The sequence below is a fragment of the Eptesicus fuscus genome, chromosome 21 (genome assembly GCF_027574615.1).
Source record: "Eptesicus fuscus isolate TK198812 chromosome 21, DD_ASM_mEF_20220401, whole genome shotgun sequence".
NCBI classification, from domain to species: Eukaryota; Metazoa; Chordata; class Mammalia; order Chiroptera; family Vespertilionidae; genus Eptesicus; species Eptesicus fuscus.
In genome coordinates this window covers 40524024-40664433 of record NC_072493.1, presented here as the reverse complement: position 1 = coordinate 40664433, position 140410 = coordinate 40524024, and the positions used below count along the sequence as shown (strand labels likewise).

Genomic DNA, 140410 nt, shown 5'->3' with positions numbered 1-140410 from the left:
AAACGGGGAAATTGCCCATCCTGGGCTAGTGGGGACGTTCCAGGCACACCTGTTGACACAGCATAAGGAATAGCTCCTTCCTCTTTTCCTCTCAAGTGACACTGTTTGGACAACAAAGTATACCATGACCCCACGTATAGACCTCACTGTACAGCAGAGACAGAAGTGAATCAAAAGATTGCACAGGTAAGTTAATAACCACAGTTATGATAGATATGAAGGAGCAGAAACCATGCAGGGAAAGCCAATAAGGGGATTGGTCACCTCCTCAGAGGTAACCGGGAAGGAATCGTCAGTGACAGTCAGGATGGGGAAAGGAAAGTGAGCAGGGAGAGCATTCCAGGCTTGGGAATGTCAAGGGGAAAAAATAAAAACTCTGCGTTGTGTTTTGCACTTGCCCTTGTTATAACCACCATTTAACCTTATTCCTACCACTAGAGGCCCGGTGCACGAAATTCGTGCACGGGGGTGCGTGGGGGGGGGGTGTCCCTCAGCCCTGTCTTGGCCTGCAAAGACGCCAGCATCCCTCACCCCGGCCTCTAGCCAGAGGTTCCTCCCCTCCTTCTGCACAGCCTCTGGGAAGATGCTTGTCCTGGGGCCTCCTCAGGGCCCTGGCCCACAACGCCCTGCAGTTCGGGTACTCGGGGGCTTGGGCTTTCAGGTGTGGCTTCCTCACCTGGCATGGTGAGCATCAGCTGCCATGGGAGCCTTGCCTTAGGAGTCACCCCCTTGGACCATACTACTTGCGAGTGTGTGTGTGGGGGGTGGCCTCGGTGGCAGTGATTTGATGTCTGTAGCATGCCCGCTGACACCCACCACCGCGGCGCCACACTGGTCCCATCTGGACTGCTGGTAGGGGGCTTCCAGTCTGTGACTGGGGCTGCTGGGCTGCGACTGGGGGCTGCAGGTGGAGGACCCCGGCACCCATAGGGCTGTCAGCATCAGGAACTGGAAAGATCCATTTTTCTGGTTCCTCCCCTGCCGCGCGGATGCTGAGCTCCGGGCCCTACAGGCCCGTTCACTCCCGCCGCAGGGCCGGCCGGGGCGGGGACGTGGGCTCGCTGCCCCAGAGGCCCCTTCTGTGCCGCAGCACAGCCATGGCGCGAGCTCAGCGTCCCGCCGGCCCCATTCAGTCCCCGCTCAGCAGCACAGTGGCCGATGGCGCCTCCCGCCGGCCCAATCGGCCACCCCGGCCACCCTGAGTCCCGCCCCCCCCCGTGCCTTCCACCCAATCGTGGGCATAGCGAAGGTATGGTCAATTTCCATATTATCCTTTTATTACGTAGGATTGTCGACACAACAAGGAACACACGTGTTGTTTACTAACTGCAAGAGAGCCTGGTCAGGCTTTATACTGGCTGAATTAACTGTAACACGACCCAATAAAGGCAGTAGGTAAGTTAAGTATTTAAAATGTTAACTTCCTAAAGCATTCTGAGGAGTAAATCTAATTTAATTCCCTATTAGAAAACCCCAAGATGAAAGGCAATAGAACAACTGCCCAATGACTAACGTTTCAGTAAATGCTCACAAGTGCACGTCACCGTTTCAGGCTGGCAAGATGCAGACTAGATAAAATTCCAACAAGGGAAGACCTCACCGCCACCCCACCCGGCTAATAATTATCGTCTTATTATCATGAAGGAACCTGGCGTGCAAATATTTACAAAAGGCTAGCTGCGTGTTTTGTAACCTGAAGGCTAAGGTACAAAGTTCCTGGGTTTCACAAGCTTCCTCTGTTCAAAGCTGTGCAGTGTGTGTACAAAAGTCCGCTCAGGGGCAGGGCAGTCACAGCATCTTCAAGGGCAGCCAGAAGGGCGGGTGGCTGGGGGACGCAGGGAGAGGGAGTGAGCGAGGTGAGGCGGGTGAAGGCAGCCATGGTGAGGAGCTCGGGACCCTTCCTGAGAGTCATGAGAAGCCACAGAAAAAGGTGACTCCTTTTTTTTAATGTTTTTTTTCTTTATTGATTAAGGTATCACATATTTGTCCTCATCCCCCCATTCCCATCCCAAACCCCTCCCCACGTATGCCCCCACCCCCCTGTGGTCCGTGACCACTGGTTAGGCCTATACGCATGCACACAAGTCCTTTGGTTGATCTCTCCCCTTTTCCCCCACCCTCCCCTACCTTCCCTCTGAGGTTTGACAGTCTGATCGATGCTCCCCTGTCTCCGGGTCTGTTTTTGTTCATCAGTTTATGTTGTTCATTATTTCCCCTAGACACGTGAGATCATGTGATACTAGAAATACACTTATAAGAACCGAAAATGAGACAAGCCACAATGGTTATGCTCGTTTTTGAAGGTGACCTTCAGGAAAGACCTGATCAGATCTGAGCTGTGGCCTCACAGGGGCCAGGGTGCATGCTGGGAGGTCACTGAGCGGGGCTGGGAGGCGGGGGGAGCAAACTCCAGGGGCTAGGAGATGGTGACAAGACCAGGGTGAAGACAGTGGAAACAGACGAAGGAGGGCTAATTCCTAAAAGATTTAAGAGGCAATAGCAACATGACTTAGGGGTGAACTCAATATCCATTTAATCATTTGGTATTTATTGAGCACCTGTTACGTACTGGCCATTGTTTTGGGTGCAAGTAATAAGAGGGAAGAGAATAGAGGTTGGTCAAGGATGGTACTCAGATGTGGCTATATATATATATATATATTGATTTCAGAGAGGAAGGGAGAGGGAGAGGGAGAGAGAGAAACATCAATGATGAGAGAGAATCATTGGTTGGCTGCCTCCTGCACGCCCCACACTGGGGATCAAGCCTGCAACCCAGGCATGTGCCCTTGCCTGGAATCAAACCCGGGCCCCTTCAGTCCGCAGGCTGATGCTCTATCCACTGAGCCAAACCCACTGGGCCAGATGTGGCTTTTGTAACTGGAAGGTGATCTTATAATTCCCTTGGACAGGGACTCCTGGAAGAGGATTCATTTCGGAAGAATAACTCGTGAGCCATTGGGGGGATCTTGCATGTGAAGTCCCTCTGGGACGTCCCAGGGGAGATGTCAAGTACACGGGTGAACGCACGGATCCAGAATTCAGTTGCGAGTTCTAGAGGTTATCTGCACTTCAGTGGGGGCTGAAGCCATTACCTGGATAAGGTCACCTGGCAGGAGAAGTATAACAAACAGGGAAGAATGAGTGAAAGGGAGAACAAAGGAGCAGCCAGAGAAGCAGAAGGAAAATCAAGGCAGTCTTATGACACAGAAGCTAAGGGAAGAGAGTATTGCGAGAAGGAAGTGGCCAGTTATGTCAAATGTTGCCCAATTGCCTGCGATCCTCCAGCTAATAAGTGGTAGAGCTAAAATTTAAAACCAGGTCTGCCCTAGCCGGTTTGGCTCCGTGGATAGAGCATCGACCTGCAGACTGAAGGGCCCCAGGTTCGATTCTGGTCAAGGGCACATACCTCGGTTGCAGGCTCCTCCCAGGCCTGGGCCTGGGCCCTGGTCAGGGCGTGTGCAGAAGGCAACTAATCGATGTGTTTCTCTCACATCAATATTTCTCTCTGTCTTTCCCTCTTTCTTCGACTCTCTCTTAAAAAAAAAAAAATCAGTGGAGAAATATACTCAGGTGAGAATTTAAAAATAATAATAATAAAATAAGTAAAATAAAATTTAAAACCAAGTCTAACTATTTAATAAGTGGTGCTGGGACAAATGACCAGCCATTTGGAAACAAAGTTAGATCCTACCTCACACCATATACAATTATAAATGCTAGCCAAGGTAAAGGTGTAAAAGTAACACAAAAAATAACAATATTTTTTAAAATAGACGAAGATGTATCAATGTGGAGAGATTTCTTAAGGCATTACAGGAAACACAGAAAGTGTAAAATAAAAAGCCCAACAGGAAAATGATCTGAAAAGATGCACAGCCCTAGCTGGTTTGGCTCAGTGAATAGAGCCACAGCCTGCGGACTGAACCATCCTGGTTCAATTCCGGTCAAGGGCACATGCCCGGGTTGTGGGCTCGATCCGCAGTGGGGGACTTGCAGCAGGCAGCCAACCCATGATCTTCTCTCATCATAGATGTTTCTATCTCTCTCTCTCCCTCTTCCTTCCTCTCTGAAACCAATAAAAATAAAAAATAAAAAGAATAAACTAGCTCTTTCTGCAGTCATCTTGGTTCCGTGTCCCTCCCACAAAATGCCTGGTGAAGCCACAGAAACCATCCCTGCTACAGAGCAGGAGCTGCCACAGCCGCAGGCTGGGACAGGGTCTGGAACAGACTCTGACAGTGATGGATCAGCACCAGAGCTCGAGGAACAAGATTCCACACAGGCGCCACACAACCAGCCCGGCTGGCGGGGCAGCTGAAATCCATGAAGAACCAGTCAGTAAAGCAAAACAGAACTGGAGTGAAAAGCAGGCACGGGAGGCTGTGTCCAAACTGGGTCTTCCACAGCTTACAGGGGTTACCAGGGTCCCCATACGGAAATCTAAGAAGATCCTCTTGGTCATCACAAAACCGATGCCTACGTAGTTTTGGGGGGAAGCCAAGATGGAGGATTTATCTCAGCTAGCACAGCTAGCCGCTGCTGAGAAATCCCAAGTTCAAGGTGACGCATTCTCAAACACTCAAGGAAACACACAGGCTCCAGCTGGACAAGAGGAGAGGGAAGAGGGCGAGGCTGATGAAACAGGTGTGGACGTGAAGGACAGAGAACTGGCCGTGTCGCAAGCAAATGTGTGGAGAGCAAAGGCAGTCGGAGCCCTGAAGAGCAGTGATGATATCAGGCGTCCTCACACTACGGCCCGCGGGCCACATGCTGGTGTTTTTGCCATTTTGTTTTTTTACTTCAAAGTAAGATGTGTGCAGTGTGCATAGGAATTTGTTCATAGTTGTTGTTTTTTTAACTATAGTCCGGCCCTCCAACGGTCTGAGGGACAGTGAACTGGCCCCTGTTTAAAAAGTTTGAGGACCCCTGCGTAAATGCTATCAGGGAATTACCAATGGAACCATCGAAAAAGGAGGACGCTTCTCTGTGTGATTCAAAAGAGTTACTGCAGCTTGGTGTGAATGTGCACTGTTTCCATCATGAAGAAAGTTATGGCTTCTTGTGGGATGAACTCAGCGGGCGCTTGATCTCTCCCCCCACCCCCAGAAAGCATGAAGACTTTAGAAATGAAAGCACATTTATTTCTCTTAAGACCTCAGCTCCAGCTGAAAAGATGTAATGCCACCGATCACCCCTTAGGATCTTTTCCCTTCTTGTAAGAAGGAAAGTACTGTCTGTCCCCGGCTATCTGTTAAGAACTTGTTTTTTAATCTTTATTGTTGAAAATATTACCTATGTTCTCTTTTATCTCCCATTGACCCCTTAGAGCTAAAGTAGCAGGAAAGGAGTCTGAGCAAACCAGGCAATCTGCTGAGCTCACCAGGTCTCTATCCGGGAGTGGGAAGGGGGTCCTGGCAGAGCAGAAGCCCCAGGAAAGCCTTCCGCCCCAACAGGTGGCCCCAAGCCATTGACTGGCGCTGGGCAAACGACTGCTCCTCTCCGGACCCCAGATCCCCTCCGGTGCAGCATGGAGCCGGTAGGGGCACCCACGTAAAGCATGCTGCTTGCTACCAGGACAGACATGAATTCAAGTCCCAGTGGAGCTTACGTGACACTACGAGTCAGGCATCCTCTGGAGGCTCAACACTGTCAACCCATGTAATCCCACACGGACCCTATTTTTAAATACCACCCCCATTTTGCAGGTGGGGGAAACTGAGGCACAGAAAGGCTGGGTCACTTGCCTGAGCCCACACACTGGGATGTGGCCAGAATTCAGCTGCAGGCAGCCTGGCTCTGAGTCCAGGCTCTATTACGTACCCTGTCTCTGCAGCATGACTTCCCTTCTCCCAGCCTCAGTGCGTTCAACTGTGAAATGGGCTTCTCCACACTCACCTCTTGGGTGTGCTGAGAGGGTTAAATGACCTCGGGCTTGGGGTTGGGAATGGGAGAACTAAAACACAGGCAGCCTGTTGCCATCTCTGCAGGAAGAAGGAAGGGGCCTGGGGCTCTCTCTGGAGAGGTGTGCAACGCCCCACTGGGAGGAGACAAAGCGGGCAAGGATCCAGGCCCCGAGAGTCTTCCAGAAACCACAGAGCTAAGTGCCCAGGGGCCGGTGCGCCTCTCCCCGCCCCCACTCTCAGCGGGGTGAGGGGCCCCTTGACTTTCTCCTGGGTTCCCCTTCCCCGCTTCCCTCAGGCCCAACCACTCGCATCCTGTTGCAGCCGGGCCAGAGAAGGAAGCGGGGTCTGGGGTCCCACGTAACCTGCCAGGATGTGAAGCAAGGCTTTCCCCGCCCTTAGGCCCCAGCATATACAGGTGCATCCAGAGCTGCGCTCCTAGCCAAGCCTGCGCGCCCTGCTCGCCATGGCCCGGCTCTGCGCGCTGCTCGCCTGCGCCCTGCTCGCCCTCCCAGGACTCGGGGAGAAGGCGATAGAAGACGAGGCCTGCTGCGGCCCCATTGTGCCCCGGAAAGAGTGGAGGGCCCTGCCGTCCGAGTGCGCCCGGGAACTGGCACTGCCCGTGCGCTACGTGGTGGTGTCGCACACGGCGGGCAGCCCCTGCGACACCCCGGCCTCGTGCCTGCAGCAAGCGCAGAACGTGCAGCACTACCACGCGCGGACACAGGGCTATTGCGACGTGGCCTACAAGTAAGTGCGGGGAGCGGGAGGTGGGGGGGCCTGGGGGACCGCGGGACCCGCCGGTCTTGGAGCCGCCCCGCTGCCCGCTGGCACCTGCGCAGCTTCCTCGGCCGCTTCTCCCGTCACCACAGCGGGCTGGGGCGCGCAGGCAGCTCGGGATGCCCGGCGGCGGCGCGGAGGGGCTGAAGCCCAAGTGCTGATCGCCGCCTGGTGCCTTTGTTAGGAGGCTGGTCCCGGGCCCCAGCTCTGCGAGGGCTGCCTGGGGCCCGGCAGGCTGACGCCTTCGCTCGGCCTCCTCCTCTGCCGTCAGTGGGACTGGTCCACCTGATCATTAAAGGCACACACCCCCGAGCATGTAGCGGGAGCCCCAAATCCGTGGGCTATGCCGTTAGGCACCTGCTGTAGGTGCGGAATGCTGGGATGGGAATCTAGCCCGACTGGACTTCAAGGCCGGCAGGGAGACAAAGGCAGCCAGCGAACTGGGGGGGGGGGGGGGGGAGAGGAGAAGAATGAAAGAGGTGATAACAAGAGTGATTGAGGGGGGCCTCAGAAGCTGAAGCCAGACCCACCTGGGCTCCTTCTGAAGGGCAGGCTCCCGGTTATGGTGGCTCTGAGGCAGCCTGGGGTGCGGGGGCTGAGGAAGTAAGCTAGGGGGACCGCAGAGGGGAAGGCTGGGGGGTGGAGGGAGCCCCTCCTGCCTGAAGGCCAGAGCTCAGGGCGTGGAGGTAGCAGGGAGGAGTGAGCAGCAGGTTCTGCTTCTCCAAAGACGCTGACCTTCTGGTTAATTCCAACATGCCGGGTCAGGCTCTCTCAATCAGGATGTGTTGAATGAGAGTCTAAGACCTACCAGGACTGGGAACCCGTGGCAGGTGCTAGGGCCCCGGGGTCCGTGTCTGGTGGTGGCCCAGCCCTTCGGTCCCTGGTCCTGACCCCCAGCAGGCAGCCGGAAGCAGGAGGCAGGCTGGGGTGAGGGCACTGGAGCTTCTCAGTGGAGATTTCTGAGGCAGGAGCTCTGGGGCATGACCTTGGGAGTCACCTCTCTCTAAGTCTGCTTCCTCAGCTGCAAGGGGGGTGGCAGCAGTGCCCGCCTCAGAGGACATCACGCGAGGCCTCGGCAGATCAAGAGCTCAATATATCCTCCAGGAGGCAGGAGAGAGCAAGGCATCAGATCCTGGGGGTGGGAGCCATGAGGACCCGGGTGAAAATCCTGCCTCTGCCCCTGACTGGCTGTGTGACTGTGGGCAGGTGTCTCTACCTCTCTGATCATCTACAGAATGGGGCAATAGTGACTCATGGGTTGCTGTGAGGATGAAAAAAGGTGCATCCAGAGCTGTGCTTGGCATTTTAGGGGCCACTATCACTGGAGAGAAGAGGGGTGTAGGGGAAATTGTGAGTGGCAGGAGCAGGGGCAGGGCAAGCGGAGGAGGGAGTCCGCTCTCATTCATCAGTCTCCCTCACCCCCCACAGCTTCCTGATTGGAGAAGACGGGCTCGTGTATGAGGGCCGGGGCTGGAAGATCAAGGGTGACCACTCCGGTCCCACCTGGAACCCCAGAGCCATCGGCATCACCTTCATGGGCAACTACATGGGTGAGTGACTGTTCCACCGGTCAGGACAGGCCGCCATGGCCGGGTGGGGCCGGGGGGGGGGGGGGGGGGGGCAGGAAAGGAGGGAACAACATGGTGTGTAGTTGTGGAGAGGCTCTGCCACCCACAAGCTCTGTGACTTTGGACAAATGACTGCTTTTCTGAGTCTCATTTCCTCCTTTTTGTTTCTTTTTGTTTGTTTGTTTGTTCGTTTGTTTTTAATATATTTTATTGATTTTTTACAGAGAGGAAGGGAGAGGGAGAGAGAATTAGAAACATCAATGAGAGAGAAACATCGATCAGCTGCCTCCTGCACACCCCCCACTGGGGATGTGCCCGAAACCAAGGCACATGCCCTTGACTGGACTCGAACCTGGGACCCTTGAGTCCGCAGGCCGATGCTCTATCCACTGAGCCAAACCGGTCAGGGCTCATTTCTTCCTTTTTGGATAATGAGAACTTTCAACCACATGGTTCGGATGAGGATGAGTTAATCTGTGGAAAAGTCCTAAGAAGGGCTTGACAGTATCACTGTTGTGGGCAGGCCCGAAGGCCTAGGGACAGAGGGGGAGAATGACAATGACCCTGACAGCCAGCACCTGCTGGGCCAGGCACCATTCCGAGGGCTTGACATACACTAACTCGTCTTACGGTCCCATAGCTCTGTGGCAGGTGCCACTACTCTCTCCTTTCACAGATGAGGAAACTGAGGCACAGAGAGGCTAAGTCACTGATGGGGAGTGGCAGGCTGGGTTCTGGGTTCTAGTGGGCAAAGCTGGGAGGGCACAAGTGGAACCACTACCCACACCACCTCTGCCCTTTGAGGAGACCCCAGCTTAAATCCTGCCTCTGCCCCCGCAGAGCGGTCACCCCCGCCCCGGGCCATCCGGGCGGCCAAGAGTCTGCTGGCTTGCGGAGTGGCTCAGGGAGCTCTGATTCCCAACTACGAGGTCAAAGGGCACCGGGAAGTGCAGCAGACGCTCTCTCCAGGCGACCAGCTGTACGAAATCATCCAGCAGTGGCCACACTACAAGGAGTGAGGCCCTGACGTCTCCACCCCCCAGTGAGAAACCCCTCCAATAAAAGTGCACCTCAAACTGCGCTCCCGAGCCCGCCACACGCCTCCTTCCCCACCTCCTCCCACAAAGACCTCAGTCACTCTCACCCACCTCCTAGCACTCTGTCCTCGCTGGTACTCGGAACCCAGAGGCCCCAACCCTGAACCAACCCCCGAGAGATGCCAACCCAGAGCAGCGTCACCGCTCAGAACCCGGAGTTCCCAGGTCAGCGCGCAGGGATCAGCACAAGCCGCCCAGATGTCACCGGCAGCAGCTCGGGGGCCTCCCAGGCAGTGAACCAGCCTGCAAGGCTCCCCTCCCCCCCACACAGCCAAAGTCATCCTGAGCAGGACCGCTGCTGGGACCCATGGGGATGGGCTGCTCACCACCACCCCGCAGGTCCCCCAACTTTCACTGCTTTAGAGTGCAAGATTTTTCCTGAGCCTGAACCCCAATCTGCCTCTCAGTCACAGACATGCCCAGAAATGCACACAGGTCCCCCCAATCCTGATATCTCCCCGCTTCACCCTTACCCTTCAGTCATAAGCTTAGGGATCCCAAGGGTAAATATGTTTATTTACAAAATACACAGACCCTCCCTCCCAGCATGCAATGCCTGGGAGAGTGAGAGGAGTAGGGGGCCTCACACACCTGAGACCCCAAGAGCACCAGGAGAGGAGGGGCGGGGCCTGGGCGGGGCTGGAAGGGCACAGCAGCCCCGCCCCCATCCAATCCATTGGTGGGCAAGGGATGGAGGGGCAGTGCTCCTTCTCAAGGTCATGACCTTGTGTCCAGTCTGTTCATGTATTCCTGCAAGGCCTTCAAACGGGCGTCTATTTCTGCTATGTCGGTTGCCTGGTAGTCAGAGCTGTACTCTGTGAGAACAGACGTGGGTTTGGGGGACTGTGAGGGGCCTGAAGCCACAGGGAGCTCTGGGGCCCAATAAATGCCCTCAGTACCACCCCAGCAGGCTCTGGGGCAGGTGAGGGGGAGATGTGGAGTCCCAGGCTCACCTTTGATGGGGACCCAGCCCCCAGAATTGGCCAGATGCTTCGGACGGCGGCCGCGTTCCATGGGAGTGAACTTCTGCAACTGGGGAGACAGGAAAGGAGTCAGGTATTCTCCCTCTACTCCTGCCCTCCAAGTCCCACCAGAAATTCTGCACCTAAGGACCTCAGGAAAAATAAGAGCTGACACGTATTAGGCACCTATAACTTTCTATCTTCACCAAAATCCTCTAAAGTGAATACTATTACCATCCCCGTTTAACTGATAAAGAAACTGAGGCCCGGCTGGTGTGGCTGGGTGGTTGAGTTTGGACCTATGAACCAGGAGGTCACCACTGGATTCTGGTCAGGGCACATACCCAGGTTTCAGTCGGGATCCCCAGTAGGGAGCGTGCAGGAGGCAGCTGATCACTGATTAGCTCTCATCATTGATGTTTTCTCTCTCTCTCTCTCCCTCTCCCTTCCTCTCTGAAATCAATAAAATATATATATTTTTAATATATATTTTATTGATTTTTTTTACAGAGAGGAAGGGAGAGGGATAGAGAGTTAGAAACATCGATGAGAGAGAAACATCGATCAGCTGCCTCCTGCACACCCCCCACTGGGGATGTGCCCACAACCAAGGTACATGCCCTTGACCGGAATTGAACCCGGGACCCTTCAGTCCGGCCGACGCTCTATCCACTGAGCCAAACCAGCTAGGGCCAATAAAAATATATTTTTAAAAAAGAAACAGGAACAGAGACTGAGAATCTATCTTGGAGTCACACAGGTCTTAGGAGGCCATTTGTGGCCAGAGCTGGTGCTCTTGACCAGTGTCCTCTGCCCCTACGCCGCCCCCTCCTCCCTCCAATGCAGTGGTCGCAAAACACGGTGTCCAGAAGCCCTTCCCAGGCGCCTCTGCAACCCGATCCCCATACTGGACGCGGGGAGAAGGGAGCACGGGCTTCTGGTGGTTTCATGCTGCCCTCCCTGCTCCGAGGCCTGAGGAGAGACACTCACCGTATTGGACCCACTCAAGGTTGTGGAGCTGGGCCGCTTCCCACGCTGGCTGCGAATACTAGAGGGAGGAATGGGGACCAATGGGAGGGATCTTTGGCATCTCCCACCTTAACCTCCCCTCGGTTTAAAGGCTCCATCGCTCATTTTCCCAGCAAGGCTGTTCCCAGTCTCCCCAGCCACCTGTACGAAGGCGGTCCTTCCCTCCCCCCGCCCCCACCCCCCCTTCCACCCCTCCCGCTCAAGTGTTACCCTCTAGAGAGGGATCCCGAGAAATCCTCGAACTCGCTGCAGGAGCTGGCGGACGAGCAGCGGCTGCGGAAGCTGTCCACTAGAGGGAGACGGAGACGGTGAGCCTCCAGCACTCCCCAGTCCGCCCGCCCAGCCCGCCTGCCGGCCTGGCGGCCTCCACCTGGTTACCCGAGGAGCTGCGGTTTCGGGAGCGGTTAGCCGCGTCCCCTCGGCCCGTCACGGCAGCAGGGGGACGAGTCTGGCGAGCCCAAGAGATGGACGGCCCGTCCCCGCTTCCTCCGCTGCCCAGTCGGTGCCGCTGCCGCTGCTGCTGCTGCTGCCTGGGGAATGGCAAGCAGAAGCCCGCCTGTGCGCCCAACCAATGCGGGGGAGGGCGTCGCTGCGCCCCTGCGGGTCACAGCCAGAGCAGGGGACGCCTGAGGTCACTTGAGGCAAAGGGAGAGATGGAGCAGGTGACAGGTGACGGAGGCAGATGGGAGATGGGGACAGACCAGAGGAGCAGGTGAAGGGGCAGAGATAGGGGCGGGTGAGGAGGAAATGGATGCTAACTTCATCTTGATCTCTCGCAGCTTCTTCTCCTTGGCTTTCACAAAGGCTGTGGGGTCAAAACGGGGCAAGCGACCGCCTAGGATGGGGTGGGGAGGTGTGGAGAGAAGAGGCTGGGGTCACGGGATCATGCCTCCACCCCTCCAGTCCATTCCACCTCCTCCCACGGGCAGGGCAGGGCTGGCACAGACCTGAGGGCGAGGGCGAGGTACGGGCAGGGCGGCCTCGACCCCGGCCCCCGCGGCCACTCTCCCGGGAGGAAGAGCGGGCGGCGCCGCGGCCACGCGAAGTGGACCGCTCCCTGGACGACGAAGCCCGGTCCTCCCGGGCTGGGTGCGGCACCACTGGCGAAGCCCGTCTCCTGGGAGCACAGGACCCCGTTGTCAGCTTCCCACCGGCCACGACCGCTCCTATCCCAGGCCTCTTTCCGACTTCCCCACCTGCGAACCTTCAGGTCCACCCATTTCTAGACATTCGTGCCCTCGCCTATGTATACGACCTCCCCAAACCTTCTCCCGGGCTCTGCCCCGCTCGGAGCCCCACTACCCCTTCCAAAACACACCATGTGTCACTTCCCACAGCCTGGCGGCCCCCTTCACCTGCCCCTTCTTCCTGAGGTCTCCCACAGCTCCCTGGTGTCCCTCACTAATTACCTACCACCCACCCCCAATAGAAACCTGCAGAAGTCACCCAGATTCCCACCTGCAGGGCCACGTCCCACCCTCAGGCCGCGCCCCTTTCCCTGGTCCCTTCGAGCAGCCCAACCTCCAGAATGCCGCCTCAAGCCCTGCCCATCTCTCCAGACCCCACTCACCTTGGCCAACTATTGGAGTCCCGTGTGCCACGTGCAATCCAGTCGGCCCCTCCCAACCCTCCATCCAACCCCGACCCCGCAGGCCCCGCCCAGAGGCCCCCCCGGCTCCGCCCAAGGCCCCGCCCCCGGGCCCCGCCCCGCCCTCACCCCCTCCGGTACGCGGCCAGCTCGCTGTTCAGCGTCTTCAGCCGGACGCGCAGGCTCCGCTCAGACGCCTTCACCTCCTCGAGCTGCCAGGAGTGGACAGGAGCGCAGAGGTCCGGTCCGAGGCCCAGGTCTGCGCCCCCGGCCGCCCCGCCAGCCGCAGCGCTCCCTCACCTCCTTGGCCAGGCGGCGGCAGTCCTGGCTGCGGCGGCCGGACCCGCGGTGCCCGAGCCCGCGCTCTTGCCGCAGCTCCAGCTCCAGGCTGCGCACCAGCCCGCGCAGCGACTCGGCCTCCTGGCGCGCCGCCCGCCCGGCCAGCGCCTCCTCGCGCGATCGGCCCAGCTGGGCCTCCAGCTCTCGCTTCTCAGAAGCTAGGCGCGACACCCTGGGTGGAGGGGATAGAGGGAGAAGAGCTGGGGTGGGGGGGAGCCGAGAGACACGCTCCCTTCATCCCCATTCCTCCACGGACACGCACCACCATTTCACCTGCCCCACAAATGGAAACCCACCCCTCCCAGCTGTCCCCATGGTGCCATCACCTCTCCGCCTCCAGTTACCCCACGTGACAAGGACTTGGCCACACTACCCCATCCCTCCCACCGGAGGACACAGCTGTGTTGAGTTCTTATTCCAAAATATAGCAGTGATCTTTCTCCATACCCTCCAAGCCTAACCCTGAGGTCCCAGCCTGTCTCTGGCCCCTTAGCTGGGTCTCACTGCTTCCTCACCAGAGGAGTCTTTCTAAAATACAATCAGGCACTACAGCGCTCAAAATCCTCTGAGAAAAAGATGTACACACAGCCTACTACTTGCAGCACTTTTTGTAATATCAAAAGAGTGGAAATAACCAAAATGTACATCAACAGGAACTAGATGAATTTCTATGGTACATCCACTAAAATGTGTACCACACACCCCTAAGAAGGAACAGGAAGATCTCTAGATCCTTTCAGGATATAATTTTAGAAACAGTACAGGAAAAAAAAATGTTTCGTATGTCTCTCTGTGTAAATGAAAAAGGGATATTATAAAGTATAATGTTCATATTTTCAAAAATATATACGGATAAATCACAAACTTTAAAAAGGGAGGAACAGAGGTGGCAACAGGGATGAAAGCTGGACCCTCTGAATGTCCCCTCCTTGTTAGTTTTGAATTTGGAACTATGAAAATATTTTATGGAAATAAATTTTAATAAAAGCAATCACTAAAATTTTTAAAAGAAACTGGCTCAAACAGACCTAACTGTATATCAAAGTTAGTGGCATATTGGAGAATTATGTCAAGTGACAAAGCACACACACATGCTTTATTTTAGCAAGTAGGAAGTAGCCTAAGGACACAAAGAACTGCAAAGAAACCTTAAACTTCATTCAGTGCTCCTCTTCTTAGTAGTTATATTGGTGTCATTAGGATAAAGAAAATAAATAATTATGTTACTGTAACTAGAAACTAAGACTTTCAGTATGAGAAAAGACATACAAATCAAAGAGGTTAATGCGAACCCATTTTTCTCTTTCTAAAAATGTAAAAGGCCTAAAAGTAATGTCAACCCAATGGCAATTAGCACCCCTAATAACCAGACTGTGATCTCTAAAAACAGTTTCCCACTAAAAGAAACCACAGCTCCTTGGGAAAATTACTTACACCAGTTCTGAGGCTGGAAAAGCACAAGAAAGTCCAGGACATCTTGACATGCCAGAAAACAGCCTCCCAAAATATACTCATGCCCAGACCCCCAGGACCTATGAATGTCACCTTATGATGTGTCCTAGGCAACCAATCGGTCTCTCTCCAATGAAATCAAAGACCTTGCCCGGCCAGAGTGCCTCAGCTGGTTGCAGCATCGTCCTGTGCACCGAAAGGTTGCCAGTTCCATTCCAGTCAGGGCACGTGCCTGGGTTTTGTGTTCAAGCCCCAGTCGGGAAGCACACGGAAGGCAACCAATTGATGTTTCTCTCTCTCTCTCTCTCTCTCTCTCTCTCTCTCTCTCTCTTCTCTCTAAGCATGTCCTTGTGTGAGGATTAAAAAAAAAAAATCAAGGACCTTAACATGAGATTATAAAGTGGGCCTAAATATAACCAACAAGTATCCTTAGAGAAGCAGAGGGAGACTAGACACAGAAGAGGAGAAGGCAATGCCACTACACAGGCAGAGATTGATTGGCATCAAGTGGTTACAAGCTCAAGGATGATGGCAGCCGCCAGCTGGAAGAGGCTAGAACTGGGTTCTCCTGCAGAGCACTGCCCATCAACACCTTCATCTCATCCCAATGAAAGTGACTTCAGACCTCTGGTCTCCAAACTGTAGCGGAATAGATTCCTGTTGTCTCAAACCACAAAGTTTATGGTCACTTGTCAGAAAGCCATAAGAAACCAACATGGCATCAATTCGGTTTAAAGTCAAGCGTTCATAAGAATAGAAAAAACTCATTGGTCTCCATGGCGGATGTAAGGGAACCAACTAATTCTAGTGACAAAAGTTAAATAAAGTAAAAAAAAATAAAAATCAAGCATTAATCATGCCTTTCCCATAGGAGATGTATATCAGGGGAACGAAGTAGTTGATGAGAGAATGCTTTTCTTTATTGATGAATCCCAGCGAACAAAAGTATTAGAGAATCAGATCACTGCCCTGTAAAACCCCTAATGAAAAGTCCATCTAGCCACTGATTGTCAATAGCTGCTAAAACTATATATTAACTCAATGGTTACCACCTGGCCTGAAGATCAAAACCAATTAAAGATCTGAAATATATAGAGAGGTGCCTATATTTGGGGCAAAATACTGAATTTCCCCTTTGCAATCAAGACCAAGACAAGGATGCCACCTGCTAGTATCTCTACTTCTCGGCGTACTGCAGGTCCTTGCCAGTGCCAAGAGGCAAGAAATAGAAACAAAAGATAAGGATTGAGAGGGAATTAGCAAAGCTCATTTGTAAACATTGAAAACCAAAAAGAATCTAGATAAATAAGACATTTGACTGAAGTTACTAATATATAAATATCAATTATACAAAAAGCAATATGACTTACATTTAAAGTAAAGAAACCATTAACAAGGGCATCTAAAGTGTGATGGAACAACATTATTGAGACATTAAATGAGACAAACAGAGAGATAAACTGTTTATAGATTGGAATACACACTACAGTATTTATAAAGATCTCAGCTCTCTCCCTAAACAGTTCTACTGATTCAGTGCAATACCAATCAGATTTCCAACAAGTTTTTTGTGCTTGTACTGAAAAACCTATTGATTCGGAAATTTATATGGAAATGCAAATTGCCAAAAATATATGGAGCCCTGGACAGTGTGTTCAGTGGTTAGGGCATTGGCCTGTGAAACAAAGGGTCTCAGGTTCGATTCCAGTTAAGGGCATGTACCTGGGTTGCAGGTTTGATCCCTGGCCCCAGTCAGGGCAAGTGTGGGAGGCAACCAATCGGTGTGTCTCTCTCACATGGATATTTCTCCCCCCTTCCCACCGCCCTTCCTTCCACTCTCTCTAAAAATCAATGGGGGCGCCCCTGGGTCCGGGTGAAGCTGGATCCCGGGTCCGGGTGAGGCCATGTGCCCCTGGATCCGGGTGAGGCTGGGTCCCGGGTCCGGGTGAGGCCGCGCGCACCTGGGTCCAGGTGAGGCCACGTGCCCCCTGGGTCTGGGTGAGGCCACATGCCCCTGAGTCCGGGTGAAGCCGTGCCCCTAGGTCCGGCCGAGACCAAACCAGAGGGAGTCGGACATGCATTACCACCATTTGTCCACCATCCAGAGCTGAGGGGTCAGTGCTGACATGTACACATAAGGAACTGGTGGACATTGAAATTGGGTCTCAAAAGAACTGTTGGTCCAGAAAGAAACTCACTACAGACTGATTCATTTGCCTGTCAGCATAACTATTATTGCTCGTCTCACATTCAGTTCCTATAAGTATATCTCTAGTGACACATGATCTCGCTCATCTAGGGGAAATGATGAACAACATAGACTGATGAACAAGAACAGGACCAGAAACAAGGAGGCATCGATCAGACTATCGGGCCTCAGAGGGAGGGTAGGGGAGGGTGGGGGTGGGGGAAGAGATCAACCAAAGGACTTGTGTGCATGCATATGAGCCTAACCAATGGCTAAGTTCAACAGGGGGTTGGGGCATCCGTGGGGAGGGGTGTGGGATGGGAATGGGGGGATGAGGACAAATATGTGACACCTTAATCAATAAAGAAATTTAAAAAAAAAAAAAAAAAAAAGAAAATAAATAAATAAACATAAAAATCAATGGGGGGAAAATATACTCAGGTGACGATTAACAACAAAAATATCTTGAAAATGAAAAACAAAAGGGAAAAACTTGCTCTGCCCATATCAGACTAACTGTAAAGTTACAGTAATTATAATTGGGTAGCTGGGACAGACTACTAGATGGTACTAGAACTAGGACAGACAAATAAACCAATGGCCTGCAGAGCACAGAACCTCACCTATGTATAAACACGACCTGTGAGAAAGGTGACAGTGGCTGAGCAGTAGGGAAAGGTCACTTTTCAATACACGGCACTGAGAAAGGCCCTCCACCTCACCAAACATCAATTCCAGGGGGACATGAATGTGAAAAGCAAAACACAAGAATCACAGATGATGATATAGAACGTCTTCATGACACTGGGAGAAAAGGGTTTTAAGACAAGACATAAAAATCACTAGCTGGGAAGAAAAATTTATAAATGAGTCTACATAAAAATGAAGAACCCCTGTTTATCAGAAGACATTATTAAGTCAGTGAAAAGGCCTGGGGAAGGAGAATTTCTGAAACATACACAATTAACAAAGGACTACGTGCAGACTATAGTCAGAACTCCTGGAAAGCAGTGAGAAACAGAGGACCAGGAGAAAACCAGACACGATGGGTGAACAGGCAACTCACACTAGAAGAAACCCAAGTGGCTACTAAACAGGAAAAAGTGCTCCACCTCCTGGGCAGCTAGGGAAATGCAAATGAAAACCACCAAGAGGCCCTCACCTAGAGCGTAGGCTTGTGGACTGAAGGGTCCTGGGTTCGATTCTGATCAGGGGCATGTATCTTGGTTGCAGGCTCGATCCCAGTAGGGGGCGTGCAGGAGGCAGCTGATCAATGATTCTCTCTCACATTTAAGTTTCTAACTCTCTGTCCCTCTTCCTTCCTCTCTGTAAAATCAATAAAACATATTAAAAAAAAAAAAAGAAAAGAAAAGAAGACCACCAAGAGATGCTGGGCTGATGGGAACTTCATAGGAGAGGAACCCAGCTCTCATCATCAGAACTCATCAGTCCCAGCATCCCTGACAAGAGGCAGGTACGCAGCACCAAGGTGTCTTTCAAAAACCTCAATCTGATTAGCTGACAGGTTTGATAACCACGTCACCAGAAATGTGAAAAACAGAGCAGTACATTAACTGTGGAGATAAAATCAACAAAATCCAGACTGTACCAGGACAACTACCCTGGCTTCTTCCATTAATATGTCACATGAAAAAGGGGGGACTAATAAATTAAAAGATTTAAGAAACACATCAACAATTGCAATGTGTGCCTATATTTGGATATTAATTCACACAAGCCAATTATGAAAGACATTTGTGAGACAATGCTTCTGCTTTTATTTTAAATGTCCTGTATGTTAAAGAAACATATTGAACTGTTTACGGAGGAATTTTTTTCTCAGGGGAGAGCGGGGAACATAGACCAAACAAAGATGAGCAAAATGTCGTGACCACTGAGGCCGGGGCACAAGTACATGCGCATTATACTACTGCCTACTTCTGTGTGTGCTTGGAATGTTTCCTAATAAAGTGTTTTTCAAAATCTGTGGCTCCCCCAAACCCTCCAAGGAGTTTCCCATTCAGCCCCTTCCAGCAGCTATCCCTGCCCCCACTCCTCCCACCTTCCCCTTCCGGGTGCTCCAGCCAAGCTTCTCTTAGCAAATATAGCTCCCCCACCTCCCCCCCTCCTCTCCCCCAGAACTCTCCTCCTTCTCCAGGTGGAAGGACTCCACTCATCCTTCAAACATCACCTCCCAGGGAGGCCGCCGCCCCAGCCAGGCTAGGTCGTGTCCCTGCTCTCTGCTCTCCTGGCTCTCCGTACATTTCCTTCCTGGCTTCCTCCTGGTGTTTATCAGTGGGATCATCTGTTTTCTGTCTGGATCCTCCCCCCATGAGGACAGTCACCGCCGTCTGGCCAGTGGGAAGGAACCCGGGCTCTGTGACCAGGCTGCCTACATCCAACTCTGTTACACTAATTACAAGCTGGGTGGCCTTGGGCAGTTTCACTTCACTCTGTGAAGTGGGACAATAATAATAAAGTACCTATAACGTTGTAGGAATCTAGGAAGAGTGCTTAGACCAGGTCTGGCACGGATTAAGGGCCCAAAAACATTACTAGTGCTGGGTGATGTGTCTGACACACAGTGTGAACTCGTTAAATATTGGATGAATGAACGAATAAATCTTGGAGTCTTCCCAAACTCCCTAACTCCAAATTGGAAAGCAGCAGCCACTGTCAAGCTATGGATCTTGGTGCAGAGGGCGCCACCTTGTGGCCAGCCTGAGTGAGAAACACGCACGCAGACACACACCAGGCCTGGGGGCAGCTCCTGCAGAACTGAAGGTAAAAGCTCCTCCTGCTTGGAGCACTGCACTGCCCGCCTGCGCTCCCCCTGGAGGACCCACAGGGCTCTGCAGCCCCCTGAGCTCTCACACCCGGGGAGGGAGAGGCCTGGTCCTCCCTGTCGGCACTGAGGACTCAGTCCTGGGCTAGTAACTGCCAAGAGTGAACAGTGGCGCCCTCGCCGGTTTTGCTCAGTGGTTAGACCATAGGCCTTGGAACTGAAGGGTTGAGGGTTCAATTCCAGTCAAGGGCATTATTCCGGTCAAGGGCATTATTCTGGTCAAGGGCATTATTCCGATCAAGGGCATATACCAGGTTCGTGGGGACACGTTTGGGAGGCAACCAGTGGATGCGTCTCTTTCACAAGAATGTTTCTCTCTGTCTCTCCCCCTCCCTTCCACTCTCTCTGAAAATCAAGGGAAGAAAATATGTCCTCAGGTGAGGATTACCAAAAAACAAACACACACACACAAAAAAAAAGTGCACAGGGGCTGGGGAACCCACAGGGACTTGATGCTGGCTGCCTGGACTCAAGATCTAGGCTGGCCATGTTAATCACTGTGACCGGGGCAAGTTCTCTCACCTCTTGTACCTCAGTCTCCTCCCTGTAAAACAGGGATGACAGCAATGCCTCCTTTGTGAGGACCGAATCATAAAGCACTGAGCAGGGTCCCTAGTACCCTGTTAAATGCTCAACAACATTCGATACTGGTATTACTATTATTTCTGTTAGCCCCACCCCCACCCCGCCCAATGTGTGGGGCCTCAATATGTCCAAAGCCTTTGCTCACTTCACTCTTTCAGTCCCCTGTTCTCACCACATTCCCACCTAACACAAGGCCTTTGCACATGCTGTTCCTTCTGCCCAGAACGGCTCTTCCCCAGCCCCTTCTCTGACCCACCCCAACACCCTATCAGGTTCCTTCCATAGCACAGGCTCCCTTTCCTAACTCCTCTCCCTTCGCAATGATGCACTCGGTGCTTATGTATCAACATCCATCGGCCCCTGTGGTGGTCACTCACGAGGGACAGGGAAGGGGCCAGCACACAAGAGGCACTGAACAGAGCACTTCCTCCCACCCTCTTTGCACATGCTGTTCCCTCTGCCTGGAATACCACTCCTGACCAGGCCGGGTCAGGTCCCCTTTCTGGGATCCCCCACCCTGCCCACACTACGTCTTCACAGATCTGTCTCCCCCACGGGCCTGGAGTCCCAGGAGGGCAGGGCCAAGATTGTCTCGTCACCCAGCACCATCCAGCACAAGGCGGCCAGGAGAGCTCAGAATAAATATTTGGTGAATGATGGACCGCCTTCCTCCTAACAGTGCTGCGCACAGGGCCCCGCAGTGCATGATGGGATGTGGCCCCGCCCACAGCCCCAACGGCCCACCCGTCCCAGACTCACTGCTCCCGCAGGTGCCAGATCTCAGCATCCCGGGTGTCCCGAGGGTCCTGGCCGTCCAGCCCTCGAAGGCGGCCCAGCTCCTCCTTCAGTGAGCGGATGATGCCCTGAAGGAACACGGGGTCCGGCTTGCCCTGGTACGGGAGGGGCAGCGGGTAGTGAATCCTGAGGATTAGAACCGTGGCGTCTCAGAATCCCGAGGGTGTCTACCAGACCCTGAGAGCCTTGGGGTACAAAAACACACAATTCCAACAACTTCACCTTCCCAGAGGCTGAAGTTCCAAGCACAGCTTCCAGCCCCTCCCTGCCCCCTTTGCACCAGTCAGCTCCCCCTCCCCCCAAGACCCTCTTATATAGCAGCTGTGGAACCACTGGGTCATGGCACTTGCAGCCAAGCACAATCCGAACTGAGATTCCATAGCAAGAGACTCCGGGACCCTGGCCTGGGTCCCCCTGGCTGGAGAAAGGTAGGGCACCTTGATGAGCTGCCCCACCAAACGCTACTCATAGAAGATTGAGAACTTCCCACGGCAAAATCCAGGAGCTATTAATTACCGGAGCAGACACTGTGCCAGCTACCCAACTGCCATTCCCAACTCCCTTCTCCCTTCTCTCCATAGCCTCCGCTATAAAGACAGATAGCCACTCGTTTTCCCAGCATCCCTTTCATGTGACCACTTAGGGCCAACTACTACAGGAAAGGTCATATGACCATTACTGGCCAAATATTATAGGAAGTCTGTTGGGAGTCTTCTGGAAACACTTGGTTTTCCTGATAAAACAGTAGATGCATTTAGCAAGCACGGCCCTGTTCCCCTTCCTCTTGCTTGGATACGTTTGCGATGCCTGAAGCTCCAGCAGCCCCTTTGTGACCATGAAGAGATACAGACGAAATCAAAATGCCAACGTGTTGCCCTGGCCGGTTTGGTTCAGTGGTTAGAGTCTGCCCTTGGACCAAAGGGTCACGGGTTTGATTCCCGGTCAAGGACGCGTTCCTTGATTGCAGGTTCCATCCCCAGCCCAGGTCTGGGGTGAGTACAGGAGGCAACCAATTGATGTAGCTCTCTCACATCAATGTTTCTCTCCCTCTCCTCCTTCCCTTCCACTCACTCTAAAAATATCAATGGAAAAAATATCCTCAGGTGAGGATTTAAAAAAAAAAAAAAATGCCAACGCTTTAAGGATGACACAAGAAAACAAACAAAAAACCATAAGGAGCTCAAGTCTCTAATGAAATTGTTGATTTCGACCACCTGTCTAGACATCTTGTTAAGTGATAACTATTGTTTGTTTAAGGCACTGGTGCTTGTAGCCAGACACAATACTAAATGACACAAACCTCAAAAATGAAGATTCCAAAGGCAAGCTCAAAGCAACATCCCTGCCTACCCTGGGCACCAGGGTTCCTGAGGTCCAACCACATCCTCTCCCATCTGCCCACCTAAAGCCGGCCTGGACCTAAAGCCAGTCCTTGGTCCCACCTGTCAAACTCCACGGAGTAAATGAGAATCAGGTAGCGCTTGGAGTTGAGCTGGGCCGACCTCGAGGCTGAGGGACCTGGGCGGCCCCCCATCTTGCGGTTCCGCAGGGACTCCAGATCTGTGTAGGTCAACAGGTCAAGGGTGACTGATTCGCTGCTCTGTTGGGAGAAGGTGGGAGGAGCTACCACAAGACTCAACATGGCCATACCCACATCACCCAACCCACTCACTGGTCCACGCCCTGACCTGTTCTGGGAGCTATCTGGGCTTTCCTAGGCTGCTCCCGAGGCACACGGTGGCCCTGTCCAAGGTGCTGGCACAAGGACATCGTCAGAGGGAGAAACTAGGAAGAACTAAATGCTCAACCATGGGGGACAGCTTGGGACTGTGGCTGTCCAAGTACTGCCCGCCAACCGCTGGGGATCCCTGAGACCCTTCCAGGGAGTCCAAGAGGTCAACACAATTTGCATTATAATGTTAAGATCATTTTGCCCTTGTGCTGTGTGTGTTACACTAATGGTGCAAAAGTAATGGTGGGTAAATATGCTGGCGACCATTAGCGGAAATTCAGCCAGTGGCATCAAATGTTCCAGTAGTCACTACATGCCATGCCGTCTCAGTGGGGGACCAGGGAGGCGAAATAAGCAGACAGACAGATAAAACACAGGAAATGAAACCTGGGAATATTCTTGATGACGCTGTGAAATTTATTAATTCTATTGCATCTCATCCCTTACGTGCACAGCTTTGTACTCCTCTGTGTGACAGCTGTCTCAGGAAAGCACTGTGCCATCGAGTTTTGAGCTAAGTTGGCCACTTTTTCACAAAACGCTATTTTTACTTGGAAGAACCACTGACAGACAAAACCAGGGTTATTCAGCCTTGGGTGTCTGGCAGGCATTTTCTCAAAAATGAACAGAGTGAGGCTGTCTCGTCCAGAAAAACAGCTGACAGTGTTTGTTGCCAATGATAAAACTCAAATGTCAAAGCGAAAATGGGAATTTGGGAAACCTTCTATCTGCCACCGTGCGCTGCACAGCCTCAGGATGTTGCAAGACTTTCCTGGTGAGATCAGTGAGGACATTAACAAATGGGACTTCCTGGTGTTGTATAATGACATGGGACAACATTTGGAAGAGCTACACAACTCAGTGAACCAGTATTCCCAAATGACCAGTAAGTGAAGTTACAAAATGGGTAATAATAGGGCCAGGCAAAATGCAAAATACACCAGTAGATTTCAGGGTAACAGAATACAAAAAGTTCATTGCTATGGTTTCAGATTCCACAATGCAACCAACCTTAAAGGAACTATCACCTGGTGGGGAGGGAGGGTGAGTGCGAGGAGATCAACCAAAGAACTTGTATGCATATGTGCATAACCCATGGACACAGATGATGGGGTGGTGAAGGCCTGGGGTGGGGGTTTGGGGCGGGCTAGAAGAGGTAAACGGGGCGGGGGGGGGGGGGGAACATATGTGATACTTTCAACAATAAAGATTTTTTTAAAAGAAGAAAAGAAAGCACCACCTGTCCAGTGTTAATGTGTTAGCTAAGAAAAACATGCTCGATTATCTGAAAAAACTACGAAAGGGCTCCCTTTCGAACCTCCTATCTAGGTGAGGCAGATCTTTCTCCATATACTGAACACGGAACACAGAGGAGACCCGCCAGCTTCCGGTTAGCAGTTTTAAAATGACACCTAAGTAGCATTCCTTGTCGCTCTAAGTTTCAACCAGCGCTTTCTATCCTAGTACTACTTTTAACTTCTTTTTTTTTTGAAAATATATTTTATTGATTTTTTACAGAGAGGAAGGGTGAAGGATAGAGAGTTAGAAACATCGATGAGAGAGAAACATCGATGAGAGAGAAACATCGATGAGAGAGAAACATCGATCAGCTGCCTCCTGCACACCTCCCACCGGGGATGTGCCCACAACCAAGGCACATGCCCTTGACCGGAATCGAACCCGGGACCCTTGAGTCCGCAGGCTGACGCTCTATCCACTGAGCCACACCGGTTTCGGCTTTTAACTTCTTGACATATATTTTTTTCATCTGTCTCTCTCCCACTAGAATGTCAGCTTCATGAAGACAGGGACTTTGTCTCTTTGTTCACTGTTGTGTCCCCATGCCAACGACAGTTCAATGAAATGAATGATTAGCTCTATTCACTAATGTAACGAATTTTTATGAAATATTGCTGAATCTTTCAAAAGCAGGTTACAGAATACCTTGGGAAATATGTCAACTAGCCCTAGCTGGTTTGGCTCAGTGGATAGAGCATCGGCCTGAGGACCAAAGAGTCCCGGGTTCAATTCCGGTCAAGGGCATGTACCTCAGTTGCAGGCTCCTCCCTGGCCCGGGCCCTGCTCGGGGTTCATGCAAGATGCAACCAATAAATGTGTTTCTCTCACATCGATGTTTCTCTCTCTTTCCCTCTCTCCCACCCTCCCTAAAAATCAATGAAAAAATATCCTTGGATGAGGATTAACTATATGCAGGGCAAAAGTATTAACTATATACAGGACAAAAGTAGATTTATAGCCCTGACCGGTTTGGCTCAGTAGATAGAGCGTCGGCCTGCGGACTGAAGGGTCCCAGGTTCGATTCCAGTCAAGGGCATGTACCTTGGTTGCTGGGCACATCCCCAGTGGGGGGTGTGCAGGAGGCAGCTGATTGATGTTTCTCTCTCATCGATGTTTCTAACTCTCTATCCCTCTCCCTTCCTCTCTGTAAAAAAATCAATAAAAAATATATTTTAAAAAAGTAGATTTACAGTTGTTCATATGAAAAATAATACAATAATTAGTAGATAATAATACAAGAATAAACTCTGTGTTTTGCATACTCACAACTGTAAACATACTTTTGCCCCACCCTGTGTAATCATAGATATGTAAATGCACACATCAACACACACACACAGATTCACAAATGAATAAAGAAATGAAGAAATGACCAGATCTTCACCAAAATATTACCAGGAGCGTTAGGAGTGATTTTTTTCTTTCTTCTTTACATTTCTCTGTGACCTGAATATTCTACATGAGAATAATTCTCATTAGAATCAAAATAAGCCACTTACATCTGGGAAAGAAGAGAAAGCCATAGCCCTGTCCCTCCAATGAAAGAGGAGAGAGAAGGTCTTGCATTCATCAGATGGGCTTCTACCCCCAGGAATCCAGGGGACGGAGACCTCCCCAGCCCCCAGCCTGGTCCCTACCTGGGTAAGGGCCGACTCCAGCATGTTACAGAAGATGCTGAACTGTTTGAAGTTCCCTGTCTTGTGAGTCAGATCTTCGATGACTGGGTGGGGAGAAAAGTCCTTCCTGAGGTCTGACACTTGCCCCATCCCAGGGCAATGCATCCCAGCTTTCTGACTTTCCCGGACTCCAGTGCCTCCGGCCTGAGGGATGAGACCTACACCCCCCACCCACCTTAGAGCTTCTGGTCAGGTACAAGGGGCAGGTGGGCAGGACCCCAGTTGGCCTCATCTTCTAGGAGAAGCTGATCCCGGGGAAGAACAGGCGAGCCCACCCCAGGCAGGCACACTCACAGCCGGCATCGAACTCGCCCCGCCACTGGTCGGCCGTCATCCGGTCCTCCACCTCCAGCTCCAGCACCTGTCCCGACACCACCACCCGCACGGCATGCTCCACACCCCGGAAGACGTAGTCCACCTGCAGGCCGGCCGGCTGGTCCATGGCCAGTGTCACTGGAGAAGGGAATGAGACAGAGACCCAGAGCGGCTGAGAGCCCAGGCTCAGGAGCTGGAAGGTCAGCGTTCATTTCCTGGTTCTACCATTTACCAGCTGTGGCACCTTAGGCAGGAGACGCTGCCTCCATTTCCTCATCTGGAAAATGGGTATAAGACGGCACCAACCTCATAGAGTTGACATGAGGATTAAATTGGATAATACGCATAAAAGCACATAGTAATATGCCCTGCATATTACTATGCCCAAAACATGCTGGCTGATAGAATATATGATTTCCAACAAGAGAATCATGATTAATACTATTGATTATTTATGAATCCTTATGCTAATTTTATTATTCACTCATTCATTCAGCAAACATTTGCAGAGAAAAATCCAGCTGGAAAGGGGACGGAGAGTACTGAGGTCGGGCGGGGCAGAGATTTCAAACAGGGGTGAGGGCAGGCCTCTGTGTGAGGCTGACATTTGCGCAGAGAACTGGAGGGCAGGGAGCGGCCACGTGACTCCCCAGGGAGAGAGGTCCCCGTAGAGAGAACAGCCAGCGCTATATATTATCAGTGAAACACTAAGTCGTTCTCATTGAATTAAAACTTGACTTTATGAATCAGTCTGTTGTGAGCATAAGCACCTTCTCTTAGCCGTAGCTACTCCTCACATTGGCTCCCCGCGGAGCTGGAAGAGAGAGCCAGGCCTCCGCCTCAGCCTGGGCCCTCGGGGCTGGCTCACAACGGCAGCCCTGGCTGCCTGGGTTCACATCCAGGTTGAGCCACGTGGAGGGACATGAGCAAGTTACTTAGCCTCCCCTGGAGCCAGATTCCTTATCCTTAAAGCAGGCACCACCCTGGGTGCTGGGGATCCAGGGATCAGATGATGGCCCTACTGTCAGGGAGGGTGGCAACAGTCAGAGGTAAAAAAAGGTCAGGTAGTGAGGAAAGCGAATGCTGGGGGGTGGGGTTGCTCTTTGGCTAAGGTGGCCAGGGAAGGCCCCTCTGAGCAGGGCCTGGAGGGAGGGAGGAGACAGGTGAATACCGGGGAAGAGTGTCCCAGCCGAGGGAATAGCCAAGTAAAGGCCCCAAGGTGAGTAGTTCCTAGTTTGTTCTAAGAACAGCGAGGAGGGCAACCTGAGGGAGGGAGAGGGTAAGTGACGAGAGCAGGGGTGAACGCGCCAGATGACGGTCATGCAGGACAACTAGGCGGGGTAACAGTGCCCAGACTGGTGAAGGCTGAAATGAATGAATCACGTTAAAATCCTTGGAGAAACTGAGCCATGCCTGACACACAGCAAACACTCAATACAAACGGGCATCGTCATCATCGTCATTATTGCTTTGTTGTTTCTGAGCTTGAAAGGGACTACAGAGACAAGGCAAGTGCATTCCCTCCCCAGGGTACAGATAGGGAAACTGAGGCTCAGCGAGGAAAAGGGCCCTGTCCAGAGTCCCAAAGCTGCTCCAAAGACAGAGCCACCCAGGGCTGTCCTCACCCCACTCATGCAGACCCCCATGACTGATCTTCTCTCCCATCACCTCCTTTAGTCCTCACACTTTCTGATATCGGGAGACGTCATATTGTGAGGGAGAAAGAGCTGAGCCTGAAACTCTAGGTTAGTGATTTTTAACTTTTTACAGTCCTGGAATCTAATGAGATCTCAGAACACCGGCTCCACGTACTCCACCCCCCCCCCCCCCCCCCCAGATAAATGAACAGGCCCATCACTTTTGCAATTAATTTCAGGGGCTCCCAGAACATTGCTTCCAGACTCTCATCGACAGACCCCCTTTCTCAAAGGCCCAATGACAACTGTCTCAGCCCCACACGTCCTGACAGGCACCTGTCCCTAGACCCAAGCAAGCTCTTGACTTTATTGGCAGAGGGGTCTCTGGTCTTGGAGCGGCTCCTAAAACCTGGAGACCTCTTTCCCCGGAAAATTCACTCTTGCAATTGTGCTTTCACCCTCTGGGCAGTTCAGAGGTCCCCACAACACATTTCAACGTATCACTCATCCCCTGGACCACAAAGTGGGTGCCGTGCAGTGCTGGACCTGTCCCTCCTCCCTCCTAGCCACCCCTGCCCTAGACCCCGCCCACCCTGAACATACCCCACCCCATTCTGGGATTCCCTGGGCCCAGAGCCCCTCCCTCCCTTCTCCTTCCCCCTAGCCCCCACGCTGACCCTATGCTTCTACCTGCATCCTCCATCCGTGCTCTGTGACCAGTGGCCCATGCTGGTGGCTGGTTTTGTTCCAGTCCCAAGTCTTCCCCTCCTCAGCTTCTAGACCCTGCATCCCAGCCAAGCCTTCAAGGGTTCTCTCTTGCCAACCCTCAACATCAACACTTGAATGTTGTGCTTGGTGTGGACACCCCAGAACCCCACTCTGGCCCACACACAGCAGTCAGACAAGAAGAAATAAAAGGCATCCAAATTGGAAAGGAAGAAGTAAAACTGTCATTATTTGCAGATGACATGATACTGTATACAGACAATTCTAAAGATTCCATCAAAACACTATAGAACTGATAAATGAATCTAGCAGGTAGCAGGATAACAAAATAAATATCCAGAAATCAGTGAATTTTTATACACCAGTAATGAACTATCAGAAAAGAAAACTAAGAAAACAATCCCATTTACAACTGCATCAAGAAATAAAATAAAACACCTAGGAATAAACGTAACCAAGGATATAAAAGATCTGTACTCGGAAAATAATAAGACACTGAAGAAAGAAATTAAAGATACAAGTAAGTGGAAACAGATACCATGTTCATGGATAGGAAGAATGAACACCATGAAAACGGCCATACTACCTGAAGGAATCTATCAATTCAACACAATTCCTGTCAGGATACCAATGGCATATTTCATAGAACTAGAACAAATATTCCAAAAATTTATATGGAACGCAAAGACCCAGAAGAGACACAGCAATCTTGAGAAAGAAGAACAAAGTTGGAGGACTCACACTACCTGATATCAAACTATATTATAAGGCCACAGTAATCAAAACAACATGGTACTGGCATAAAAACACATACAGTCCTAGCCAGTTTGGCTCAGTGGATAAGAGCATCAGCCTGCGGACTGAAGGGTCCCGTGTTCCTTTCCAGTCAAGGGCACATGCCCAGGTTGTGAGCTCAATCCCCAGCCAATCAATGATTCTCTCTCATCATTGATGTTTCTCTCTCTCTCCCTCTCCCTTCCTCTCTGCAATCAATTAAAAAAACAACAACAGACATATAGATCAATGGGACAGAATAGAGAGCCCAAAAATCAACCCATGCCTTTATGGTCAATTAATATTTGACAAAAGATGCAAGAATATACAATGGGGAAAAGGTAGTCTACTCAATAAATGGTGTTTGGGAAATTGGACAGATATGTGCAATAAACTAGACCACTTTCTTACACCATATACAAGAATAAACTCAAAATGGACTAAAGACTTAAATGTGAGACCTAAAGCCATAAAACTCCTAGAAGAAAACACAGACAGTAAAATCTCAGACATTTCTCATAGCAATATTTTTTCTGATATATCTCCTAAGGCAAGGGAAACAAAAGAAAAAAAACTCAAAAACAAACAAACAATCCAATTAAGAAATGGACAAAGGACCTGAATAGACACTTCTCCAAAGAGGACAGTGTCATTAATCATCAGAGAAATGCAAATTAAAACCACAGTGAGATATCACTTCCCACCTGTCAGAATAGCTATCATTAAATCAACAAACAAGTGCTGGTGAGGATGCAGAGAAAAGGGAGCCCTCCTATTTGGTGGGAATGCAGACTGGTACAGCCACTGTGGAAAGCAGTACGGAGTTACCTCAAAAAATCAAAAATGGAACTGCCTTATGACCCAGCAATTCTACTTCTGGGACTATATCCGAAGAAACCCGAAGCAGTGATTCAAAAGAATATACGCACCTTGATTAAATTTACTCCTAGGTATTTCATTTTATTCATTGCAGTGATATTTATTATAGCCAAGATTTGGAAGCAGCCCAAGCATCCAAAAATAGATGAGTGGAGCCCAGAATGCGTGGCTCAGAGGTTGAGTGTCGACCTGTGAACCAGGAGGTCGTGGCTCGATTCTGGTCAGGGTACGTGCCCGGGTGCCAGTGTGGGGCATGTGGGAGGCAGCCAATCGGTGGTTCTCTCTCATCATTGGTGATTCTGTCTCTCTCTCTCCCTCTCCCTTCCTCTCTGAAATCCATAAAAATATATATTTTTTAAAAATAGATGAGTGTATAGCCTGGCCGGTGTTGCTCAGTGGCTGAGCATCGACCTATGAACCAGGACTTCACGGTTCAATTCCCAGTCAGGGCATAGGCCCAAGTTGCGGGCTTGATTCCCAGTAGGGGGCGTGCAGGAGGCAGCCCACCACTGATTCTCTCTCATCATTGATGTTTCTATCTCTCTCCCTCTCCCTTCCTTTCTGAAATAAATAAAAATATATTAAATTTTAAAAAAAAATAAATGATTAAAAAAAAACATGGTCCATTTACACAATGGAATACTACTCAGCCATAAAAAGAAAGAAATCCTACCCTTTATGACTGCATGGATGGACCTGGAGAGTATTCTGCTAAGTGAAATAAATCAATCAGAGAAAGACGAGTACCATATGATTTCACTTATATGTGGGATCTAATGAACAAAATAAACAAAATAGGAACAGACTCATAGATACAGAGAACAAACTGACAGCTGTCAGAGGGGAGCGGGTACAGGGGCTGGGTGAAAAAGGTGAAGGGATTAAGAAAAGAAAACCCTCACAGACAATAGTATGGTGATTACCAGAGGGAAAGGGGGTGGGAGAGGTAGAAGAGGGTAAAAGGGATATAAATGGTGATGGAGACTTGACTTTGAGTGCTGACTACACAATACAATATACAGATGCTGTATTATAGAACTGTCCATCTGAAACCTATAGAATTTTATTAACCAATGCCAACTCGATAAATTCCATTTTAAAAAGGGAATAAATAAATAACTAAAAATAAAGAATCCCAGTGGATAAAAAAAAAACAAAAAAACAACTAACATATGTCAGGTGGTGATGTTATAAAGAAAACTCAAACCAAGTGGGGAAGGGCCAGGGAGTGACAGAAGCGGTTTTGGCCTGGCTGGTCAGCGAGGGCCTGGCGACATTTGAAAAGACCTGGAGAAGGTGAGGGAGAAGCCATCCAGCTGGACATCTGGGGAGAACACGATCCCGAGGGGACAGCAAGCACATTCTCCAGGTGGGACGGTAGTCGCCATGGTTGAGGGACCATGAGGAGGCCAGGGTGGCTGAAGCAGGGTGAGCAAGAGGGAGTGGGAGGAGCTGAGGGCAGGGAGGAGGGGAGCTGGACCCGGTGGGGCCTTGTGGGCTTGGCAAGGACTCCTTGGAGAGGTGGGAGACTCGAGGATCTGAACAGGGGAGCAACCTGAACCGGCTGGTTTTAACCAGACCCACCCTGAACGTGGGGTCAAGGGCAGAGGCAGGGATCCCAGGAAGTTCACTGCAACAGACCAAGTAGGAACAGGTGAGGGCTTAGGCATATATGGGTGCTTTGAGAAAAAGGAGGAGTGACGGGAAATTCCCAGGTTTGTGTCCCGAGTTCCTGGGAAAATGGAAATGCCATAAACTGGGGTTGGAGGTTGAAGGGGGGAAACCATGAGTTTGGTTTGGGACAAGTTTTTCAGGTCTGCTTGTCAGACTGGACTTGCAAGTATTAAAGAGTCGGCCATTGGGTCTCTGGATTTCACCGCGGACAGCCAGCTGGAAGTATCACCATAAAGACTATCTGAAGCCCAAAGACTGCGTGAGGCCAGGAACAGTCAGAGAAGAGGGGCATGTGGGAGGCAGCCAATCGGTGGTTCTCTCTCATCATTGGTGATTCTGTCTCTACCCATGATGGAGCTGAGGCACAACGGGTTAAAACACTCGCCCAAGTCACCCTTATTGTTCCAGGGCAGGGCCAGTGGCAAAGCCAGGATTCAAACCCAAGCAACCCAAGGCCACAGCCTTAACCACAATAGGGCTGTTAGAAAGTTTAAGGAGGGCATGTATGGGAGTGGGATGGGGGGGTGGGGGGATGGTAAGATATGCACACATATAATATCTTAATTTTAAAAATGGAGGGGAAAAAACAAAAATAAATAAAAACAGCAAGTTTCTCCTAAGGCAAAAAGAAAAAAAAAAAAGTTTAAGGAGTTAATTCACATGACACACTCGATGGGTACCTTGCACATGCTCAGTCCTCAGTAAAGGCCGAGCCTTCCACCTCATTAAAGCACACCCTCCTCTGGAGGCCTCGCTCCCTCTTCTCACTATTGCTTCTGCATATGCCCCCCCCCCCAAATCAAAGCCTGTAACTCATCGCAGGGCCCCCGCCCCTCCACGCTGCGCTACAATAACCCTCTGCCTTAAAACCGCCATGAGATCGCAAGGCTAGTTATTACAGGGCACGTCTATATTTTACCACCTGCTGTCTCCTGCCTTACACACTTTCCCCAACAAAGATCCTCCTGCGAAACAGAAAACATCCCCCGACTCACAATCTGCCCTCGGCCTCAGAGCCCTCATTAAAGCGCCCACCCGTGTTCAAGGGCACCCCCCCTCCCGACTCCCCGACGGCGGGGTCCGCGGCCTGCCGCAGCCCACTCTCCCCGAGCGCACCCCCTCCCCCCAGGATCGCCAACCCGGCCCGCGCACCCGCCGCTCTCTGCGCCTCTCACCTTCTCCACCGCCACCCCTCCGCGCGAGCGGTTCAACCGCCGAAGCCCCAGCCCCGCCCCAGGGTCAGGCTTTTTCACTTGTGATTGGCTCTGGCTCCCTCACAACCAAGTCCCCATTCGTCACACAGACGCCCGTCACTCTGTCCCGCCCCAGAGAAGAACCCGCCCCCAAAGCTTGCAATTGGCCAACTCGGAAGAGAGGCTCAAAATGGGTGGGGTTGTGGGTCTCCTGTCCGATCTCCATTGGCTAATCCTTACTGCCGGTCATACAAAGAGGTTTCTGTTATTTTTGAGAGGGAAATCCCGGAAGTAGTCCCTTGACCCCGCCCATCACCCCCTGCGATAGAGTAGGCCGCGCCCACTGGGATAAAAGGCCGGGGAGCCGAGGACCCCGGCTGGCGCGGGGGGGAGTCGGACGCGCATGCGCAAGGGGAGGTGTTGGCGGTAGTCTGAAAGCTGCGGAAGTGCTCTTAGCATAAAAAAGGCTGTTGAGATTTGTCATCGCTCGGGGCGTCCCAAGCCTGCACTAAGTACTTAGTAGGCCTTGGCTTATTTAAAGTTAGCAACCCTGCAGGGTAGGCGCTATTGTAATCCCCATTTTGCCACTAAAGAAACCGGCTCTAAGAAGTCCAGCCGCCGCCCGGGGACCACACAGCTTGAGAACACCTGTTTTAAGCCAATGAGGCATCATCGGGCGGGTACGGCTTATAGAATGCGGTGAGGGAGCAGGGGAGGGGCTTGTTCTTCAAGGAATACAAAAATCACAAACACAAAATGTGTACGATCGTGAACACTTACTTCGAGCATGAAATAATAGCAAATTACATATTTAAAAGAGCTGCCCTGGCTGATAGGGCTCAGGTGGTTGGAGCCTGATCCCGTACACGGAAAGGTGGCCCCGGTCGGGAACGGAGGGGAGGCAACGATGATGTTTCTATCTCACACGAGTCTCTCTTTCTCTTCCTCTCTCCCTTCCCCTTCCTCTCTCTACAATCCTTTTTTTTTTTTTTAAGCCGACAAATACCGCAAACATTGCTAAATCCCAAAAGATGCTAGCGTAATGTTTTTATTAATTTACTGCCTGACACACCTCTGTGATATGTTTCCTACTTTTTTGGCTTCCTATACTTATTTCACAATATCCTGACCTCCAGAGAGAAAAGTACATTTTCCTTCCTCAAGCATATTTGATGGAACTTTTTTTAGTCATTAGGATTTTTTTTTAATATTTTTATTGATTTCAGAGAGGAAGGGAGAGGGCGAGATAGAAACATCAATGAGAGAGAATTGCCTCCTGCACGCCCCCTACTGGGGATCAAGCCAGCAACCCGGGCATGTGCCCTTGACCAGAATCAAACCCAAGGCCCTTCAGTCTGCAGGCGGATGCTCTATCCACTGAGCAAAACCCGGTAGGGCAGAATTTTTTTTTTTTTTAAGTTTCAGCTTCACAAGTCAGTATTGGTGACGTTATCTAAATTTGCAGGAAATTCGTGAAAACTTTCATGAAGTTTAACTCATCTGTTAGCTGGAAATTCTGGAAAAGGTTTCCACAGACTGGCTTCTGGCTCATTCCTTTTTTTTTTTTAATCCTTACCCAAGGATATTTTTCCATTGATTTTTAGAGAGTGGAAGAGAGAGGGAAAGACAGAGAGAATATCCATGTGAGAGAAATACATTGACCAGGGCCCAGGCAGGAGAGGAGCCTGCAACTGAGGTACGTGCCCTTGACCAGAATCGAACCCGGGACCCTTCGGTCCACAGGCAGAAGCTCTATCCACTGAGTCAAACCGGCTAGGGCTTGGCCCATTCCTTTTAATTATTCACTCAATTCCCTTGTACAAGTGCTTCTGGAGTGAGACACTTATTGAACAGTTCATGCCACAATTGACGGTGGCATGCATCTAGGCAGCTAGCACCCTGGATGATAGGAGCATTCCTGGAAGCCATTCCTACACCGTGAAACTAGGTAGGTCATTTAAGTCTACCTGGAAGTGTCTATGAACCCCACCAGATAACCCACAAACCTCAACCTCAGTGTATCCTCAAATCCCATTCCCCCCAGCTAGGTCCCATAAATGCCTGACTACTCCATCACCACCAAGGTAAAGAGAAGTGCAACAGGGGGAAAGGAATTGGAAAAAGACAGTGGTAGCAACCAACTGCATTTTACATACCCTCCTGTAAATGAGACCATAAGAACACATTGGTAGGGCCTTGGAACAGTCTATGCAAATCCTGGGCCCCGAAGCTTCCATGAGCTTTCCTATAAACCCTCCCTGAACCAGTCATTATGCATTTACTGAGTGACCAGTGAGTGCCAGAGGCTAGTACCAGAAATCCTACCCTGAGGCAAAATAGCCAGTTGTGCCATTTCCACTGGTTGAGGGACCCCCTTTCCTCTCTGGGGATGAGTTGTCCTGTCTGTGAACTGAGTATTGCTGACAGACTAACATTTAGGGTTGTGATGAGACCTAGATATAAAAGTCCCAAAATAGCCCTAACCAGTTTGGCTCAGTGGATAGAGCATCGGCTTGCGGACTCAAGGGTCCCAGGTTCGATTCCAGTCAAGGGCATGTACCTTGGTTGTGGGTACATCCCCAATAGGGGGCGTGCAGGAGGCATCTGACCAATGTTTCTAACTTTCTATCCTTCTCCCTTCTTCTCTGTAAAATGTCAATAACATGTTGTTGTTTTTAAAAAAGTCACAAAATAGTCCAGTTAAACACTTGAGCTTTGGCCCTGGCCGGTGTGGCTCAGTTGGTTGAGCATTGTCCCATGCACCAAGAAGTCGCTGGTTTGATTCCTGGTCAGGGCACATGCCTGGGTTTCAGGCTTGATCCCCAGGAGGCTGTGCAGGTCACTCGATGTTTTTCTCTCCCTTTCTCTCTCTCTAAAAAAAAATAAAAATCAATATAAAACATTTTTTTTAAAAAACACACACATATCACTATTAAAAAAAGAAGAGCTTGAGCTTTGCAGTCAGAGACCTGGAATAGAGCCCAGTGCTTCCTGTTACCAGCTGGGGGCACTCGCACCAATCATCCATCTTCTGTGGGCTTCACTTTTTTCTATCAATAGAGTTCAATTCATTCATTCATTCATCAAACATTACTGAGCACTTGCAGGAACTTTCCAGGGTGCTGGGTGTATCAATGAACAAATAGAAAAAGCTCATGACCTGGTGAAAGGGAGATAAACCATAAAAAATAAATAAATAGCCCTAGCTGGTTTGGCTCAATGGATAGAACGTCGGCCTGCGGACTGAAGGGTCCCAGGTTCAATTCCGGCCAAGGGCACATGCCTAGATTGCGGGCTCGATCCCCAGTAGGGGGCGTGCAGGAAGCAGCCAATCAATGATTCTCTCTCATCATTGATGTTTCTATTTCTCTCCCCCTCTCCCTTCCTCTCTAAAATCAACAAAATATATTTAAATAAATAAATAAATAGCCCTAACCGGTTTGGCTCAGTGGATAGAGCATCAGCCTGCGGACTGAAGGGTCCCAGGTTTGATTCCAGTCGAGGGCATGTACCTTGGTTGTGGGCACATCCCCAGTAGGGGGTGTGCAGGAGGCAGCTGATTGATGTTTCTCTCTCATCGATGTTTCTAACTCTTTATCCCTCTCCCTTCCTCTCTGTAAAAAAAAAAAAAAAAAAAAAAAGAACAGTGAGGAGGCCAATCTGAGTGAATGGAATGTGGTAGAAGGTGTCTGAGAGGCAGTCAGAAGCCAAGTCGTGTAGGCCATTGTGAATGAGGTCTTCGGGTTTTGCTCTGAATGAGATGGGACCCACAGAAGGTGGGGTGCAACAGGAACACAACTTCACTCATGCCTTAAGTGGTCCTGCTGGTGGTTGTGTCAAAAATAGGCTGTTATGCCCTGGCCCGTCTGGCTCGGTGGATGGAGCGTTGGCCTGTGGATCGGTGGGGTCCCAGGTTCGATTCTGGTCAGGGGCACGTGCCTGGGTTGTGGGCTCGATCCAACATGCAGAAAGCAGCCGGTCAATGATTCCTTCTCATCACTGACGTTTCTATCTCTTCCTCTCCCTCTCTGAGATCAATAAAAATATATTTTTTTAAAACAGGCTATTAAAATAATTGAAATGAGGCAACATTTTGGCAATTCCTCAAAAAATTCAATATAAAATTACCATATGACCCAGTGATTCCACTCCAACGTGTACACCCAGGAGAATTGAAAACTGATGTTTAAACAAATACTTGTACGTAAATAGTCATAGCAGCACCATTCAGAATTGCCAAAAGGTGGCAACAACCCAAATGTCTATTAGTGGGTGAATGGATAAGCAAAATGTGATATAGCCATACAATGGAATATTATTCGGCCATAAAAAACATAATGTTCTGATCTATGCTACATTATAGAGGAACCTTCAGAACATTATGCTAAGTGAAAGAAGCCAGATACAAAAGGTCAGATATTGTATGATTCCACTCATATGAAATGTCCAAAGTAGGCAGATCCACAGGGTCAGAAAGCAGATTAGTGGTTCCAGGGACTGGGGGGTGGATGTAAGGATGGAGAGTCACCATTCAATGGGTGTGGGGTCTCCTTTGGGGATGATGAAATGTTCTGGAACTGAATAGAGATGATGCTTTCATAATATTGCAAATGTACTAAATATCTCTGGGCTGTGCCATTTAAAATGGTTAATTTTATATGTGGCTTTCACCTCAATAAGAAATTTTTAAGCAAAAGATTTTTTTTTAATGATTCAAAAGAGAGATGGTAGCTTGTGTGAGGGTGGTAGCAGTGGGGGTGGTGGAACATGTTTAGAATCTGCATATATTCTGAAGGTAGAGCTGACAGAATTTGCTGATGGATTGGGTGTTGGGAGGGAGAAGTCAAAAAGGATTGCGAGATTTTTTGATCTGAGAATCTGCCAAAATGAAGGTTTCCTTTATTGAGATTACATGGGGGTGGGGAGATCAGGAGTTTGTTTTTGGACATGTGGAGGTACCTAATGGACTTCCAAATGGACGTGTTGACAGGATAGATGAATGTATGAACCTGAACTCAGGGTGGGGGGCAGGTCCAACCAGAGAGATATGTAAACTTGGGAGACCATCACCAAAGGAGTGATGAAGAGAGAAAGGAGAAGGGGACCAAAGACCCAGCCCAAAGACCCTCCAGTGTTTAAAAAAAATAAAACAAGATGAGAAAGAAACAGCAGAGGAGAGTGAGATGGAACAGCTACTAAGAACGGAGGGAAATCGTGAGCGTGGGGTGTCTTGGAGGCCAAGGGGAGAAAACAAACCTAGGCAGAGGGTGTGATTATCAGTGAGAGGCTCTATCATGAGGGTGGGTCACTGGACTATTGGATTGAGCCACACGGAGGTCACTGAGATCCTCAAGAGTTGATTTGGCCAAGTGCTGGAGCCAAACCCTGGCTGGAGCGATTCGAGAATGCTTGGAGGAAAGGCATTGGATACCTGAATATGGATCCAAATGCTTTTTTTGAGGGGTTTGTTGTAAATGAACGTTGGAGCCAGTTTGACTCAGTGCATAGAGCATTGGTCCACAGACTAAAGTCCCAAGTTCGGTTCCAGTCAAGGGTACGTACCTCGGTTGCAGGCTCGATCCCTGGCCCTGGTTGGGGTGTGTGTGGGAGGCAACCAATGTATCTCTCTCACATTGATGTTTCTCTCTCTCTGTCTCTCCCCCTCCCTTCCATTCTCTCTAAAATCAATGGGAAAATATCCTCGGGTGAGGATCAACAAGAAATAAAAGAAGCCCTAACCGGTTTGGCTCAGTGATAGAGCATCAGCCTGTGGACTGAAGGGTCCCAGGTTCAATTCTGGTCAAGGGCATGTCCCTTGGTTGCGGGCACATCCCCAGTAGGGGGCGTGCAGGAGGCAGCTGATCGATGTTTCTCTCTCATTGTTGTTTCTAACTCTCTATCCCTCTCCCTTCCTCTCTGTAAAAAATCAATAAAATATATTTTTTTTAAAAAGAAATAAAAGAATGTTAGAGCTGTAGCTAGACAAGGGAATAAAGCATGTTAGTCTCAGAGCGTGTTTTTATGCCAATGAGAATGATCGAGAAGAGAGAGGAGAACTGATGATGCAGGAGAGAGGGAGAGAACGGCTTGGCTTACCTCCCTGGGTAGGGGAGAAAGGGTGGGATGTAGTGCGCACGTGAGGAAGTGGCCTTGGCCAGGAGCGTTTGGGTCTTTGACAGGAGGAAAGGCAGAGAACAGGGTCTCGGGTGCAGGCAGCGGGGTAGATATCCTGGGAACCGGTGGAAGTTCTCTTCGACGGCCTCGCCTCTCGCTGTGAAATAGGAGTGGGGTCAAGGGTGAGAGCGAGGACCGTGAGGAGGTGGTAGAGGTCAAAGGAGGGATGAGAAAGTGCTTCCAGGAGCATGGGAGAGTGAATGGACGTGAGTGACCTTGAACTTACGGTGAGCCCAGCCTCCTTGTAGCGTGTGCTTTTGTCCAGCCATGTTCGGCGGGTGCAGGCAGAGCGTAGGCGGAGAGCTGAGTGACACCTGCCCACCAGTCTCATTCACACAGGACGTGTTTCCCGGTGGGTGCTGGAAAGGAAGCCAACTGTGACAGTGACAAGGGCTTTGATTCAGGAAACGGAAGGGCTGTGAAAAGGATGGGGACTACAGATGGGGACACAGAGGCCCAGGTGAGTCCCTTCCAAGTTTCACGCGTGATTTTTTCAAATATGAGATGCTATATTATCGTGCCCATAAAATGGTCCAAAAGCCAAATCCGTTATCAACTTTGCTGAAGCAGCAAACATCGCCCAAGCCCCTCCAGGTTGTCCTGAGTGATTATTAACACTGTGATAATACAGGGGATTCTTTCAGCGCTCGGTGCTCTTCCTGTGTCACCTCAAGGACAGGCAGTGAGGTGGTTAGTGAGCCCGTCTGCCCGGGTTTGAACCCCAGCTCTGCTTCTTACAGTCAGCGTCTCCACGTCTCAGTTGTCTCATCTGTGAAATGGGGATGACGACAGCAGCATGTGCCCCAGAGTGTTTGGGGGATGAATAGTTGAATGAATGCATGTAAAGTGCTTAGCACAGTAAACACTCAATAAGCAGGGACCATTGTCATTTCATTAAATCGTCTTAACAACCTGGGAGAGAGGTACTATTATGACCCCTTGTTTACCATGACAGGGGCTAAAATATTAAAGTGTTAGCATTCAAAGCCTTACACACACACACACACACACACACACACACACACACACACAGAGGCATGTGTTCGCTTTTAGTAATTCTGGGTGGCGAGGAAGACTAACGCCCAGAAATGCTAAACTGATCTACGTAAGAAAGTAAAGCAATGCTTTCACATGCATTCGTCTGGCCAAACTTGGGCAGTCTAAGAACACCAAGTCCTAGAGAAGAGTGTGGAAGGAGGGGCCATCCAGCACTGAGGGTAGGGGTACAGTTGGGTGCATCCTTTCTGAAGAGCAATCTGGCAATATTTTAGGAAATTAAATGTGAAGATGGCTGACAACCCCATTTCCCCTCCCTCCAGCAGGCTCATAAACGAGGTATGTATGCAAATGAGGATGAGGGCAGTTCAGGTGGCAGAGAGTTGGAAGGAATTTTATGTCCATTACTAGAGGCCCATTGCACGAAGATTCATGCAATAGGCCTTCCTTCCCCTGGCTGCCGGCACCGGTTTTCCTCTGGCACCCGGCACCCAGGCCTTCGCTCTGGCCACCGCCTTCCGTCTTCACTCTGGCCAGAGCCTTCAGTCTTCTCCACTCCTGCTGGAGCGCTGCTTCTGTAGCTCCCTCCGCCCCCACCCTCCCCCTCATAGCAGGTGTCCCACCCCGCCCAGCCACTCTGTGCCTGCATATGCAAATTAACCCGCCATCTTTGCTGGGTTAATTTGCATACTCACTCCTGATTGGCTTGTGGGCGTTCTAGAAGTACGGTCAATTTGAATATTTCTCTTTTATTAGTGTAGATTAGGGCTTCAGAAGTAGAATGTGGGATACATGAGGGAGTACCGCACAGGAATACAGAAGGAGCCAATGCAATGCTTAGCAAGTGCCTGATGCCAAATGCTTGAAGATGCCAGCTTGCCACGACCTTATAAGAAAGGTACCATTATTTAACACCCTCTATTTTTGAAAAATAATTCTTTACTGTTGAAAGTATTACATATGTCCCCCTTTCCGCGCCCCCCCCCCATTGACCCCCTCCAGCCTGCTCCTGCCCCCCCTCCACCCCAGGCCCTCACTGCCCCATTATCTGTGTCCATGGGCCATGCATTTATGCATACAAAATCCTTGGTTGATTACCTCCCACCCATCCACCCTCCCCTGACTTCCCTCCGAGATTCCACACGCTGTTCCATGCTTCCATGTCTCTGGATCCACTCCGTTCATCAGTTTATTTTGTTACTTAGATTCCACATATGATAACACTCTCTTTTTTAGAGAAAGAGAAAGGAAGAGAGAGAGAGAGAGTGAGAGAGAGAGACCTTGAAACATTGAACGAAACATTGATTGGCTGCCTCCTGCACACTCCCTACCAGGGATCGAGTCCACAACCCATGCATAAGACCTGACCAGGAATCTAACTGGCAACCTCTCAGTGCAAACCCAAGAAACTGAGCCACACCAGCCAGGACAACAGCCTCTACTTTACAAATGGAGAAACTGGAGCCCAGAGAGGTTAAGTAACCTGCCCCAGGCCATCCAGCTTGTGAGCAGCCAGGCTGAGACTTAGCCCTGGCAGCCTCTCCTGAGCCCTCCTCAGACTCACTCATCATGAGCTAGAAATAAGCAGAACCACGCAGAGAGCTCTCAGAAAGCACAATGAAAGAAAGGGAGGTTTGTGGCTCAAAGGCGTCTTTGCAAATTTAAGAAATATATAACACAAAATGACCTTGACGGCTATACATGGATTTTCATGGAAGAATAGAAGAGGGATTGGGGTCCAGAAGTTCAGCACCCTAGAGAGGGTACCTATGGGATGGGGGTGGAGATGAAGGGGAGAAATTACTAAAATTAAATTCAACCAGAAATGATTGCATAGAATCAGCTTAATCCTATGCACTGTGATGAGCTAGAGAAGCAGCTAGGTTGGGGCGGGGGGAGGTGCATACCTGGAGAAAGTTGGCTGAAAAGAGAGAGACATGTGAGAAAGAGGCAGGGAGGTAGAATGGTTAAGGAGGGAGCTTCTGCAGCCAGGTGGCCAGGGTTCAAGTCCCAGGTCTGCTACAAGTGACTTAACCTCCTGTGCCTCAGTTTCCCCATCCATAATATTTGTAAATGCCCACGCTGTGGGAGACATGCCCAGAAAGCTCCTTCTCCCTCCGCAAACCTAAGGCCAGAAATCTACACTGTTCCTCAAAGTCAGGCGTCCTCAAACTACGGCCCGCGGGCCACATGCGGGTGTTTTTGCCATTTTGTTTTTTTACTTCAAAATAAGATATGTGCAGTGTGCATAGGAATTTGTTCATAGTTTTTTTTAAATTATAGTCCGGCCCTCCAACGGTCTGAGGGACAGTGAACTGGCCCCCTGTTTAAAAAATTTGAGGACCCCTGCTCAAAGTTCTTACAGAAATCCTTTTTTTTTTTTTTATTTATTGATTAAGGTGTCACATATTTGTCTTCATCCCCCCATTCCCATCCCACACCCCTCCCCACGGATGCCCCAACCCCCTGTTGAACTTAACCATTGGATAGGCTCATATGCATGCACACAAGTCCTTTGGTTGATCTCTACCCCCTCCCCCCACTTTTTTTTTTTTTTTAATTTTCCCTTGCCTACCGTGCCGTGTGTGATCTGACTTGCTTTTTAAAAGAATGACTCTGGAAGTGCACGTTCCCTTCCCACGGAAGACTGAAGACCTCCTGGCTGCGCAGACACCCGGAAGATGTCCTGCCAGCACAGAGCAGCGCAGGCCAGAGCGGAGTGGCACAGGGTGGAGCGGACCAGAGCGAGGTGGGGCCGACCAGCACAGCTCCGCAGGCCAGTCCGGAGCAGAGCAGAGCGAGCTGTCCGCAGCCTGGGGCCTGGCCCGGCCTGCCTGGCCAAGGCTGCCTCCCGGCCATGCTGTTCTCACAGTCCCGCTGCAGCACAGTGGAGCTGTGTGCCAATCAGGTTCCCTTCTTCACCACACCCCAAACTGGGGATTCCTGTGGGCAATGATTTGGCACGAAGGACCATGGATGGACAAAAGGTAGAAATACTGTCATCTATAGTGTATATATAATCAATTGATTGTCTTATAGTATAGGTGGTTTTGCCTTTAGCATGAAGAGTTTTAAAATTATACTGTTGCCCTAGCCGGTTTGGCTCAGTGAATAGAGTGTCGGCCTGTGGACTAAAGGGACCTGGGTTCAATTCCGATCAAGAATACATGCCCAGCCCTGACCGGTTTGGCTCAGTGGACAGAGCGTCAGCCTGCGGACTGAAGGGTCCCGGGTTCGATTCCGGTCAAGGGCATGTACCTTGGTTGCGGGCACATCCCCAGTGGCAGAGTGTGCAGGAGGCGGCTGATCGATGTTTCTCATGAGTTTTTCTGACCCTCTCTCCTTCTCCCTTCCTCTCTGTAAAAAATCAATAAAACATATTTTAAAAAAAAAAAGAGTACATGCCCAGGTTGCAGGCTCAATCCCCAGTAGGGGGTGTGCAGGAGGCAGCCGATCAATGATTCTCTTTCATCATTGATGTTTCTCTCTTCTCTCTCTCTCTCTCTCTCTCTCTTCCTTCCTCTCTGAAATCAATAAAAATATATTTTTAAAAAATAAAAGAATTGAACTGTTAAATCTAGTGATTTTAATTTTAAAATGTTTATTGTACTTTTAAACTTAAAAATGTATGCCTTCTCCAAAATTTTCCTAAAACTCTGTTTTCCTAGGTACAATAACATATTCAAATATATTGTGTTACATATTTTTGCTTACAGTCTAAGTTAAAGCTCTAAATTTTTTTTCAAGTTGCTGACTTGTTTGTCCCTCTACCACACGTTGAAAGAAATATAAATTTTAAATCAAAACTAATGCTGTAGTTTAAAAAAAAAAAGAAGAAGAAGAAGAAGAAGAACTCTGTCTGTTGAAATGATGGGCACGGGTGGGAGTGGGGAGCGCAGGAAAGGTCCTTTGAGTCCGGGGGAGCTGCTGAGAGCCCGGGCCTTGGCGGTGTTGACAGAGGCGGCGACATGAGGTCAGATTTGGAATCTAAAGGTGCAGCAGAGAGCGTTTGCTGATGGATTGGTTGTGGGTGTGAGGCAAAGAGGGGGTGTCAAGGGCAAATGCAAGGTTTTTGGCCTGAACAACTGGGAGAGTTTGGAATCGATCCCAGAGGCAGTAGGAAGTCATAGGAAGATATTAAGGCTGGGGGGGAGGGGACGTGGTCAGATGCCATCATCACCAAGGAGGCAGCCAGGACTGGGATGGATTCGAGCCCTGGCTCAGCCCCCAGCTCACTGTGGGCTCCCGGGCAGGGTGAAACCATCCTGGACCTCCACCTCCCCATTCTACAAAGAGGCTGTGAGGAACAAAGGACCCCTCAAGACCTTTGCAGCACAAAGACTTTTGCTCCCAGATTCTCTGACTCAGCTACCCCGGGGTCAGATATACACATACTCATTATGCAAAGTCAGACCCCTCTTCCTCGTCCTCCCTGAAGGCCTCCTTGCCCCACTGGACAGGACACAGGAGTTCCCTGCCCTGGGAGCCTGGGGGATAACGGTGACAATGGCAGGCAATATTTGCTGAGCACACATTCGGTGCCAAGGGCTCTGTCTCAGCTCTGTCACACGGACACCACACAGGAGCGCTGAGAGGTAGGTGTTTTATGATCACTCCCGTTTGGTAATGGGGAAACTGAGGCTCAGGAGAGGTGAAATGGTTTGCCCAAAGTCACATGGGAGAACCGGGACTCCAGTGATGTCTTCCCACCTGTCACCCAGGCCCAACCACCAGCACTTCCCACCTGCGTGGTCAAGATCACCTCCGTACTTCTGCCCACCCACCCCCACCCACCCGGCAGGACTGTTCACATGCAGTCAAAAGGATCTTGTGATAAAACCTAAATCAACTCACATCCTTCCTCAACACTCTCCCACAGTCCCATTACCCTCTGAGTCAAAGCGAAGTCTTTACTGTGGCCCTCAGCGCAGACACAGTCAGCTCCCTGCCTCACTCTCTGGCCTCATCCCTCCCACTCCCTAACTTTCCTGGGCTCCTCCTTCTTCCTCCAACATGCCAGGTACACTCCTGCCTCAGGGCCTTTGCACCTGCTCTTCCCTCTGCCCGGACCGCTCTTTCCCCGGAGATCCACATGACCTCACCTCTTTCGTGTCTCTGCTCAAATGTCACCTCCTCAGTGAGGTCTTCCCTGTCCATTCTATTTTTTCTTAAATGTTTTTATATTTCCTACATGTTTTTGTTGATTTCAGAGGGAGCAAGGGAGAGGGAGAGATAGAAACATCAATCAATGATGAAAGAGAATCATCCATCAGCTACCTCCTGCACGCCCCCTACGGGGGATCGAGCCCACAACCCGGGCATGTGCCCTGACGGGAATCAAACAGTGACCTCCTGGTTCATGGGTCGATGCTCAGCCACTGAGCCAGACCAGTGGACTGACTAAGTGTATTTCTTACTGTGGGTCGAAAAGGTTTGCAGAACCCTGCATGGAACAGTCCCACCGCTCCTAAATCCCATGTACAGACTGGATAGATGATACTAGTACCAGCTCTTCAATGGGACCCATGCTAAGTGGTTTTACCTCCTTCGGCTCCTGGGTTTCTCACCACCCAATTGACAGATAGGAAGACTGAGGCTCAGACTAGAGAACGTTCATGCCTGAGGTCACCGGGCTGGGAAAGAGAAAAGCAGGGCTTGAGCCCCAGCCGCCTCCCTCTCTCCTGCACCTACCCCAATTGCCCGCTCGCCTACCCCTCCCTATGTGCTCCCCACCTACACAAAGCACTCGGGTGCCCAGCCTGTCCTCGGAGCCCCTGGGTGCAAGCTGCCTCATAGATCCTCCAACAGTGCAGCCAGCAGGATCCTCTCAACTCCCATTTTGCAGGCGAGCAAACTGAGGCGAGAAAGCATTTCCAAGAATCAGCCATGCTATCACCCTCTCCAAACTCCCCTCTTGGAGAAGCAGGAGGCAGCAATGGCTACACCTGTGTCTTTCCCCCCCTCGGTTCAAATCCCCTGCTTCAGAACTTTGTGGCTGTGTGGTCCCAGGCAAGCTCTCCGAGCCTCGGTTTCCTTTTCTGCAAAACAGGAATAATAATAGTATCTGCCCTCAAGACCATGTTTAAGACTTAACTATGTTAGAATACGTGCAAAATGATTAGGTCAGCAACCACACGCCTTTGTGGGAAATCTTACCCGCACCCCTGTGTGATTGGACTACTATTGGCCCCTGAACTTTGTCAAGGAGGCCCTTTCTTTTCTTTTTTTATTTTTATTTATTTTTATTTTTTGGCTGCCTCCTGCACACCCCGATCAGTAATTGAACCTGCAACCGAGGTACGTGCCCTTGACCAGAACCGAACCCGGGACCCTTCAGTCGGAAGGCCGGCGCTCTATCCACTGAGCCAAACGAGCTAGGACAAGGGAGGCCCTTTCTTGAGTTAATAGAGCTAGAAAGCGGGAGGGTCAGAATTTGGGTGCAGACCTGCCTGGCTTTTCACCACCGAGTCACAATAGTCCTTTAAGCTGTTCGTTTCGAAAGCAACAGCAGCAAGCGTTTCCAAATTAAGGAACGTAAGACTCGGAAAGAGTTAGGGTATGCCCAAGTCACACAGCATGTAAGTGGCCGACCCAGGCTTTGAACCCAGGCTGTGTGTCCAGATGCAGGCTGACTTTTGTCCCACGGTCCCCTCCAGAAAGCTCTGATCGGCAGGAGGAAAAAGCAAGTTGAGGGCTGCCCTTGTCCCAGCTCAGTCCGATGGTCTTGTATGTCTGGCTCCAGCCCCTGCCCAGCCTCCAGTGGCTGCTTCCCTGAAGACTCTAGGATGAGGGTACTGGGGTGGCACGGATGATGGCAGAGGGTGCAGCAGCCCCCTCCCCTGGCCTCTGATTGGGGCCCTGCAATCCCCCAGGATTTGGTGCTTGGAAAGCTGACGTTGGGTTGCTATGGCAATAGGTTTGGGGCGGTTACCATAGCAGCAGAACTAGCCTGGGTTTAAAAATATCTAGGAGGAGGTTTGTGTTTGTGTGTGAGTGTGAGTGCGTGACCGACCATGCTGTTGTGTGTGTCCAAATGGGAGGGCTTGGGGGGACTGTAGAGCTGGGGCTGCAGGCATGACTAGGGGGTGGGGGCTGAGCAGCACACGGGACTCCATGTGTGTTGTGTATGCTGCTGAGTGATCTGTGAGGTCTCCTGTATTGTGGGCATTAGACTATGTGGGACATGTAGCTAAATGTGTGTGATTACCCACTTTGTGTGGAAGACACACTTGAGTCTGTGTGTCAGTGTAATTCACATGTCCCTAACATGTATGCCTTATGTAACATAGGTTGTGCTTGTTTTGTGGCTGCAATCATGTACTCATAACTTCTCAGGGCGTGCGTGGCCAAGTGTGGAGTAGTTTTGGCTCTGAATGTGTGCACCTGGGAAATACTCAGATATCAGATGTGCATGTGTCTATTTGTGTGTGAGTGCCTGTGGTACGGCTTTGGGTCTGCATGACTGAATGTGCATTATGCGTTATTAAAGAGTGTGTGTGTGTGTGTGTGTGTGTGTGTGTGTGTATGCGCACCCGTGTACCTATCCCCCATGAGTCTTTTTCATACATGAGAGTGTGGCTATGTGAAACTGTTGAGAGTGTGTACCTGTGTGTCTGCAAGAAGGCTTGTGTGACGGGGACTGGCGGGACTTCACACCCAGTTCCATGGATGTTGAAATACGTACCTGTGTGGTGTGAGTATATGCGACTCAAAGGGTCTAAGGTGTGGATCTCCTCTCCGCCTGACCCCAGTATCTCCCTGCATCCCTCTGCCTCTTCTCCGTCTCCATGGCAACCAGTTCCTCAGCTTCCTCCTGGAAGATGGAGGGGGAGGATCCAGACTGCAGTGGACCACAGCCCCCTACAACCCCCCTTGGCTCTGGGGACAATAGGGGGAGGGGACAGATGGGTGGCCACCCCATCCACCTCAGGCCATCTGCTACCCTCTCCATCCTGGGGACCTGAGAGCATGGCAAGGGAGGGGCAGCAGTGGGATGGAGCAGAGGGAGCAGCCCCCAGCTGCCACAATCACCCTCACCCAGGCCTCTTCTGAGCCTCATCTTGCCTCTGGCTGACCTAGGAAGGAAAGAATCCTTGGAGACCAGGAATCTAAGGAGAAGAAAATTCATGCATCAGTGAACATTAACTATTAGCAATGATCAATTCCAAGGAAATACCCCATACTGTCAATGATTTTAGGCTCTGGAATTAAACTTGTCCTTCATTCAAATCCCAGTTTCCCCTCTGACTATCTGTGTGCCCTTGGACGAGCCACACTCCAGGCTCCTGGGCCTCCACTTGGTCATCTGAAAATTTGTTTTCCTTCATGACATGAATAGTAATACTTTACAAGGGACGACAGCTTTGTTCCCCAGCGTTGTAAGGGACAGTGCCTGACACTTAAAGTGTTGATTGAATTGAACACCAGTTGTGTGCTAGGCTCAGAGCTACATGCTTTAACTCAGGTATTCATTGAATGAATACCCAGGGGCCTTGCCGTAACCCTGTGTTAATTCTTCCGGGAAGAGATGAAAGGTTTCGAGGAGGAACGTCCCAGCTGGGGTGGGAGACATGTGACGTGGGATTTCTTATCTCGACCAAGTGAGGTCAAGTTGCTGAGGCTAAGTTTCCTCATCTGTAAAATGGGAATAATAAGAGCACCTAAAGGGGCTCTGGGGATTCAATGTGATGTTTGTGAAGCGCTTACTTAGAACCGGACCGGGCACATAGTAAGTGCTCAGCAAACGTTCTTTACTGGTGAGGGGCGGGGAAGCTTTGCCTGAGTCTGGGGTCCTACTGTAGCCTGGGGGAGCTGGGTCCCTCAGGCAGCTGTGGGAGGGGCGTGGCCAACACATGGGGGCGTGGTCTAGGCTTCAAGGGCAGGCCAATGGGGCGCCGAGGGGCGTGGCCTTGACCGGCATGGGTGTGGCCTTGCGTGGGTGGGCGGGGCCAGGCCGCTGTGGGAGCCTCCGGGAAAGAAGATGCTCGGTCCAGCAGCCACCGCCAGCCCTGCCGCCGCTGCCACCCGTGCCCGCCGACCCCCACGTCCCCACTAGCGGCTGCCTCCGCCTCCCAGCTCCGGCCCCCCGCCCCGAGCAGGGTCTGGGGGGCTCGGCCCTCCTCCCGGGGTAGCAAAGAAGGGAGTCCCATCCCTCCAGTGGCGCGGCCAGTCCCCGGGCTCCCTGATTTCGAGAGAGACCCCACCCCTGAGTTTTCTCCGGACCCCATCGGGGACCCCCTTGGCCCTCTCATACTGCTCACATCCGTTCTCTTGTCTCTGTCAGCCCCCCAGAACCAGCTCCCTCCCTCCTTCCCTCTCTGGGGTTCCCCCTCCCCCATCCCTCCGCCGCCGCCCCCTCCTCCTCCCACATCCCCTTCCCTCCCCCTCCCCTCTCCCCTCTGCCCCCCCCCCCCCCCACCATGAGGATGATGGCCGCCGGCGCGGTGCACGGCCTCTTCACGGCCTCCGCGGCCCCGCAGCCGCCGCCGCCCCCGCCGCCGCCGCCGCAACCCCAGCCTCCCCAGCAGCCGTCGCCGCCGCCACAGCAGCCGCCGCCGCCGCCGCCGCAGCCGCAGCAGCAGCAGCAGCAGCCGCCGCCCCAGGCCCCCCCCATGGAGCCCGAGGCCCCGGATTCCCGCAAGAGGCCCCTCGAAACGCCCCCCGAGGTGGTCTGCACCAAGCGCAGCAACACGGGAGGTGAGAGAGGGCTGCGCTCGGGGCGGGGGAGCGGGCAGGGGCCTCGCCTTTCTCCATCCTCCTCTCTCCCCAGTTGGCAGGTGCAAGGGCTCTAGGGAGGGGGAAGGCGCCCCTCCCTAGGCCCGGAACCGAGAGGGGAGTTGGGGAGAGTCCGGACCCCCTCCCTTTCTGGCCGCGGCCCGGGGCTGGGAGCTTTGTCTGCGACCAGAGGAGTTGGGGGGGGCGGGGGAGGGGGTGGTAAGTGTCCTTGGCGGGGCGGGGAGGGGGGGCGCAAAGGATGGGGGCGTGGGTCCCTCTGAGCCGGTGTCCGTGCCCTTGAGGGGTGTGTGATGTGACCCTTTGGGGCAGGGGTGTTCCCGGCTGGCGTGTCCGGGCGGGGGGAGGGGAAGCAGGAGAGGAGGCCTGAGGACTCGGAGCTTTCCGCCTCCTCCCTGGGGATGTCCTGAGCCGGGGTTGTCCTGGAGGGAGGCATGTGCGGGCCACGGGCGCGATTGCGTGTGGGCACAAGCTGGGTGGGTGTGTTGGGGATCTGGAGGAAAGGGTGGGTGTGTAGAGCTGGGTGGGAGAATGTGTGGCTGGGACAGGTGTGCGTGTGTGTGTTCGTGTGTATTCATGTGTGCGTGTGGGCCCTGGAAGGCCTGAATGTGTGGCATGAGGGATCATGGACATGGCAGGAAAGAGGGTGTGTGTGTGTGTATGTGTGTGTGTGTAAGAGAGAGGGCAGATGAGAGGGGCTGGGATCCATGTTTGAGACAAGGAAAAGTGTGTGCATGTCACCCCAAAAGTGGCAGCGGTATAGGAGTGAGGGTGTGTGTGACACCCCAGCGGGTGTGTGGGGGACGCTGAATGGGCTGGCTCTGGGTGTGAGCCAGGAGAGGCTGTGCGGATCAGGGGGAGGCAGTTCAGTGTGTGACACAGGCGTGTCTGGGGTGGGGTGGGACCAGAAGCTAGTGGGGGTATGTGACAAGAAAATGGTGTGGGTGTGACTCCAGAGAGGCTGTGGCTGGGTGTGAGGCATGGAGGTGTGCAACAATGACATCAGAGGGGGGGTGTGCCACAAGCCGAGGTGGGTGTATGACGAGGGAGAGGTTGGGGCTCCGTGGGTGCACCGGGAACAGGGAACATGTGCAGATGACACCCAGGGGTATGGAAAGGGAAGGGTGTGTGTGGGGGACACCCAGCGTGTGTATATCTGTAACCAGGGGAGAGGTGTGTGTGTGTGGAATGGTGGAGCGTGTGACACCGGGGAGGTGGGGGTGGTTGTGTGTGGCTGTCCAGGGAGTGTGTGTGTGACACCACAGCAGAGGGGCCGTCCCCGTGTGGCCTGAAGAGGGATGTGTACGGGAGAATAAAAGACACGCGGGGAACGCTAGGTGTGTGTCTCAGGAGCAGGCAGTTTTGGGGGGTCCTCCGAGCCCAGCCCATTAGCCCTAGAAGGAGGGAGACCCCAGAGCAGACGGGCCCCTCCTGGCGGTCACCTTGGCCAAAATCTCGGCTTCCTCCGGCCTTTTCCTCCGGATGGGAGCGGGATGGCCTCAGGCAGAGTGCACCTTCCCGCTGCCAGGGCCAGGCGGCCAGGCGCTGGAGTGGGTCGGGTTGGGGACCTCCCGCGTCCTCCCCCCAGACTAACACAGCTGAGTCTCTTCCTTCTATCCCAGTGCTCCCCCCACCCCTGTCCAGGTGGGACAGGAATCGGGACGCCCCTGGCCGCCTAGGAGGGTGTCCAGCAGAAATTGGAGGAAAGGGAAGTGGGGGAGGGGTTGGGAGTGAGTTTCCTGTCCTTCTTCCTGCTCCCCCACCCCCAACACGCACATGAATATGGCCCCTCCGACTTCCTTCCCTCCTTCCTGTCCCATTGCCGTGCCCAGTCGCTGAGAGGGTCAGGGACCCAGGTGGCCCCAGAGCCCAGCCGGCAGCCCAGCCCCGCCCCCGCTGGTGGGGAGGGGGAATCCCATTCTTCTCTTAAAGGGGCTGAGATGCTCCAAATCGGTGCCCTCGGAGTAGCACAACCTCTCTGCCAAAGCTGGTCAGGCCCAAGCCCTTGGCACCCTACCCTGAGTCAGGCTCTGAGACAGGGATTCATTTCCCAGTAAATTCCTCCAGGGAGATGATTTGAGCTGCTCTTTCAGATGAGTAGAACTGAGGCGCAGGGAAATGAAGCCACGGCCCAGTCACACAGCTCATCCGTGGTGGAGCTGGGGTCTGGTCAACCCCGGTGCCGGGTTCCAGAGCTCATGTGCTTACTCTCGGCAACAGGGAAACTAGGGTGAGCCCTTAGGGACCGCTGCTCCAGGCTCTCGCCTCTCCTCCGCCCCCACTGACCCACGGGTAAACTGAGGCCCAGCAATGCAAAGGGGCAATCCTCCATTTAGAGAAGCACTCGGGGGCAGGGATGGGCAAGGGTCCGGGACTTTCATCTCAGAAGTGAGGGCTCTTTCTGATACTTTCATGACTGTGGGGTGTTGGGTCAGCAGCCCTTTTCTGAGCCTCGGTGTTACCACCATCTGCCAAATCGGGAAATAACAGTGACCACAACAATAATAATAATAATAATAAAAGCTACCAGTATAGTTGCGTAATGCCTTCCATGCAGTATTTCATTCATTTCATTCATTTCATTCTTCCAGTATCTAGGATGTAACATTAATAATAATAATAATAATAAATAATAATAATAAATTGCAATGATGGCTAGCACTGATGGTCTACAGTGTGCCAAGAATAATTATGGAAAACATTTGGTACCGACCAGTCATTGGATCCTTACCATTCCATTATGTTATCCATCTTACAGGCGGCACAGTGCGGCCCAGAGAGCTTAAGTAACTTGCCCGAAGTCAGTCAGCTAATCAGAGGCAGAGCCGTGATTCGAACTGGGGAGGCTGCCTCCATGGTGCGGGCAGACCCCGTAGGGAGCCTCGTCTTCAGGTGAGGATAGGCTCAGCGAGCCGAGGAACTCCTCGGGGTGTCACAGCAAGTTGTGGCCGACTGGGCACACCGAGTTCTTGCCCATGGCACCTGCCCCGTTCTTGGGGGCTGGTAGAGGAGATGGTGGCTGTTACACTGCTCTGGGTCCTGTGGCTGGCAGGCAGAGGCGGCTGGGAGGGAGATGAAGCTCTAGGTGGCGTTAGGTGAAGAGGAGGATGGAAACTCCAGTGAGGAGGAACAAATGACCCCAGTCTGAGGGCCAGTAACAAAGAGTGTCCCCCTTGAGTACAGACGGTAACCCTGAAGGTCCAATAGAATGGCCCCCGTCCTTCCGGCTGTGTTCCCACCTCCGTCACCCCCACATATAAACAGAAACGCACACCTCACCCCCCAAATGTAGCTTCCTCCAGCCAGGTCTTGCTCCCAGCATCCCTCACTCTTTAACACAAAGACCACGGCGCCAGTTTAAGGGCGCGCCAGGGGGACCTTCCAGGGCCCGTCTCCGCCCTGTCCGAGCTGGGTGTGGGGCTGTCAGGCGGCCCGTTGTTTCGCTGCTCTGAGTCTCAGTCTCCTCGTCTGAAAAATGGGGACCGTGGCCCTCCCTCTGCCTCTCCAGGCTGTTGTGCGGGTTAAATGAGGTTGCGTATGCGGAGTACATAGCACAAGGCCTGGCAGATGGCAAGCACTCAATAAACAATAGCTGTCACTTATTATTATTATTACTATGATTGTTGTTGCCATGAGAATGTCAGAGTCCTGTTTCGCCACTCCATGGCGAATTCCCCCCCCCCCCCCCAGGGAGTCATACCCCACCCACCTTGCTCTCCCTCAGAGACCGTGTCACCACACACAGTCAGCATCACACCTTCCGGCGTGCATCCCTCCCGCGGCACGCGCCAGTTAGTGTTACACTTCTCACGCGAGCGGGCCACACCATCATTCACAGAAAGGCATCCCAGGCCTGACGTCCCCCCCCCCCACACTCTCGGCGGCACCATCCAGCATCCTCACACGCCCCTATGACAAGATCAGCATCACACCTCCACCTCCGCATACCTCCACGGAACACGGGACACTGCCACCCCGGACCCCAGACAGGAGCAGGTGCCGTGAGTACAGCACCCAGCTTTGGCTTCCCAGACACCTGTCACAGTAAACAGCACCTCTGCAGCATACACCCCTCAGCCCTACCTTTGCACCAGTGGCCTCCCTTTCCGATCAGAGCCACCTTTCAGGGTCCACTCTCGGACAGTAAGAAGTGCCACTCCTTCCCAGCATCCCAGATCTTTGGGGCAGGTAAACATTATTTAGAGGGGCAGGGAGTTTGGTCGCTCTTTTCAGAAACACTCCTGGGGGGCGGGGGAACCGAGGGGGGCGGAGACCAGAGACTCATAAAGACTAGGAGAGGAGCCCTAACCGGTTTGGCTCAGTGGATAGAGCATCAGCCTGTGGACTGAAAGGTCCCAGGTTCGATTCTGGTCAAGGGCATGTACCTTGGTTGTGGGCACATCCCCAGTAGGGGGTGTGCAGGAGGCAGCTGATCAATGTTTCTCTCATTGATGTTTCTAACTCTCTCTCCCTCTCCCTTCCTCTCTGTAAAAAATCAATAAAATACTTTTTTTTAAAAAAAAAAGACTAGGAGAGGAAAGACAGCCCCTTCCCAAGGTGGAGATTCTTGCACCTGTAGCCGAGGGACACAGATTAATCAGGAGCGCCAAAGCTGGCATCTCTCCAGTCCCTGGCATGAGCAGAGGGAGCTACCTGAACCCAAGGAAAGAGCTAAGAGGGGGGTGGAAAGTTCTGGCATCTGGATTCTGCTTCAGTAGAAGGAAGAGCTTTTTCACAGGCAGAGTCCTGAGTATTCAAACAGGGTGGGATGTGTGAGGCTTGGGGGCTCCATGTTCAGCAAAGGTCACGTGCCTCCCCTTGCTGCAAGGCAGGCTGGGAAATAGAGGCCTGGCCTCTTCCCAGGGGGAATGGGACTCGCCCGGTGAGAAGTGCCCGCAAATAGAAAGGACATGCAGACTTGAGAGAAGGCCAGACTGGTGGCCAGGATGGGGACGCCTGGGACCTAGAGTTCTGAGCTTGAACAGGTGGGAGGTCTCCGCTGCTGAGACTGGCTGAGGAGGGAGCTCCAGATTTCCACTAGTCTGATACAGCAACCACCTAGCACCCCTAGATGGTTTAAGGGGTCCTTGGAGAGACTTTCTTTTTTTTTTTTTTCTACCATTGTATGCTTATATGAATGCACTTTGTGGGGGAGACACAACATAAATGTTAAATGTGATTGGATTTAAAGTAAAGGGACTGCTTGTCTTGTTTCATGATATATCCCCAGGACCTAAAACAAGGCCTGGCCCTGGCCGGGTGGCTCAGTTGGTTGGGCGTTGTCTCATGCACCAAAGGGTTGTGGGTTCGATTCCTGGTCAGAGAACATACCTAGGTTATGGGTTTGATCCCCCGTCAGGGCGCATAGGGGAGGCAGCCAATTGATGTTTCTCTCTCACATCGATGTTTTCCTCTCTCTCTCTCTCTCTCTCTCTCTCTCTCTCTCTCTTTCTCTCTCTCTCTCTCTCTCTCCCTTCTTCTCTCTCTGAAGATCAATAGGAACATATATTCAGGTGAGGATTTAGAAAACAAAAATTGTAAAATAAGACCTGGCACATAGTGGGTGCCCAGGAAGGATTTGTTGGCGGAAGCGAGGGGAGAGGGAGAGAAGAAGGAAGGAAGTAGTGGTGCAGAGGGGTGGAAGAAGGCAACACTGAAGAAGGTGGCATGAGGACGAAGAGTGTCACAGAGGTGCTGAGGCAGGAGAATGGGAGCAGGGTCTCATCCTACCCGTGAGAAGACATTTCTCCTCCACGAGGCAGGGAAAAGCCAGGGCAGCCCCTAGGGGGTAAGTGATGGAGGAAGAGGGGTCTCCCCGCCTTTTCACATTTCCCAACAAAACCCCAAATCTTACAGGCTCATCTCCCCACTTAGAGAACACTTCCATGTGTCAGACACTGTGATAAGAACTTATATTCATGAAGCAGGTAATAATAATAATAAAAAAATAATTGCCCTGGCTGGGTGGCTCAGTTCGTTGGAGCATCACCCATATACCTAAAAGGTTGCGGGTTCGATTCCCAGTCAGGGCACCTACAGGAGGCAACCAATAGATGTTCCTCTCTCACCTCGATGTTTCTATCTCTCTCTCTAAAAATCAATAAAAATATACTTTCAGGTGAGGATTATAAAAACAATATAATGATGATCACAGCTAACATTTTTCAAGTGCTCCATGTGCCTGAAACCACCCTCAGTACTTTACAGTTTATCATTTTCTTACGGACAATAGCCCTGTGAGGGAGCACTATCATGTCCCCACTTCACAGATGAGAAAACTGAGGCCCCAGGGCACACGGGCTATCAGTGACAAAACTCACACTCAGTCTAGGGCTGTTTCTGCCATTTCCCAAGGGAATTCTGACAAAACCTGGGAAGTGTGAGAAAGGGCGCCGGAAATGGGGTGGGGACCAGTTTTCTTCAGAGCAGATGAATATCTTCTCTCTTCACGAGGGATGCTGGCTGGGGAATGGGAGTCAGAGGACGAAAGAGAACTGAGCCCTAGTGAGAGGGGCAGGATCTCCCTGTCACGGAACCCTCTTTCTGAGCCTTCCAGGAGACAGAGAACTAGCCCCTCGTCTCTGTGCCAGGCTTTGGGGCAGGGCAGACCAGGGGCCACCTCTGGGAACCCAGGGAAGAAAGTGAATTGGGGGGAGGGCCGGGATGATTGACGGGGAAGGCACCCTGGGGGGAGCTAATTACCTAATAGGCTTAATGGTCTGATCAGGCAAGTTTTAAGAGGATTGCCTTGGGCTCAGGGAAACCCCTTCATTCTGGACCCCCTCCCCATGCAGGCACAGCCACATCCAACCCCTCGCCCTCAGACCCCCACCTTAGCACATCGGGGAACCCAGAACCTTCCATCTTAAGGGACCAGGAAGAGATGGGCAGGGCTCCCAGGCCCCGACCCTGCTCCCACTTTTCCCGGCACTTTCTCCTTATCTGCTCGGAATGTTGGAATGTTGGAGTTTCATGGGAGAACATGGAAAATAGGTTTCCTTTGCTGAACAGAAACAGTTGAAAACCACTGGGAGGTGTTTTACAACCTTAAGCTTTGGAGACAGAAACACACACCCCCACACACACCCTACCCCACTCCTGCCGCTGTCCCCAGTGTTTATTGCATGCCTACTGCAGCTGGGCCCCGGTGAGTCCCTGGGACACCAGGGTGAGCTCTAGTGCATGCCCCCCAATGGGCTTTGGGGATACATTGCTCCGAATACATCCCCTCCTCAGCGTTTAAGGAAAGCTTCCAAGAATAAGAGGCCTTGGAGTGGGGATCTGAAGGACCAAAGGAATTCACTGGGGCAGGGGAGTTGCAGGCAAAGAGAACGTGCAAAGGCCCTGAGGTGGGACGGAGGCAGAAATGCTGGAGGAACAGAAAGGAAAGTATGTCTCGTGCCCACAGAGAAAGACCAGGACCTGAAGCTGGAAAGGTGGGTGAGCCCGGTCACCAAGGGACTTCGGTTGAGAAGGCTCCAGAATGGGTTCCCTGGGAGGACTTAGGGAAAATAGTTTGAACAGTGGTCGGCAAACTGCGGCTCGCGAGCCACATGCGGCTCTTTGGCCCCTTGAGTTTTTAGCAAAGGCCAGCTTAGGAGTACCCTAATTAAGTTAATGACAATGTACCTACCTATATAGTTTAAGTTAAAAAAATTTGGCTCTCAAAAGAAATGTCAATCGTCGTACTGTTGATATTTGGCTCTGTTGACTAATGAGTTTGCCGACCACTGGGTTAGAAGGTAGGCGAGGCGAGGCACTTGCCGTGAGACTGCGTGAACCAAGTGCTTTATCCGTGACCAAGAAAACTGGCCGTGACAAAGGATGCCACAGACACCCTTGGCTCCACCTTGGCATCTCAGGTCTGAGACTGACTGTCCTTGAACGCGTTGGCCTTTGGCCACGGGCAGTGGAGGGTGTCAAACCGGGGAGGGCCCAGAAGGAAGCAGAATCGCATTTGAATCTCAGCCCAGCAGCTAACTGCCTCGGCGCCCTTGGGCTGGTGACCTGGAGCGGGTGCCTTTCCTTCTCTGAGCCCCTCTGTGCCTCAGTTTCCTCTTTTGTAAAAATGGAGCTCGTCTGCCCGCCTCACTGGTAGGCTGTGAGGAATGGACAAGATCCATCTTGCCGAGCAGCACAGCGCCAGGGCCACAGGGAGTGCTGAGAACATCTCTGGAGTCCGCCCCCTCCCTCTCGCTGCTCCCGCCAGTCAGACTGCCATCGCCTCCTGCCCAGGCCTTTGCAGTCCCCTCTCACTGGGCTCCCAGCTCTTCCCCCTGGCTTCCCTCAGTCTGCTCCCCTCCTGGGTGCCAGAGGGATCTTGCAACCTAAGTCAGATCGCATCCCTCCTCTGCTCAGAGCCCTCCGTGGCTCCCATCTTCTTTGGAGTAGAAACCAAAGACCTCACTGTGGGCCGCAAGCCTGAACACCCCCCCCCCCACCCCTCTGAGCCCTCGTCTCCTCCCACGCTCCTCTCTCACTCAGCCCCACCACCGGCCACCGCACCCCCTGAAACAACCCAGGGACAACCCCACTCCAGGGCCTTGGTACTTGCTCTGTCTCCCAATAGGCACAGCCTGGGGACAGGATAGCAACGGTTCAGAGCAAGGACCCTGGAGCCAGCTTGGCTTCCAATCCCAGCCGTGCCGCCTAGGCAAACTGGGGCGCTTTCTTCACCTTTGTTTCTCATCTGTAGAATGGGTGTGTGTGTGTGTGTGTGTGTGGTGTGTGTGTGTGTGTGTGTGTGTGTGTGTGTGTGTGTTATGTGTGTGTGTGTTATGTGTGTGTGTGTGTTAGGTGTGTGTGTGTTATGTGTGTGTGTGTGTGTTATGTGTGTGTGTGTTAGGTGTGTGTGTGTTAGGTGTGTGTGTGTGTGTGTGTGTTATGTGGGGGGGGGGGGGGGCGCGTTGTGGTTGTTGTCAGTTCTCACCAGAGGATATTTTTTCATTGACTTTTAGAGAGAGTGGAAGAGTGGGAGGGAGGGGGAGAGAGAGAGGCATCAATTGGTTGCCTCCCACACACACCCCGACTGACCGACCAGGGCTGGGATCAGGGATCAAACCTGCAGCCCTGACACTTGCCCTTGACTGGGAATCAAACCTGCAACCCTTCAGTGCGTGGGCCAACGCTCTAACCCAGTGGTTCTCAACCTTTCTAATGCCGCGACCCTTTAACACAGTTCCTCACGTTGTGAGTCGAGACCCACAGGTTGAGAACCGCTGCTGTAGAGCCTAAGGCCATCGGAAAACACAGATATTTACATTACGGTTCATTAACAGTAGCAAAATTACAGTTATGAAGTAGCCACGAAAATAACTTTATGGTTGGGGGTCACCACAACATGAGGAACTGTATTCAAGGGTCGCGGCATCAGGAAGGCTGAGAACCACTGCTCTAACCACTTAGCAACACTGGCCAAAACGAGCATGGGTTTTTTAAAGTACCTCCCTCGCCGCACCAGTGCGAAAAGTAAAGGAACTGGTATTTGTAAGTCCTTGGGAGAGAGTCTAGCACATAGTAGGTGCTGTGGGGTGTTTGATAGAGAAAGCCACATTCTCGGGAGGGCTCTCCTGGCTACCGGATCTGACAGTGCAGCCCCTACACGCCCCGTCCCTTTCTTGCCTCTTTTTGTTTTCCCAGCACTTACCTCAGTCTGACAGCCATACTGTCTGTCCCCGCTCTAGAAGAACGTAACTTGTGTGTGCTCTTGGTTTAACCACTAAAAACCCTTTCGGCCTCATTTTATGCGCGAAATCAGGGAGTTTGCTTTTTTCATGCGGTTTCGCCAGAACAGTGCTAAGCACATAGCAGTAACTATTTGTGAATGAATGAATGAATGAATGATCGTTATTATTATTTTCCTGTCTGCTGTTCTCATGGTCATTGCTCCTGGTGACCCCAGTGGTTTCCTAGGGCACCCCATGCTGGCACCTGAAGAAGGGGTACCCTCTCAAGGTGAAGACCCCTCCGCCACTCCCCTCCCCCCTGACTCTCCTCCCACCCTGTGCCCCTGCAGAGGAGGGTGAATACTTCCTGAAGGTGCTGATCCCTAGCTACGCAGCGGGCTCCATCATTGGCAAGGGCGGCCAAACCATCGTGCAGCTACAGAAGGAGACAGGAGCCACCATCAAGCTCTCCAAGTCCAAAGACTTCTATCCGGGTAAGCCCCTGCCAGGACTCTGCCCTGGCCTCCCATCCCTCCCACCTGGGCCCTGGATGAGGGCGAGCAGCTGCCCCAGGGACTGTGAGAGTGGTGGGGGACCTCCCCTCCCCCTAAGTGTGGGGGGGGGGCGGTATACGGGACAGAGCTGCTCTCAGCCCCTGGGGCCAGGCCCAGAGCAGATGGGGGTGGGGGCAGGGCAAGACAATGGGCCTGCTGCATATTCATGAGCTCATTTGCATGATGCGCTGGCAGATGTGCCCCTTCCCACACACCTGCCCCTTTGGGTCAGTTGGAGGAGCTTGTGAGGAGGGGCAGGGAGGCAGGTGTTAGGATGTTCCTTGGGGCTTGTGGGCCAGCCATCTTGTCACACACACACACACACTCTGTTTCCCCTACTCTTTCCCTTCGCATTTCTCCGTCACCCCATCTTGCCCAGTCTGAGTCTCACTGGTTTTCTGCCTGTTAGGTCTCTTTCCCGTTCTCTCTCTGACTTTCCCACTTTTTGTTCCCTTAGACTCCCGTCCCATCGGCCCCTCTCTGTCTCCCTGGCTCTGTTGGCTATCCCTCACATCTTGTTCTCAGTCTCTCATCCGGTCGGTCTGTCGTCTGTCTCTGCTTTTCCGTCTCCCTCCCCTCTGCTTTCCCTCCCTTTCTATCTTCCCACCTCTGCTCCCCCTCTTTTCCTTTCCCTCCACCGCTCACACTCTCTCCTTGTTCTTTCTCCTGCTCTCCCAACGCTCTCTGTTCAATCACGCATTCAGCCAGTGTTCGGTAGCACCCCTCCATGCGGTCTTCCTCCGCTGGGGTCGCCCCTCCTTTCTCCTCCCTCTGCTTGCCCGTCTCTGCCTTTATGTTTCTCTCCTTTTCCTGCGCCTCAGCTCCCTCCTGTGTGGCTTCGTTTTTTATCTTTTCCTCTCTCCAAACCCCAGGCTTTTTTTCTGCCTCTCCCCCATGCCTATCTGCTTTCCCACAACCGTACATTCTCAACGCCCCTCCACTCTCTCTAACCCCCCTCAGTCCCTCTCAGCCTGCATGTCTCCCTCCCAAGACCAATGCCTGAGCTGGACAGCTAGGATTCCAGGGAAGCCCCCAAATTATTGCACCTTTGGCCCAGCTGGTTCTAGTTCATCCTTAATCCCCTTGGATTTTTTTTAGGTCAAACAGCAGAGATGGAGCCCAGGGTCAGGACACATTTATTCTCTCTTCCTCTCTCTCTCTCTCTCTCTCTCTCTCTGCCCCTCCCCCTCAGTAAGCAGCTTTGACAAGAGGTTTAGAGAACAGTCCAGGGAACCAGGCAAACCCCCTTTCTCTTCTCCCCTGGCCCAGTTGCCCCCAGGCCCCTCCAGCCCACAAGAGACAGATAAGACCTCTGCTTGGGACATGCATCCGAGGACACTGGGTTTCTTGCCCCTGAATCACATTCTGAGACATGAGACACGTCATCACCCCCTCCCAGCTCAGTGACACACCCCACAGACCAGGCAGCTGGGAACCCCAGAGGATGGGACAGTCATTGACTCTCCGGGGATAAATACAATTCAAACAAACAGCGTAAGCCAGCGTCTGTCCCCAGCCCTTGGACGTGCGACCAGCCTCCCTCCCCGCCCCCGATCATATGGCCTGTGCCAGCTCCTGACTCATACACAGGAGCCAGCCCGCTCTACCCTGGCCCTGCCCCTAGGACTCCCCAGGACCCACGGGAACACAAGAAATAAGACGCTCCTGCTCGAGACACATAGCTGTTTCCCTCTGCTTCTGGCCGACACCCTTTCAATCGTCCATTCAGCACACATTCTCTGAGCAGCTCCTCTCTGCCACCCTGTGCTGGACAGAGATGGGGACACAGCAATGACTGAGATGCCCAGCCCTGCCCTCTCGAATCTCACATCCCAGTATGGGAGACAGACCCAACACGAGTGGTGGTCCAGAGTGGTCAGGGCGAGGTGAGGAAGCCCAGAGGGGGCACTCGACTCAGCCTGGGGCGGTCAGGGCGGGCTTCCTGGAGGAGGAGCCCAGGACAATAAGTAAAAGTGAGCGAGGTAAAGAGCAGTAGGGTGTTCCAGGAAGGTGAAACAGCATGTTCAAAGGCTTGGGGGAGGGCGGCTCGTGCCGTGTGGCTGAAGCCTAGAGAGCAGGAGAGAAGTGGAAAGGATGTGCCAGGCCCAGCAGGTTCACACAGAAACACGTACACTGCACTGGGGTGTCCACTATAAAACCTCCCTGGCCCTTACCCTCCAGGGAGGGGCAGAACACAGAGAGGGGTCCCTCCTGGGTACAGGGAACCCCAGACCCCAGATGTAATCCTTTCGGGTCATCCATGGAGACCCCGAGACCCCGAAAGAGCCAGGTCCCCGCCCGAAGCCACACAGACTCCTGCGCACGCACCCAGACACCCTCGTGATTCTCAGCTCCTTCTGAGTGTGAGCGTCCATCTGAAGCCCTGGCCCCCAGCCCAGAAGGAAAACAGACACACACGCTTTTTAAAAATTGATTTATAAGATATTTGCACCAAGGGACAAAACCCTAAGTGACTACTTAATGCATTCACACATACTCGTTTTTACTGTCAAAAATACAAAAGCAGCCCTGGCCTGTGTTGCTCAGGGGTTAGAACATCAGCCCACGCCCCAAAGGGGTTAGAACATCAGCCCACGCCCCAGTCAAGGGCACGTACCTGGGTTGCAGGTTTGCTCCCCGATTCGGAGGCAACCAGTCGATATGTCTCTCTCACATAGATGCTTCTGTCTCTCTCTTTTTCTTTCCCTCTCTCTCTCACTCACTCACTCTTTCTTCCCCTCCCCCCTTCCACTCTCTCTGAAAAGCAATGGGGAAAAAATATCCTCAGGAAAGGATTAACAACAAACAAAAAAGAAGCTAAACTGCAATCCTGTTATGCCTCCCTTCTCCCCCTCCCCCTTCCCGCCCCCCCCCCACACACACATATTTCACACACTGCAAATTTAGTACATGTGGCTCAGTGGTTAAAAGCTCAGACTCTACCCTGGCCAGTTCTCTCAATGGTTAGAGCTTTGGCCTGTGGGCTGCAGGGGCCTGGGCTCAATTCCCAGTAAAGGGCACATACCTCGGTTGCAAGTTCCACATGTGGGGTGTGTGTGTGGGGGGGCAGCCAATCGATGTGTCTCTCTCACATCGATGTTTCTCTCTCTTTTTCTCTGCCCCCCCTCCTCCCTCCCTTCCACTCTCTCTAGAAATCAATGGAAAAAGTATCCTCGGGTGAGGATTAAAAAAAAAAAAAAAAATCAGACTCTGAGCCAGACACCTGGGTTCACAACCCTGATCTTTCACTGCTGGCTGAGTGAACGTGGACAAACCCCCAGCTCCTCTGTGCCTCAGTGTCCTTAGCAGTAAGTCAGGAATAATAACGTTGCCTGTCTTATATATTCGAGTGAACAAATATATATAAAGTGCTTAGAACGGCGCCTGGTGCTGGGTATTATGTAAGCACCAGCTGTTATTATTGGACAGTCTCTCAGAGTTTCACCGAGCCCCGTAAAAGCCCTGTGCACTCGGGTTGAGAACTACAAGGGGGGGGTGGGGGCGCGCGGGGATCACAGACTCTCTGAGCTGGAGAGAAACCCCGCCGTGATGGAGAACCTGGCCACTTCATCCAGGCTCTCCCTGGGGCCACCCCGAATCCCCCCAGGTTCCCACCCTGACCCACACCCTTTCCTATTTACACCCAGACGGAGGCAGCCTGCACGCTGACTCACCCTTGGCTCAGACCAAGCCATTGTTCTGGGGTGGGGGGGAGTCAGAGTGAGGAACAGCGGCCCAAAGGAGATGGAGGACTACACAAGCGACCCAACTACACAAGCGACCCAAGACAGGGACACCCACACATGGCGAGACTGGCCTGCGAGGCTGAGAGATGGCAAGCGAGGGGTCAGAGCAGTAGCACCAGCATGCTGCGTGAGGACGGCCCCAGGACACTGGACACGCACCCCAGTGTCCCAGACAGGCAGTCACGTGAAGCCTGGCACACACTCAAGACTTTTTACAGAACCAGGGAGCTAACTGGTCCTGCAGACGGAGTCCCACCAGAGAGAGAGACGCAAAGCCCCATACACCAAACAGGGCCAACTCACCCAGGCACTCACATTCTCAGACCAGCCAGTTCATAGTAGAGCCTTCTTTGGCTGTAATACATACACCCGACACACACACAAACACATCAGTCGGTCCTCCACACAGTCTTACGTCCTGACACCTGGGTCTGCCTGTAGCTCTCTTTCTTAGGTTTACACACACACCAGTCATAGTCTTGTCTATATCCTGTACACACACTCACACACATATACATTCATACCACGTACCCGTCATTCAAATAGTTTTTTTGAACACCTAGGGTGTCTAGCTGTCTCTTTCCCTTACACACCTGTACACACATATAGGCAAATACACATACTGTCATACGGTTAAAGTGATACACATTCATTGTGTAGCCTCGGTGTTGCTTCGTGAGAGTCTTTGTTTCTTTCAGATTCACAGTATACTTAACCTGGAACATCACAGCGACACCCACCGTCTTTCCCACATACAAGAGTACACACGAACTTCTCTCCTGGAATCACTGTGTCATGCGGTCTGTTTATATCTCATCTCTCCTGCTCTTTCTCTTATACACACACACACGCAGATAAAGATCATTTAAACAGTCCTGCCCCCAGGTGAACACACGCATGTGTGCGCACTCGCGCGCGCGCGCACACACACACACACACACACACACACACACACAATGATGCCTGGGTCAGAACCAGAGCCAACATGTGCAGAATTTCCAGCAAAGACACCCAGTCCCCCATTGCCTACTCTCCCATGAGTTGCCTTTGACCCCCTCTGCCCTCCCCGGTGTCCACACCCGTGCCCTCCCCCACCCCTCAGCCCTCCATCTGGTGGGTCCAGGCAGGCTCTTAAGGCCTCTCTTCTGTCTCCCCATCCCCCAACCCTTCCCCATCCTCTCCAAAAGCCCAGAGGCCCTCGCTGCAGGCTTTCAGGGGTTGCCATGGCAACAGGGCCTCATCCCTCGTCCCCCTGGGGGTGGGCTGAGGACCCGGCCAGCCAGACCGATAAGGGGGTTCCAGTTACTGTGGCAACCGTTGCAGGCCTGAGCTCTCCCGCTTCTGGAAAGGGGGGGGGGGAGTGAGTGAATGGTTGCCAAAGCAACCGGGAGCCAGCAAGGACTGGGAAGAGGCAGCTGAGCCCTGTCTCCCCTGCCCAGGGCTGCTGTGGGCATCGCCAAGCACTTAAGCATCCTTCTTCCACCCCCTCGGGTTGTTTTAGGGGAGGGCAGTGAAGTGCAGGTTATAAGACAGGGATTCCACTCGCTCTCCCAGCTACCCACGATGGCCTGGGCGCCCATGCCAGCTTGCCCCGGCTTCCCACGTGACCACACATTCTCAGGTCCTCCGTTTTCTCCTGCCATTAAATGGGGCCTGTCTCTCCCTTGCTCAACAGGAACCACAGAGCGAGTATGCCTGGTTCAGGGCACAGCAGAGGCCTTGAATGCTGTGCACAGCTTTATTGCCGAGAAGGTCCGAGAAATCCCACAAGCGATGACCAAACCTGAGGTGGTCAACATCCTTCAACCCCAAACCACAATGAACCCCGACAGAGCCAAGCAGGTCAGCAGGGGCAGGTGGGGTTTCTGTAAAGCTGGTGAGGTTTCGGGGAAATGGCACGTCCTCCCATCCCTGGATTATGAGGGGTGTTCAAAAGGGTTAATGTGGATAAAAATGTTTGGCAATGAACTACACGGCAGTGGGTTAGTATGATCACTATTAGGGAGCCCGCCTAGGGACCCCAGACTTGCTGACGAAGGGACAGTGTGAAGGTCTAGGTCAGAGAATGTGGCCCGCAGCCCCCTACGTGCCCCTCCTTCCTGGGACCCTCTACACCCCTCTCCGCCCTCCATCTCATCCCATTGTCTCTCCCAGCAGCCTGCCTCCCACTTCCGGTCCTCACCGGAAGTAGCCTCAGCGACAGCCCATCCACATCCCGAGGAGCGTAGCCTCTCACACGCCCCCTCTCTCTCTCCATGAGTTACTGTACGGGTGCAGCCACCATTTTGGAGAAATGATGTTTCGTTAGCGAGAGAGGGGCGGGTCCCTCTCCTGCAGAGCCATCTCTAGAAAGGACGGAAGGAGGAGGGCAGCGCCTCTCCGCCGTCTCCGTTGCGGGGCCGCGGCGGCCAGGGGCGTGGCAGGGAGCGGACCAATGGCTTCCCGGGCCTCTCCGGTTGCCATGACCACGGTGCGGCAGGTGGGCTGCTGCGCCCGGAGCGCGGGGACCCGGGCGGCGGGGAGCGCGGGGCGAGCGGCGCACGCTGCCGTTGTCTCCCCCGGCTCCGGCTCCCGCTCCCACAGCCCTGCACTCGGAGGTGTAAGAGGGCCGAGAAGCCCTGGGCGGGGACAGGCCGCTGGTGAGGGTTCCTGAATGTCCGCCTGGAAACAAATGGGGGGCCTTGGCAAAAGACATCTGGAATTCTTGGTCGTTCTTGTTGGGGGGGAACCACGGACCGAGTCCCCCCCCCCAAGCTCGTGGGGGAAACGGTGGTGGGAAAGCCTGGGAAGAATGCTGCCCAGCAGGTCGACCCCCCAAAAAAAGGACTGCGGGCTGGGAGCGCGGCCGCTGTCCTTGGTGCTGAATCCGCTCCGCGCCTTTCGCCCTGCCGGCCTCTCCCACCAGCAGCGTGCCCACAGTTTACAGGAAGGCGAGGGTATTGCCTCTTCCCTCCGCCTTGGTCGCTGCCACAAGGGACCCTGGGTCCACCAAGAGTTTGTCCGTGTTGCAGGGGAAATGGGGTCAGCACACCCTCTTTGCCTGAGCCTCCCACCCCCACCCCCTCCCTCATCCACCGGAGGTTGATAGAACCAGGATTTTCCCTCTGCCTTATTACTCCAGGACTCCACAGAATGAGAGGGAGGTCATGACCGAAGGCTCAGGCCCTGGAGTCAGATGTTGAGTTGCATCGTACTCTGATGCTTCTTACCTGTGTGACCTTGAGCAAGTGACTTGATTTCTCCATGCCTCATTTCCTCATCTAGAAAATGGGCTTTATTATGGTGCCTGCTCAAGGTGGTAGTTCGTGTTCACTGATGTTGGAAAATCGCTTAGCATGTATGCCTGATGCATAGAAAGTTCTCAAAAAATGTTAGCTGTTGTTATTTTTTTAAATATATTTTATTGATTTTTTACAGAGAGGAAGAGAGAGGGATAGAGAGTTAGGAACATCGATGAGAGAGAAACATCGATCAGCTGCCTCTTGCACACCCCCTACTGGGGATGTGCCCGCAACCAAGGTACATGCCCTTGACCGGAATCGAACCTGGGACCCTTGAGTCCGCAGGCCGACGCTCTATCCACTGAGCCAAACCGGTTTCGGCTGTTGTTATTGTTATTACGGGATTTTTTTAGTCAGGAGACAGGTCGGGCCATTCCCTTTTTCCTTGGACTTGCTGTATTACTGAGTCTTCTTCCTTTCTATAAGCCTCAGTTTCCCTTTCTTTACAGTGTGGAAGCTGGGCCAAACCAGGGGTTATAAATGGAAACGCCTCCAGGATTCAGAAAGGGAACGTGAAGGATTGAGGAGCAAGGCTTCATCATAGGATATAATACCGCCCTTTAAGGGGGCAGCTGCTGCCCAGCTACACTTGATGCTTGCCCTTTGGGAATGTGGACATAGGGTTGCCCACAAAATTCTTCCAGATTTTTCTAAAGAAGCCAGAAATACTTGAAATCAACTGATTTTTAAAGGACAGCTTTGATTTTAAAGTACTGTGTGGTGCCCTAGCTGGTTTGGCTCAGTGGATAGAGCGCCGGCCTGCGGACTGAAGGGTCTCAGGTTCGATTCCAGTCAAGGGCACATGCCCTGGTTGCTGGCTCGATTCCCAGTAGGGGGCGTGCAGGAGGCAGCCAATCAATGATTCTCTCTCATCATTGATGTTTTTATCTCTCTCTCCCTCTCTGAAATCAATAAAAATATTTTTTTAAAAAAAAAAACACTGTGTGGCTATAGGCTGGCTATGGCCTAAGGACCACCAGTTTGCCACCAGTTTCGCTAAACCAGTGATGCTCAGCCCTGGCTAGCATCTGAATTATCTAGGTAGCTTACAATTTGTACTCCAGGGTCCCCACCCTGACCCAGAATTTCTGGGGCCAAGGCCTTGGAATCTGAATGTGGACTCTCGCCTGGGATCAGATCCTAGCTCTGTTGTTCACTATCTGGTACCTGTAACCTTGAGTAAGTTACTGAACCTCTCTGTGCCTTTATTTTCCAATCCATATAAAGTGATAACAATAGTACATCCCTTGTTGGGTTGTTGCCAGGATTAAGTAAGTTACTGTACGAAAGTTTAGAAAAGTGTGTGGCACATGGTAAGCGCCATTCGCTGCTGCTGCTACCATGGTTATTGCTATTGTTGTTGTTATTACTGTTAGTTTAAAATCTCCAGACTTGCAAATCACGGGACAGATGGTCTCTGAGGTCCTTCTGGCGCTCAAATGCCTACAATTCAATGGCTCTATGATTCCAGGATTCTACGCATCTATTATTCTAAGATTCTACGGTTCTAACATCCTGAGACTCCAGGGTTCCATGGAGCTGCCCCTGGGACTCACTCTAAGATGCTGTGGTTCTCCATTCAGGGGCTACTGTGAAGGCAGCCACTGTTTTCTGAGGCTTCCCATGAGCCGGGCACCAGGCAGGCGCTTTAGTCGTTGAATATCCCCAATCATTGTATGCGTAGCTGTGACCCTGTCAGAGTGGGAGATGAGGAAACGGAAGCACAGAGAGTTGAAGCCATTTGCTTTCACCATTTCTTGGTGGTCGGTTTTGGGGAGAAATGATTCCGTCCTTCCCCCCTTGCTCTGAAATGCTGTATCACACACGAGGCACCTCTTTGCTGTCAGGTCTGGTTTTGTACTTTCTTTTGTTCTATCCCTTTCACTTGTCAGACTTCTTATTTTCTAATGACTTTTTTTTTTTAAATAACAGTTGTATTGAGATATAATTCACATACAGTAAAGTTCACCATTTTAAAGTATGTAATTCAGTGGTTTTAGTATATTCACAAAAGTGTGCATTGATCACCACTATCTAATTCCAAAACATTTTTCACCACCTCAAAAAGAAGCTCTACAACCATTAACGGTCACTCTCCATTCCCTCTGGCCCCCCTCCCAGCCCCTTCCCACCACTGATTATTTTGGTGTCTAGGGAATTGCCTGTTCTGGATATTTTATATAAATTAAATTATATTCATGTGCGGTTTTGTGCCTAGCTTCTTTACCGTAACAATGTTTTCAAGATTCATTCATATTGTAGCACAAGCATGTCAAACTCAAAGGCTAACACGGGCCAAATAAACAAGGTTTAAGTTTATGTGGGCCGCAAAAAAACACACAAAAGCTTCAATTTTCATAGAAACGTAGGTTTATTTCTATAGAGCAGTGATGGCGAACCTATGACACGCGTGTCAGCACTGACACGCGTAGCCATTTCTGATGACACGCGGCCGCTGAGGCGGCCACATGCTGAGGATGAAATATTTGCTGCTCCTGAGGATGAAACATTTGCAAAATAATGTTTTTTCCTCAAAGTGACATACTACCCGAGTTATGCTCAGGTTTTTTTTTCACTTTTTTTATTTTTTTTTTTTTTTTTTCACTTTTTTTTTATTAAGGTATTATATGTGTACATATTTTACCACTGTCCCCCCCACCCCACACCCATACATGCCCTCACCCCCCAGAATTTTGTGTCCATTGGTTATGCTTATATTATGCTCAGTTTTTTGGCGAAGTTTGACACACGAAGCTCAAAAGGTTGCCTATCACTGCTATAGAGACATGCAGAATACAAAGGGCTGAAATAAATTAGTAATCGTTAACATAAAATAATAGATCATTTTAATAAAAATTAATATTTTTCTTGAACATTAACTTACCAGACACTGAAGAACTGCACAAATTAATAAGCGTAACACAAATAAACCTATTTTTCTTGTTCTCCGAAAGCGAAATATTTCCTGTTGCGCACACCAAACAAGTCAGTACAAGACTAATGACGTGGCAATCGGCTGCTGAAATATTCGCTGCTGGTATTAGTGGAGAGAAATGGTGTGCCTGCGCGTAAGGCGAGTAAGGGAAATGAATGTAACACGATTATAGTAATCAGTCATTAGCAAACGTTGTAGTTCATTATTGGTAATTGTGTATAACAGGATACTGTAAAAATTAAGTTATGAAATTTTTATTAAAACGTTTCTTACATACCGTTATATCGGCTGTCCCACATGCGGCCCAGGGGCCATAAGCTTGACGTGCTTGTTGTAGCACATATCAAAATTTCATTTCTTTTTATGGCCAAATAATATTTCATTGTATGGATATACCACATTTTTTTAATTCTCACCTGATGATATGTTTATTGATTTGAGAGAGAGAAACATCCATCAGTTGCCTCCTGTACACTCCCCAACCAGGGATGGAACCCACAATCTAGATATGTGCCCTGACGGGAATTGAACCCACAACCTTTCGGTGTACAGGATGACGCTCCAACCAACGAAGCCTCCCGGCTGGGGCTGAACATACCCCATTTTTTCTATTCATCAATTGACAGAAATTTGGGTGGTTCCTACTTTTTAGCTACTATAAATAATGCTGTTAGTGAACACGTGTGTGAACATATGTTTTCAGTTCTCTTGGGCATATACCTAGGGGTGAAATTGCTGGGTCACAGGATAAATCTGTTTAACCTTTTGAAAAATTGCCAGACTGTTTTCCAAAGTGGCTGTAACACAGACGTGAGATTTAAATTCAAGTCTGTCTCGGAGGTAACAATGACAGCAATCATTTTTTTTAGTACCTATTATGGACACATACTAACTGCACACTCACGTGGCACCCTATGCTTGACACATAGCATGTGCTCAGCAAATGTTGCTTGTTTGAATGAATGAATGGCGACATGCCCACAGGGGCCAAGCAGAAACATGACTAAGGGGAGATAGCCAGGTGTATTCTGGCAGTGGTAGGCTCTGTGAGTTACCTGAAGGGCAGCCATACTAAGTTCTGGCTAATTGTGACCATGCTTGAATTTCAAGTTCATCATTTTATAATGATCTCAATTGGGCCTCACAATAATCCTACAGAGGAGGTCTGAATATCCCCATTTTACAGATGAGAACACTGAGTCTCAAAGAGATTAAATCTCTTGCTCAGCATCAGTGATGGAACCAAGATTTGAACCTGAGCAGGTGTCTCCAGAGTCTAAGGCAGCTTTTTGTGTACACAGACTACAAACTGGTGGCCTGGCTACTGCACAGTGGTCCTTAGATATTTTCAAGAGGTTGCCAACATTGGAAAACTTGGATGCTTCACATATGATAAATCAGAATGTCAAGTTAATCTTAGAAAACTTAGATGGGCCTGAGTTTGATAACCCAAATGACAGCATCCTACCATACACACACACACCACCACCACTACCACCATCACCACCACCACCACCACCACCACCACCAAGTGATATACACCTGGTTGCCTCCACCCAGTAAATCTCCTGCTTGGTCCTGTCATCATTCATTCTTTCATTTATTCATTCATTCACCCACCATTTGCAGAGTGTGTACCAGTCATGCCTCTAGGCACTGAGAACCCAGGAGTAAACATGTCTACCCTTGTGGATCTTAAATTCTTCCAACAGAAGATGAAAAATCTTCTATCAGAAACAGAAAACAAGTAAAATATATAGGGAAACTGAACTTGGGGTGGTGAAGAACACACAGTACAATATACAGATGATGTGTTATAGAATTGTACACCTGAAACCTATATAATTTTATTAACCAATGCTACCCCAATAAATTCAATAAAAAAGAAAATATTTTTTACAATTTAAAAATCAAAACTGGTTAGATGAAAAAAAATTAATAAATTTACATAAAATATAATATATATAGGATATCAGAGAGTGAAAAATGCTATGAAAAAAATCAAGCAAAGAGGGAAAGGAAGTATAGGGGTACATATATTTTTTTCTCCTGACTTTTTATTTTGAAATGTTTAAAGAACAATACAATGAACTCCCTATACACTGCACTTAGATTCACCAGTTGTTAACATTTGATTTATCACTAAACACACACACAGAGAGATTGGTCTTTGTTTGTTTGTTTGTTGCTGATTCATTTGAAAATAAGATGCAGATCTCATGACTCTTCACCCCTAAATATGTCAGCATTTATCTCTCAAGAACAAGGACAGGCTCCTATATTATTATTACTATTATTATACTTATAAAATTAATAATAATTCCATACCATTATTTAACAAAAAGTCTATATTCTAATTGCCCCAATTTATCTTTTATATCTATAGAGTATGTATTTTCCTATTCAAGATTCAGTCAAGTGTTCATTCGTTGCATTTGGTTGTAATACCTGATTAGTCCCTTTTGATCTAGAATCCTAGGATAGTTTTGAAGGCAGAACCAGCAGCATTGCTGATTGGATGTTGAGTGTGAGGGAATAGAGGGTGCCTAGACTTGGGTCTGAGTAATGGAAGGATGCATTTTCCATGGACTGGAATGAGGAACATAATGGCAGAAACACATTTGAGGAGAAAGATGAGAAGTTCCAATTTGGACTTGAAGTTTGGGGTGTCCATTCTACATCATACTAGAGCTGTGAGGTTAACAGCTGAATCTGCGTCTTGAGGTGTCCATGCTGGGGACATAAAATAGGCGAATAAACAGGTTTTGATCATTGGTTGGTCAGAGAGGGAAGGCCTCTCTGAGGAGGTGCATTTGTGCAAAGACCTGAATGAAGGGAGGGGTGAGCCTCTTTTTTGGGGAAAGCGTTCCAGATGAGGGAACAGAAGGTGCAGAGGCCCTGAGTCTGGACTGAGCTTGGCAAGTTAGAGCAACAGCAGGAAGTCTGGCGTGTCTGCAGTGGAGTCAGCAAGGGGGAGGGAAGGAAGAGGTGAAGTCAGAGAGATCAACAGGGAATAGAGTCAGTGGAGTAGTGAGCGGTTCTCAGCCTAGTCAGACCCAATGTCCTCTTTCGCCTACAAATACTTCCTCTGCCCATTTACTCTCTGAAATTATATAGAAAATACAGATGTGAAACATAGCTAGATATGTAAATTTTTTAGTATTTTTATTGATTTTTTTTTTAGAAAGATGGGAAGGGAAAGAGAGAGAAACATCGATTTGTTGTCCCACGTATTTATGCGTTCGTTGGTTGGTTCTTGTATGTGCCCTGATGTGGGGGTCAAACCCACAACCTTGATGTATCGGGACGACACTCCAACCAACTGAACTACCAGGCCATGGCTAGATCTATAAGATTTTTTTAAAATATATATTTATTGATTCCAGAGAGGAAGGAAGAGAGAGAGAGAAACATTAATAATGAGAGAGAATCACTGATGGCCACCTCCTGCACGCCCCCAACTGGGGATGGAGCCCACAACCCGGGTATGTGCCCTGATGGGGAATCGAACTGTGATCTCAGCCACTGAATCATGCTGGTCGGGCTGTAATGTTTTTAACAGCAAAGTACAGTTCAGTGGTTTTATGATATGGAGTTGTACATCCATCACCATGACCGATTTTAGAACATTTCATTTCCTCATAAAGAAATCTTGATCCCCTTAGCTATCACCCCTTAATCTGCGGGTCACCCGCCCCCCAGCTCTAAGCCACCACTAATCTACTTTCTTTTCTATAGATTTGCCTATTCTGAACATTCATATAAATAGAATCATACACTATATGGTCTTTTGTGCCTGGCTTCGTTCACGTAGCACGTGTTCTAGTCCCGTCCACGTTGTAGGGGTGGACATTTTCTTTTCCCATTAGACTTTTTAACTAAAGAAGAAATGAAAGCTAGGTGATTTGTCATAAAATCGCATCAATTGTAATATGCAGATGCTCAGCCAGGACCACAGCAGAAAAGATAAAGGCAGCTTCTCATACCTAACATCGCCTCAGTGAGACAGCGACCGACGCAGTGATCCGGAGGGTGGTATTGGAAATATCAATGACACAAGTGGCATTACTGCTGATGTCACGGTTTTCTAAACGGATCAAAGACGCTTGGTCAAGTTCAGAACAAAACAAAGTACAATCTTCCCTTCGTTTACTAAGCGTTGCATTCCTGGACATTTCAGTAGATCTTAAAACCGTGCAAAAAAACAACAAATAAATAGTTGGCCCTTTACGTGTATCGTGGTGTTCAGAGATTTCTAAACAGACTTTTCACAACACGAATGTCAGGGGGACATTCAAAGGTCATCGCGGATCTGGGATGATTATTCCTTGTGAGGAGCTGCCTCTCACGTTGTGGGTGCAAACATCCGTGGCCCCGCCCACTGAGTGCCCACATCTGCCCCTAGTCATTGCAACGAGCAAAACTGCTCCCACAAATTCCCAAATACCCCCAGGGTCTGGTTTGGGGGTGGAGAGGTAAGAGAGAGCTTCAGGGGCTAGCATGCACTTAGGGGGTTATAGCATGATAAGCACGCACTTAGGGGGGTCACCCCTAAGTAGGGCGAGTTCTGAGGGGGCGTGGGAAGGATTGGGAAGAAGGAATTTGTGTGTAGAAATCCTCTTGGAGACGGGAAAGGAGACGCTGAGTTGTGAAATATCCCCACTGGAATTCAGATTGGTCCATTTCATGGCTGCAAAGGATGGGCTGCTTAGCCACCGAGGAGAGGGCCCGCCATGTTCAAGTGACCCGTTCTCTCCCTGCCTTCTCAGGCGTCAGGTTTTGCTATCTTCATGGGACCGATAAGACACCTGTGTTAGATTGCTAGGGCTGCCATAGCAAAGCACCACAGACCCGCTGGCTTAAACAACAGAAATTCATTTTCTTACAGTCCCGGAGGCCAGAAGCCCAAGATCAAGGTGTCGGCCTGTCTGGTTTCCGCTGAGGCCTCTCTCCTTGACCTGTAGATGGCTGTCTTCTTTCCGTGTTCTTCGCACGGTCTTTCCTCTGTGTGTGTTTGTGTCCTAACCTCCCCTTCTTATCAGGACGCCAGTCATATTGGATCAGCGCCCCCAGGACCCTGCTTAGCCTTAGTCACCGTTTTAACGGCCCTATCTCCAAATACACGGAGGTAGTGAGGGTGAGAACGTCACATATGAATTGGCAGGGGTAGGACAAGGAGGCCCATAACAACAACAAGGAGGTTAAGCAGGTGACCGTGTCTTAGGGTGGGAGGCACGTGGAGCGGGAATCCATGAGGCTGAGTGCAGCTCCTTCACTATCTGGGTGACCTGGGGACCAGGCCCTTCATCTCTTAGGCCTCAGGTGGCCCCTCCGTAAAATGAGACTAATGATGCTTTTTCTGGGGCTCAGGAGACTTTTTTTTTTTTAATTGATTTCAGAGAGGGAGAGGGAGAGAGAGATTGAAACATTAATGATGAGAGAGAATCATTGATCGGTTGCCTCTTGCACATCCCCTACTAGGGATCGAGCCCGCACCCGGGCATGTGCCCCTGACCGGAATCAAACCTGAGACCCTTCTTCAGTCCGCAGGCCGACGCTCTATCCACTGAGCCAAACCGCCTTGGGCTCAGGAGACCTTTAATGATAGAGAAGGGTGTGGGCACCATGGCAAGCTTGGAGCGGAGTCCTGGGGGGCCCCCCACGGGGTCAGCCACGAAGCCTTCAAGGTGCTGGATGGGAAGGAGGGCCCAGCCGACCTAGGGCATGGGACAGGGTGGCCGAGAGGCTACCGAGGGGACTTGGGTTACCAGCTCTTTTTTAACTAACTGACAGGGAGGCATTCCGGTATATTTCCTCTGACTTCCAGAGAGAGTGGAAGGGAGGAGGGGGAAAGAGAGAAGGAAACATCTATGTGAGAGAAACGCATCGATTGGTTGCCTCCCGCACGCACCCCTACCGGAGCTGGGATGGAACCTGCAACCCAGGTCCACGCCCTTGACCGGGAATCGAGCCCTCCACCCTGCAGTCCACAGGCCGGCGCTCTATCCACTGAGCCACACTGGCCAGGGCCCGGTATTTTTTTTTTTTTTTTTAACAACCAGTAGGACCTACCGGTGCATATCAAGGGGGCCTGATTCGGGACCTTGAGAGCGGAGGTGGGAGTGACACTGCTGTTACTGTTCAGGCTCCAGGGACCGCCCTAACGATCCTCCCGCTCGCTCCACGCAGGCCAAGCTCATCGTCCCCAACAGCACGGCGGGCCTGATCATCGGCAAGGGCGGCGCAACCGTGAAAGCGGTGATGGAACAGTCGGGGGCCTGGGTGCAGCTGTCCCAGAAGCCAGAGGGCATCAACCTGCAGGAGCGCGTGGTGACGGTCAGCGGCGAGCCCGAGCAGGTGCACAAGGCCGTGAGCGCCATCGTGCAGAAGGTCCAGGAAGACCCCCAGAGCAGCAGCTGCCTCAACATCAGCTACGCCAACGTGGCGGGCCCCGTGGCCAACTCCAACCCCACCGGCTCACCGTACGCCAGCCCCGCCGACGTGCTGCCTGCTGCGGCCGCCGCCTCGGCGGCTGCGGCCTCCGGCCTGCTGGGCCCCGCGGGGCTGGCCAGCGTGGGCGCCTTTCCCGCCGCCCTGCCTGCCTTCTCCGGGACGGACCTGCTGGCCATCAGCACCGCCCTTAACACGCTGGCCAGTTACGGCTACAACACCAACTCCCTCGGCCTGGGCCTCAACTCGGCCGCAGCCTCCGGGGTCCTGGCCGCCGTGGCCGCCGGTGCCAACCCTGCTGCCGCCGCCGCCGCCAACCTCCTGGCATCCTACGCGGGTGAGGCCGGGGCCGGGCCAGCTGGAGGGGCTGCCCCGCCTCCACCCCCGCCGCCCGGAGCCTTGGGGTCCTTTGCGTTGGCCGCAGCCGCCAATGGCTACCTTGGGGCCGGGGCGGGTGGCGGGGCAGGCGGAGCGGGTGGCCCGCTGGTGGCCGCTGCGGCGGCCGCAGGGGCGGCCGGTGGCTTCCTGACGGCAGAGAAGTTGGCAGCTGAGAGTGCCAAGGAGCTGGTGGAGATTGCGGTGCCTGAGAACCTGGTGGGAGCCATCCTGGGCAAGGGGGGCAAGACGTTGGTGGAGTACCAGGAGCTGACAGGTGCCCGAATCCAGATCTCTAAGAAGGGCGAGTTCCTGCCAGGCACGCGGAACCGGCGGGTCACCATCACTGGCAGCCCCGCGGCCACGCAAGCCGCTCAATACCTCATCAGCCAGCGGGTCACCTACGAGCAGGGAGTGAGGGCCTCAAACCCCCAGAAAGTGGGATGAGGCCTGTGGTGTGTGCTCCCACCCTTCTCCCTATGCCTCCTCCTTCTCCTCCTCCTCCTCCTCCTCCTCTTCCTCCTTCTCCTCCCCAACTCTTGACCTCAGCTCGGCGTGGTCCTGCTCCTCCTGGGATTGGGGCTGGGGTTGGTCTGACTGCACCCCCCTCCCTTCTGGTAGTTCATAGGCAGGATTGAGAGATGGCTGGGGATGGAGCCCAAAGCTCCCTCCCTGGCCCTGAACTGACCCCTCCTTCCTTCCTTCCTACGCTTGGCTGGGCCTGACTCTCCTCCCCCAGGGCCCAGGTCTGTGTGATATCTGTATATATTGCATTTTGTTGATTTTAATAGAAAACAAAGCGTTATTTTCTCTTTCTTTCCCTCCTTTTTTTTCCGGTAAGGATTTTATTTTCCCCCCTTTATATGTTTTTGTTTCCATATGGGAAGAGGGGAGGGAGCCTCTGGGTGACCTAGAATGAAGGGCCTCCCCAAAACAACACCCACCTCTCCTGCTTTCAGTTCCAGCTCGAGGGGTGTAGTGGGAGGAGAGGTAGCTGAAATGGGGCATTTGCAGCAGGAACCCCCGAGTTCTCAGCTACTCTCCCCCCACTGCAGTCACCCCTCCTAGGTGGGGCTTTTAACTTTTTGTTGTCAGGTTGTATGGGGAGTCGGGGGGGGGGGGGCTGTGCTGCTGGGAAGGAGGCCGGCTCTCAGACCCTTGTGAAAAGCTGGAGCAACTGCCTATGGCATCTCCTATGGCTTTTCCTAAAGTAATAGGAATGGAAGTCCCTGTTGTGATGTCACTGAGTCAAGTACTTTCTGGGGTGCTTCCGGCATTCCTTCTGATGTCATAGGAAGTAGTTCCCCAGATGTCACTTCCTGTGATAATAGGAGAGATAGGTACTTCCTATGGCGTCTCCGTGAGCCTTCCTTGAAGGTTGCTTTAATGACATCATGGGGGCGTGTACTTCCTGTGGTGTTTCCAGGGTACTTCCTGTGATGTCATTGGGACGAAGCATGCACTTCCTGTATTGGGCCATGGCCAGTTAGTGACTGACCCTCTTTCTCCACCCTTGCTCCTCTTTGGTGGGTCTTGGCCTGGGGGTCTTCCTAGGGGGAGAATAAGGGGTGGGACTTGGATCTGACCTGAAGGACTCCAAGGAAAAAGACCCAACATTGTCAGGGTCACCTCCATCCAAACACACCCAGTCTGTGAACCCACCTGGCAGGGAGGGGTGGGAGATGAGCTAGTGAAAACTACTGTCAGAGACCCCCATTCCTACCCCCCACCTTGTGTGTGCATGCTTGTGTCTGCGTGGCTTTGTTTCATTGAGTCTGGTGAGCCAAATGCGTGGTGGCTCTGTCAGGCCCGCGTGGCCCGCTGTAGAGGTCAGTGAGCCGTGGTAGGGGCCCTTGGCCAGAATGCTTCGTGTGGCCTAATGGATTGGATTGGCTTGTGGTTTCCAGCCAGCTGGAGCACTTTGGTGGTATCTGATGAGTCAGAATGTTTTGGTGCTCTCACCATGGGCTCTGAGGAGCTAGAATGTTCTGATGGAGTCTGCCAAGCCGGGCAGCCCCAAGAGTTGGTTTGGGAGTGGCTCCCTGGGCTCTGCGGCTGTGGTCAGATGTAAGGCCTTGTTGGCAGGCTGAGATTTCAGGACCTGACAACCCTATAGACTTAGGATAGCTGAGACCCACTTCTGTCCCCTCCATCTCCCCCTCCCCCTCGGAGACCACCTCCGCTTCCTCCAACCCAAAGCAGGGCCCCCAGGGCCCTGGTTCCATCATCAGCATCTCTGGGGGAGAGGCACCCCATGCCCACCCTCTCCCCCATTTGTCCCCTCCTAGGTCTTCCAGACCCTTCTCTTCTCCACGGCTTTGGGGGAATCTGGCCTCCTCGTCTCTCTCCCAAAAAAAAGGAGGGAAGAAAAGCCAGAGACAATTCCCACCCCTAAAGCCGGGGAGACTGCTGCCCCTTGCTAGAGAGCCACCCCCAAATCAAAATGTGAAAATCCCTAGAAAGCAATAGCCTTCAAGGTACCTTGCACTGAGTTTTCCGCCCTGGCCCTTCCACCCGATGGGAGGCTGTAGCTTGGGCACTAGGGTTACTTTTCCTATGCCCTCTCCATCTCCAGGGTGGAGGGCAGGCCCCATCTCCCCACCCCCTACCTCCTGTCGCTGCTGCCCCCGCCCACCCCTAATCTCCAGACTGAACCCAGATGGAGATCTGAGTGCCAAAACAATTCTTGATGTAACTTTGTACATATCTTCTGCAATTGGGGGCTCCTGAGATTGGAGGTGGAGGTGGCCCTGGGGGCCATTGGCTCCTCTACACCTGTCAAAAAGACCTTACAGTATTTCACAGTAACTCCACCCACATGTGGGTATTGCAGTATCTAACTGGACTATCCCCCCCACCCACCCACTACAACTCCTATCCCCAGGCCCCCAGGAGGAGGGAGGAGCCAGGGAGAGGTCAAGCAAGGTCTGGGAGTGGGGAGGTGGGATTTGAAAGTGCTCATTTGCGTATCGTTTGCATCCTCAGCTGCCCTCTGCTTGTCAGACGTTTTCTGTACCCATTTCTGGGGGTCCAGTATCCTTTCACACAGACACATCTCTGGAGGCTGGGCCTCCTGAAAAGTGTGTCCTTTGGGATATCTGTGTGACAACCCCCTCCCTATTCACATTTCTCGGGGATCCCCTCCCCCCACCCCGCCAGCCAGGGTTATCTGGAAGGTAGCTTGCTAGCTAAGTGAGCTAGTTTACTCGCCATGCTGGCGAGCGGAGAGCATACCTTTCTCCATGCCACCCTGGGAAATTCACTCGACCCCCTTCTGCATCTCCTGAAAGTCCCTTCTGCAATCTGGCCTCGATCTTTTGTGCTGCAGTTTGTCCAGAGGGGACGCAGACGTGGAGTCCGGAATGTGAATCATTGACAAACCCATTGCCTCTTTTCCTCCCTCTCTCCCTGTCAGCCAGTCCGCTCTCAGAGACGCTGAGTGGCTTCCTTGCACCCCGCTCCTCGGCACCCATCTGGTGCTTAATAAGTGTTTGCTGCATTGAATTGTCTCCCTCTTCCTTCCCATTTGCCCACCAACTCCCAACACTTCCCCCCAGCGTTTCCCTCTCTCTCTCTTTCTCTGACTCCCAGTGGCTTTCTACTTCCTCTCCCTGTGGTTCCCAGTGTCATCTGTCCCGTCTCTATCTTTTGTCCGTGTCTGTTCCCCTTCTCCACTCAACTCTCTCAACCCCCCCCCCCCCGCCCAGTTTCCCCACTGATTAAAAAAAAAAAAGTGCCAAACTTCCTTGGAACTGAGCCGCTCTGGGGGGAGGGAACCTCAGACAGGGGGCAGGAAACGGGACCATGCATCGTGGAGGAGGCCCCTAAGAGGCATTGAAAAAATCCATGGACACTTTGCTCAATTGGGTCCCCCTTCCTCACCCCTCCCACCCTGAGTTTTTCTTAGAATCTTTGTAAGAAAAGAAAAGGAAAAAAAAATCCCCCTTCAGCTAACCCCTAACCTTTTGAATCCCCCAAATTCCACCAGCCAGGGAGAACCCCACTTGCCTCCTTGGGGCAAAGCTGTAGAAATTTGGGGGGAGAGAGGAGACAAACTCAGCCCCTCCTCCGCTGGCCCAAAGGGTGGTGCCAACTGGACTCCAGAGAAGGACCTCAAGCTCTTACGAGAAGAAGGGGTTCAATGTGCCAAATTCACCTCCTCCAGCCCCCCGTCTGAGGGGGCTCTGAGCCAACCTGCCCCAGCCACCTTCTTCTGCCCCGTCCCAGCCGTCTCTACACGGGCAAGGGGCTCCGCTGCAATAATTATTAGGGATGAGAAGGCAACGGTCGTGCCATCTGTATCTGCCCTGACACCTGGCCTGGACTTGTAGGTGAGCATTACATGCATCCCAACTGGAATCTAAGAGTCCATCTATAGATGGTTGGGGACCTCTACTTGGAACACATAGGGAACCACTTTTATCCCTACTTCACCCCCAAGTCCCTCAGTATCCCCTTGATCTGTGTCTCCTGCCTGGCCCTGCATCCCACGCCCTCCTCATTTCATTTCTGAGTTGGTGGCCTGCTGTTGGGAGTGAGAGGGTCCCCCGGCATTGATGGATTGCCCTTTCCAGACCAGGATTAGCGGTTGAGCGAGCGCGGCGGGAAAAGGGTTGTTAGCCAGGAGGGGCGGCGAGGCTGGCCAGGTGGGCGTCCGGCTGCTGATGGGGTGCCTCCTGTGGCGACAGCCCCGCGGGTCTGCGCGGGCGCCACGCACCTGCCCGGCGGTCTGGCACCCCGTCCGGCTGTCGCGGAAGCCTGAGCTGGGTGTCACGAAGGGGAGACCGGGGTCGCGATGCCCACGTGCGGGCGCTGCGGGCCAGGGACCTGGCCTCGGGCTCGTGGAGTCGCCCTGCCATCGCGATCCCTCTCCGCCTCCGGACGCCACGTGGGGGGACTTCCCCCCGCGGCGCCCGGCCAGGTGCGCAAGGCCCGTCTCTGCGCTGGGTGCGGGGAGGCAAATGGGGAAGTCTGGGGGGGGGGGGCGGGGACGGGGGGAAGGCTGCTGGTTTTTAACCCCTTCTCAGCCAGTCCAGGATACTCTTGTCTCCCAGAGATCATTGGGGGGACCGCCTAATCCCCCTCCCCTCCCCTCTCTCCCCCTCCACCCCACCCCAAAACCACCAACCTCTCATTTCCTAAGTGACTCCATCACCACCGGCCACCGGGACCTGCGGCCTCATTGCTCCAGCCCGCCCCACTCGACAGTCAGACTTCGCTCATCGAACTTTTTAATTAACCCTTTCTGTGTCCATCCCACGGAAAACTGTGTGTCCGGCGGGGGGGGGGCGGGGGGGAGGCGAGGGGCAGTAGCTACCTTTCCTCCATCTCCTCCCACCGCCCACGCCTCCCCACCCGCACCCCATCCCACGCCCCACCCCCATCCCTCCCCCCTAAGGGTCCTCCCCGCCCTGGGGATAGAGACCCTTTCTTCAATCTGTCTGGCTTTGTCCCTTTCCAAGGCGGGGGGCGGGGGCAGGGGCGTGGCCTCCCCCCCCCCAGCGGAGAGCTCACTCTGGCCCCACCCCTTCCTGTGCCCCCTCCCCACTCCCCACCCCTTCATTGTAAATAGTCACTTTTGTACTGGGTTTGAGCCAGAGGACGTGGGGAGTCATTTTTTTTTTTCTTCTTCTTTGTGTTGGCATCTCAGGCCACTGGAGGCATGACCCACAGCCCGGGGTGATTTGGGAGAATCCTCCCCTGCGCCCAATCCTAAGAGTTTCAAGGTGATCAGTATTAGCCCCAGAGGGATGGGCTGTCCAGAGCCTCTGGCAGGGAGGTGGGAGACGTGTGAAAAGCTGTAGTCGGACAGGACAACTCAGTTTCCCCATCTGTGAAATGGGCTCGTCCTCCAGATTCCCCGAGGAGCCTCGGGGAGATAATGGTGTGGAGCCTGAGGCGTTAGAGGCTCTCCCCTTTTCATTTGGGGCAGACAGGGCAGGAGAAGCGGGGTGGGGAGAGGGCTGGAGAACTGATGGCTACATCCTCATTAGGACCTTGAGCCAGCCTCTCCCGGCTTGTTCCCTCCTTTGGGACATGGAGGGACTGGAGGACCTTTAAGGTCCGTCGGATTCAAGGCCCAAGCCCAGGGCTGGCCCCCTGTCTGCTACCCCATCCCCACATTCCATTTCTTGGGCCCAGACCATCCGCATGGGGCCATGCCTCCAGTGCCTCCATTCAACCCCCTCTAACTGATTCCTTCCATCCTCTGCAACAGAGACGCCGCCACCTCCTCCCACCACCTCCAGAAGCTCCTGGCTGGGGCCCACTGCCTCTCCTCCCCCTCCCCCCATCGCCATGCCTGGGCCACGCCCACCCCACCCACCCACCCCCAGTGTCCGTGTGTGACCTAGTGCACCATGTATTAGCTTCCATGGCCCCCACCCCGGCCCCCACCACACCCCCTTCCCCCACCCCCCTCCCTCGGCGACTTCACCTTTTTTTGCCGCGATAAACGCCATCTCAGCATCTGTGTCTAATGTTGTCTTTTTTGCTTGACATCACACACTCCTTCTTAACCCATCCCCTTCCCTCTCCCTCCTCCCCACACCTCCACCCTCATCCTAAATTCTTTCCCCCTTTCCCCCAGGGCTCTGGGCACCTAGGGGAGGCGGGTGGGGGGGACCCCTGAGGACGGGTGAAGGAGGGGCGGGGCTGAGTGTTCTCTCTGGACTGGAGGAGCACCCAGAGCAGGTGTGTCTGAGGGGAGCGGGTGCTCCAGGTCTCGTTTCCAGGCCTCCGTGTCCAATCAGGAGGATGGGCACCCCCACCGTGGCACCTCCTCGGCACCACAGTCCCACAGACACGCCCCCGGGCACGCCTGCCCACACACGGCATTGCACATGCACAACCCCAAGTAGCGCCAGGATAGCCTAGGGTCGAGGCGTGGGAGTCCGTGGAACCCTGGGACTCTGTCCCTCTGTACCTCCGTCTCCCCACCTGCAAACTGGAGATTTTTTTTAAATTGTTATTTCTACGGCCTAGGCTAGGATTTCACACACCGCTCACTTAAAAGATAGACGAGCACCTATGACAGGTCAGGCCCTGCTCCAGGTGCTGGGGGTAAAGCAGTTAACAACAGACCCACACACCTCCGCCTGTTCTCCTGGAATCTGAGAAAATTCTTCCTCAGCGCGGAACCTGGCACTAAAATCAACGCGGAGGCTGCAAACCACCGCCGGCCGGCCTGTCCGGGCCACGGAATCTTGTTTGGGCCGAACAGCCTTTGTGTGAATTGAATCCTAGCGTTGCATCCTTGGGAGACTTCTGGAAATGTGGCTTCCCGGCCCCTCTTGAGAAACAGGATGTGGGATCTTTGGGTGGAGATAACTGGATGAGCGGGCCGTCACTGCCCATCTCCCCGGGCAGGGGGCCGTGTCCCAGGCCTGGCCCCTGGCCGCACGGGGGTTTGCGGCCCCTGTGCTGGTCAACACTGATCTCCTTACGTGCGTGGAGGCGGCAGGTGGTGAGGTGGCCAGCCGGAGGAAGGATAGAGTTGGAGATGGAGAGACAAGAGACGTGTTTAGGGAGAGGCCAGGCGCGCTGGTTCTGATGTGACCAGGGCACCTCCCTTCTTTCTGGATCTCGGTCTGCACATTTGGAAAACACCCGACAGAAGCCGTCCTTGCCTTCTGGAATATTCCAGAAGGGTTCCACGAGCGAATCGCCTGACGCAGAGGAGAGGCTCAGCAGATAGCGGTCCCTGGAGAGAACCCCCTCGGCTGAAAAAATTGACAACAGGATTCTAGAGAATGACAAACCAAGAGAGGGGGCAGGCGGAGAAAGGAGACAGGCTAGGCCAGTGGTCGGCAGACTCACTAGTCAGCAGAACCAAATATCAACAGGACAACGATTGAAATTTCTTTGGAGAGCCAAATTTTTTAAACTTAAACTTCTTCTAACGCCACTTCTTCAAAATAGACTCGCCCAGGCCGTGGTATTTTTGTGGAAGAGCCACACTCAAGGGGCCAAAGAGCCGCCCGCAGGTGGCTCTCGAGCCGCAGTTTGCCGACCACGGGGCTAGGACAAAGGAAGAGACAGCGATGGGGATAAAGGCAAGGGTAGACGTGGAAAGGTGTCCTCAGCCGCTTGGGGTATGTTTTTTCATTTGTTCACTCACTCATTCTTTCATTCAACAGGCGTTTATGGAGCACCTACTATGTCCTCAGGCCTAGGGACATGGCAACCGCCATGTCACGTCACTGGTCTTGTGTTAACAGCCTCTGAGCCATAGCCCCAACTCTTAGCACGTAGTAGGTGTTCAAAAATCTACCATGCCTTGTGCACAAGCTCCCCTGGTCCCGACCTGTGACCGTCAAGTATTGCCTGGTATTTAGAAATATCACCAAGTCGGGCCATTTTCAGGGAAGAGCAGAGGAATTTTCCACCAGGAAGCCGGGAACTTGGAAGGGATTTGGAGGAGAGGGTGGAGTTTAGTCTCTGTTCTGCTGTGTGACTTTGGGAAACTCTCATGACCTCTCTGGCCCAGGAGATGGAAAGGAAAGGACATGAGGCCGGGATGCAGGTGAGTAATGGTGGATTCCTAACTCCCTCAAAGCCTCCACACCTCCTCTTGGGGGTGGGAGTGGGGGTGGGGTGGAGAATTGCAGAGGTGCGGGTCCTCGACGAGAAGAGCGATGAAGAAAGAAGACAGAAGAGGTTCCTGGAGGAGAAAGATGGCCCTAGAGACAGGGCTGGGCTGGGAGGAGGGAGGGGGAAAGGGACCTAGTGGGGGGTGTGAGGGGCTTAGGGATGGCTCTGACCTTGGGGCAGGGTCATTAAGAGAACAGAGAAGGTGAAACTGGACTGGCAGAGGGAAAGACAAGAGCAAACAAAACAAAACAGGCAGAAAGAGATGGAGAGGGAATGCCAGGTTTAACAAAAATATAGTATGTCTGGTGAGATTTGAATTGAAATTTTTTTTAATGAGTAATGTATGTGGTAATCCTCATCCAAAGATATGTCTTACTGATTTTAGAGAGAGGGGAAGGGAGAAAGAGAGAGAAACATCAATGTATGAGAGAAACATTGATCGATTGCCTCCAGTATGTGAACCCGAAACCCAGGCATGTTCCCTGACCAGGAATCGAACCAGCAACCTTTCGGTGCGTGAGATGATGCTCCAAGCAACCAAGCCACACCGACCAGGGCAGTCATTTATTATTCTTTTTTTTTTAACATGTTTTTATTGATTTCAGGGAGAGGGAGGGAGATATAGAAACATCAATGATGAGAGAGAATCATTGATCGGCTGCCTCCTGCACGCCCCCTACTGGGCATTGAGCCCGCAACCTGGGCATGTGCCCTGACTGGGAATCCAACTGTGACGTCAGAGCTCAACCACTCTACCACACCCACCCACCAAGCTAGGGCAGCGATCTCTTAAGTCTAAGATTGTCCCGTGCAATCTTGGGGCCAGGCTTACACTGAAATATCTGAAACTGAAATGTAACTAGTTATCCTGCATTTTATCTGGCAACCCTTGATGGAGAACAAAGATCAGAGGGGCAATAACGAAGCCAGGAGAACTCGGCAGAGGAGCCAGGTCATCCAGGCCCACACTCTGGAATCCTAAATCCGGCATGCCCTGCGCACTGCCCCTCTCTCTGCCCCTGGGTCTCCCCTCTCTCTGCCTCAGCCTTCCCAGCTCTACCCCTAAGCACCTCTCTTTTTCACTCTGTCTCCTATTCTTGGAGACCCTGACTCTGTTCCCTCCACTCCTCTCAGGTCCTCAGTCTTCCTTTACCCTCAGGAGTCTGCCTTAGACATCAGACATGGTTGGGTCCCCCAGGTCATCAGGTGGCGGCTGGGACTTCAGGGACAAGGCCCGCCTGGCATGTGACAGAGAGGTTGGGAGTGCACTCACGGACACGGCCCCCCTCAGTCAGGCTGTTGAAGCTTGGGGCTCCGAAAAAGACATTTTGCCAGAACGCTCCATCAGTGGCAAGGCCTTGCTGATTCCAACAAGTCCCGGCCCTCTCCAATGTCCCCCCATCCTCTTGCCTCCAACTGCTACAGTCTCTAAAGGATCCCCTTCCAACACGGCTGCTCCAGCAACCTGCCCCTCTCTGTGTCACTGTTTCTGGCACCCCTCTCTGCCTCGGTTTACCTTCAGTACTTCTCTGGGTGTCCGTTTCATCCCACTGCATACCTTAGCTGGTTGGGTCTCTCCTGTCTCTGCTGGGGGTGGGGTCTCCCTGTGCCTCTCTGAATCGCTATCTCTGTCTTTCTATCTGTGTGCCCGTTATTACTCAGTGGCAGCCAACAGGATCCAGTGGGGCCAGTGAAAGGAGAAAGGGACTTATTAAGGGACACAGTCCCGGTCAGGAGAGACCGACCATAGGCTGAGCCTCCAGGGTACTCCCCAATCCACCGCCCAGAAAAGGCCACCCAGGAATGCTGCTCGCTCCCCTGCGCGATCAGGAAGCCGGCGCAGGCGCAGGTACCGCGACCACACCTGCCCACACCGGCTCGCTGGGCCCCTCGGTGGTGCCTTCTCCCAGCTCAGCTTAATTAGAAATCCAAGCTTCCCGCGAAGGCATCTGATTGGTGGAACCTAAATCTCTGCCTGTCACTCCCCCGACCACAAGGCATTCTGGGAAGTGTAGTTTTACCTGGCCAAGCCAGCAATCAGTGCAGCAGGAGAGTTCAATAGATGTGAAGTGGAATAAAATGTTGTGGGGGGTCCATTTTTCTCCCCGTTATTGCACACACTCTCTCACTGTCCATTTGTTTCTTTTTAAAAAATTTTATACAGTTGACATTCAATTTTATACACGCAGTTGTCAATTACAGTTGACATTCAATATTACATTCATTTCAGGTGTATGTACAGCATACTGGTTAGACGTTTATATAACTTACAAAGTGATCTCCCCTTAAGTCTAGTACCCACCTGGCACCATACATAGTTATTACAATATTATTGACTATACTAGAGGCCCAGTGCACGAAATTCATGCACTGGGGACGGGGGGGGGGGTGTCCCTCAGCCCAGCCTGAACCCTCTCCAATCTGGGACCCCTTGGGGGATGTGCAACTGCCAGTTTAGGCATGATCCCAGTTGGACATCCCTCTCACAATCCAGGACTGCTGGCTCCCAACCGCTCGCCTGCCTGCCAGCCTGATCACCCCCTAACCACTCCCCTGCCAGCCTGATCGACATCTAACTGCTCCCCTGCTGGCCCGATTGCCCCCAACTGCCCTCCCCTGCCGGCCCGATCGCCCCTAATTATCCTCCCCTGCAGGCCTGCGGGGCCTGGTCCCCCCCAACTGCCCTCCCCTGCCAGCCTGATTGCCCACAACTGCCCTCCCCTGCCAGCCATCTTGTGCTGGCCACTTGTGTCCACATGGGGGCAGCCATCTTTGACCACATAGGGGCGGCCATCTTGTGTGTTGGAGTGATGGTCAATTTGCATATTACATCTTTATTATATAGGATTATTGATTTCAGAGAGGAAGGGAGAGGGAGAGAGAGAGAGAAACATCAGTGATGAGAGAGAATCATTGATCGGCTGCCTCCTGCACGCCCCACACTGGAGATCGAGCCCATAAGGCAGGCATGTGCCCTGACCAGGAATTGAACTTGGACCTCCTGGGTCATAGGTCGACACTCAACCACTGAGCCACACCAGCTGGGCCTGACTCAGATTTTAACAGGATCCCTCTGGTTGTTGTGTGGGAACGGGCTTTAGGGAATGGGGGCTGGGAGAGTGGAATAAAACGGGAGCCCAGTGAGAGGATGCCGGCAGAAGTCCAGGAAGAAGATGCTGGTGTCTGCGGGGAAGGAGAGGAATGGTTGGACACTGGGAGAATGTGAAGGCAGCATTGATGGCATTTGCTGGCCAACTGGCTGTGGGGAGTGAAAGCCGAAGAAGAATCAGGGCTGACTTCTTGTTACATAAAGCTCTTAGGACTGGAGTTTGGTTCCAATTAGGATTAGAAATCAATCAGGTTAAGGCTAAGATTAAGGATCAGGCCTGAGCCGCTTTGGCTCAGTGGACAGAGCTTTGGCCCACAGACTGAAGGGTCCCAGGTTTGATTTCAGTCAAGGTGCATGCCGGCTGGATCCCCGGCCCTGGTCAGGGCACATTCGGGAGGAAACCAGTTGATGTGTCTCTCTCACATCGATGTCTCTCTCTTTCTGTCTCTCCCCCTCCCTTCCATTCTCTCTCTCTCTCAAAAACAAAACAAAACAAAAAACAACAACACATCAATGGAAATATCCTCAGGTGAGGATTAACAAAAAAAACAAAAAAATGGGGGGGGGGGGTGTCAGTAAAATCAGTATCACCAGAATTTGGGTTAGGGTTGAAGAAAGCGTTAAGATTCCCTGGCCAGCCCTGGCTGGTTTGGCTCAATGGACAGAGTGTCGGACTGTGGACCAAAGGGTCCCAGGTTAGATTCCAGTCAAGGGCACGTACCTCTGTTGCAGGCTCCTACCCGGCCCAGGCCCTGGTCGGGGAGCTTGTAGGAGGCAGCTGATCTAGGTGTTTCTCTCACATCGATATTTCTCTCTGTCTTTTTCTCTCTCTTCCACTCTCTCTAAAAAGCAATGGAACAATATCCTCCGGTGAGGATTAAAAAAAAAAAAAAGATTCCTGGCCGATGTTCCCAACTGTTAGAGCATCGACACCCCGGCTCTTACACACACAGAGAGAGAGAGGGGGGGAGAGAGAGAGAGAGAGGGGAGAGAGAGAGAGAGAGAGAGAGAGAGAGAGAGAGAGAGAGAGAGAGAGTTGCAGGTTTGCTCCCTCCCCCAGTCAGGGCTCCTGTTGGAGGGCAACCAGTCCATGCATGCCTCTCTCTCCTCCCCCCCCCCTCCCTCCCTCCTTCCCTCCCACTCTCTCTGAAAAAAAAAGCAATGGAGAAAATAATCTCTGGTGAGGATTAACAGCAACAAGAAAGATTGTGGTAAAGATGACAACTGCCATTGGTGTTTGGTTTCTGACCATGGGTAGGGCTCGGGTTATGTAGGATAAGGGTAAAGACTAGGCACAGAGCTAAGACTCTGCTTGTAGCTAGAATCGGTCAAGGCGAGGCTTATGGCTGAGATCGAGGCTGTGTTTGGGTCTAGGACTGGATTGGAGTTATGTCTGGGGTCAAAGTCAAGGTGAATCTGTGGTCAGGACCAGGGTTACGGTTTAAGATTGGAGCATATCGTGATCATCAGATTGATAGTTAAGGGCCAGGGTCAATTCATAAGTTTAGGATTAAGGACAGTGTTGAGGTTCAGAACAAAGTCAGAGCTAGGTTTATAATAGAGATAGGGCTAGGGATTGCACTGAGTGGCCAGATTATTATGATCTCTGAACGCATAATAATCTGGCCACTCAGTGTATATCCTATATAATAAAAGGCTAATATGCAAATTGTCCCCTCAACCAGGAGTTTGACCAGCAGGCAGGCTGGCCAACCACCCATGTCCCCTCCCCCTGGCCAGGTTGTCCAGACCCCACCCATGCATGAATTCATGCACCGGGCCTCTAATATATGTGTGTGTATATATAAATATATATACACACACACACACACACACACACACACACACACTGAGTGGCCAGATTATTACGCATACAGAGATCATAATAATCTGGCCACCCAGTGTAGCTGAGGTCAGAGTCAGGTTAGGCCACAGGCAGGGTTAAGACGAGGACTGGGGTAGGATTACCTTTAAGGGTTGCCCCAGCTTTTGTCAGGATGTGGGCTGGGGAGGGTGGAGGGCGGGGCGGGGGCCTGTGTGGCCTCTTTGCCTCTCTTTGATGCCCGGACACTGCACGGGCCCCTGGCACCGTGAAGACCTGGACTTCGAAGCCCATCGCTGACCACCCGTGGGAAACGGTGACAACAGCTGCAATGCGGAAACACCGAACCCTCTGAACGCAAGCGTGGTCGGGGTGGAGGCACCGAACCGGCATACAGATCTTTCTGGAGAGTGGCACCGCGGAGCGGGACCGCCTTCCATGGCGCAGCAAGGTCCAAAACATGAGGGCCAGGGCATTCTGTAGTTGCTCCTGCAGAGGAAACAATGGAACTCAAATCCACTCATACTTCATGTACGACAAACAGGGGTTCCGTAGGTGAGGGACATACATAAACCACATCCTCTGGAGGCAGAAAACACTGTGTTGACTCTAGAGGCCGTAATCGCTGTGAAAGGCGTCAGTCTCAGGAGTGATCTCGAAGGGCTGGTGGGCAAGTGTGATATCCTCAAACGCTAACAAAGGCCGAGCAGCAGCGGGCTGGGTCATACAACGAGTAAATGCTGAGATTGAAGAACTGACGGCTCAGGCAAGGACCCCCATGGCGGCGGCAGCATTTGTAGAGAAATGATGGAAGTTGGTTACACAGCACCCACTCCCCCAGATCTCTCCTAGTGGGCATTATATTTATTTGTTATTTTAAAATACCACTGCATTTTAGGTAGGTTTTTTTTAAGAAGCTGAAGGCTATATGACTTGATCAAAACAAAGAAAATACAGGGCTTCTGTATAAAACAAAAGGGGGAGGGGAGAATGCGGGCTGGGTTAAGGTTCTGGGTTAGTTCGGACTAATGCGGGTTGGAGGTGGATGTGAGCTGAAGGTTTGGGGATTTTATTTTATTTATTTCTAAGGTTTGGGGATTTTAGTGTTCAGGTCTTGTCAGCTTTCTGTATGGGAGTGTATGTTGGGTGTGGTATTAGGTAAGGTGACATCAGCTGCTGTAACCAATGAGCCCTGGCATCTCCGTGGCTTAGACAGCGATGCCGTGTGGGTCTAAAGCAGGCGACATTCATGTGCTGGGTCTACTGCCACCAGCACAAGGAGGCGGGAGGGGGGAGGAACCCTTCCTAGCTTCTGTCAGCCCAGAAGTGGCATGGGTCACCTCTGCCCACTTCCCTTCCAAAAGCCCTAGTCCGGAGCCGGCCCCAGCGGTGCAGAATGGGGCCGTGTGATGAAAGGAGAGGGAATCCATGAGGAGAAAGATGGATTAATAGTCTTTAGCGCTGGGTTGGAGGACTGAGAAGGGGGCAGGGCCAAAAGTCCAAAGAGATGACAGAGAGAGACTGAGAAAGAGAAATGCAAGACAGAAATGGGCAGAGGCCAGAGAAGATGAGGGGAGAACTCAGAGAGAGAGGAAGGGGCAGAGAGAGAGAGAAAGGGACAGAGAGCCAGAGAGAGGGGGTTGGGGTGGGGGGAGGGAGAAAGAACACAAAAGATACCCAGAAGGGTGGCAGACAGAGACCTGGAGAGAACAAAACAGAACAAAAGAAAGAAATCCGGAAGCCCCCTCCTAGCCTCCCCTGAGACACCCTTCCCCTCTCTCTTCGCTTAGTGAGGCCTGGCCTGCACGCTGAGTCCCTCTGAGTGATATTGATATGTAGTCCACTGGTTCATTTTAGTAGATGAGGTGTCCTTTTCTATTTCTTTTACTTCTTTTTTTTTTTTAAGTTGTGTGTCTTAGAGGCAAGGAGAGGGAGCCTACCAATTCTGACCACTCCTCTTTAAAATATATTTTATTGATTTTTTACAGAGAGGAAGAGAGAGGGATAGAGAGTTAGAAAAATCGATGAGAGAGAAACATCGATCAGCTGCCTCCTGCACACCTCCTACTGGGGATGTGCCCGCAACCAAGGTACATGCCCTTGACCGGAATTGAACCTGGGACCCCCGAGTCTGCAGGCCGATGCTCTATCCACTGAGCCAAACCGGTTTCGGCTGAACATTCCTCTTTAAAAACAAACTGACAAGGCAGCCAAACCCTTCCCTTCTCACTGCAGAGCTCCGAGCTTGGGGAGAACTTAGGGGATGAAGGGAGCAGACAAGTGGCCTTTGCTGAGAGGTGCCTGGCATTCACCGGTGTCTGCGGCTCTTGTCTCCCCACGAGAAGAGATGGTTTTGGCCCCTGGAGATATTTTTGAAAGACAGGTCACTTACAGACAAAGCTTACAGACCAAGGGGTGGGGGTGGGCAGAGGTCTCCGGGTCCGCGACCTTTACAGCCTCTGCCTAACCCCGCCCCCCACCCCCCCACCTCCCTACCCCCCACCCCCCCGAGGCCCAGAGATTCCTGCGGCCCCAGCGCAGGATGTACCTCGCCAAACTCCCCTTGGCAAGACCTTTCCAGGGGCAAACACAGTCTCAGGACCCACACCCTCCGCACAACAGTGACCGCTCAGGGCTTTGAGGGGATGGGGCGGGCGGGGTGGTAGACCCTCAAGGGCAGGGGCGGTGCTAGACCGGGTGGAAGCAGGCGAAGGCAGAGGGGACGGGCAGGAGACTTCGCGTTGGGGCCTGGAGGGGAACCCAGACCTGAAATTGACAGGGGGCGTGGCTTTTATGGCGGTGATTGAAGGGCTGGGGCGGGTCCCAGTGCTGTGGGCGTGGCTAAGGGACGGGGCGGGGTCCCGGTGCTGTGGGCGGGGCTAAGGGACGGGGCGGGGTCCCAGCGCTGTGGGCGTGGCTAAGGGACGGGGCGGGGTCCCAGTGCTGTGGGCGGGGCTAAGGGACGGGGCGGGGTCCCAGCGCTATGGGCGGGGCTAAGGGCGGGGCTAAGGAACGCAGGCCTTCAGGAGACGCCAGGCTGCTCACTTGCTTTCGCCCTGGAATTGAGGGCTGGGGAGAGGGCCTGGGTTCACCCCGCTGGTTCGGTTCGCACGGGGGCGGAAGGGGAGCGGAAGTCGGAGAGAGGATGTTGGTTCGCTCTAGGGTTGGAGAGAGGATGCCAAGGGGTAATCTTGTAACTAGTCCTGGAAGCGGAAGATCCGGAAAGTATCTAGACGGCTCTTCCAACTCAGGAAAACACGGGGTGGCAAACATAGTAACAACACCCAGTGGGCACGCCATGAAGCCGATGGAATGAACAGCCGCCAGCACATTCTGTGGAAGGACACACTTAACCCAAGAGGCCGCCCTGGGTGAGCGCTCGACCTCACACTGGGCTAAGCCTGGCACCTGACATGCACCATCTCCCTGAATCCCCAAAAGGCCTACAAAGCAGAAACTTATCTCCATTTTACAGACAGAGAACAAGAGGCACAGAGACGCTGAGTAACCTGTCCCAACTTGCCCAGCTAGCGAGATGTAAGCTGGGAGTTGAAGTCATGCAACTTCCTTCCCCCCAGCCCATGTGCTGACCGACTGGGCCTCAAATATTCCCATGAACCCCAGGAGCAGGCACAAGGTAACAAGCCACAGAAACACAGATGCACACTCTGACTGGATGATCTGTCCCCACGCCCACCTTGCCAGCTGTGGGACCCCAGCCCAGTCCACCCCCCCAGGACTGGGGTCCTCACCTGAAGCAACAGTGCAGCCCCTGCTGTGTTCAGCTGGCGGAGCTGGCGTCAAATAACCAACCGCAAGCCCTAGCCAGTTTGCTCAGTGGATAGAGCATCAGCCTGTGGACTGGGTCCCGGGTTCGATTCTGGTCAAGGGCACATGCCCGGGTTATGGGCTCGACCCCTAGTAGGAGGCATGCAGAAGGCAGCCGATTAATGATTCTCTCTCATCATTGATGTTTCTCTCTCTCTCTCTTCCTCTCCCTTCCTCTCTGAAATCAATAATATATCTATATTTATCTATCTATCTAGATAAAACGTGGAGACCTCTACAGGACAAACACCCCAGATTCTTTAAAAAATAAAAATAACCAACCGCCAGGCCTGAGGTCCCTGGGAAGACCTGGGATGAACTCTAGAGGGCCCTTGACCCCTGAGATGGAAATAAAGGGAGTCCTGGTCTAATGGCTAAGTCCGGGACTGCAGGGTGCCACCCCTGCTCTGTCACTGACCACCTGTGTGGTCCCGGGAAAGGCAGTTACCCTCTCGGATCTCACTTTCCCATCTGTATAATGGGGTCATCAAGTCCCTTCCTCCTGGGGTTGCTGTGAAGACTGTTTTCTGACTATAAAGTACTCAGAACAGAGCCCGGCACCGACTAAGTGCTCTGTAGGTGCTAGTCATTATGACTCGGTGTGAGTCTCCGTTTACCTGTTTGAGACGCGTGGCGTGGACCAAACCAGAGAGCAGAACTTCAGTGTCCAGCAAACCCCCTGCAATAGGACAGAAAATTGCGTGCGTTCATACAGCTTCCATCAGATTCACCAGTGGGGCCCCCAAAAGGTGAGAACTGCACAGATAAAGACAGAGACAGAGGGATGTCTCTCTCTACAGCCTGGATCTCGGATCACATCACTCTCTGCCCATAACAGCCCCCTCCCCGACCCCGGGGCTTCCCATGTCCAATCCTCATGCTCTGCAGGCTCTAATCTAAACTCCGGAGGACCCGGGCTCAGTCTCACTGGCACCCCTGGCCCCGCATCCCCACCCCCAGCTTTCTCTTTGCTCATAAAGCACACCAAATTTGGTCTTGCCTCAGGGACCTTATTTTTTTTTTTACAACAAAAGAAACTTTATCTAAAAATACTTTACAGACATGGGTGCTTGCAAACGCTCTTGAGTTAACTGTGCATATAAATTAAAAATAAATAAATAACATTAGTATAACAGACTAAGCATGAACACACTGGCAAAACAAATGGACTTCAAATGGAACCGAATCTTAAAGCTCTTCCATTCTCTGTACGAATATTTACCTTCTGTTTTTCTGATTCTTTACAAGTGAGAAAGATTACACACGATGAGTACAAAGTTTCTTACGTTGATGACACACTTTTTAAATCGCCAACACAAATCTCACCCACGCTTTCTGTTTAACTTCCACCCTGAGGCACAGGGACCTTTTACATTAGCTTTCCCCTTCTTCCCAGCTCAAAACACCCCTAACCACGGGCTGTTCTCTACCATCCTACCTAAAATAGCCACACAGCCCGCCTCACCCCACCCCGAGCCTCTTCACCGAACAGTGTTTGGTCTTCGCAGCCACATTATTCACTCATTCATTTCCACGCGTCTACGTTGAGTGTACTGCCACGTGCTGTTTTAGGCACAGACACAGCAGCAAACAAGACGAAGTCCCTGTCTTCCGGGGCTCACACTCTGGACCTCATAACCATCTGTTTGCTGGTGTGCCGGGCTCCTCCCCCCACCCCACTCCACCCCACTCTCAACTAACAGGTTTGCTCCCGAAAGCAAGACGCATTCTGATTCACATTTTGGAAACGTCACTCTGCTATGTAATATGTAGAGCCGGTCCAGCGGCCCACAGGGTCCTGCACTCTCTCACCTCCTCCCACTCTCCCCCTCAATCTACCCAAGCCACCGTGTTCCTTCAACACACCAGTCACACTCTGACCTTGGGGCCTTTACACGGGCTATTATTTCCTCTGTCTGGGACACTCTTCCCCCACCTGTCGACAAGGCTCCCTCTCTCTTCTCCTTTAAGATTCTTCTTAAGTGCCGCCGCCTCCAGGAGGCCTCCCCTGACCACTCTCTAGCTCCCTACGCCTTTATTTTTTTTTTTTCTTTAGCACATAGCCCTACCTGACATATTACATTTCAATGGTCTATCTTATTTGCCATCTGTCTAGAATTCCAGCTCCATAAGAGCAGGGATCTTGGTATGCTTTGTTCATCTCTGTATCTTCACCACCTAGAACAGTGCCAGACACAGGTTAGGTACTCGGCAAGTCTCTGCCGAATGAATGAGCAAATCTTCCTCCGTCTCCCTGTGCCCCACCGTCCCTGTCCCTCTGCCTAGCACCCTTCAGTAAACCTTTGGTGAAGAAATAAAATTAAAAGTACTGGCTAAAGCTCACTATGTACCTATTCTAATGACTTCACCTGCCTTGTCAGCTGTCACCCTCAAAATAGCCCCATCGTGCCCTAGCCAGTTTGGCTCAGTGGATAGAGCGTCGATAGAGCGTCAGACCTGCGGACGGAAGGGTCCCAGGTTTGATTCCGGTCAAGGGCACATGCCCGGGTTGTGGGCATGCAGGAGGCAGCCAATCAGTAATTCTCTCTCATCATTGATGTTTCTCTCTCTCCCTCTCCTTTCCTCTCTGAAATCAATTATACACACACACACACACACACACACACACACACACACACACAGCCCCATCGCAGGAGGTCTGCAATGTTCTCTCTTTCTGTGAAAAGGGGTAAACAGAAGCCCAGAGAGGTGGTACCACTTGCTCAAAGCCACACAGCTGAGCGTGGCCATGCCGAGGCAGTACCCAGGCCCTCTGGCTGCAGCGGCCACACCCCCAACCACCTTGCTAAGTATCACATGATTCTGGTTTTCTGTCTTCCGTCTCTGTCACCCTCTCCTGGAGCCTGCCTCCTCCCAGCACTGCGTGTGTGTGTGTGTGTGTGTGTGTGTGTGTGTGTGTGTGTGTCCCTCCTCCCTCTCTGCAGACCTGAATTTGCCTCCAGGCTAACCGGATGACCCCAGTGACAGAGGTCACCTCTCCGGCCTCATCCTGTTCTGTAACACGGGGATATTCACTTGTCGGGGTTGTCGTGCGGGTTTCATGGGATTGCACAGGCCAGCACCAAAAAGAGAGGCTGCGAGGACAATGACCTTGAGCTCCTTGGTCCTGGTGGGGGGCGGGGGGGGGGGCTCTCGTTACGCTGATCGTCATGTCCCCTGTCTTGGTCTCTGCACAAGCGCGTCTCCCGGGGCCCTCTGGGAGTCCTTGACACCTGGGTATGTTTCTCTCCCGCTCTGTCTCCACACTTCTCTCTCCTGCCCCTTCCCAGCCCCCTCATGGAGCCGAGAGCTATTTTCTGCCGGGGCACCAGGCAGTCGGTGCATCCCCCAGTAAACAAGGCAGCTGTGAAGTCTGGTCAGCGGAGCCGGGCCCTGCTGTGGGGGTAGACTGGTGCTCAAGTAAACAACCAGGCTGATGTGTCGTTTCTCATCAGTATCCCCTTGACTTTGGCTCGGTGCACAGGGCAGACGCACCTCGGAAGACGGCTGTCTGAAGGGGGATGCCCTTCCATTAGGGACCCAATAAAACACCACAGGGAGAAGGGGGAAAGGGAGGGGGAGGAGGAGGGTTGCCATGGCCGCAATCATAGGATCCTAGAGAGAACAAACAATTGGGGGAAAGGTAGTAATAAAAGAGTCTGGCAAGCAAGGGAATCTAAGTCAGCAGGTGTGATCGTTAAGGGGAGTTGCGGGGGCTCAGGACCCTCACCCCTCCTTAGTCATTCCAGGCATCCAGCAGATGCCACAGCGGCAGAGACGGGCGCTGGGCCCGCCTGCCAGCTCTGCCGCCCCCAGGGACTCCGAGCTCTCAGCCGTGATTCTGTGGAAAGCACTTAGCGCGGAGACCTCCCTGCTAGGCTTGGTTCCTCCCTCCAGGAAGCTCGTTCTTCCACACGCAGATCCCCTCTCTTCTACCTTCAGAGCGGCCATGGATGTCCAGTCGGTCTCCCCCGTTCCTCCTGTGAAGATCTGTGTGGCTCATATACCCCATCCTTCCTGATTTCCCACCTCATTCTGGACCTGTGCCTGGCAACACCCTCTCCGCTCCCCTGCTTTCTGTGAACCCCCTTTGCAGGCTCTTACAAAGAGCAGAGGCAGCCCAGGTCTGGGTCAGATGGCCCTGGGCTCGGCTCCAGCCTCGCACTCACTGTCCGTAACCTTGGACAAGCTCCTCGGCCTCTCCGAGCCTCGCATTGCTCGTCTGTAAAATAGGACCATTAACAGACCCTACTTCCCAGGGGCTCGGAGGTTTCCGGGAGAGGACACAGGTACAGCCTGCTGATGCTGGCCTAAAGGAGACACTCAACAAATAAGCGCCCTTCAGATCATTGCCGCCCTGACCGGTTTGGCTCAGTGGATAGGACGTCGGCCTGCGGACTGAAGGGTCCCAGGTTCGATTTCGGTCCAGGGCATGTACCTTGGTTGCGGGCACATCCCCAGTGAGGCAGCTGATCGATGTCTCTCTCTTTTTTCGATGTTTCTAACTCTATCCCTCTCCCTTCCTCTCCGTAAAAAATCAATAAAATATATTTAAATAAAAAAAAAAAAGATTGTTGCCTCATGCCCAGCCGCGTGGCTCAGTGGTTGAGCATCGACCTATGAACCAGAAGGTCACAGTCACGGTTCTATTCCCGGTCAAGGCCCATGCCCAGTTGCGGGCTCGATCCCCAGTGTGAGACGTGCAGGAGGCAGCCGATCAATGATTCTCTCTCATCATTGATGTTTCTATCTCTCTCTCCCTCTCCCTTCCTCTCTGAAATCAATTTTAAAAATATATTTTAAAAAAAGACTATTGCCTCAATTGTGTCTTAATTACTATAGCTCACATCCAGTGAGCATACCCCAAGGGCGGGCTCTGTGCTTTTGAGAGCCACCATCCATTCTGTGCTCCAGGGCAGGTGCTGACATCACCCGCTCGGTGGAGGAGGAAACGGAGGTGAGGGAGGTTAGGTAATCAGCCCACAGCCCCCGGCAAGCAAGTGGCAGAAGCAGGCTTGAACCTGGAGTGATTCCTGAGCATTTACCCACGATGCTTCCCACTCTCTAAACTGTGGGATTTGTGCTCAAGTCACCCCCTGCCCAACCCAGTGACCCCAACCTTATGCCAGAGATCCGACTTGCTTCCTCAGGGAGGTAAGCAGGCAGAAAACCTCGCAGCTGGCCATGAGACCAGGGGTGTGCTTTTATCTATAGGTTTTCAGAAAGTGCTCGGTCTACACATGAGTCTGGGGACCTTGGCCAGGAATCACGGTTTTAAGAGACTAAAACTTGGATCCTGCCCGTCTTAAGACTCTGTATCATTAGAAAGTGGGGTGAGTTGGACCCGGTGATCTGGAAGGTCCTGTGGAGCTCTCAGAAGCCTTCATTCATTCATTCATTCATTCCGTTGACAAGTAGTCATTGAGGCAGTACAGAGCAGTAGTTAAGGACTCTGCTGGCTGCCGGCTGTGTGACCACAGGCAACTCACCTAACCTCTCTGAGCATCAGTTGCAAATCAGGAATAATAAAGTACTTCATTCAGGGAAGCAAAAGGGCCTTGTGGAAACAACCTTGACTCTGCCCTCGCTGGCACAGTCCAGAGGGAGAGAGAGACCCATCCCCAGTCAGTGATGACCCAGAGTGGACAGGGCTGGGATGTAGTCACCCACAGAATTCGACTGACCCAGCTGGAAGGCTTCCTGAAGGAGGAACGTTAGAGCTGAGCAGCGCTGGACGTCGTAAGCACTGAAGATGTAGGAGTCACCCTGTGAGAGATGTATCATTAGCCTCTGGGCAGCTGCCTCTCCATTCATTCATCCTAACAGCCCTGCTCTGCTCCCTGCCCAGCCCTGAGCTGGCCGATGCTGGGGACACATCAGTGGCCAAGACACCCTGTCCCTGACCTTCCAGGCTCCCGGATTACCAGTGAGGACAGACATCAAACAAGCGTTATAAAAGGAATTACAGCCCTGGCTGGTGTGGCTCAGTGGATAGAGCGTCAGCCTGCGGACTGAAGGGTCCCAGGTTCAATTCCAGTCAAGGGCACATGCCCGGGGTTGCAGGCTCGATCCCCAATAGGGGGTGTGCAGGAGGCAGCCAATCATTGATCCTCTCTCATCATTGATGTTTCTTTATTTTTTTAAATATATATTTTATTGATTTTTTACAGAGAGGAAGGGAGAGGGATAGAGAGTCAGAAACATCGATGAGAGAGAAACATCGACCAGCTGCCTCCTGCACACCTCCCACTGGGAATATGCCTGCAACCAAGGTACATGCCCTTGACCGGAATTGAACCTGGGACCCTTCAGTCCGCAGGCCGACGCTCTATCCACTGAGCCAAACCACTCAGGGCTCATCATTGATGTTTCTATCTCTCTTCCCTCTCCCTTCCTCTCTGAAATCAGTAAAAATATATATTTTTAAAAACATGCAGTAATAAATGTCCACACATATTTTTTTAAAAAAAGAAATTACGTAAGCTGGGAAGCAATATCACAAGAAGACCTTTCCTGTGACATTCCCAAATTCCTCCCTTTGTCACTTCCCAACCATAAGCCCATCCACAGAGACAATGCACCCACTCAGTCAGCATTTATTACGCTCTTTCTAAGGCGGGACAGATAGAGTGTCTGCCATCACGGAGTTCTCAACACTTGGTTCAGCCTTTGGTCCCTGACCACACAGAGACAAGGTGAGCTGGCAGGGACAGTCCGCTGCCCTTATTCAGTCAATAGAAACCTAAAACATAATTCTCAACTGCCCCTTCCCTGCTTAGACCCTTCTGTGGCTCCCTATTTCTCTGAAGGCAAATACCAACAGCTGGCCTTGGCCTACATCCTACTGGTTCTTAACACCATGAGACCTGACACCCACTTTATATAACATTTCAAAATGCCCCTTTAGTGTTCTAAACTCATAGGTAATACAGCCACCAACACCAATTTTATTTTCAAAACTTTTTATCATGACCTAAGTGAACTAACTACAATGGAGAACTTTATAATAAACTAGAGGCCCGGTGCACGAAATTTGTGCACTGGAGGTGTGTGTGTGGGGGGGTCCTCTCTGCCCCGCCAGCGCCTTCTCAAAGTTCGTGACCCCTCGCTCCTGACTGCCCGCCTGTTCGCTGCTCCTTGCCACTGGGCTCACTGCTCCTTAGCGCTGCCACAGAGGCAGGAGAGGCTCCTGCCACCGCCACTGTGCTCGCCAGCCGTGAGCCAGGCTTCTGGCTGAGTGGCACTCCCGCCCTGTGGGAGCACACTGACCACCACGGGGCAGCTCCTGTGTTGAGCGTCTGCCCCCTGGTGGTCAGTGCACATCACAGAGACCGATTGTTCCACTGTTTGGTCAATTTGCATTTAGGGTTTTATTACATAGGATTAATAATCTATTTTTGTATACAAATGCTCAGGCACAGCTGTTCTAAAAAAAAAAATCTCATCAGCCCGGGCCGGTGTGACTCAGTTGGTTGAGTGTCATCCTGTGCACTGAAAGGTCACCAGTTCGATTCCCTGGTCAGGTCACATGCCCAGGTGTGGGGCTCGATCCCCAGTCAAGGTTCATGCTGGAAGCAGCCAATCCATGTTTCTCTCTCTCTCTCCCCCTCTCCCTCCATGTCTCTCTCTCTCTCTCCCCTCTCCTCCTCTCTCTCTCTTCCCTCCCCTCTCTCTCTAAAAAAGAAAATCTCATCAGGCAGATACTAGCATCTAGTGCCAACTCACCACAAATGAGATCAGAATAAACTGTGTGCTGTTTGGACAGTTACCACAATCAGCATTGCCTGGGGTAACGTGGCTTCTAGCAATAGTGAGTAAATCTAGATAGAATTCCCAGCAAAACCAAGCACAGGCAGGCCACAATGTGCACAGTTAGTTGAATTCCAGGAAAAGTCAGTGCATCTTACAATCCTGCAAAAGCACTCAGTGTTTGTACGTAAAACACAGCTCGGTATGGACTCAGCTCTTCATACACAGAGTGCCCCGTGGGACCCTGGGGAGTTAAGTGGGAAAAGGTCTGGTTCGTGTGGACTGTTGAGATACCTGGCATCCCTGGACCCGGTCCACGAAAGCCAGTCACACCTCCAGTCACCGACAAACTCAAAACGTTCCTACTGTTTCCAAAACACCCCCAGAGGAAGAGCCGCAGTCCAGCTAGCCTCCTCCTGGGATCCCCACTCTGTTCTGGCCCCCTCAGCCCCTTGCTGTCCCCAAACTTCAGGCCTCCACACCTCGTGTTCCTCTTTCTAGAAGATCCTTTGTGGTGTCAGCTTTCAGGTCACCTCCCTCCCCTACCCCAGCCTCTCTCAGAGCAGGTGGTTATGGTCTAATGTTTTCTCATTTGCTGGCTGTTCCCAGGATGGACTGGTTGCTCATGAAATAGGCACAAGGTAGCCGCGGTGACTGCTGAGTTTCCGGTGCCCAACACAGGGGGCCGCACTGACGGTGTTGGGTTGTCACGGTGACCACTTCTAAGATCAAGCCCCAGTGTTTCTGGACCCGTCCTGGTGCGGATCCCAACTCTGTCATTTCCCTGCTGTGTGACCTTGGGTACATTCCTTAACCTCTCTGAGGTGCACAGCCTTCTCTGTAAATTGGAAACGATAGTGCCTACCTCCTTGAGTGGTTATGAGGTTCAAATCATGTTTACAGATCATGTTTATAAAACAACTAGTGGCCTTGGTGCATGAATTCGTGCACATTGAAAGGAATTTAATTAGAAGAAATATTTTAATATCACTATTCACCCTTTATAATAGAAGTGTTAACCAAATTCACGATTGACAATGACAGATTGAAACACATGCGTGCAGTTGGCACCAGCGCACATGCGCGAGTCAACTTAGCCTTTTATGTAGAGAGAATAAACTTGCTTAATTAGACCTGCTTTCTGATTTAGCTAAACTTTTTCCAGCCCAGTGAAGTACTCCAACTTCTCTTTCAGGTAATTGTCAGCAACACAGCAGTAAATATCAACATGAAGCAGATTATTATTGTAGATCACTCAGGGAAAACAAAGGGTAAAATATTTCACTGCAGCAGTGTTTGACTATATTCTGCGCAGTGAGAAAACCTGAAGTCATTTTCAAGGTCCACCATTTCTTACTTATTTTCAGTCGGGTCAAGTTTCTAAGCTTTCTAAATCTCCATTTTCTGGCTAATGAAAAGAAAATAGAATTCCACTGAATTTCCTATCTACTTACTCCAGGACTTCTGTGAGGATCAAATGAGATGAGGCACGGGAAAACGCTTCACAGACATTTGGTTAAAGTGTGAAATGTTTCCACCTGGCTATAAAGCAAGTCTATTCCTGGGCTGAAGAAACTCCAAGGATGCTAGTCACTAGGAAGAGGAAGCCAGGTGTTGCTACGTGATGTCATTACCCGGCGCCCACAGCCACCGTTTCTGGGCTGGGCTGGGCTGTGGGCCACATTTTGTGCCATGGGTTCTTGGCAGCATTGGCTGCGATTTGGTGGGGTGTGTCTCCGGGATGGTGGCAGGGCCTGTGTCCCACTTGGGGGAAGCCAAGTGTTGCTTTGTGGGCGCCAGGTCCACGGTGCCATTTCTCTGTAAATGGCCAGTGTGCCTCACGGCAGCTCCTGCATTGAGCATCTGCCCCCTGGTGGTCAGGGTGTGTCATAGCGACTGGTCGGATGATTGCACAGTTAGCATATTAGCCTTTTATATAGAGAGGTGATATATATAGATGAACCCCTTTTGGTCCTACAGTGGCAGTGCTGAGCCAGCAGCACCCACCCTCTGTGTATCTGCACCTGCCTGGGCTTGTGCAACACGGCCAGAGGCATGCCCCCAGGCCCCAAGGACACCCACATGGTGAGCTGGATGACGGTTACGGCCATGGCGGGCCTGGTCTCCTACCCCTTCAACACCCTGCCGAGGCGATGATGGTGCAGTGGGGGCGCAAAGGGGTGGACAGCACGTGCAAGGGGACCGTGGACGGCTGGCAGGAGATCTTCAAGGACAAGGGGGGGCAAGGCCTTCTTCAAGGACACCTGCTCCAACACCCTCAGGGGCCTGGGCAGAGCCTTTTTTTCTTTTTCTTTTTCTTTTTAAATATATTTTTATTGATTTTTTACAGAGAGGAAGGGAGAGGGATAGAGAGTCAGAAATACTAATGAGAGAGAAACATCGATTCAGCTGCCTCCTGCACACTCCCCACTGGGGATGTGCCCGCAATCAAGGTACATGCCCTTGACCGGAATCGAACCTGGACCCTTCAGTCCGCAGGCCGACGCTCTATCCGCTGAGCCAAACCGGTTAGGGCTGGGCAGAGCCTTTTGCTGGTGCTGTAGGATGAGCTGAATAAAGCCATCGAGGTGTGCTCCTTGCCTAGACACGGGGACCAGGAGAGCCACACAGACTACGTCACTGTTACGGACCAATGATCTTCCAGAATCTCCAGTGTCTTGCCCAGCAGGATCATGGGTAGAGCGCTGGGGAGGCTCTAGAACCGGTTCCTTGTGATCAGAACCACTGGCACCCTGATTCCAAGCATTGATGGGGGGACACTGTCATCCTCCCGGGTCCACAGGCAGGGCTGCTCCACCACACAGGCCTAGAGCCCAGGTGCTCGCAGGCCGGCCGTGTTTATAGTTCACTTAAAGGAAATCAGCCCGCGCCCTAGCCGGTTTGGCTCAGTGGATAGAGCATCGGCCTGTGGACTGAAGGGTCCCAGGTTTGATTCTGGTCAAGGGCACATGCCTGGGGTGCAGGCTCCATCCCCAGTAGAGGGTGTGCAAGAGGCAGCTGATCAATGATTCTCTCATCATTGATGTTTCTATCTCTCTCCCTTCCTCTCTGAAATCAATAAAAACGTTAAAATAAATAAATTTTAAAAAAAGACTGGACATGGTTGTGATATTTAAAAATAAAAAATAAATAAATAAATAAAAAGGAAATCAGCCCGGCCAGCGTGGCTCTGTGACCTATGAACCAGGAAGTCATGGTTTGATTCCTCGTCAGGGCACATGCCCGGGTTGCAGACTTGATCCCCAAGGGGGCGTGCAAGAGGCAGCAGATCAATGAATATCTCTTCTCATTGATGTTTCTGTCTCTCTCTCCCTCTCCCTTCCTCTCTGAAATCAATAAAAATATATTTTAAAAAATAAAGGGAATCATATCACCCATTTGTACTTAAGCACTATCCTCATTGCACAGCTGAATATTTGCGACCAAGTTCTATGTCGGGTGTAATCTGCTGCAAACAATTAAAATCAGGCACAGAGAATAAAATAAAACACACACCAGGGAACAAACACTGAGCATGGCAGTGTGCCCTCAATAAATAGTTATTGAGTAAGTGGCTCCTAGTTCAGGACATAAGACGTGCGGTTTTCATTTATTCAGCTCATCCTACAGCACCAGCAAAAGGCTCATCCTACAGCACCAGAAAGGCACGGGAGCAGAAACCAGTGTGGCTCAGTGGATAGAGCACCAGCCTGCGGACTGAAAGGTCCCAGGTTTGATTCCAGTCAAGGGCATGTACCTTGGTTGCGGGCACATCCCCAGTAGGGGGTGTGCGGGAGGCAGCTGATCGATGTTTCTAACTCTCTGTCTCTCTCCCTTCCTCTCTGTAAAAATCAATAAATTTTTTTTTTTTTAAAAAAAGAAAGAGCCGAAACCGGTTTGGCTCAGTGGATAGAGCGTCGGTCTGCGGACTGGAAGGTCCCGGGTTCGATTCCGGTCAGGGGCATGTACCTTGGTTGCGGGCACATCCCCAGTAGGGGTGTGTGCAGGAGGCAGCTGGTCAATGTCTCTCTCTCATCGATGTTTCTAACTCTCTGTCCCTCTCCCTTCCTCTCTGTAAAAATCAATAAAATATATTTTTTAAAAAAAAGAAGAAGAAAGAAAGGCAGGGGAGCACTTGCTTCGGAGTCCCCTAAGCCTGGGTCAGAGCCCGGCTCCGTCACTGGCAGGCTACATGTCTCTGGGCCCCTGAGCTTCCCTCTCTGAGCTTCCAATGTGTGTCCGTCAAATGGGGTCATTGCTGTGCCTCCCACGTGGAGCCGCTGTGAGGGTTCCATCAGATGGTGCAGGTAACCGCTCCGCGGTGCCCCGCTTAGAGTGGGGGGCGGTGCTGTTATTAGGGGTGGCTCTGGAGCACCTGGAGGAAGCGGGACCAGCCTTGATAAGCGAGGAGCGGGTGAAGGACATTTGTGTCACTGAATGGATGTGGGGACTGAGGCCCAGGGAGGGGAAGGGCGTTCCCAGAGGTCACAGAGCAGCTTGGAGGCAGAGCAAGAACCAGAGACAAGGGCAAGGGCCCCCTTCCCCATCTCCGTGGGGGGTCAGTCCGACGGGAGTCGTGGGCAGGGAGTGGGCCCTTTAAATCCTAAGCTCCACCTTTGCTTAGAAGGGTCTTTGGGGGAGTATAAAAGGGGGTGCAGATCTTCTCTGCTCCAGTAAACCACCCGCAGCTCCTGACGCTGGCCCTCCCGGGCCCAGCCTCTCTCCAGCGGCCCAGCATCGCCACCTGGGTGCCATGCAGCTGCCACCCTTCGACATGTGGAAGGACTACTTCAACCTGAGCCAGGTGGTGCTGGCACTGATCCAGAGTCGGGGGCAAAGGCCCGAGGCCCCGGATATGAGGGAGCCAAGACCTGAGCCCCAGCTGGGGCAGGATCCGGGCCTGGGAGGGTCGGGGGCCGGCGGAGGCCCGGCCACCCTGTGCAACTTCTGTAAGCACAACGGAGAGTCCCGCCACGTCTACGCCTCACACCAGCTGAAGACGCCGGAGGGTGAGGTGGTGTGCCCCATCCTGCGGCACTACGTGTGCCCCCTGTGCGGGGCCACTGGCGGCCAGGCCCACACGCTCAAGTACTGCCCGCTCAACGGTGGCCAGCAGTCTCTGTACCGCCGCAGCGGGCGCAATTCGGCTGGCCGCAAGGTCAAGCGCTGAGGACCGTGCGGTGCCCTCTCCCTGCACCCCTAACCATCCTGGTTGAGTCCCCACTAAGTTCCTGGACGCTCCCCAGACTCACCCAGTCCTTTGGAACCGCTGGTCCCCAGAACTCCAGCCCTGACGGATCCTGAGACAATGGTGGCTGCTGGGGAGCCAGGCCGGCCCAGCCCCTGGGATGGCTCAGCCTTTGAGGTTCTGTCCTGTGGGCGTCTGTGGATTCGTGGAGCCGCAGGACCTCTGCCCCCTGGACAACACAGCCCCGTGGCTCCTTTGGGGCCACAGTTCATGGATCTTTAGGGACACCAGCCCTGGGGCCCCCTCTGGCTTCTCAGCCCCAGCTCCGGGCTCCACTCCTTGTGGAATTCTTGGGTCCTGGGACCCACAGGGCCCGCTGGGCTCTCCCTGGCCAGCGGTCAGAATTTGCAGAGGGAACAAGACGGCCCTGGACCTGCGGCCCAAGAACTTCAAGATGGGGCTGTGACTTGAGACCAGCCTCGCCCACCTTCTTCAGCACCTGCAGACGCGGGTGCCTTGTGAACCACGGGGATGGCTCCCTCCTGCCCTCCAGCCACCCATCAGCCCCTCCATCAGGCGCTGGGGGAGGGAGGGGGCACACTGCAGGACCCCATGTCCCCGCAGGCTTGTCTGGGAGTGGAGAGAGCCTTGAGGTGAGCTGACACCCTCCAACTCCCCCCTGATTGCCCCCCCCCCCCCCCGCCCCAGGCTGTTGGCTGTTCATTTGTTTTGCGGCTTTATGAAGCTCCTGCCCTCACCCCAAATCACTGAGGGGTCCTCTCCCCCAGCCAGAGGGCCTGACGGCCTGCGGGCCAGACTGCGTGGGCTGGGCGGGGGCCAGACTGCGTGGGCTGGGCGGGGGCGAGACTGCGTGGGCTGGGCATGCGCCTCTCCGCCACCTCCCACCCACCCCCACCCCCACCCCCAAATCCCATAGTTTGCTGAAAGGTCGGGGGCTGTTTTCTCCCCGTAAGTCAACAACGTGGCCGGATGGGAACGGCAATTGCTTAGCCTTTATTTTAAGGGGCCAATCAGAGCCCCAGGCAGATTTTAAGTTGTTTTGGCGCAAGGCTGGGCCCTGCGGTGCCCTCTCGTAAATAAAGAGCGTTTCTGCTTGTCTCTGAAATCGCTGTGTCTGTTTGTCTGTTTGTGTCTTCTCACCGCCCCCCCCCTCCCCCAGGCCCCGCTGGTGGGGGAGGGGGACGCGCCTGTGCCCCAACCCCTGGGAAGTGGGAGGCGGAGCAGGAGGGGCCCTGGGCTCCTCTCAGGACGCCCCGCCCATGTCCTCCACACAGGTCACCTGTGGACTGGGACCCCTGGTTCGTTCTCCTGGCTCTTTCCAGGGCCCCCCCTCCTGCCCTGCTGGACCACAGGTCTTCAGGGACCGACTTTGTGGTAATTCTTTTTTTTTTTTTTTAAATATATCTTTATTGATTTCAGAGAGGAAGGGAGAGGGAAGGAGAGATAGAAACATCAGTGATGAGAGAGAATCATTGACTGGCTGCCTCCTGCACGCCCCCCACTGGGGATAAAGCCCGCAACCCGGGCATGTGCCCTTGGCTGGAGTCGAATCCCGGGACCCCTCAGTCTGCAGGCCGACGCTCCATCCACTGAGCCAAACCAACCAGGGCTGTGGTAATTCTTCAACTTTGGGTGCCAGGCCCCATGGTAGAGGTGATGAAAATGTATGGTCCCCAGGGAAACACACCGCATATGATACCAGAGGTTCTTTTATCCCATTGGCCCACAAATATTTATTGCGCATCCACGTTGTGACAGGTCCTGGTCTAGGCAGTGGCGGGTACAGCAGTGAGCAGAGCAGGCAAGACGCCCGCCCTCAGGGAGCTGACACTCCAGTGGGGACGGGAGGTGCCTGACAACAAATATATGTCAGGGGTGAAGGTAAGAAGGCAGGTAAAGAGATGGCGCGTGAAGGAGAGGCTGTTACACACGCGGTGGTCAGGGAAGGCCTCTCGGTGGAGGTGACATTTGAGCAGAGTCTACATGAAATGAGAAAAGCAGAGAATATGGCCCTAGCCGGTTTGGCTCAGTGGATAGAGCATTGGCCTACGGACTGAAGGGTCCCGGGTTCGATTCCGGTCAAGGGCACACGCCCGGGTTGCGGGCTCGATCCCCCCCAGTAGGGGGCATGCAGGAGGCAGCCGATCCATGATTCTCTCTCATCCTTGATGTTTCTCTCTCTCTCCCCCTCTCTCTGAAATCAATAAAAATATATATGTTTTTTTAAAAAAAAAGAAAAGAAAAGAGCCCTGGCTGGTTTGGCTCGGTGGATAGAGCTTCGGCCTGCAGACTGAAGGGTCCCGGGTTCGATTCCAGTCAAGGGCACATGCCCGGGTTGCGGGCTTGATCCCCAGTAGGGGGCGTGCAGGAGGCAGCCAATCAATGATTCTCTCTCATCATTGATGTTTCTCTTTCTCTCCCTCTCCCTTCCTCTCTGAAATCAATAAAAATATTTTTTAAAAAAGAAAAGAAAAGCAGGGAGTATCTGGGGGGAGGGCATCCCAGGCAAAGGGGACAGCAAGTTCAAAGGCCCTGAGGTGGAACTGAAGGCGGCGTGTTTGCAGAATACGCAGGAGGCCAGCTGAGGGAGAGGTGAGATGGCAGAGGCTAACCCTGCTGAGGCTCTGGCCTTCTCTGTGCATCCTCAGACGCAGAAATCCCCCCCGGCTCCCCTCACACATACCCTCGGCACACAGAGCCAAAGACCCAGTCAGACCTCTGCTCACGGGTCCTTTTCCAGAAACGCAGCTCTGCCCATGGCGGAGACCCCCAAGCCCTGCACAGGGGCCCTGGAGGAAGCGGGGGGCAGGGGGTGCTGCATCAGGCAGGAAGCTGATGGCCTCTCCAGTGGGGTGACAGAGGAGACTCTGCTAGTTTCATAAAGGCCCCAAGTGTGACAAAGTGGGGGCAGCAGTTACAAAGGGCAGCCAGGACAGGCTGGGTCGGGGGGTGGTGCCGGGAGACCTGCAGAAGGGAGGGGGGCGGGTGCTGAGGGCGGTCTGGGGTGTGGGTGACATGAAGGGCCTGGGACACAAGGGGAAGCGTCCAGGAGGCTGCGGGACCCCCGGGTCCTGGGTTCAGCGGAGAGGGCTGGAGAGAAACAATTAGTCGTCGCCAGATTTGGGGTTGTGTTTTTTTTTGTTTGGTTTTTTAAATATATTTTATTGATTTTTTTCAGAGAGGAAGGGAAAGGGATAGAGAGCTAGAAACATCGATGAGAGAAACATCGACCAGCGCCTCCTGCACACCCCCCACCAGGGATGTGCCCACAACCAATGCACACGCCCCCTGACCGGAATCGAACCTGGGACCCTTCATTCCGCAGACCGACGCTCTATCTGAGCCAAACCGGTTTCGGCGTGGGGTGTGTGTGTGTGTGTGTGTTTTAAGGAATGAAGCCATTTATTTGACAGAGAATTAAGTGGCAGGGCGGCTGGAGGAGCCGAGGACACCACAGGGGCTGAGGGCATCACCTACCCTGACCTTGATCTCCCCCTGCATCTCGCACCTGCACGGCTCCACGCGCCCCTGCCAATGGCTCCCTCCCTGCCACCTCTCAGGAGCTCCACCTGATGGAGACCCAGCTCCCCACTCAGCGCAGACTCTCCGGGAGCCACAGCACCCGGGCTGCCTCCCTGGACACCCAGGGAAGGGAGACGCCTAGGGACAAGGGTGGCGGGCCCCGGTCCCGGTTGTTGGGGTCAGTTAGGCTGTGGCGAGTATAAGGTGCTCTGGGGTGAACGTTGTTCCCTCCCTCAGCGCATCAGAATGTGGCCTCACTTGGAGATGCCAGTGGTTAGATGAGGTCATACTGGAATAGAGTGCGCCCCGGAACCCACCACGACTGGTGTCCTTAGGAGAAGGGGAGCGAGGCGCACAGAGGGCAGACCGACGGAGATGGAGGGATGCTGCCCCAGCCAGGGAAGGCCGGGGCTGCCAGAGGCTGGGAGCGGCACCAAGGATCCTCGCCGAGAGCCTTCCAGGGAGCGCGGCCGGCCTCAGCCCCATTTCCACTCTGGCCTCCAGAACTGGGAGAAAATGAACGCGTTTCTGCATTTCTGCTGCTTCAGCCGCCCAGCGTGCGGTGCTGTTACGGCAGCCCTCGGAACGAAGACGCTGGGCATCCAGGATGTCGTGGGCACCGAGGGAGTCTGGGCCCAGGGAAGGATTTGGGTCTAAATCCGGCCTGGAGCTAAATGAGGAGGCTGAGCGGGGAGCCAGGGAGCCAGGGCAGAGGGGAGTGGATGGAGCGGGCAGGTGTCAGCGAGCGGAGACAGGATGCAGGGGGGCTGCTCAGACTCCAGCACCGCCCCCCTCCCCCTCGGGCCCCTACCATGAACCAGAGACGAGGGAGCCAGGGGGATGGAGAGCACCCGGCAGCATCCGGGACTCGGGGCAGGCAGACCAGGGACAGGATGGGCCTGGAGGGCAACCAGAGGCTTCCGCTCGTGGGCCTCCTGCGCCCACCCTGTGTGTTCCAGAACAGAACCGAGAGAGAGACAGGCTGGACATCATGCAGAGAAGCAAATGCTTAAGAGTGAACCCCTCCCTCCTCCCTCCAGCACCACTGAGGATAAGGAGGGGGCGGGGCAGTTCTCCGCCCACATAAAGCCATGGAAGAAAAATTAGGTCTATAGCTATATTGGTTTTGGCTGAGTGGATAGAGCACCGGCCTGCAGACCGAAGGGTCCTGGGTTCGATTCCAATCAAGGGGCGTGCAGGAGGCAGCCGATCAATGATTCTCTCTCATCATTGATGTTTCTATCTCTCTCTTCCGCTCTGACGTCGATAAAAATATATTTGTTTAAAAAAGGAAAAAAGAAAAATGAGGTCCATTAAAGACGGCCCTAGAATCCCACAGAGTTCCCATTGTGCCCGGAAGTGTACATGCAGAAGGTGTAATTCCTGAACCGCCCCTCCCCGCTCTGGTCAGGGTGCCCACCATCTCACCCTCCCCTCTATCCCCTCAGGTCAGGGTGACCACCATCTCACCTCCCCCTCTACCCCCTCAGGTCATGGTGCCCACCATCTCCCCTCCCCCTCAGGTCAGGGTGCCCACCATCTCACCTCCCCCTCTACCCCCTCAGGTCAGGGTGCCCACCATCTCACCTCCCCCTCTACCCCCTCAGGTCAGGGTGACCACCATCTCACCTCCCCCTCTACCCCCTCAGGTCAGGGTGCCCACCATCTCACCTCCCCCTCTACCCCCTCAGGTCAGGGTGCCCACCATCTCACCTCCCCCTCTACCCCCTCAGGTCAGGGTGCCCACCATCTCCCCTCCCCCTCAGGTCAGGGTGCCCACCATCTCACCTCCCCCTCTACCCCCTCAGGTCAGGGTGCCCACCATCTCACCATCTCCCCTCCCCCTCAGGTCAGGGTGCCCACCATCTCCCCTCCCCCTCAGGTCAGGGTGCCTGCTACCTCGTGGGACTCAGAAATTGAATTTGTGCCCCTGTCAGGGTCCAGGGGTCCTCGTGTGCTGTGACTACAGGTTGGAGCTGATGTCTAGGCCGGCTGAGTCGGGGCCACACTGGAATTTTACGCCAACGGGGAAAGGCCGCCCCACTGGCTGAAGTCTGTTTTGATCTGAGTTGGCCGTGCTGCGATCTCTTTAGCTTTGATTTCTGTTTCTTTGTGTCTTTCCCTCTGTCCCTTTCCTCTCCTTCCTTCCTCCCCCTGCCCCCCTTGCAGTCATTCTGACAAATGCAAACCTTTCTCGCAGACTCCACTCTCATCGTACACAACGGCCTAAGAAATGCCCACGTGGACGCCTCATCGTGTCCAAAAGGGAAATCACACACCCATCAGGAAATCCTGCCGGCTCTCCCCTCGAAATACTGACCACACCCCGATTCTGGCCATGCCACCCCGGCCCCCAACTCCTCTCTCCAGGACTGTGGCAGTCATCTCCTCACTGGTCTCCCTGCTTCTGTTCTTGACCTCCTAGACCCGTGGTCGGCAAACTGCGGCTCGTGAGCCACATGCGGCTCTTTGGCCCCTTGAGTGTGGCTCTTCCACAAAATACCACGGCCTGGGCGAGTCTATTTTGAAGAAGTGGCGTTAGAAGAAGTTTAAGTTTAAAAAATTTGGCTCTCAAAGGAAATTTCAGTCGTTGTGCTGTTGATATTTGGCTCTGTGACTAATGAGTTTGCCGACCACTGGCCTAGACTCTAGGACCTAGAATATACATTCCACCCCCAACAAAAGTGATCCCACTAAAACACAGGTCAGTTCACATGCCTCCTCCGCACGGAGCCCTCCTATGGTCTCTGTCTCCCAGAGTAAAAGCCCACATCCTCACCAGGGCCTCTCTCTGAACCCCTCTCACTCTCTCTCGCCGTTCCACGAATGCTTCAAGAACATACCTGCCTCAGGGCCTTGGCACATACCCTGCCCCTACTTGGACCACTCTTGCCCCAGATGCCCACTGGTGGTGGCTTGCCCCCTCACCTCCGGCAGTTCTTGGGTCAAATATCACCTCCTCTGTGAGGCCTTCCCATCCTCACACTGCTGATCCCTCTTACCTGCTCCACCTTTCTCTCCACCGTAACCACCAACGAACATGCTATGTGCTTTCATTACTGATTATGTGTGTGGTTGCGATGGTCAGCTTGATGTGTCAATTTGGTGAGGCTACTGTGCCCAGCTATTCAAACACTAACCCCAGTGCTGCAACGCAGGTATTTTATGGATACAATTAAAGCCAATACTTGGTTGACTTTACATTTTTTAAATATATATTTTTATTGATTTCAGAGAGGAAGGGACAGGGAGAGAGAGATAGAAACATCAATGATGAGAGGGAATCATTGATCGGCTGCCTCTTGCATGGTCCCTAATAGGGATTGAGCCCGCAACCCAGGTATCCGTGCCCTTGACTGGAATCGAGCCCAGGACCCTTCAGTCCAAAGGCCGATGCTCTGTCCACCGAGCCACACCAGCTAGGGCCTTGGTTGACTTTAAGTAAGGGAGATTATCCTAGACAATCTGGGTGGGCCTGGTTTAATGGCTTGAAAAGTCTAAAGAACAGATTTCCTCTCCCAGATTCAGTTCCTTTCACTTCTTATTGCAACCCACAACGAGGAGTTTTACATCATGATCTAACACACACCTCTGAAACCCAGGTTCACAAAAGAGTAATCTTAGTAATAATAACAAAACAGTTATTACACGCCAGGCCCCGCTCAAATGCTTTCTACATATGGACCCAGTTAACATTCCTAACACTCCGATGAGGGAGACACCAGGGCTAATCCCCATTTTACAGACAGGAAAGCCAAGGGCCAGACAGGCTAAGGAGGCTGTCCGAGGTTACATAACAAGTAAGTGGGAAAATTGGAAGCCAGACAGCCTGACTCCAGAACCGAGCAATTTCCACTCTCCTAGGATGTGTCTTAAAAACCTCTGAAAACACACAACTGAAACGAAAGGTCCTCAGAGCAACGCTTACCTTACTCCTCACAATGCACTCCGATCATTTCCTGCTCTGCTTTCGTGTGTTCCTTTGCCTGCGACCCACTAAATATTTTTCTGGCCGAAACCGGTTTGGCTCAGTGGATAGAGCGTCGGCCTGCAGACTCTAGGGTCCCAGGTTTGATTCCGGTCAAGGGCATGTACCTTGGTTGCGGGCACATCCCCAGTAGGGGTTGTGCAAGAGGCAGCTGCTGATCGATGTTTCTAACTCTCTATCCCTCTTTCTAACTCTCTATCCCTATCTCTTCCTCTCTGAAAAAAAACTCAATAAAATATACTTAAAATATATATATATATTTTTCTGGGCCACTAATGGGTCGGGACCCACAGTTAGTCCGGAAAACGTGCCTTAGGACACTTTCCCTAATTCATCCCCTTTCCAGGGGCCTTGCCCTTTGACCTCCTGCATCCTTTTCAACACCCCCCCCCCCACCTACACAGGTCTAGAGCCTCACCTCTGCCAGGGGCTCCCTGGCTCCAGTCTTCTCGTCAGCTCCAGGCCTGGTTTAGACCCACATCGTCCCTCAGCCCACACTTCCCCGGCACCAGCAGCATCCCGGATGCCTCCCCGGGATGCCCAGCGTATCCCTTTCCGAGGGCTGCCACAGCTAACTGGGTGCCTCAAACAGCAGAAACGGCCCTGGCCGGGTGGCTAGGCTGGTTAGAGTGTCGTCCTGTCGCCAAAAGGTTGTGGGTTAAGGCACATACCTAGGCTGTGGGTTCCCTGTGTGGAAGGCAACTGATCAATGTTTCTCTCTCTCTCTCTCTCTCTCTCTCTCTCTGATCAACAAAAACATATCCTCGGATGAGGATTAAAAACATTAATAGAAATGCACACTCTCACAGTTCTGGAGGCCAGAAATCTGATATCGAGCTGTTGGCCGGGTCACACTCCCTCTGAAGACTCTAGCGGGGGAGGGTCCTTCCTCGCCTCTTCCAGCTTCTGGCAGCCCCAGGCCTTCCCTGGCCTCTGGCAGCATCACTCCTATCTCCGATCTCCGATCCTGCCTCTGCGTCTCTTTCCTCTTCTTATCAGGACTCCAGTAGGCCGTCATTTTAACGAATTAAGTCTCCAGTAATCTATTTCCAAATAAGATTACATTCTGAAGTACTGAGGGGTAGGATTTCAATATCTCTCTCTTTTTTTTTTTTTTTTTGGAGGGGGGTACAAAACTCAATGAATGTCACCTACGGAACACTTCATACTCACCATGTCCTAACTGGCCCTATATCCCCAACTGGGACCTGGGCCAGAGAACTGGGTGTCCCCTACACATCTCCCTGCTCCCCGGCCTGACAGGCTCTGCACTCTTTACATTCTGCCTCCCAGATGCCTTCCAACTAATTTCTACCTTTCCCACCATCACTGCCCTGGTCCAGTAGCCCCACCCCTTCCTTGCCCCTGCTCTAGACTTCTCCCTTGACTCTGCCCAAAAGACTTGGCCCCGCCCATTCACCCTGCACACAACGGCCAGGGGGACCGTCCTAAAGCCCATATCAGACCCTTGCTTCCTGGCTCAGAGCCCACGGTCTCAACATGGCCCAGAAGATCCTGCCTGGGCTGCCCTGACTGCTGGACCCGGTCCCCTCATGGGGCACATCTGGGACCTCATATAAACCCAGCCCTGGTGACAGCTTGCCACCCAGTCTGCACCTGCACCCACTCGGAAAAATACAGCCACAGAGAAACACACAGCCACAGCGACGCATCTCATTTCAGTTTACTATCCAGGAACCTCAAGGGATTGGTTCTGTGTGTCTACCTCTCCCTGGCCACTCACTCACTAACTCATGATTTCCCCTCTCTCTCCATCCTCAGCACCTCCCTTCACCTGGACGCTGCTTCCTAATTTACCGAGACAACAAGGAAGGAGGAGAGAACGTTCCCATTTCCTGACACCACGTGTTGCCACCTGCCTGCCTCGGTGCCCATACGCCCCCTCCCCCGTCACTGTGGCAGAACAGCGCATGCCCCTGTGACCACCCTCCGCTTGGGCCCTGGGACCCACCCACCGTGCTTACTCAAGGACAGGGCTCCAGCAATTCTCCCTTTTCCCCTCGGCAGCAGCAGCGTCCATCTCCCCTCTTCCAGATCTTTCTCATTGGCACATGACATACTGTTACACCTACCATCTGAAATACACCTTCCAAGATCCCATTCCCCCTTCAGAAACCACCACATTGCCCTAGCAGGCTTGGCTCAGTGGATAGAGCATCAGCCTTTGGACTGAAGGGTCCCAGGTTCAATTCCGGCCAAGAGCACATGCCTGGGTTGCAGGCTCGATCCCCAGTAGGGGGTGTGCAGGAGGGAGCTGATCAATGATTCTCTCTCATCATTGATGTTTCTATCTCTCTCTCATTCTCCCTTTCCTCTCTGAAATCAATAAAGAAATATATTTTTAAAAAAAAGAAAGAAAGAAAGAAAGAAAGAAAGAAACCACCGCATTTTGGTGTTGCAAAGAATCACCTACGCCGGCTCTCTCCAAAGTCTCTCTTGAACCCACCCAGGCAAGCTACAGCCCCCACCCCCACCCCATGGCTCTTTTCTAGATGACTGGTGACGTCCATCTTGCTAGCTCGAGTGGTCAGTTCTCAGTCTGCATCAGACTTGGCTTCTAGCAAGCATTTGGCATCCACGACCCTTCCCTCCTCCTAGATTTGCACCCTTCACTGGGCCTCCAGGGCATCCCACAGCCAGGTTCTCCTCTAACGTCCCTGGTAGCTCCTCCCCAGCCTCCTCTGCGGACCCCAGCCCTCTCCTGGAGTGCCCCCGCCCCAGGCCTGGGCTTCTTTTCTACCTACAATGGCTCCCTGGTTGGCCTCCCCCAGGACTTACAGGGCACGTATTCACTGACACAAAACTCCTAAATTTCTATCTCAGGACTGAAGCTCTTCCCCTGAAGTCCAGACTCAAATATCCAACTGCCTACCTGACATTTGTACTCGGGAGACTAATGGGCATCTCAAGTTTAGGCAAACTTGAACTCCTGATCCTCTTGCAGCTCTGCCCACCATTGCTTCTGGCGGCTGCATCCTTCCTGTTACTCAGGCCAAAGACACTGGAATCACCCTCAACTTCTGTCTTTCTCTCAGTTGCGTGTGCAATCCACTTCACCTCACCTTCCCCGTACCACCTGGGTTGGAGCCACCATCACCTGAACCACGGCAGTGGCCTCCTCGCTGGGCTCCCAGCTTCCATCCTGGCTCCCTGAAGGCAGGTCCCCAGGGGAATCTTACGAAGTCTTTCCCCAGTGCAGGCCCCTCCCCTGCCTCTCACCTCATGGAGGGTAGAGGTCTAAGTGTTAGCAGTGACCCACAAGATCTGCACCATCTGGCTCCCCACCCTGCCCTCCCCTGGCTCCCTCCATCCCCATGGGCCTCCTAGATGTTCCTGTAGCACAACAGGCAAGTCCTGGCCCTGGCTGCACCTGCTCCCTCACCTGCTTCACCTCTCTACCTAAATGTCCCCTCTCTACTTAAATGAGGCCTCCCCTAGACTCCCCAACCCCTTTCCCTTCCCTTTTCTTCTTAATACTTATCACCTTCTCACTTATGTGCCTATTATTTTGCCAATTGTCTGATTCTCCCAAGTAAAAAGTGAGCACCAAGAAGGTATAGGTTTTTGTCTTTTGTATTCACTGCACCTGGAACTGTGTAGACGTTCAATAAACATTTGTTGACTAGATGAAACACCTTTGGTTGAATGACCTTGACGTCTCCTGCGGGCTACTAAATTACCAATGTTTCATCCTGCCTTCCAGCTCACCCAACCCGTCTTCTAGATTCATTCCAGCTTCCATGCATTTGCTTCAAGTCATACCCGCGCCAGGATCGCCCTCCCTACGGAGGAGGCTTTCCCTCCGGTCTCCCTCCCTTGCCTCGTGAAGTAAAAGTGTGGATAGGGGAGCCCCCAGGCATGGATGGGAGGTTTATGCGTTGCCATAGTTACTGCGCCCGCCTGGAGCAGCATATTCCCAGGGTGCCCCGCCCCTACGGGTAATAGGTGGTTAGCAGATCCCCAGTAGTCCCGCGCAGGGGTGAGTAAAAGGAGGCGACAACCCGGTTTTCTTACGAGCCCCCCCCCCTTCCACCCCACCCACGCAGTTGTCATGGAAACAAAGCGCATCCCTCCAGCGCCGTCTCCCTCCCTTTTCTCCTAGAGAAAAAACACATATGCATAGTTATTGAGCTGGGTGGGCTGAAAGTCCAAAAGGCGGGGGGACGCCGCTCGGTCCCAGCGCGCTCTCCCAGGTCTCTCCTGCCTCCTCCAAGGATGGCTACGCCTGCGCAGGCCAATAGTCTTGGGTACCAAGGCTAGAGGCAAGTGGCGCGCATGCGTGAGACAGGGTTTTGCGCGTGCGCCGCTAAGGCACCTGGAGGCTGCGGCCGGCGGAGGCTGGTGGAAGGCGGTCCTGCGCCTGCGACGTGGGAGGGGCGTGAAGCCCCGGCGGCCAGGGCGTTGGGGACCGACCGGCGTGTGGTGCGCCTGCGCCGCGGCTCTCCCGGCAGCGGGAGGCGGGGTCCAGAGGGGGAGGACGGAGAGGAGCGGGGGGAGGGAAGAGGCCGCAGAAGCCCGAGCCTTGACCGACGGGCAGGCGGGGGCTGCGGCGGCGCCGGTGAGTGACCCGCGGCCCGACTCGGTCCCCACCCTCCGCGACCCTCACTCTTCCAGGAACCCCCCCATAGCCTCGGTTGTCCCCCGCCTAATCCCTGACTCCCATTACCCCCAGAGCGCCCCTTAATTTCTAGCAACCCCCAGAGCCCCCGCAATCTCTGCAGACCCCCCATTCCAAATATTTCATCGTCCCAGCTCCACTGACCTAGGAGCCCCCCAACTCACCGTTATTCCTGCGCATCCCCTCTGAGGACCCCTTCTCATAATGGTCTTACGGACGTCCCATTGGCCCGGAACCCCCAAAGCGCTCCTCTGCTCCAGATCCCCGCTTCTTGCTGCATCTCCCCTTCGGCATCTTTTACCCCCATTACCCTTGTGCTTTTTCGACCTCCGAAACACCCCCATTCTCCTTCCACTTTTCCTGTGCCCCCATTCTCCTCTAACTCCTGCAGACACCCCTTCTTCCGCTTTCCCTCATTTCCCTCCACCCCTTCAAATCCTCCCCAATTTCCATCAACTCCTCGGCTTGGCACTTTGCGCCTCCCCGGCAGGAGAGGAGCGCTCAACGGGTGTCAGCTGTCATTAGGCACTCGGACTGCCCCCCACGGCCCATCGCCCCCCGTCCCCTGCCCCCATCCCTGGCCCCGGGTACTTAGGAGCCGGTGTCGCAGCAGCCGGCCGGGGTGGGGTTGGCGGCGCGGGGACGCCGAGCCCCCGCCAGCGCGGTGCGCCCTGTGCCCGCAGCGCCGGCGCCCCCCATGCGCCAGGCGGCCGGACGGCGGCGTCGGGGGGCGCCATGGCCTCGGCGGCGGCGGGCGAAGCGGAAGAGACCACCCGGCTGCGCAAGCCGCGGTTCTCGTTCGAAGAGAACCAGATCCTGATCCGGGAGGTGCGCGCCCACTACCCGCAGCTCTACGGCGCGCAGAGCCGTCGGGTGAGCGTGGCCGAGCGGCGGCGCGTGTGGGACGGCATCGCGGCCAAGATCAACGGCATCACCAGCTGGAAGCGCACTGGCCAGGAGGTGCAGAAGCGCTGGAACGACTTCAAGCGCCGCACCAAGGAGAAGCTGGCCCGCGTGCCGCACTCCACGCAAGGTGCTGGGGCTACCGCCGAGGACGCCTTCTCTGCCGAGGAGGAGACCATTTTTGCCATCCTCGGGCCGGGTGTGGCGGGGCCAGGAGCTGGTGCAGGGGCGGAGCAGCCCCCAGCGGCGCCCCCCTCACAGCCACTGGCCCCAAGTGCTTACACCCAACGCTATGTGTTGTCCGAGGACCGCAGGGAAGACCGAGGGGCAGGTGAGTTCCTTAACCATCACCATAGCAGAAGTCTGCTGTGTGCCTGGCACTGGTCCCAGCCCCTTAGGTGGCTCCTCAGATTCTCACTGCAACCATTAGGTGGATGCTGTCATCCCAATTTTAAACCTGGGGAAACTGAGGCTCAGAAAAGGGAAATGACTTGCCTCAGGTTCCACCGCTAGAGACTGTCAGAGTCAGGAACAGAACCCAGACCTAGGAGGCCTGGCCCCAGAGTCCACACCCAGAGTCATTAGCTCAGGCATCATTTCATTTCTTTTTTCTTTTTTTTAATTTTGTGATCTAATCCTTTTTTAAATATATTTTTATTGATTTCAGAGAGGAAGGGAGAGGGGAGAGAGAGTTAGAAACATCAATGATGAGAGAGAATCATTGATCGGCTGCCTCCTGGGGATGGAGCCCACAGCTCATGGCCTTGACCGAATCCCAGCAGAGGGACCCTTTGGTCCGCAGGCCAATGCTCTAGCCACTGAGCCAGACCAGCTAGGGCAGTGGTCGGCAAACTGCGGCTCGTGAGCCGCCGCCGTTTGCCACTCTGTTGACTAATGAGTTTTCCGACCACTGACCTAGACTCTCGATTCCAATCATTACAGGCTGCTGTTGTTCCTTGTGATTAAGCCCCTATCTCAGTGGTCCGAAAATTCAGAGCGGCAAACCTCGGCTCTCGAGCCCCATGTGGCTCACGAGCCACAGTTTGCCGACCACTGAGCTAGGGCAAGGCATCATTTCAATTAAACGTCTTGTAGGGTAGTGACTCTGGAGGCAGACTGGGCTCCAATCACAACTTTGCCACTCAGCTGTGTCATTTTGGGCAAACTAACTGCAGATCAGTTTCTGCATCTGTAAAATGGGGATAAAAAGTAGTTGCTACCCAAAGGTTGTTGTAAAGATTAAGTGAGCCCTGACTGGTTTGGCTCAGTGGATAGAGCGTCGCCCTGCGGACTGAAAGGTCCCAAGTTCAATTCCAGTCAAGGGCATGTACCTCGGTTGTGGGCACATCCCCAGTAGGAGGTGTGCAGGAGGCAGCTGATCGATGTTTCTCTCTCACCAATGTTTCTAACTCTCTATCCTTCTCCCTTCCTCTTTGTAAAAAAAAAAAAGCAATAAAATATATTTTTTTAAAAAAAGATTAAGTGAATTAATATGCATAAATTGCTTAGAACATGGCCTCTTGAATACTCATTATTAGCTTTTTAAAAAATATATTTATTGATTTCAGAGAGGAAGGAGGAGGAGAGAGATAGAAACATCAACGATGAGAGAGAATCATTGATCAGCTGCCTCCTGCACACCCCCACTGGGGATTGAGCCCACAACCAAGGCATGTGCCCTTGGCCGGAATTGAACCCAGGACCCTTCAGTCCTCAGGCTGACGCTCTATCCACTGAGCAAAACCAGCTAGGGCTAGGTTATTATTTCTTATACAGCTATTCCCCAGGCACTGTCCTATGCTGGGCAGTGTTGGGGACACATTGAAGGTCAGACTTCGGACTTCATCTTGAGGGCATTTGGGAGTCTTAAGCAAGAAAGAAACACAATAATTTGGACCTTTGTTCTTAGTGTGAATCAGACCTCAGTGTTTCTATCTGTGGCTGAGACATCCTCAGTCCTGCCCTCCTGGGGCTCACAGTCTAGTGGGGAGACAGACTCATACATAGACAGGGATGACTCCCAGCTGACCGAGCCTGGGAGGTCAAGGAGGGCTTCCTGGAGGAGGAGAAGTCAGAGCTGAGACATAGAGTGAGGATGAAGAACCAGGAAATTGTTCCTGGTAGAAGGAACAGCATGTACAGTGGCTTGGAAGCAAGAAAGCTTGACCAGTTTAGAAAACTGAAGTCTCCCAGTTGAAGAGAAGAGAGGGAGAGTGGAAATATTGAAGAAGGGAAATGTTTCGAGATGAGGTTTGAGAGGTCAGCAAAGACCAGACCCTGCAGGGCCTTTAGGCTGCATTGAGGAGTTTGAATGTTACCTTAAGTGCTGTGGGAAGCCACTGGAGGGTTTTGAGGAAGGTAGGGACATGATCAAACAAAGCAGTTCAGGATCATGTGATTCAAAGAGGTTCCTTCACCTACCCAAGGTCACAGCAAGTAAGGAGTAGAGTTAAAACTGGAATACACGTGTGTCCCAACTCACAGTCCATGCACTTAGCAATTGGGCTAGATTGCCTGGCAATCACAACCATTAGTATGACTGAAAGTAATGAGTATGCCAGAATTGGGTCACGCGTGGCTTGCAAGTGAAGGTCAGCTTTGGACTTTATCTTGAGGGCATTTAGAAGTCATGAAAGTGTCTTGAGCAGGAGAGAGACACAATCACTTGGGACTCTTATTCTCAGTGTGAATGAAAACTCAGTGTTTCTATCTGTGAAATGGCCCCATTGAAATGGAGCAGACATGGTAAACTTATTTTTCAAAACCTGTGCAGCCCCTTCATTCATTCATTCATTCATTCATTCAACAAATGTTTATTGAGTACCTTTCTGAGGCAGGCACTGTTGTAGATGCTGGGAATACTGTGCAGAAAGACAATTTTCCTTCTCTTATGAGGCTGACGTTCTAATTATGGGAGACAGACCACAAACATAGGATCATATATAGGCGGTTATAAAAACTACGAAGAAAAATAAAGCATTAAGAGGATAGTGAGCAATGGAAGGAGGGCTGCTTTAGACTGGATAGTAAGGGTCAGCTTCTCTAAGGAGATAAACTTGGAACAGTAACCTGCATAGAGAGATTGAGCCAAGTGGATGAATATCTGAGGAAAGCACTGCATCCAGCTAGAGGAAACAGCACGTGCAAAGGCCCTGAGGCAGGAATGTGCTTAAAGCTCCTTGATTAGAATAGTACACTGAAGACCCACAGTGTCAAACTCAAAAGAGGAACTGAAGGACTGAAACAGCCTGGGGCTGCCTGAGGTGTCTTTGTTGATACTGAGAGAGAATTAGGACCATTTCTCTCTGACCTAACATTTGAAAGAACAATAACAACATGGAGAATTCACTGTGTGTCAGGCACTTAAGCATGGGCCAGAGGTGAGTCAGTGACTCCTAGTAATGGCCCTCAGGAAGATGATCGGTTATTGGGGCCCTTGGTCCCAGACACTCACACACATCCAGTTATAGGTAGGGAAACTGAGGCGCTCAACCTTTGCAAATGGGATTTTAACTCTGGTGTGATGGTCCCTCCATGAGCCCTGTGGGTGTGGGGTGTGGGCCTCTTTCTCAGTAGGCGAAAAGCCCTATTTTCAAGTGGCTGCAGTTCTCATGTCCTTATGAGTGAGACTCACCACCCTCAGGCCCACAGCCGCTGCCCAGGGAGTGGATAAAAGTGTGGGCTCTGGAACCTACCAGGGTTCAACTCCCTCTTCTACCATTCGCCAGGTCTGTGACATCTCTCTGGGCCTCAGTCACCTAATCTGTAAAATGGATGATAATGAAAGCACCTATCCCAGGGAATGGCTGTGAGGACTCTGAAGTAGCGCAGGAGGACAGCTTAGCCGTTTTGCCCAGGGCCTGGCCAGATGAAAGGACAGGGATGGGAGCTATGTAAGAGGGAGAGATCCAGGAGTGTCTTCCCAAGGAGGCCACCTTGGAGCAGAGGCCTGAGGAGGTGAGGGAGGGAGCCAGGCAGGTGTGGAAAGACCTCTCCAGGCCAAGGAATGGCAAATGCAAAGGCCTGGATGCAGGAGCATCCTAGTGTGAGGATCAATAAGGCGGCCAAGGCGGTGGAGCCAAATGAACAAGATGAAGACAGTGGGGAGGGAGATGAGGTGAGGGAGGCAATGGGGGCAGATCATGCAGAAACTTGGGGTCTTTGAGGACTTCCCTTCCTCTGAGTGAGAGGAAAGCCACAAGGCTTTGAGCTGACAAAGACAACATCTGACTTGTGTGTGTTTTTTAACATTTTATTGGATTTTTTAACAGAGAGGGAGAGGGATAGAGAGTTAGAAGCATCGATGAGAGAGAAACATCAATCAGCTGCCTCCTGCACAACTCCACTGGGGATGTGTCCACAACCAACGTACATGCCCTTGACCGGAATCAAACCTTGGACCCTTCAGTCCACAGGCCGACGCTCTGTCCACTGAGCCAAACCAGTTAGGACCTGACTTGTATTTTTTAACATCTTCATTAAGCTAGAATTCCCATACCATATAACCCGCCCGCCCCAAGTCTACAATTCCGTGGCTTTTCCTATATGCACAGAGTCTGCAACCGTCACAATCAATTTCAGATACTTTTCTTCACTTGAAAAAGAAACCCTGCACCTCTTAGCCATCACCCCCCTCCCCATCCCCCCATCTCCACCCTGCCCTAGGCAACCACTAATCTACTTTCTGTCTCTGCAGATGTGCCTATTTTGGACTTTTCATATAAGTGGGTCACGTGACATGTAGTCCTTTGCGACTGGCTTCTTTCCTGTAGCATAACTGACATGTATTTCAGTTGGACCCTTGAGGCTCTTGTGGAGAGCAGACTGTAAGGGGCAGGGTGGAAGCAGGAAGCCAGTGAGGAGGCAGCTGCCGTAGTTCAGGTGGGAGATGATGGTTGGACCAGGTGGGGGCCGTGGAGGTGGACAGAAGAGGTAGGGTGCTGGATTCCTTTGAAGGCAGAACCAATGGTGTTTGTATATGGATGGGGTCTTGGGAGAGGAAAAGTATTTTTTTATTTGTTTGTTTTGTTTTTTTTTATTTATTTTTAAATATATTTTTATTGATATCAGAGAGGGAGAGAGAGCTAGAAACATCAATGATGAGAGAGAATCATTGATTGGCTGCCTCCTGTACGCCCCCTTATTGGGGATCAAGCTCACAACCCAGGCATGTGCTCTTGACCAGAACCGAACCTGGGACCCTTCAGTCCGAAGGCCAATGCTCTGTCCACTGAGCCAAACCGGTTAGGGCAAGAGGAAAAGTTTTGGGCCCGAGCAGTTGAAAGGATGGAGCTGCCATAAGCCGCGATGGGAGTCCCTGGGGGAGGAGCAGGTTGGGAGGACCAGGAGCTCAGCTCCGGGCAAGTGAGCGAGAGGCATTAGTCGATGATCAACAGGGTATGCCGACTCCACAGCAGAGAGAAGGGTCCAGGCTGGGTCTGGAAATCTGGGAGCCTCTGCATGTGGACTGTGTTCAAGTTCATGAGCATGAATGAGATCCCAGGGGAGGTGAGATGGAGGAAGCGCAGCAGGCCTGGGGGTGAGCTGGTACAGACCAGAGCTGAGGTTGAAATCCTGGCATCCTGGTAGGAGACAACCCCCACTGCCAGCCTCCAGAAGTGCCCCTGCTGCGCCGGCCACCACACCTCTCTCCCTGGGATCCAGCAACGAGGTCTGAGAAGTGGGGGGGCCAGAGTATCAGATGTTCTGAGCCTTCTAGATTCTAGGTTGGCTCTGCCTGATTCAGCTGGAGGCCGCCAGGTTATCATTCAATATAATGTACTGACTCTGCAGAATGCGGGCTTCTGTTGCAAGGCATGATCTGACAAGTTTTAAAGGTGGCTCTGGGGCTAAGGTGGGTGGGAGGTGGGAAGGAGAAATCCAGACGGCACTGCAGGGTCACGCACACCTTCCCTACATCTCTCTCCACAGATCCACCAGCCCACAGCAAGGGGGGCTCCAGCAGCCCGGAGCCCTGGGCCCGGCCCTCCTGCAATCCCCAGGAAAGGGGCTGCCCACCACCCAAGGAGCGTGAGTCCTCGCCCCCTCCAGCCCTGCAGACCGTCCAGCTGCCCCGTCTGGCCTTGTCTCCACCGCCCCCAGCCCCTCCAGCACCCCCGCCACCGCCACAGGTTCAAGTGGCACCCTCGCCCGCCAGCCCCTCACCCCCTCTCCTGCCTCTGCCTGTGCCCTCGGCCCCAGACCCCTCCCTGGACTTCCTGCGGGCGCAGCAGGAGACTGCCAACGCCATCAGGGAGCTGGCTGGCACCCTGCGGCAGGGACTGACCAAACTGAGTGAGGCCCTCAGCGCCCTGCTGCCCCTTCTGCCTGGAACCCCAGCTGACCCACTGCCCCCACCTCCACCCCCACCCCCCAGGCCTGTCCTGCCTCCACCTGCCCCCAAGGTGGAGATCACCCCCGAGCCCGTGTCTGTGGTGGCTGCTGTCGTGGACCGGGCCAGGGTGGCAGCCAGGGGGGTGATCATCGCCCGTAGAAACGAGGAAGGGACCCCCCGGCCACCCCCAACCCCTCCTCCGCCCCATGACTCCCCCCCACACAAGAGGAGGAAAGGTTTTCCTACACGGAAGAGGCGAGGGCGATGGAAATCTCCGTGAAATCTGCCATCGGATTCAAGCTTGTCTACACTTTCTGCCTGCACCACCTCTCCCAGCTTAGCCCAGCGGGGGAGGGCCACGCACCTTCCCCATGCCGGCTGCACCCTGGCTCCCTGCTGCAGGGGCGTGAGCACCCCACTCCCTGTACTAGTTAGTGCCTGATTCGCGGGGGCCCTCGTTGATGGGCCCCCAACCCTGTGTCCAGTACAGCGCTGTCTGCCTGGCTGCTTTCCTTACCCCCGACTTCTAAGCCATCGATTTTATGTTCTTTCTTACTGCCCTTGGGGGGCCGCAGAGGGAACCTCACAGTCTGCACATACCCCCTTCCCTAATCACTCCTGGTCTTGACTTGAAGAGAATTGATCTGTCCGGGGGCCTCCCCACTTCCCAGTCCAGACTTGGGAGGGAGTGGGGGCTGCGAGACAAATCAGAACGTGGATGACAATGAGGATACAGCAGTCTGTATTCTGGGGGGAGGGGGCGACTTCTCACGGGGAGGTATAGGTTGGGTCCTCTGCCTCCCATTGCAGTCTGACCTCCAGAACTCAGCCCCCTCCTTTCTCCTCAGTGGTGACAAGATATCAATAAACTTATTTTTAATACAATCACTCGAGGCTCCTCCGGCTGAGACAGGCCTGGGATTTCAGTCCCTACACCTGCCCCTCCTTCCCATGAGCAGGCAACACACCCTGGAAGTCAGAGGATGGAGCCTTTTTTTGTTAAAACCATCAAGGCCAGCGTTCAAATGTTATTCCTACTTACTCATCCTTCAGATACCACCGAAATGTCATCTCCAGCAAAGCGTCCTGGGTCCCCTCCTCCCTAGGATGGGTCTGCTACTTAACAGTGCCCCCAAATGAAGAAGTGCTGTGAGCTCCTTAAGGCACGTTTCCTCCATAGTTCAAGAAGGCAGGAGCTGATTTTTTATTATTTTTTGTATAGCAAAGGTGGGAATTTATTGAGAAACAAGCACAGACTTCCCACGTGGGGACGGCGGAGAGTCCCACAGCACAGACTCCCAGCTGGGGAGGGGGAAGGAGTCCCAGCAGCTGATTTTCTTACTCTGAAACCTGCTGCAGAGCCTGGAGCAAAGCAGGTAATAACCACCTCCCTGGATTCAGACCTGGCTCCACCCCTGGTGTTGCCCTGGCCAGCTGTGTAACCACAGTCCATTTTCCTCATCTGTAAAATGGGCATCCTTTGATGTAGGAGGTTTTATTTTCTACAACTAGATTCTACTTACCTTCCAGGCCTTAGCTCAAATATCACCTCAGGAAAGCCTTGTGTGACACCCCTCCCCCCAGCAACTACCAAAAAATGAAGTTAATCATCTGAGTACATTTAAATGGCAAGTCTACCTCCCTCACGAGGCTGAGCCTTGTCAGGTCAAGGCCCGAGCCTCTCTCAGTCACTCCTGTGTCCTCAGCATTGCCAATGCCGAAGAGGAGTTGAATCTTTGGAATAACAGGCAGCTTAAAAACAAACACTTCACTTACAGTGCTTCATTTCTGGGCCGGGCACCATGCTTAGCCTTCAATGTGCATGTTTGCATCTTAACCTGAAGGTAGCCAGTGAAAAGCAGAATCTAGGGGTCTCCCTTTTTTTTTTTTTTCTGAGTTTAGGAACTTGCCTAAAACTTGTCAGGTGCCAATCCAGTCCACCTGAAGCTGGCATCTGGCCAGAACTCTTGTCTGTCACTAGAGTTTGCTAGAGAATGACCCAAATGCAATTTTCAGCGATACCTGGAAATAGCTGTAGATGCACTTTTAACGTATGTAAAAATGTAGCTAGCATATAGAGCCATGATTGTGCACATAACATTGCTTAGGTTGAAGCAAAAGGAGGGAGAGAAACATCAATGAAGAGAGTCACTGATTGTGTGCCCTGATGGGGAATCAAACCGTGACCTCCTGGCTCATAGGTCGACAGTGCTCAACCACTGAAGCACACCAGCGGGGCAAGAAGTCCATTTTGTACAAGTTACAGGCGGGTAACATAAAATCAGCTGCTATGCTTGCAGCTGGATGAGGGAGAGGAGTCAGCAGCCCCTGATTAGATTAAAAAACACTGAAGAATGCAACGCTGACAATACATTAAAATATTTTTGTGTTCTTAAATTGGACCCAGGCTTAGGAAGAGGCTAATGGAGGTTAGGACTTAGAGACCTGTCTTCCCCGCCCAGCCCTCACATCAGCTTGCCTGGCACTATTCCCAACGACTGGGAGAAAAAAACATGGCTCAGCCAGCATGTCTCAGTGGTGGAGCGGGGACGTATGAAGCAGGAGGTTACAGTTTGATTCCTGGTCAGGGCACATGCTAGGTTGCAGGCTTTATCCCCAGTGGGGGACCTGCTGGAGGCAGCCAATCCATGATTTTCATCACTGATGTTTCTATTTCTGTCTCTCTCCCTTCCTCTCTGCAATCAATAAAAAAAAAAATTTTATAAGAAAAAACACGGGGGTCCCTAGAGCCTGGTTGGGCCTATCAGGTAGTAGGCAATCAAGGTTGTTGAAAGGTGGTCTGGCGCTTGCTCTTCTCAGAAACCATCCCCTCCCCCTCTTGCTCGCCATCTCTGGCCGCCTTCCCCTCACTCCAATTGGGGAGCAGTAGAAGGTGGTGATCCCCTCAACTCCGTGCTCCGAAAACACGGGAGAAGCCCCCCTCCCCAAATTGACGGGGGGTGTCGGAGGTAGGACAGTCTGTGGGAATAGGGAAGGCCTCCCCAGACCTCCCAGACAGCGGAAGTGCGTCAGTTTGTCCGATCCGCAGAGCATTTTGGGAATTGTAGTGAAGTTGGAGGCGGGCGGAGAAACGGACGTCGTAACCCTTTGGACGCCAGAGCGCGCTGGCAGAGCTGGAACCGAGTTGGAGGGCGCTTACCACTCCAGCAGATGAGGCAGCTGAGGCAGAGGCCTCCAGACCTCTCTCTTTAGCTGGCTGATGCTGGGCCGGCTCAGAGGCTGATACCCAGGATTCTGAGGAAAACAAAGTGCCAAGTGGACAACCTCCCCTCCCCCCCATCATCAAATTGCCAACTTCCCGTCCCCTACCCAGAAACCATCCAATCAGGGCCCCTCCACCCCAACCCAGGAGCGCCTGCCTTCTTAACTGGCCACTGGCTTACCTTTGACGGGCGGGGAACTCAGGCTCAGAGAGGGCAAGACCTGTGCTTAAAGCTGCACAGCAAGTCCGAGCAGAGACTGGACGCCCGGAAACATGTCTGCCTCCTACAATTTCTGGATTCGTGGTACCTCTGACCATTGGTACCACATCCTTGCCCCCAGCTCTTGTGCCCGAGCTCCTCGAAGCGCGCCGAACTCCCTGCCCTTTTGGAGGAGTGGTAAGGGTAGCGCGGCAGGGAAGCGACGAGTCCCCTCAGCCGTCCCCTTTAAGACCCGGCCCCGGCGGGACTACGTTTCCCAGAAGGCTTTGCCGGCACGTTATGTAACTTTCCCTGCGAAGCGGCCTCTGGGGCAGAAGAAGGTGGAGGCGGCGGCGGCGGCCGTTGCAGTGGTGGCGGCGAAAGCGACGGGAGCGGCGGGAGCCCGAGGCGGCGGCACCCGCGGCCCATCCCTGGGCCCAAGCTGTGAGCCTCGGCCCGGAGCCCGGACCGGACGGGGGCGCCGACGTGCCTCCTAGTCTGCCTTTTCAAGGAGGCGGGAGTGAGGAAAAAGGCTTAGGGCCCAGGGGGCGGGGAAGGGGGGCCGGGCCTGGATCCGCGGGGAGGCCGAGCCGAAGGCCCGACGGTGGCTCGCGCTTCCCGGGGGGACACGAATAGAACGTCGACGGCGCGGATCGAACGTTGGCGGCGGGTGGAACGCGGGGGCCGGGCGGCGCGCGCGCGGGGGCCATGGCGTCTGTGCAGGCGTCCCGCCGCCAGTGGTGCTACCTGTGCGACCTGCCCAAGATGCCGTGGGCCATGGTGTGGGACTTCAGTGAGGCCGTGTGCCGCGGCTGCGTGAACTTTGAGGGCGCGGATCGCATTGAACTGCTCATCGACGCCGCCCGCCAGCTCAAGCGCAGCCACGTGCTCCCCGAGGGCCGCTCACCGGGGCCCCCGGCCCTCAAGCACCCCACCACCAAGGACCTGGCTGCTGCTGCTGCACAGGGACCCCAGCTGCCGCCACCGCAGGCCCAGCCGCAGCCCTCGGGGACTGGCGGCAGCGCTTCGAGCCAGGACCGCTATGACAGGGCCACATCATCCGGCCGCCTCCCCCTGCCGTCGCCTGCCCTGGAGTACACGCTGGGGTCCCGCCTCGCCAATGGGCTGGGCCGCGAGGACGCCGTGGTGGAGGGGGCGAGAAGGGCCTTGCTTGGCTCCATGCCTGGCTTGGTGCCCCCCGGGCTGCTGGCAGCTGCAGTGACTGGCCTGGGAAGCCGAGCTCTGACTCTGGCACCCGGCTTGAGCCCTGCCCGTCCGATCTTCGGCTCCGATTTCGAGAAGGAGAAGCAGCAGAGGAATGCGGACTGTCTGGCAGAACTGAATGAGGCCATGCGGGGCAGGGCAGAGGAGTGGCACGGGCGCCCGAAAGCAGTGCGGGAACAGCTGCTGGCGCTGTCTGCCTGTGCCCCCTTCAATGTCCGCTTCAAGAAGGATCACGGGCTGGTGGGGCGGGTATTCGCCTTCGATGCCGCCGCCCGCCCGCCAGGCTACGAGTTTGAGCTGAAGCTCTTCACCGAGTATCCCTGTGGTTCCGGCAACGTGTATGCAGGAGTCCTGGCCGTGGCTCGCCAGATGTTTCATGATGCTCTGCGGGAGCCAGGCAAGGCCCTGGCCTCATCAGGCTTCAAGTACCTCGAATATGAACGCCGACACGGCTCAGGGGAGTGGCGCCAGCTGGGAGAGCTGCTCACCGACGGCGTCCGAAGTTTCCGCGAGCCCGCTCCTGCCGAAGCCCTGCCCCAGCAGTACCCAGAGGCGGCTCCCGCAGCTCTGTGCGGCCCACCCCCGAGAGCCCCGTCCCGGAACCTGGCGCCCAGCACACGCCGCCGCAAGGCATCCCCTGAGCCTGAGGGGGAGGCGGCTGGGAAGATGACCACCGAGGAGCAGCAGCAGCGACACTGGGTAGCTCCGGGTGGTCCGTACTCTGCCGAGACCCCTGGTATGCCCTCACCCATCGCTGCCCTGAAGAATGTGGCTGAAGCTCTGGGCCACTCCCCCAAGGACCCCAGTGGGGGCGGGGGCCCTGGGCGTGCAGGGGGTGCCAGCCCAGCGGCCTCCTCCACGGCCCAGCCTGTAGCCCAGCATCGCCTCGTGGCCCGAAATGGGGATGCCGAAGTCAGCCCTACCACCGGGGCAGAAGCCGTTAGCGGGGGTGGTAGCGGCACTGGGGCCACCCCCGGAGCCCCCCTGTGCTGTACCCTGTGCCGGGAGCGGCTGGAAGACACCCACTTCGTCCAGTGCCCCTCGGTGCCCGGACACAAGTTCTGCTTTCCCTGCTCGAGAGAGTTCATCAAGGCGCAGGGCCCCGCTGGCGAGGTGTACTGCCCCAGTGGAGACAAGTGCCCGCTGGTAGGCTCCTCCGTCCCCTGGGCCTTCATGCAGGGGGAGATAGCCACCATCCTTGCTGGAGACATCAAGGTTAAGAAAGAACGGGACCCCTAGACCACCACGGCCACCAGTCTACTGCCCCCTGTCCCCTTGCCACCCACCGCTGCTGCGGGTAAATTATTCCCTCCCTTCCCCAGCCCAGTGCCGCCCCCGCCCGTGTACATACCCCCGTCCTCCTCCCAGATGGGTCCCCTGGGGTAGACGCATTGAGGGTGGGGGGAGAAAGCTCGTGGCCTCTGTTTGAGGGGGGTGTTTGGGGTCCCTTGGCCCCCCCTCCCAGTTTCCCTTTCCCCTCCTTGGCTTGGCTTTGCTGCTGCTCGTAGTTGGGGAAGAGGTGGCCCCTTCCTCCTTGAGGGGCCTCCTGGAAATGTCGCTCTTATAAATGAAGCAAAAGCATTTATCGCTCCCCTCTCCCGCCCCCTTTCCTCCTTCAATAAACCGAAAAATGGGTTTTTTCCTTCTTGGTCCCTTAGTGTGTGAGCTGCTGCGCCCTCTTTGGGATGGAACTGGCCCTGCAGGGCGAGGGTGCTGAGTTGTGTCCTCCAGGTGTCGCTCTCCACTCAGGCAGCCCACTGGCGATCCTGCCAAACGCTGGCCACCGGTCAACCGGGCTAGCCATCGCCTGCTGTTCAGGTGACAGAACAGAGGCTCCGAGGCGATGGCTGTTGCCTGGGAGCCCTAGCCACGCTTGGGAATTAGGTTTCTTTTCTGGTGCTTCCCCCGTATTTACCGAGACTACAGGGAGGAGGACTCCGCCCGTGAGGGGAGGGAAGGTGCATCAGGCTTTTAGGAGGAATGGTAGCGAGGCTTGTGGGCAGAGTCAGAATTGGGTAAGATCGCTGGAGGGACTTCCCGAGGAAGGAGGCTGACTTCCGTGGGTCACACTAACGGGGTCCTTGGAAGCACGCTGGCTGCTTCTGGCGTCCTGGGGCCCAAGAGCGCAAGAGGCAGGCGCCGGGCAAACCTGAACTGGCTCCTCGTGTGCATCGGGGGAGACCAGCCTCAACGGAGGCCATCCTAGAACACTGACTGGCCGGGTGAAAAGCACTCCCCCCGCGGCCGCCTCTGATGTGCCAGGCCTTGTCCTGCACCTGTCCAGGTGGGCTGATCATTAACCAGGACTTCCTGCTCGCTGACGTCAGGGGGCAGGGCCTGAGCAGGCTGTGGCAAAGCAGGGGTTAAGGGGAAGGGGCAGCCCCAGAAGCCCAGCCCCCACCCCAGCGGCCTCCCCTGTGGCCCTGAAGTGGCAATTCCGGGGAGGGGAGGGCGGAATGCCGGGCACAAAGGCTGGCGGATGGACAGATGGGGGATGGTAGTTCTGCCACTGAGCAGCCCTGTCTTACACTGAGCCCCATGGTTGCCCCGATCTCAGGAGGCCAGGTGTTAGTCACTAAATCTGGAAGATCCGAACATTCTGACCTGGGTCACTCGGGTGTCGCGCACACACATCTTGCAGACCATATGCCCCAACCTCCAGATATTAGGGGGTTGGGCGGGCAGAGTGTCCACATATTGAGTTCTTAAACCCCCAGTTCTTGGGCTGAGGGTTCCCTCCTCCTCCCCCAGCCATCAGGTCTCAGGTGTTCAGTCACCCCTGGCACTGCCAGCCTGGGCTCTGGGCAGGGCTGGGAAAACCACCCCTGGTTAAATACACCAGGCGATAAGCCTGGGGCAAGTGAGACTGGATGGAGTTCCCTACTTGTGCACCCCTCCTGGCAATCTTGTGGCCTCCCCAGACACAGCTCTGCAGACCCAAGCACTGGGTAGCTCCCCCTCCCCCATCCTCAGGGCTAGAGGCCTCCAAACACCAGGGCCCTCCTTCTCCATGGGGGCCAAAGAGCTGTGGAGGACACCTGGTCCTTTAAGAACAGCTGGTGGGTGGGTGGGGGGCAGGGGAGTCACCCCCAGCCTGGTCGGTGTGTGTATTCTAGATAGAGGTTGGGTTAACCATTAACAGAGCAGAGGACCTGACCTGTGTGGGTGTGAGGGGCTGGATCAGTCCCCCTCCCCCCAGCACCAGGGTGGGTCCAGAGTGAAGGGGTTCTGGATGTATTTGGGGATCATGAGGAGGTGACCAGGCTCCTAAAAAGAAAGAAACACAAAAGAGACCTAGGGGGAAATGGGAGGCAACAGGTGGCAGGGAGATGTAGAGACCAGCTCCCTGAAAGAAGGCAAACCTAGAGGGACAAGGAGAGAGCTCAAGAGACCCTCTGAGATGCAGGAGGTGAGGCAGAAACAGACTTCAGAAAAAAGGAGCGAAATGCCCAGGTACATGGATATTTCCAGAAGTAGAGAAATAGCCTGGCGCACAATGAAGACAGAAGGAGGGAAGGAGAGACTAAGGTTCGAGAGGGATAAAGAGCCAATGAGAGAGACACACTGTGAAACCGAGAAGGAGCAGGTTTGAACTAGAGTTCTGTGCGACGGGGAGAGAATGGAGCTCTGTGAAGGACAGGCTCCATCTGTTTTGGCCCCTTGGTCCCCTGAAAAGGCCTGGCCAACTCCTCCCCGTCCAGGTCTCAGCTCAGCTGACACCTCCTCCAGGAAGCCCTCCTGGACCGCCAGGCTGCATCAGGTGTCATTTCTGGGCTCTGACAGGCCCTGCACTTCTCATCTCCCAGCCCTGCTCCTGTAGTGCCTGGGGGCTGAGGCATAGGAATAGAGGCTGACACTGAGAGGGACAGTGACAGAGGGAGAGAGAGAAACTTACAAAGCATAAGAGGAGAGAGGCAGAGAGACCCAGAGTTCGGCCTGGCAGAGGAGGAGGAGGCTGGCCCAAGAGGAGACAGAAGTCAGACCTCACTGAGACGACAGTGAAGTCACCACTGTGTCCCCGCAGCGCGCAGCACAGGCCTGGTCCCCTCCAGTAAATGCGTGGACAGCACCCACGTGGGACAGACACTGCGGTAGGTGCTGTGAGTACAGCGCGGACCAGATGCAGGCCCTGCTCTCACGGAGCTGACATTCAGGTGAGAGATACAGACAGACCCAGAAAATGTGGCTCAGTCAGTTGGAGCATCGTCCCACACACCAAAAAGGTGGCGGGTTTGATTCCCAATTGGGGTGCCTACAGGAGGAAAACAATCCATCGATGTTTCTCTCTCACTAGAATCAGTAAACATATCCTCAGGTAATGATTAAAAAATAACAAACCAGGGAAAGGGGATAGAGAACGACGGAGGTTGCTATTTCAAGAGGGAGGGAGGGAAGGGCTCACTGAGGAGATGGCGCTGAGAACTGAAGGAGGGAACGGGGTGAGCCAGGAGGAATCTGGGGGAGTAGCGTGCGCAAAGGCCCGTGGTTTGGTCCATGTGGCCGGTGCAGCGATGGCAAGGGGGAGAGTCCTAAGAGTGAGGTTAGAGGGACAGTGAGGGAGCATGGGGGGAGGGCGGAGGGGGGGGTGCTGTAGGCCATGGTAAGGACTTTGGATTTGTCTTGAACAGGTAGAGGGTCTCAAGCACGGAGAAAAGGATGGAACAAACGAGACAGAAATGGCAAAGAAATAGCATCTCATGTACCTAGGTGTCCAGGGTTCAATAGAGGACCTAGCACATATGCTCAGTGGCAGAATAAGACCCACACCGACAGAGAAAAGGCAGAATGACGTTACATGAATGGACCGACTCCCAGGGACAGACTCCCTGGGGACACCCAAGGACAGCAGACACAGTGGCCCAGCTGAGAAGCCCCGTTTCTTTCAGAGCCCTCCCCACCCGGAAAGCTTCCCTGAAGCTGGAAAAATCCCCCAGGCCCCCCTGCCCGCCTCACCCGTGGCGTGCCCACTCACACCTCAGGCAGAGGAAGCTGGCAGGCCCCACAGGAACCTTTCTGTGCGGGGGGGGGGGGGGGAGTGGAGGCGGGCGGGCGGCAGGGACGAAGGGAGAGGAGTGGCGGGCAGGCAGGCAGCGGGCAGCAGCTACACAAAGGCCCCAGTGTCTGCCCTTCTGCCCCCGGGAACAGATATAAATAATACGTACATATACCTTTATATATGTGTGAGTGTGTGTATATATATACACACATATCCCAGTGGGCTGGGGGCCACACGCTTCCCTAAGCGGCCTGGGCATGGCAGAGTCTGCTCCTGTCGTGGCTGGGGGCTCAGAGACAGAGGACTAGAGGCTGACACTGAGAGGGACAGTGACAGAAGGAGAGAAACTCACAAAGTATAAGAAGAGAGAGGCAGAGAGACCCAGAGTTTGACCTGGCCCAAGTGGAGACAGAAATCAGACTTCACTGAGAAGACAGAACAGTGAGAAGGGCCGTGACAGAATACAGACAACGGTCCTTCTAGAGAAAGGCCAGGCCAGGGAAACCCAGGTGAGGGGGGAGGGGCAGAGAGGAACAGAGAGGCCAGCAGCCACCCCGAGAGGCGCGCACACAGGAGCAGACAGACAGAGACGGGACGCGGCCCAGGCTGGGGCTTGGGGAGGCTGGTGACTAAGGGTGGGGGGGAGGGGCAGGGCACATCTCCAGCTTGGGGGCACGGGCAGTTTGGTCCGGCCCAGTCCGGGGCAGGCTGAGGGGCAGGGCGGAGGTGAGGGAGGTGGCCCTTGGGTTCCGGATCTTGGTGTTTACCTGGGGCAGGCACGGCAAACAGGCGTCCGGCCTGGCCCAAGGAGGGTGGGATGGGGTGGGCCCCAGCTCTGGCACCACGGGGCCCGACACGCCCACCTGTGGCCTGGGCAGTGAGTAACGCGGTGACACCTGGGTCGATGGTGACACATCGAGGGACAGACATAGTGACACACAGAGACAGATATAGGCAGACCCAGAGTGTCGGAGACAGAAACAGACCCACAGGGCCCAGTGACAAAGACGCACTGTAACAGACACACAAAAGACAATGACAGGACAGGGACACACGCATACGGAGTGACAAACGCAGCAACACCTACAGCAACCCACAGGCGGACAGACACACAGACAGGCACACACAACGCACGCTGACACGGTGACCCGAGACACATCACAGGGTTAACATACAAACCCGTAGGCACGATGACACACCCTGACACCAGGATACACGCATGACACCCCGTGACACACTGACACGGACATGCATGTGCACACTCGTAAACTGCCTGCACTGCTAGCTTCCAGAGTGTGCCCCCCTGCAGCCGGTTGTGGTGGGGGTGACTATGCGAGGGTTGGGGGACCCCAGGGCCCCCCTGGCTGCTGTTGCCCCTCCCAGGCTCTAGAACAGCTTGGCGGTCAGGGGCACCGAGTCTGCCAGGCTGTCTGGGTTCAAGTCCTAGCTACCCCACTCTTCCTACCCGTGTGGCTGGGGGCACATCCCTTTACCTCTTCCCACCTCGAATTCCACCTACAGTAACAGGTTCACACACGCCTGACATGGGGAGCCCTAACCCTCGTGGCTGTTACTATTGCCATGGTCACCTCCTGTCTTCTGATGCAGATGGCCCTCGGCCACCGCAGGGACCCACCCTGGCCCTCCGTCTCCCCCCACAGGCCCCTCCTTTGGACCATGTCACCTCAGGCCCACAAACTGTGTCTAGGTCCATGTGTTCCCAGGCTCTTCTGTGTCCCCATGGCCATCCCTCCATCCCTGATCCCTGGCGTCCTCATGTCTGTCCATGCATCCCACGTCTGACCGTGGTACTTTTCCACGCTGGACATCAGCCGGCTGTCCCTGGGGTGGGGGTCACACCTGCCCACGCCAGCCGAGCTGGTGGCCACTAGACACCCTGACGGATGGCCCCACCCTCCGCCCAGGACCCTACAACAACACCCGCCTCTCCGGCCACCTGAGGTCCCCACAGGGGCGGCCTGAGGCCCGAGCCTGGGGACAGGAAGCCCCAGGCCTGGCCGCCCTGAAAGCCTCTTTCAGCCCGGGCCTCCTCCCGCTGCCACCGACTCCTCCTGCGGAATAATATTTGGGCTGTTGGCCGGGGGGTGGGGGCCAGATCCGGAGGCCGCCTGGGAGAAGCCAGAAACCGCAGGGCTTCCTGCCTCAGGCCGGCCGACTCTGGGAGAGACCCCCAGGCCCGAGGGAGGGGGGCAGGCGCCCGGGGAGACTGAGGGCCTTTCTCTCGGCCCCAGTTGTTTTTTCCAGGAACCGGGAGGAATTCCCCAGCCTGCCCAGGACAGCGAGGCTGGAGGGACGACTGACAGGGAGCCAGCACGGCAGGGGGCGGGGGTGACACGCAGCCGGCAGGGCAGGGCGGGCACAGCGACAGAAATAGAGGGCCTGGCCGGTGCGAGGTGGCAGGTAGAAGCGGAAACTTAGGGAGCTGGGAGAGGGAGACCAGAGGAGGAGAGAGGCCAGCTCCAAAGAAGGAGTGGGGGGAGGTGGACCCCAAGAGAGAAAAGGAAGTCCCCTAGAAAGAAAAGGAAAGACCCAGAGGCCCAGAGGAGGGACAGAGGAAAAGCCATGGCAGAATAAGAGAGAAAGAGAGAGAGGCAGACCATATGAGAGACAGATGTAGAGAGTGAGCGAACATTTTCAAAAAAAAACAAGGGGCAGAGATAAAGGCACAGAGAGAAGGTTAGGGACCAAGTGCCACAGAGAGATGACATTAAAAGACAGATGGACGCAGAAACTGGGAGAGACGTCTCACACACACACACACACACACACACACACACACACACACGGATAAAGGGACGGCCTCTGGTCTTTGAATGACTGAACACTTGGACGAGTGACAGAGCCCATGACCAAGGAAGACAAATGTGACCTAGAAAACACCATTTCAGGCAACCGTGCCACCTGCTCCCGGCTGGCTGCGTGACCTCGGTCCAGTGCCTCCCCATCCTGGGCTCAGTTTCTACCCTGTGAAACCAGGGCTGTCACTGCACAGCTGTGTGTGTCGGAGAGCCATGTCCCCAGAACACCTGAGTGACAGACCTCAGTCTCAGAGCCGAGGCAGAGACCTGGAGGGACAGACACCCAGGCGCCAAAGCCAGGGGCCCCCAGAGGCCCTCAGTGGCCGAAGGAGGACCCAGCTCCTTCCCCACGCACCCACCAGCAGAAGCGACAGACACACACCAGGGCCAGCCGACCCTCCATACAGCGGTGACAGGCGCACAGCAGACAGCCATACTATGTAAACACAAGCAGACAGACAGATGCTGACACAGATACACATGAAGCATGGTGACAGGCGCACCTGCAACACAGCACAGTCACACACTCCTAACAGTGAGACCCAGAGCACACACACACAACACAAGCAGACACACACGCAAGAGCCTGATGTCCTAGGGCACCCACAGTAAGCACACACCAGAGTAGGAACAGACATACAAACCAACACCATGAGATAGAAACAATAGATAACACCCCCGCCCCCCCCCACACACGGAACCTCAATAGACATAATGGGGACCCAGAGGCCTCCGCGCACACAGACACACACAGGCGCCAACACACAGTCTCTTTCAATTAGCGCCTTGTGTGTCTTCTCCGCCACAACTTAACCAAAAATCGAGCAGCCCCTGGGCCTCTGAGTTGGAGGTGAGGTGTGTGTCTGCGGAGTGGGGGTGGGGAGATGGCCTTGGTCACTGCACAGCCACCTCCCCCCGCAGCCCTGGCCCCACGGCTGCGGGGGCTGCTATCGGTGAGCAAACTGTCCTTGGGGTCAGGGACAGCCAAGAGCCAAAGGTCAGGTCGATGCCTCCCCTAGCCCCTCCCCCAGAGGCAGCCAGCTCTCGGGGGCAGGAAGGAGCAATGCAGGTGTTCCAAGTTCCACGGGGCCCACCCACCAAGGAAGAGACATTCAGGAAGAGGCAGAAACGGCGCCTTTAATGTTCACACACAGCCAGTATCCCACGTCCCAGGCAAGAACCAGACTTCAGTAGACATTCCCCACACCCTAGCGTCCTCCCTGCTTCCTCCTGGGCCAGAGGGGCTCCAGAGCACACCGAGGCATGTTCCTATCTCCATCCCTCACTCGACTCGCACCCCGAAGGGACAG

At 53.2% G+C, this 140410-nt stretch overlaps 6 protein-coding genes and 2 pseudogenes across 6 annotated transcripts; 7 read left to right on the top strand and 1 right to left on the bottom strand.

Moving 5' to 3' along the window:
* Positions 1–1816: 1816 nt before the first annotated feature.
* LOC114228621 (nascent polypeptide-associated complex subunit alpha-like) lies at positions 1817–4722 on the top strand (annotated as a pseudogene).
* Positions 4723–6122: 1400 nt separating this feature from the next.
* On the top strand, positions 6123–9331 carry PGLYRP1 (peptidoglycan recognition protein 1). Its single transcript, XM_008158318.3, has 3 exons — positions 6123–6653; positions 8112–8233; positions 9092–9331. The coding sequence occupies exons 1-3, from the start codon at positions 6370–6372 to the stop codon at positions 9268–9270; spliced, it is 585 nt and encodes a 194-aa protein (XP_008156540.2). The 5' UTR covers positions 6123–6369; the 3' UTR covers positions 9271–9331.
* A 512-nt stretch (positions 9332–9843) lies between these two features.
* On the bottom strand, positions 9844–28899 carry CCDC61 (coiled-coil domain containing 61). The gene is made up of 14 exons (XM_054710931.1): positions 28481–28899; positions 26133–26291; positions 25800–25882; positions 22574–22731; positions 21096–21257; positions 13228–13438; positions 13057–13139; positions 12287–12456; positions 12099–12174; positions 11718–11869; positions 11550–11628; positions 11301–11358; positions 10302–10380; positions 9844–10163 (listed from the first exon to the last, which is right to left on the bottom strand). The coding sequence occupies exons 1-14, from the start codon at positions 28491–28493 to the stop codon at positions 10066–10068; spliced, it is 1581 nt and encodes a 526-aa protein (XP_054566906.1). The 5' UTR covers positions 28494–28899; the 3' UTR covers positions 9844–10065.
* Positions 28900–49811: 20912 nt separating this feature from the next.
* NOVA2 (NOVA alternative splicing regulator 2) lies at positions 49812–77391 on the top strand. Its single transcript, XM_008158320.3, has 4 exons — positions 49812–49902; positions 59954–60097; positions 65579–65745; positions 76309–77391. The coding sequence occupies exons 1-4, from the start codon at positions 49818–49820 to the stop codon at positions 77389–77391; spliced, it is 1479 nt and encodes a 492-aa protein (XP_008156542.1). The 5' UTR covers positions 49812–49817.
* An 8071-nt stretch (positions 77392–85462) lies between these two features.
* On the top strand, positions 85463–91275 carry LOC103301367 (PRELI domain containing protein 3B-like; annotated as a pseudogene).
* Positions 91276–106797: 15522 nt separating this feature from the next.
* NANOS2 (nanos C2HC-type zinc finger 2) lies at positions 106798–107214 on the top strand. Its single transcript, XM_008158322.2, has one exon. It carries the CDS (start codon positions 106798–106800, stop codon positions 107212–107214), a length of 417 nt encoding a protein of 138 aa, XP_008156544.2.
* Positions 107215–120137: 12923 nt separating this feature from the next.
* MYPOP (Myb related transcription factor, partner of profilin) lies at positions 120138–127408 on the top strand. Its single transcript, XM_008158323.3, has 2 exons — positions 120138–120636; positions 126237–127408. The coding sequence occupies exons 1-2, from the start codon at positions 120138–120140 to the stop codon at positions 126917–126919; spliced, it is 1182 nt and encodes a 393-aa protein (XP_008156545.2). The 3' UTR covers positions 126920–127408.
* Positions 127409–130368: 2960 nt separating this feature from the next.
* On the top strand, positions 130369–132927 carry IRF2BP1 (interferon regulatory factor 2 binding protein 1). Its single transcript, XM_008158324.3, has one exon. The coding sequence runs from the start codon at positions 130770–130772 to the stop codon at positions 132522–132524; it is 1755 nt and encodes a 584-aa protein (XP_008156546.2). The 5' UTR covers positions 130369–130769; the 3' UTR covers positions 132525–132927.
* The last annotated feature ends 7483 nt before the right edge of the window (positions 132928–140410 follow it).

What these genes read in the sequence shown, in the direction of transcription:
- MYPOP (XM_008158323.3), top strand. Translation starts at nt 120,138, where the DNA reads ATGGCCTCGGCGGCGGCGGGCGAAGCGGAAGAGACCACCCGGCTGCGC. An exon ending in CAGGGAAGACCGAGGGGCAG is followed by an intron (nt 120,637 to 126,236) that starts GTGAGTTCCTTA and finishes CTCTCTCCACAG; the next exon opens with ATCCACCAGCCCACAGCAAG.
- IRF2BP1 (XM_008158324.3), top strand. Translation starts at nt 130,770, where the DNA reads ATGGCGTCTGTGCAGGCGTCCCGCCGCCAGTGGTGCTACCTGTGCGAC.
- CCDC61 (XM_054710931.1), bottom strand. An exon ending in TCGGGATCCCTCTCTAGAGG is followed by an intron (nt 11,359 to 11,549) that starts GTAACACTTGAG and finishes TCCTCCCTCTAG; the next exon opens with TATTCGCAGCCAGCGTGGGA. An exon ending in GGGCTGGGTCCCCATCAAAG is followed by an intron (nt 10,164 to 10,301) that starts GTGAGCCTGGGA and finishes CTGTTCTCACAG; the next exon opens with AGTACAGCTCTGACTACCAG.
- PGLYRP1 (XM_008158318.3), top strand. Translation starts at nt 6,370, where the DNA reads ATGGCCCGGCTCTGCGCGCTGCTCGCCTGCGCCCTGCTCGCCCTCCCA. An exon ending in TATTGCGACGTGGCCTACAA is followed by an intron (nt 6,654 to 8,111) that starts GTAAGTGCGGGG and finishes CACCCCCCACAG; the next exon opens with CTTCCTGATTGGAGAAGACG. An exon ending in CTTCATGGGCAACTACATGG is followed by an intron (nt 8,234 to 9,091) that starts GTGAGTGACTGT and finishes CTGCCCCCGCAG; the next exon opens with AGCGGTCACCCCCGCCCCGG.
- NOVA2 (XM_008158320.3), top strand. Translation starts at nt 49,818, where the DNA reads ATGGAGCCCGAGGCCCCGGATTCCCGCAAGAGGCCCCTCGAAACGCCC. An exon ending in CAAGCGCAGCAACACGGGAG is followed by an intron (nt 49,903 to 59,953) that starts GTGAGAGAGGGC and finishes GTGCCCCTGCAG; the next exon opens with AGGAGGGTGAATACTTCCTG. An exon ending in ACCCCGACAGAGCCAAGCAG is followed by an intron (nt 65,746 to 76,308) that starts GTCAGCAGGGGC and finishes CGCTCCACGCAG; the next exon opens with GCCAAGCTCATCGTCCCCAA.
- NANOS2 (XM_008158322.2), top strand. Translation starts at nt 106,798, where the DNA reads ATGCAGCTGCCACCCTTCGACATGTGGAAGGACTACTTCAACCTGAGC.